Genomic DNA, 144,179 nt, shown 5'->3' with positions numbered 1-144,179 from the left:
ACTACAGGCATGCGCCTCCACGCCTAATTTTTGTATTTTTTGGTAGAGATGGGGTTTTGCCATGTTGCCCAGGCTGGTCTCGAACTCCTGACCTCAAGTGGTCCGTCCAACTCAGCCTCCCAAAGTGCTGGGATTACAGACATGGGCCATTGTGCCCGGCCAACTTTTCTTCTTTTAATTTTATCCTAAATTTAACTTGGCTTGTTTATTTTTTCATCATTTTACAAAATCCAAAGGACAAGGAAGGCTTATTCAATTAAAATTTCTTAGTTATTCAATGGTTTTGAAAAAGTATTTTGCAGCTATCCATGTACCATAATTGCACATTTTTGGACTGGATTTGTCTTCTTCCTCTTGTTCTAAGCAAACTTGACAAGACATTTCTAGATTATTTTTGCTGTCATATGTAAGAATCTGAATTACTAGCTAGGGTCATCCCATTGAAGAACCCTTCGTTCCCAGCTACTTGGGAGGCTGAGGCAGGAGAATGGTGTGAACCTGGGAGGCGGAGCTTGCAGTGAGCCGAGATCATGCCACTGCACTCCAGCCTGGGCCACAGAGCAAGACTCCGTCTCAAAAAAAAAAAAAAAAAAAAAAAAAGAACCCTTCGTACCATATATCAAAGAACCCTTCGTACCATATATCATGGCCGAACTTCAGTTATTTTACAATTCATGAATTTTTATTCCAGCAAATCTCAAATGTCTTCATTTTTTTTATTAGTGGTGATGCAAGATAGTTATGCTTAAAGTAATTTATAGATATGATTTTACTCATGTTTCAGAATTCTCACAATTATGACAAGAATCAACATATTGATCTCTTTGTTGTTTTTCAGTCATAACTATAACACATCTAAAGTAAACTTATTACAAATGTATTACAACAATTCAATTTATAATCTGTCGAGATACTGAGATATAATTTTGTGAATTGCCAACAAAACACAATAGGGTCTAATTTCTCTTAAATCTGTAACTATAGTTATTATATCTGTCATAAGTACTTTTGAAGGTTTTTTGTTTTGTTGTTGTTTTTACCTGCATATAATAAAGAAGGTAAGTTTGGAAATCACTGGGAAGCAGATTGGTTACCCTAGACTCCACTTACGAGAGGCTTCCCATTGTATAACCTCTCAAGAGCTTCTCCTTTATATGTCTTGCAGAAGGCATTAGATATTAGGATTTAGATAGAAAACTGCCAAAGCCATGTGAGGGAGATGATAGTGAAAGGCTGTACATTGACATAAATGAACTCATAGAGTAATCAGTCTGCATTCTCAGTTAAGGAGCATAGAAGTGCTTGGTAAATAAATTTACTCATGTATTCAAGTAGTAATAATTGGTATGATTTCCACTTAAGTGATAGTTATTACATAAAATTTTATCTAAGTTAATCCTTTAAAATATGTTTTCTTTTGTTTTTTATGAAGGTTCCAGTCCTTTGGATCAAGTTGATTCTTCTTTACCCAGTGAACCTATATTTGAAAAAAGTGAAACAGAAATTCCCACTTGTGGTTCAGCATTGAATCAAACCACTGAGAGCAGTCAATCCTTTGTTGCAGTACATCACAGTGAGGAAGGCAGGGATACCTTAGGAAGCAGTACAAATCTTCATAATCACTCTGAGGGAGAGTATATTCCAGGAGCTTGTAGTGCTTCAAGTGTCCAAAATGGAATTGCATTGGTTCATACAGACTCTTATGATCCAGATGGCAAACATGGAGAAGATAATGACCATCTTCAACTTTCTGCAGAAGTCGTGGAAGGTAGTAGATACCAGGAATCATTAGGCAATACAGTATTTGAGTTGGAAAACAGAGAGGCAGAGGCATACACTGGTCTTTCACCACCAGTTCCCTCATTTAACTGTGAAGTAAGAGATGAGTTTGAAGAGTTAGATTCTGTACCATTAGTGAAAAGTTCTGCTGGTGATACTGAGTTTGTCCATCAGAATAGCCAGGAAATTCAGAGGTCTTCTCAAGATGAAATGGTTAGTACGAAACAACAAAATAATACTAGCCAGGAAAGACAGACAGAACATTCACCTGAAGATGCAGCCTGTGGTCCAGGGCATATTTGTAGTGAACAAAATACCAATGATAGGGAAAAGAACCATGGAAGTTCTCCTGAACAGGTAGTGAGGCCAAAAGTTAGAAAACTGATAAGTTCAAGCCAGGTGGACCAAGAAACAGGTTTTAATAGGCATGAGGCGAAACAAAGAAGTGTTCAAAGATGGAGAGAGGCTTTGGAAGTTGAGGAAAGTGGCTCAGATGACCTCTTAATAAAATGTGAAGAATATGATGGAGAGCATGACTGTATGTTCTTGGATCCACCATACTCAAGAGTTATTACACAAAGGGAAACAGAAAATAACCAAATGACATCAGAAAGTGGAGCCACAGCAGGAAGGCAAGAGGTGGATAACACCTTTTGGAATGGCTGTGGAGATTATTACCAACTCTATGACAAAGATGAAGATAGGTAAGGTCACATCCAGTACTTTTTCCGATTGTGTAGTAAATGAAGTGGTTTCTTTCTAGAACCATGTTTGATGGCTGGGCTATTTGATATGATCAGGGAATTAGACATTTTGACTTACCAAATATTTTTATTTACTGAATGCTAACCATACATGCAAACTACTCATTAGAATTTTTCACAAAAAAATGTTTTTGAGGTTTTTAGTAGTTTACAGAAGTAAGTTCAGATAATGATTATTATTATAAAGGGATAGAGATGCTAGTTCATGGTATTTCAATTAATAAAATGTAAAATAAACATTTGTTGTATTTTTTAAAAACCTACATTAAGCCAGTCTGGGTTTAAAAAGTGATTAATATCACAAATTATTGATTGGTAATACTTCATTAACATTGCCAGTAGTGACTAATATCACTTGTTTCCCTCTTTATCTGTTCTTCCTGTGGCTCTTCCTATCACTAAGTTTATTTTTTACTTATTTTTTCTTAGCATTCAATTCTCATTAACAACTCTGTGTGGTAGATTCCATTATTTCCCTCATTTGTAAATAAGGAAACTGAGGCACAGAGCATTATATAACTTCCTAAGGTCACAGAGCAACTTAATGGTAGAGCTGGACTTTGAGTACCTAACTGGGTATTCCAGAGACTGTTCACCACTATTCTTTGCTATTTTCAACAGAACATAAAACTTATAATAAGCATTCTGATTGCTCTTACAAACCCGTATCTTTTTTTTCCAAACCATAAGACAACAGAAAAAGAAAAAAATGGAGAATTTCTTTGTTCAGTTGCTGAATTTCCATTACCCCAGTGTCCAGATTTTCATGAGTCCTTGTAAGCTAGTTGCATCCCTGACAGTGCTCAATTACAGTGCAATTGCAAGATTTTATTAGCTAGTGGAAATAATTGTGTGGTTTTTTTTTAGTTAGAAAGTACTATAAAGGAAGAAATTTACCATTTTGAATATGAATGCATTTTAATTCATGTCATAAAACAATTCATTTGATTTTCTTTGGACATATGAATTAAGCTACTATAATACAGATTGTGTAATTTATTATAGAAAATATTTAAAATATAATTTCTGCTGCTCTGTCAAAGTCTGTAAACTTTAAGGGTTAGTAAGTAATTTTTGTATGATATACTGTTTTTAAGCTAAAGGTAAAGTTTTTTTCAGTTCAAGCCCACAGTGTTTTATTCAGTATCCACACTTCTAAAAACAGAAATTGGCCACAAAGCCTGACCTGATGTTAACTTCCTGGATAAGCAGATCTGGATCTGAATTGAAATGAGGGTATTTTTTCAAATATTTGTATATTTTACTGCAGAAATATAGTTATGTTTGATTACTGTGTGTGGCCTGGACCATGTTGGGGTTTGTTAAGTAGTAGTTCTAAATCTGGGAAATATATATCAAAATTCCAAAACACATTTAGCCCTAAGATTTTGAAATAGATTGCAAGTCTCTAATATTATACCTCTAGGTTACTATTTTTAAAAAAAGACAAAACTTACAGTCTTTGATAATTTATTTTTTTGAAAGTGTAAGGTGCTTGTATTTTTTTTCCCCCAGTTACACTTTTTCTTCTTTAAGGAGAATCATTTAATTTGGCTATACCTTTGTCATTTTGGGCAAAATAAATACTTCTCTTCTGCTTGCTTTTTATAGTCAGTTATAATGTCTTATGATGAAGTTGATGAAATTGTTACATTGTTTGCCAACCCCTAGAGAAAGGTAGTCTTCCTGGCTCCTTGATTTTAAATTGATTTTCTTTGTTTTGGGGGTGGTCAGTGGTGGAAGTGTATTCTTTGCCTTGAAGGACCCTGGACTTTTCATAGTTATAAGGTATTTTCTTAGTTATTTGTAATTCTTATTCTTATTTTTAATTTTTTTCTTAAGTGATGTCAATATTCTGAACAATGATAGTTTTTTTTTTTTTTTTTTACAAACAATATATAGATGGGAAAAAACATTTACAGTTAATAGAAACTGTCCTTTTAAATTGCTAGTAATGTATTGACTACAGAGCCTGTGGTTAGGGTATGCCAAAATGATGGAACTACTTTAGGATCATTGTTTAAGACACATTGAAATGCTTAAAAGTTTCTTGTTTCGTTTTGTTTTAAAGAATCATAGAATAAATTCTAAAGGATAATGGTTCTGCCTAGGACTGTACTTATATTTTTATCCATAGCCTTAAGATATGTTTTACGATCTCAAAGTGTCTGTACAGTTTTCTGTACAGATTATTCTATTTCTGAACAGAAACTCTGTTTCTATGCTGCTGTGTCCTGTTCCTCTACCCTAATTCCCTGCAAAGGATTATAGTTGCCAGGGTGCCTTTTTAATATGGTGCCAGCTAAAGGTTGGAATTTAATAGCTGTACACTCCTATTTAGTTTCATTTTGCCCTTGTTCATCTCCCTGATGTTTCATTGTCATCCTCCCTAGTTCTTGTATTTGTAGATTGGAGAGATGGTGATGCTAGTCTTCTCAGGTTTTGGATGGAAAGTATAAGAGCTGCTGCTTAATTTGGGCCTGTGAACTTTGAGTTTTTTTGTAAAGCTTAAAAAGTTGATATACTTGAAAAGTTTTTTTTTGTCATGCTTATAATAGCCAAAGTAGAACTCATCAAGAATATAACTAAAGTTCATTGTGGCATTTTTATTTTTTTATTTTTTATTTATTTATTTCGAGACAGAGTTTCTCTCTGTTGCCCAGGCTGGAGTGCAGTGGCGTGATCTCGGCTCGCTGCAACCTCTGCCTCCTAGGTTCAAGTGATTCTTCTGCCTCAGCCTTCTGAATAACTGGGACCACAGGCATGCCATCATGCCCAGCTAATTTTTGTATTTTTAGTAGAGATGGGGTTTCACCATGTTGGTCATGCTGGTCTTGAACCTGTGACCTCAAGTGATCCACCCGCCTCAGCCTCCCAGAGTGTCAAGATTACAGGCGTGAGCCACTGCACCCGGCCAGCATTTTTAGATATAGGAATTTTGGCTACTTTTTAAAAATATGAATTATATATTCTTTTTAAGTAGAAAAGTATTTTAATGAATTCATGATTGCCTTCTTCCCTGAAAAATTCTAAATGATCATTTAATCACATCTGAAATGTTACACTCTGTGGGATAAACATTGCAGCCAGTAGCATTGCTCTGAGCTGTTTGACAGGTACTGAGCACCACCTTATTAAATTAGGATTCCAAGGGGAATTTTAATAGGCAGCATATAATTACCAGACTTAGAATTAGACCAAAGAGCTAAGGTTAATACCCTGCTCTTTTGAAATATACCCTGAGAAGTTTAGTAACTGTTTGAGGACAAGATCTTGAGTTTAAAAAAAACCTTTCAGCAATACTAGCATATCTTAACCTTGGGCCTAACTGCTCTGAAGAGAGGCATGCCATCTACTGTCTGTTCCTTACTTATAGCATTTGAGGTTTCTTGCAGAATTTTTGTGGCCTTAGGACTTAACTTTGCTTAAAATTTAAAAACCTTACTTAAGGTAAAATGTTGGGACAACTTACTTTGTTGATGATGTTGGGAAATAAAATGATTGTTAGCCATTTAGTTGACTTCAATATGATATATTAAAGGATTTGTTGAAATCTTAAGTGCCAGACTTTGTTCCAGGTGCCCTGTTAATACAAATCATAATGGTCCCTGTTCCCACAAGGTTCACTAGCTTTATGAAGAAGACAAAATATACGTATTTATTATTGTGAGGCTGAATTAAGCGCCTTTCCTGTTCCGTGTAGGTTACCTGAGAGCCACAAAGAAAGAGTTTGTCTGAGAACTTGGTACTACCCCCAACAAATAAAACATCTATATGCAGCCAAGGCACAGATCTTAAAGCATATGTGCTGACATTTTAGCAAACCTTTTTATCTTGTTTTCAAGTTCATAGAAGTTTGGAAGGAGCACATTAGGTATAAATGTGTTTGTTCTGCAGATATGCTAGGGAGTTCATGGGATTACAATAACCTGATACTAAGGAAAAAGACCAGAAAGTGACAAAAAGCAGGCACAATGCAAAAATCATAGCCATCTTAATGAAATTAAGCAGACTTATATATTTGGACATAATCCATTCATATCACTGTATTACATTACAGTTCAGTGTTAATAGTGGTAAAAAGTTCCAGAATGTTTAGATTATGTCAGATAACAAAATATTTAAAATTTCACTTTTTCCTAGGCTCCTGTAGTTGAGTTTCTTGTGGCTGTGATAAATGCCAGGAAGAACAAAGTAACAAGTACCTTGGGGAATTATGGAATGAGAGATTACTTTTGGTTGGTTTTATGTTTCCATAGCTTATTTCTGCCTAGGATTTGTACATAAATTTTGTCTATAATTTCATTCTGTATATCAAGTTTTTTTAGTTCACAATTGAATGTGTAGAGTGTAACATTTGAGTAAATTATAGTTGTCTGCTTTTTAAATACAACTCTTAGGTGCTAAAAGGGATCAGTACCAGTGAAGGATCATATGAAGATCAAAGTAGTACTTAATTTAGTTTTTACTTTGAGAACTTTTAAATGTGTCATTCACCCGCTTTTAAAATCTAGAACAAATGGATCTTCACTGTTCCATGATCATTTTTGTGTCCTATTTGTTCTGTTGCTTACTCCTTAAAAAGTGATTTTTAAATCTTTTCCCTTTTTTCCTTCCATGTACTCCTGTCACTCCTAATGGTTAGCTTCGTTTCTTATTTTCCTGTAGAAGTTAAAAATATGTAAATGTGAATTTTCTTATTTTCCTCTTCTCCATATTAGGGGATAGTAGTATTTATTTGTATTTTTAATTTCCTCTTCAATGAAGAGAGGTAGCCCCTCTCATTCTGTGCCTCTAGTTATTTCTGACACTTCATCTAATTGTCCTTACTCACAGGTTGCTTCCCTCTGTCTCTCAACCTTGAGTTTTTCTCAATCTTGAAGAAAACCTTTACTTTTTCTTGCTCTGTTATTTGCCTGTTTGTGTTTTCTTTTCTACTGCTGAATTTTAAGAAAAAGTTTTCCATACCCACTGTCTCTATTCTGTCACTATCCACTCTTCTTACTGCCTTGAAATCTAATTCCTAATATTATTTCTGTATTCTTTTTTATTGAGACAGTCTCGCTTTGTCACCTAGGCTGGAGTGCAGCGGTGCAATCTCAGCTCACTGCAACCTCCACCTCCTGGGTTCAAGCAATTCTCCTGCCTCAGCCTCCTGAGTAGCTGGGACTACAGGTGTGCACCACCATGCCTGGCTAATTTTTTTTTCTTTCTTTCTTTTTTTTTTTTTTTTTTTTTGAGACGGAGTGTTGCTCTAGTTGCCAAGGCTGGAGTGCAATGGTACCATCTTGGCTCACCACAACCTCCACCTCCCAGGTTCAAGCGATTCTCCTGCCTCAGCCTCCTGAGTAGCTGGGATTACAGGCATGCGCCACCACACCCAGCTAATTTTGTATTTTTAGTAGAGACCAGTTTTCTCCATGTTGCTTAGGCTGGTCTCGAGCTCCCGACCTCAGGTGATTCACCTGCCTCAACCTCCCAAAGTGCTGGGATTACAGGCATGAGCCACTGCACCCGGCCCTATATTCTTTAATGTCAGTGGTGACCTCCTGATTTCCACATCCATTTGTCTTTTCTCAGTACCCATTTTCTTTGATTTCTCTGCACTATTATGAAAAATAATTGCAATGTTAAAGAAGCAGCTGTGTTGTAGTGAGCTGCACTGAGTAAACAAGAAGTCTAGTTCATGAAATAATTGAAAAACAAAAGAAGCGATTTTATACAGGAAGGTCTTGAAAGAAATAGAGTCTGATCTGTGTTTGGAAGTGGGGAAAAGGTGAAGTGATTATAAAGATATTCCTGATGGCAAGAATGCCCACTTTGAGGACACTGTTTGAAATAGAGCATTCTTGAGTTGGATGCAAGAAAGTACTGGGATCAGATAGCAGTAAATTATAAGTGTTATTCAAAGACATTTAACTTTTTATTCTATAGGTCACTATTTCCAAAGTGGGTAAAATATATTAAGTGGTACACAATGTTTTTAATTTAATCATTATGTATTTATGTTAATGGAAATTAAGAAAATATAGGTAGCACATCAAATTCAGGACTTAATGGCTATTGCTTATCCTAACTAAATGTATTTGAGTTTAAAAAAATGTTAAAAAAAGACTCGCTAACAGTTATTGATGGCTCATTATTTATCAGGCATTGTGAAAATGTTTTATATATATTAACTCACTTACCCTTTACATGAACCCAGTGAACTATTAAATACTGTTGTTGTATTCACCTGATATGTGAGGCTAAAAAGGCATAGAGAGGTTTTCATAGCTAATAAGTGGTGGGTTTAACTCCAGGCAAGCTGACCAGGACCTGTATTCTCAACTATCGTACCTTAAGACAGAGGGTTAATGTGCAACTGCAGCAAAAATTGTGAGAGTGATAGGCAAATGGCTTGTTTGTGAAACTAAAGCAGTAGCATTAGAAAAAAGAGCTGTTGAAGGTTTTTTGGAGTAATACTATAAACATACTGTTTGATATGTAAATTGAAGTGATGGTAGTATTCAGAATGCATTTTGAGGGAGTGGAATTAAATTTAGGAACACCAATTAATAATTGACTATATAGGTCTAATTTGGAGAAAAGCATTTGAACTAGGGTTTTACATTTTAGGAGAAACGGAGAAAAAGGAGCTAAGACTACAAGAGCCATTGTGCAGAGAAAGAATGGAAAGTAAGAAAGGATTTGAATGTGGGGAGTTTGTGAAGAGTCAAAAAATAAGTGTTTGCAGAATGAGAGCATGGTGATAGCATTAAAAGATAACAAATCAAGATAGGGATTCATCTGACAGATTAATTTTATAATAGAATTTTTGACAAGGAAGGTGAAAAATCTTAAAATGCTTAGAGGGTAGTTAGTGATTGCGAAAGCTTAGTGTGATGGTTGGGGCTGGCTGGGGATATGCATTTAAAAGTTGTCTCCTTAGCATTGAGGGTTAGGTATCATGAGTAATAATGATATAGGCGTGGGGTCTGCAAACCTTTTCTTAAAGGAGCTGATGGTAAATATTTTAGGCTTTGGTGACTAAGAGGCAAAATTAAAGATAAACATGTAAAAACCATTTTTAGCTCACACACCATTAAAAAACAGGCAGCAGAGTCAGGTTTGAACCCAAGCCTGTAGTAGTTTGCCAATCCATAACATAGGCTTCTTGATTATTGATCATAGACATTCCTCTTGTATTGAAGTTTAGAGATATTCCATGAGTTATTTGATTAATATGGAAAAGTGAGGACTTTTTAATGTTATCTCTTTGGACAGGATCATATTCTGAGTGAAAATTTTTTTTTAAAAACTGAGCTTCTCTTTTATATATGTTAAGAATTGCCACAAATTTATATAGAAATCTTACCCTAATTGTTAAAGACATTAAAATAGGAGTTGGTAATTTAGCTTTGAATTTTAGAAGGTTCTTACTCAAGGAAACTTAGGTCAATAAGCTCCTTTAAAACTACTTTCTGTGTTGGATTTTAATACTTATATAAGTCTAGAAATTGTTTATATTAGATTATTCTTTGGGTCACAGAAAATTGTACAGCATACAAGGAACTTTGGCTTAGACCCAGCTGAAAGAACACCTTTTAGTTGCTGTGCCTAGGGTTTATAGCTTTCCTTCTCCGGGATGTTAATGCCCTGCCATCCATTGCTTACTGGAAATTGGCAGTTGATTTTATATCTTTGCTTCTAGTAAACTTCTCAGAGCTTAGATTAGTGCTACTGTTTGTTAATATCATCTTGATCTTTTGAGTGCATCTGTTAATAAAGGAAATCACTAACTGCGTATTGACATAATAATCATCATTAAAAAATGTAATTTCCTACCAATTATCACTTCCTTTCAAAAATGTAAACTAAAATTGTTATTTTTGATTTTCCAAGTCTAGTGAACGTAGAGAGATCTTTGAGGAGATTCTTAACCAAAATGGTTGATATGGTTGGAGGGGGCATTTAAGACTTATTTTCAACATTGATAAGTAATATTTTAGCCTTTGGTAGCATAAGAGGACTAATTCTTTAAAAACTAAGAGTAGTTAATTGTAACCAAGTTGGCTAAATGTAATCAAAAGTAATTTTCTGTGCTGCTTTTTTTTTTTTTTTTTTTTTTTGAGAGGGAGTTTCACTCCTGTTGCCCAGGCTGGAGTGCGATGGCACAATCTCTGCTCACTGCAACCTCCACCTCCCAAGTTCAAGCTGAACTCCTGCCTCAGCCTCCCAAGTAGCTGGGATTACAGGCGTGCAGCGCCACGCCCAGCTAATTTTGTATTTTTAGTAGAGATGGAGTTTCTCTATGTTGGTCAGGCTGCTCTCGAACTCCCGACCTCAGGTGATCTGCCCACCTCAGCCTCCCAAAGTGCTGGGATTTATAGGTGTGAGCCACCATGCCCGGCCTGAACTGAAATTTATTTTGTATTCACAGTGCTACCTAAGGACAGTAAAGTTTTGCCAGTACTGCTTTTTATGCATTTGAATGTCACTTCTTGAAAAGTTCTTTGGGAAAAAGGAAGGAAAAAGACAGTTAACTTTTTATTACATGGTAATAGTAGAAATTTATTCATAGAAAATATGTCATTAGTTGTCAGTATATAATTTGAAAGTTGTTTTAGTCATGTTAGATATGCAGTAAGTCTACTTACATTTATTCCAGGTAGCATTTAAGATTACCAAATTGTATTTAAAAATTTATTTAGAAATGTGTCTAAAATATGACAAGCCCCTATCTAGGTACCATGGATGTAGTGTAAGAAAAAGTAAAGTGATATATTCCATAACTTGCCATATGCCATATTCTTTTCAAAGAGTCACACTCTACTGCATGCATTTATTTGTTTAATAGTCTGAAGATTGAATTAGCACCTGACAAAGCATATGTGGCATCGACACTCCACTCTATACTATGATGTCTGGTGTATTAGTTCATCCTTGCATTGCTATAAACAAACACCTGAGACTGGGTAATTTATAAAGAAAAGAGGTTTAATTGGTTCATAGTTCAGCAGGCTGTACAGGAAGCATAGTGGCTTCTGCTTCTTGGGGGTGCCTCAGGAAGCTTCCAATCATGGTGGAATGCAGAGCAGGAACAAGGCTTCTCACTTGGCAGGAGCAGGTGTAAGAAAGAATGAGGGGGGAGGTGCCACACACTTTTAAACAACCAGATCTGGTGAAAACTCAGTATCACAAGAACAGTACCAAGGGGATAATGCTAAACTCTTATGAAGGATACACCCCCATGATGCAGTCACCTCCCACCAGGCCCCATCTCCAACATTTTGGATTACAGTTCAACATGAGATTTGGTGGGGACACAGATCCAAACCATATCATCTAGTTAACACCCCAAATGATAAAAATAACTGAACACATTATGATAGTTTATTTCTCTTCTGATTTGCAGTTCTGAATGCAGTGATGGGGAATGGTCTGCTTCTTTGCCTCATCGATTTTCTGGTACAGAAAAAGATCAATCCTCAAGTGATGAAAGCTGGGAGACTCTGCCAGGAAAAGATGAGAATGAACCTGAGCTACAAAGTGATAGCAGTGGCCCTGAAGAAGAAAACCAAGAATTATCTCTTCAGGAAGGGTATGTTCAACAGTGAGATTTATTTTTCTGTATATTGTACAAGAGTGGTATATTTTACATTCAAATGTTGGATATGCCATTAATTGTATTTATAAGCCTTATGTAGAACCAGTAGGCCCCCCTGATTTTTTCATTATGCTTTTGGTATTTTAAAAAGAACAATTAAGTTGAAAATACTGATAATTTCAGTATCGTTTATGGAGATACAATATATGTCTCCACTTGGCTTTAATAAGAAAAGTTGGGCACCTAAAATGTCATTTTGGTTAAGTTAGGAATGGGTGAATTAGCACTGTCATTGCTCAAGGGAGAAAGGACAGCCTCAAGAGGGAAATCAGTGATTCATTCACAGAAATGGAGACAGTTAGTTGCAAAAGCTAGTGTTCATATTCTTGTCTAATTGCATTGGATGAGATCTCCAAAATATCAGTGATTGATGATAAACATTTTTGTTCTTTCCTCATTTTAATGGGAAAGCTCTAGTACTGTAAGGGTTGTCAAACATACCATGAAGGGCTAGATAATAAATATTTATGGCTTTGTGTCCAGTCTTTGTTGCAGCTACTCACCTCTACTGTTGCAGTATAAAAGTAGCCATAGACAAGATGTAAATGAATGGGTATAGCTGTCTTCCAACCTTTTACTATTTTATGGGTTTCTAGCAAGAATGTTTGTTGAATTTTATGAAAGTCTTTTCAGCATCAATGGAAGTGATCATGATGGTTTTTTACTTTTGCCCTGATCATGAAGAATTGTTCTATAATTAGATTTGCTAATATTCAACTTCCCTTGCTCCTTGAAATAAACCAAATCTGATCACAGTCATGGTTTATTGTTATTTTAATGGGCTGCTGGATTCTAATATTTTACATGGGATTTTTATAATGAGATTCCTAGATGCAAATTGTCTTTTAGTTTTTTGTTTCAATATCAGTTTGGTACTTGCTTTGCTAAAAAGATGTGTATTCTTTTTCTTTTTTTGTCCTTGCATCTGTTGCTTAAATAGCTTATTTATTCCTTTAAAGTTTGTTAGTATTCCCTTGTGAAACCATCTAGGCCTCTTGTTTTATTGTAGAATATCTTTTTGATAATTTAATTTTTTTCTATGATAATTGGTTCTAATTCTTAGTCTCATGGGAACTATTTTGGTAAATTATGTTTTTTTTTAGGAAAAGAACTTTTTCAGTGTAGACTAATATTAAAACTTGTACTTCTCAAAGCATATACATTTTCAGCTTGAGATTAATCCTATAAGAAAATCTAGGAATAAAATATATAGAAAAATCTATAAAGAAAGAAATTCACAAACATAATTGGTTTCAACAGTGGTAGGTTGAGGTGGCATTTTTTTCCTCTTCATGAGAGAGATATATATATCATAAATATACATCATAGATATATATATATATATATATATTTTTTTTTTTGAGACGGAGTCTTGCTCTCTGTTGCCCAGGCTGGAGTGCAGTGGTACGATCTCGGCTCACTGAAACCTCCATCTCCCAGGTTCAAGTGATTCTCCTGCCTCAGCCTCCTGAGTAGCGGGGAGTACAGGTACCCACCACCATGCCTGGCTAATTTTTGTATATTTAGTAGAGATGGGGTTTCACCATGTTAGCCAGGTTGGTCTTGAACTCCTGACCTCTGGTGATCTGCCTGCCTTGGCCTCCCAAAGTGCTGGGATTACAGGCATGAGCCAGCACGCCTGGCCTCATGATTTTATATTTGATTGCCTTTAATCACTGTTAGTTTAGTTTACTAAGTATAAATTATTCATATGTCATTTGTGTTAGCAGTTATTCACTCAGCAAATATTTATTGAGCATTTACTTTGTGCCAGGCATTGTGTTGGATATTGGCGTTATATCAGTAAACAAAGACAAATAACATTCCTTCATGAAGCTTACATTGTAGTAGGAAAGGCAGATGATAACCAAGATACAAACCCAGTACATTACACATGTGATGATTACTGTGAAGGGAATAAAACAGTGATGTGAAAGAAGGTAAATGATGAAGATATTAAAGTGGTCAGGGATGACGTCTCTTTAGAATTGACTTTTGAGCTGAGTTCTTAAAGATGAGAATTAGGGTTCAGAAAGAACTTTCTAAGCAAAAGAAAAAGCAAGAGCAGAGATATTGAATGTTGGTAATTTAAGAAGCCCAGTTTTTCAAAAATTAGTCTTTTACATTACTGTAGTGCCAAATTATGGTTTTGCTCACACATTTTTCATCCTTAGACTTGCTCTTAGAGCTAGCAGCCTTGTTTTGATGAATCTATGATTACATATTTATTTTCTCTAACCTGGATTTTATTTTCTAACAGTGATTCAGACTATTTAGTAAGGTAGTTTTTGTATTACCATGATGTGTGTAGATCACAAGTCTCTTTCCAATTAATATATTTTGCATTCAGAATGATGTATTTCATTCAGAATGATGTAGTACACCAAATGTCAATTGCATAATTATGACAACCTAATTAAATCTAGCCCAAAAAAAGTTCTAATATCTGGGATGGAACAGAAAGAAGAATAAAAAATGGGAATAAATTAGTACATTTTCAAAAGCTTGAGTTGTCTAGATAGACACCAATAGAGCTTTGACCAAAGGGAGAAAATAACCTGTACTTTGGTTGAAATTGAGAAAACCTTCAAGGTTTTAAAATTTGTTAAGCATCTGCTAAACATCTGTTAGTTTTAGCTATCTTTAGGCTAAATATACAAACAACTGTGTGACTCCTTAATAATTGGTCACATGACTCATGAAACTAAAAAAATTCTTTTCACTATTGTACTTTGCATAATTAAAGGGATGGTTTCTGAAATACCAGTAAGAGTGAATACAGATTTAATGACACAAGTTTGAGTGCTTTGGAAATATTTAATGAATTGCTAACAGTTTATTGCTTGGGTAGCTATTTCTGGTTGAACTTCTCTTGATAAACAGATGAAATTACAGTTGTTTTAAAAAAAAAAGGATTCATACAACAATAAAAAGTGAGTTTAGACAGTATGGAAAGACCAATTAAAAACCATTATAACCAGCTTCCTTTTTGAACTTCTAAAGATCTTCCGTACACATAAAAGCATATATGTGTACACGTTCCATTTCATTTTTTATGCAACCGGTAGCACATTGTGTAGACATATGTGTACACCTTGGTTTCGTTATTTGTTTTGTTTATAGATCTGTTTTTTAGATTGTTCCATATTCATATAGATTTCCTTTATTCATTTTAAGTCTGCATAGTTCTACCTTGTTTTGCTTAAAGTCACATATTCTAAGAAGCTCGTATAAAGTTAAGTCAGAACTTACTGTATACTACTACATGAGTATACCAGTTTCATTTGGTGGACAGTTTTGGCTATTGTGAGTAATGCTGAAGAAAAAATAAAAAACACATTGTACATGTTTAGGAGAAATAACTGGAAGCCGAACCACTAGGTCAGTGAGTGTGCATAAACCTAATCTATAGCTTTTGCCGGGTTTCTCTACAAAGAACTTAAATTAGTCACTTTCTTACCAACACTATATGAATTGCCTTTCTTCAAAGCTTTCTTCAGAGCTTCACCAACACACAGGGTATTATCAGAATTTTTTATTTTTGCTAATAGTTGAAACATATTTCAGTTGTTTTAATTTGCATTTTGCTTATTATAAATGAGGCAGAGCATCTCTTTATATATTTAAGGGCTATTTGAATTTCCTTTTCTGCTAATTATTATATCCTTTGCCTCCTTTCTGTTGATATATATTGATGTTTTTCTTACAGTTTTTTTTTTACATTTTAAGCTTCTATTGATTAAGGAAAAGCCCTTTGTCTCTCTTGTATTGTAGTTCACGTTTCTCAGTTTGAGTTTTGTGTCCAAATTTTGTGACTTCAGGGTTTTATATCATGCTTAGAATGACACTGAAATTTTTTTTTTTTTTTTTTTGAGACAGAGTCTCGCTCTGTCGCCCAGGCTGGAGTGCAGTGGCGGGATCTCGGCTCACTGCAAGCTCCGCCTCCCGGGTTCACGCCATTCTCCTGCCTCAGCCTCCCAAGTAGCTGGGACTACAGGCGCCCGCCACTACGCCCGGCTAATTTTTTGTATTTTTAGTAGAGACGGGGTTTCACCGTTTTAGCCGGGATGGTCTCGATCTCCTGACCTCGTGATCCGCCCGCCTCGGCCTCCCAAAGTGCTGGGATTACAGGCGTGAGCCACCGCGCCCGGCCGACACTGAAATTTTTATAAAATTTCCTCATGACTATTCTCGTACTCATTGTTTAAGTGAGGTGGGGGGTGCATATACACATGTACTTCAAAAAAGTATAGCTAAAGTTTATTTAAGGGATTTAACCTCCCTCCCTGCGGGCGAATACCCAGTTGTCCCAGTACATTTTGTTGATGAGTCCTTTTTTGTTTTTGTTTTTTGAGACACAGTCTCGCTTTGTTGCCCAGGCTGGAGTGCAGTGGTGTGATCTCAGCTCACTGCAACCTCTGCCTCCTGAGTTCAAGCGATTCTCATGCCTCAGCTTCCTGAGTAGATGGAATTAGGCATGCACCCAGCTAATTTTTTGTAGTTTTAGTAGAGACAGCGTTTCACTATGTTGTCCAGGCTGGTCTCAAACTCCTGGCCTCAAGTGATCTGCCTGACTCGGACTCCCAAAGTGCTGGGATTATAGGGGTGAGCCACTGCACCTAGCCTAATGAGTCCTTTTTTTTCTTCCTGTTTTGAAATGCTTCCTTTATCTCCTCCTTATTTTCTTGATCTGTACCATTGATTTGTGTGTCTCTGTTCCTGTTTAGTTAGTTTCTAGTAGGAGTAGACTGACAGTAAACAAATAAGAAAATGTTAAACAAAAATAAATTTTATAGTTTAAATAAGCAGAGTTATGTGGTAGTCAGTAACTGGAGAGCTATTTAAACTGAATGTTCAAGACAGGCCTCCCTGAGATGGTGACTTATGAATCTGACATGAACATCAAGAAGAAAGTAGCAAAGTAAAAATTCAGTGCAAGAACATTTTAGGTAGAGGAAGTGGCCCCAAGGTAGAAATGATCTCCATGTGTTTCAAAAGTAGGAAGAACAGTAGGAGCATAGTAGCTGGGGAAGAGTGATGAGAGATGCTGTTGGAGAAGTGGGCTGAGCAGAAAGCATGTGTTATGTAGGGATTTGAAGGCCAGGTTGAGGAATTCAGATTTAAACTGTGAAGGGAAAGTACTCAAGAGCATTGTTTCAAAATTCAAGTAGTCAGGGTTGGATTTTTCTTACGTTTCTCCTACAGAAGGAGAAAACAGCATAGATAATTTGTAAATCAAATAAATATGTTCCTATGTAATTAGGAACTATTTCTGTATACATATGACCCTATAACTGATTTCTTTCCTTTTTTTACATAATTCTGCAGTTAAGGAAGACAGTTTTTTAGAATTATAAAAGTACCAAGAGCTTAGAACTCAACAGAATCCACTTGCATGGAATAGAATTAAAGACAGTGTTATGGTATGTTTTAAAATAATATTTTTTTCTTCCTTTAAAATGTTTGTACTAGGGAACAGACATCCTTGGAAGAGGGAGAAATTCCTTGGTTACAGTACAATGAAGTCAATGAAAGCAGCAGTGATGAGGGAAATGAACCTGCCAATGAATTTGCACAGCCAGCTTTCATGTTGGATGGTAACAATAACCTGGAGGATGACTCCAGTGTGAGTGAAGACTTAGATGTGGATTGGAGGTATGTAGCACGATTTTATTAGGATGCTTAATTAGGCTCTGAGTTCATGATTCTAATTTATGAAAATTAAATCTCTGCTAGCTGAGAAATATTATAATTTTCCCATCTGTTAGTCCTCCTCTTCTTCAAAGCTCATTTCAAATGTTCCTTCCTACTTGGACCCTTTCCTACTTCCTCCAGTCAGTGACCTCTTCCTTTGACCTTTAGCTCTCTTGAAGCTCACCTTACATCCTAGTTACTTACATACTTTTTTTTAGTTTTGGATTTCTGACGTTTAAAATTTTGCTTTATATGCCCTCTATCACTTAGCATAATTCTTTCAAAAATAGCTTCTTAATGAATACCACTTCAATTTTAAAACCTATGGTTGAATCAGAAAACAATAAGAATAGTTCTCCTTCCCTATTCTTCCTTTTCCTTCTCTATGTAAAATATGGAAGATAAAATTTTACTTTCCAGGAGATGTTGAAAGCATTTAATTTACTTTATGCTTGACAAAGAATAGTCAGCTTCAAATGAAAGTAACATGTAAGTGAAGTGTGTTGTGGAATTGTTACTTCTTACGATACAATGCTCAGAATTTAACTGTTTTGGTTTATAGTATCTTTAAAGTGTATAGTAGCCCACTGAAAGCAGGTAACTATTGAGATATAGAAAGGATGTCCTCCTAACTGATCCCTTTTTTTACTTTTTCTGGGGCAAAAAAGATATCTTGGTGTATTTACACTTGTTTCTTTCTCTGTACAAATATATTTTTAAGAATTTGTGTTGTTTTTCCAGTTAAAATTCCTTTACAGAAAATTCAGAAAAATAAATAAGAAAAAACTCATTTATATCTCCTGATATCTCTTCAGGTTTCCAGAACATATGTTTTAAGTCCTCTTTTGTGTCTTTAATTTCTCTTTCTGTGTGTGCTAGCTACTTCTCTGTACTTCTCCAGACTGTTCCAGATGGGAAACTGAACATCTTCTTGAGATCTTCCTTGCCTTTTCCTATTCTTACTCCCCAAGGGGGAAAAAAATGTGTGGAGAACAGACTTTTATCACCATTTTGGGGAAGTAGAAATGGGATTTCATTACAGCCATGCAATTTGTATTTCTACCTTAAACATTCTCATACTCTAAAACACATTTTCTGGTTTCCCATGCATTATGGAGAATAAGTGGCTTTACCTAGTCCCAGTCTTGCTGATCTTGATACGTCTCTCTTTTCCTCCGTTTCTGTGTCTCCCCATTACCTTTTTACTGCACTCCTTATTAATTCAGAAGTCTTCTGTCTCCATTATGCAAAGTAATTCCTCAAAGTGTTCAGCAGTTGAAAGAATCATCTGTTTAGCATCATCTATGCATGTTGGGAGGCAATTACGGTTACATATGAAGGAATGTTTTCTGTTACACATTTTCAAGACTCTAAAAATAATTTTTTACAGCTCCATTGTGAAGATGCTCCTTCCTATAGGGGCACTAAGATTTAACAGATTATTGACTCATTGAAATAGTGCAGTGAACTTTTTCTTCCCCATCCTCCATAAAACTTGTTCTATACTTCTGGTTTTTCCTTTAGGACAAATAATTGGAGGGGACATTACTGAGATATGTAGTATTTTTCAAGGTATGGATACCTATTTCCAAATACTTCCAAAAGGGTTGTTTTACCTAAATATTTGAAGGAATAATGGAAGTCTTTACTGAATATAATTTGTTTGTTTGTTTGAGATGGAGTCTCGTTCTGTTGCCCAGGCTGGAGTGCAGTGGTGTGATCTCGGCTCACTGCAACTTCTGCCTCCCGGGTTCAAGTGATTTTCCTGCCCCAGCCTCCCAAGTAGCTGGGATTACAGGCGCCTGCCACCACACCTGGCTAATTTGTGTATTTTCAGTACAGACAGGGTTTCACCATGTTGCCCGGGCTGGTCTCGAATTCCTGACCTCAAGTGATCCACCCTCCTCGGCCTCCCAAAGTGCTGGGATTACAGGTGTGAGCCACCATGCCCAGCCTCTGAATATAATTTGAACTTAAATTTGAGAAACTGTTACTTTAGGTTCTAATTCACTGATGATCTTTCTAGATATGGCTGTTGTGTTAAGGTTTTAGAAACCTTACTAGTGGTCCCGAAATGTCCAGAGCTTCAAATAGTTTTTTTTAAATTATAGAAAACATTTTAGCATTAATTTTAAGACACAAATTTTGAAGGTTGCTCTATGTCAACACCTCATTATTTGCTTATGTGGTACTATATTAATTTATGTGGCAGCGTCTAAAGGTTGATAAGGTGAAAATGTGGTTTCATTTCCATATTAAAATAGCATGCTATGGGGAAAGCTATGGCAAAGAGCAGCAGTTCTTGTCTCTAAAGTCAAACTTTGGCACATTTTTTTTTGTTTTGCCACTGCTTAGAAAAAAGTGAAGCCTTTTGGTTCCTTAATTTAGTTTAAAGGAAAATGGAAAAAGTCCTCTATCAAGTTTGTTTACTTGTTTTCATTGAAGTTGCATTAGTGTTCAAAATACTCAAGAGTACCTGATAGCTTGGTGTGGTAGGAAGTGACACAGAGAGATCATCGTTTTAGACACAGACAAATCCCAACTCTACCATTTGTTTATTCTTTGATAACTCCTTAACTCCTCTGTCTTCCTGTAAGAAATTGAGTTTTTATTAATCTAATAAGATTGTGAGAAGTTAATTCTGTGTGGATATAACTGTGGCTTAATAGAATTTAAAAATAATTTTGATATAATTTTATACTTACAGAAAAATGGCAAAAATAGTACAAAAATCCTCATGTATCCTTCACTAAGATTTCCTAAATGTTAACATTTTAAAACCACGTTTGTGTTACCATTCTGTCTTTCCTTTCTTTATACTTATAGTAAGGTTTTTTTCTGACCCACTTATGAGTAAGTTGCAGGCATGATGTCCCTTTCTTTACTTGTAATTATTCTAGAATGAATTTCCGACATCCAAGACCATTTTGTTATATAACACAGTAAAATTGTCAAAGTCAGCAAATTAATGCTGATACAATATTATATAATCTACAAACCTTATTTAGATGTTTGTAGTTGTTCCACCAGTGCTGTTAGAGAAATTTTTTTCTGGTCTAATCTTTGTATTAGATCTTTCATTGTATTTAGTTAACAAGTTTCTTTAGTCTCTTTTAATGTGGACGTTTCCTCAGTCTTTGTTTTTCATAACCCTGACATTTTTAAAAAGTACAGGTCATTTATTTTTTAGAATGTCCCTTAGGTTGTATTTGTCTGTCATGAATAGATTTGAGTTGTGAATTTTTAGCAGAAACACCCTGGAAGTGGTGTTTTGTCCTTTGCAGTACATATCAGAAAACACATGGTGTCAAACCAACCCATTACTGGTGATATAAAATTTGATTTGGTTATGGTGTTATCTTTCAGATTTCTTTACAGTTGTCATTTATCCTTTAATACAGCTGACTCTTGAACAACACGGGTTAGGGGTGCTGATCCCTGTGCACTAGAAAATCCAAGCGTAACTTTTGACTCTTCAGAAGGTTAACTACTGATAGCCCACTGTTGACCAGAAGCCTTGTAATAAAATAAACAGTTGATTGCCACATATTTTGTATGTGATATGTATTATATACTGTATTCTTACAACAAAGCAAGCTGGAGAAAAGAAAATGTTAAGAAAATCATAAAAAGAGAAAATATATTTATTCTTCATTAAGTGGAAGTAGATCATCATAAAGATCTTCATCCTTGCTGTCTTCATATTGAGTAGTAAGCTGAGGAGGAAGAGGAGGGATTGGTCTTGCTATCTCAGAGGTGGCAGAGGTGGAAAAAAAACTGAGTTTAAGGGTACCCACCTACCCAGCTCAAGCCCCTGTTCAAGGGTCAGCTATAGTCAGTAGGCTTCTAGCGTGAAGATACTTTGAGACTGTAAATAACCTGTTTCTTTTTAAACTATCAAACTTCCATCCACTAGTTTTAGCATCTATTAGTGGTTCTTGTCTGAAACAATTTTTTGTTTTTTGTTTTATGTTTTTTTTGAGACAGAGTCTCATTCTGTCACCCTGGCTGGAGTGCAGTGGCGCAAACTTGACTCACTGCAACCTCTGCTTCCCAGGCTCAAGTGATTGTCCAGCCTCAGCCTCCCAAGTAGCTGGGACTACAAGCATGAGCTACCAATGCCTGGCTAATATTTGTATTTTTTGTAGATACGGGCTTTCACCGTGTTGCCCAGGCTGGTCTTGAACTCCTGAGCTCAAAGTGATCCGCCCACCTCGGCCTCCCAAAGTGCTGGGATTTGCTGAGACCCGCTTGGCTGGGGAGACCCTAACCCAGTGGCGCTAGAGCAATTAAAGACACACACACAGAAATATAGAGGTGTGAAATGGGAAATCAGGGGTCTCACAGCCTTCAGAGCTGAGAGCCCCAAACAAAGATTTACCCACATATTTATTGACAGCAAGCCAGTCATTAGCATTGTTTCTGTAAATCATAGATTAACTAAAAGTATCCCTTATGGGAAACGAAGGGATGGGCCAAAATAAAGGGATAGGTTGGGCCAGTTATCTGCAGCAGAAGCATGTCCTTAAGGCACGTGCTATTGTTTGTGGTTTAAGAACACCTTTAAGCGGTTTCCCTCCCTGGGCGGGCCAGGTGTTCCTTGCCCTCATTCCTGTAAACGGTAAACCCACAACCTTCTAGCATGGGCATTATGGCCATCATGGCCATCATGAACATGTCATAGTGCTGCAGAGATTTTGTTTATGGCCAGTTTTGGGGCCAGTTTATGGCCAGATTTTGGGAGGGCCTGTTCCCAACAGGGATTACAGCCACCACACCCAGCCTGAAACAGTTATTACCATGGTGACTGCCAAGTACATGATCTTAGAATTTTTAAATGATTATTTGTAGTGGCCAAATTACAACTTGATATTATGCTTTGAGTGTCTAGATTTGCTCAGCCTGGAGAAGAAAAGAATCATTGGGAGATAGTTGTCTTCAATCGTTTGAAGAGTTTTTTTGCAAAGAGAAGGAAGACACAATTTATGTTGTTTGAGCAGGCAGAATTACAGCAACAGAGCAAAAGTTACAAGTAGGAATACTTCATATGTTTTAAACTTCTAGTAGTGCTCTCCCGCACTGGTACATACCACCTTAGAAAGCAGTGTATTTTCTGCATGGAAGGAATGTTTCTTCTGTTACTTGAATGTCTACTGTGGTGCCATCTCTGTGCCAGGCACCTTTGCACACCTACTTATTTAATTTGTTTTATAGATGAAGGAAGAGTCAGTTACAGGCTCTTTCTCTTTGTACTACATCTTACTGCTAGATGAGGGAGTTTCAGTATTTCAAGGGTGGATGGATTCAGTAATTCTTAATATTAATTCCAAAATCTGTGATTATATGTGCATGTCTGTTGCTTTGTATCATGTGATACTTGATTTCCAGATACTGCTAAACTATAACATTACTCTTTTCAAGAACCATTTCTGTGTCTCTTGGCAACAGATGGGTAATTTTAATTACGGCACATGGGTTGACATCAAAACTATTTTTGAGCTAGGTTGTTTGTGGATGTTTAGGACTATGATATTCAAATAGGATATGGAAGTCAACAAGTTTAGTTTGTCTTTAGACAAAATAAGCTCAGTTTTGGATCTCTTGGACTTAAGAGGTGGTAGGAGTACATCTACTCAGGGTGCCCCCAGACAACTAGAAATGTAGGTCAAGAGCTTCGGGGGAAGTTTAGGAATTAGGTAGAGATTTAGGAATTACCTGCAGAGAGGATAATTGAAGAAAATGGGCTTGAATATATTAATAATTTCCAAGGGAGCAAGATTAGAGAAAAGAGGACCAAGGACATACTTAACGGTTTTCAATTTTTGAAATACATAGTATTTCCAAGACTAGAGGAAAAGGAGGAATCTCGATATGTTCAGGGGTGGAGGAAGGAGAGTAGGACCAAAGTGAGACATGTTTTTCTTCTAGGAGCTTAATGGTTTTTTAGAGAAAATTATAATTAAAAATGAGCAGTTAGGAGCTATTTTTCAAGCTGTATAATAATGGAGGTGGCCTAATCTTAGAAGAAGACAGATTAATGAGAAAGGCTTGAAATAATAAAATATTTTAAAATCCAGAGTTATTAAGCATTACAAAATGAGAAAAGAAAAAAGCCGTGAGTAATGATAGAATTAAAATAAATATGGTTATTTTCTTTATCATATTCTCACCTACATGCGGATTGGAAACTGAAAAACAGGAGAAATATGTGGGAAATAATCGGGTGGGGAAATGTACTATATCCCTCACCTGAAATGTTTGGTACCAGAAGTGTTTGGGATTTGGGATTCTTTTCCTAGATTTTGGAATATTTACATATACTTCCAGTTGAGCATCCCAAATTTGAAAATTCAACATCTAAAATGGTTCAAAATCTGAAACTTTTTGAGTGCCAGTATGATGTACAAAGGAAATACTCATTGGCACATTTTGGATTTCAGATTTTCAGATTTGGGATGCTCAACCTGTACCTTTAAGCAGTCTCTAGAGTTAGAGCTAGAAACACAAAAGAGAATTTTTCTACAAATTTTGTGCATTGAGTTTGGCAGCCTGTTGGATGAGGTAGTGGTATCTTAACTACTCATCTTTAGCACCTCACTTTTCTGTTGGGTCCCTCCTGCCCCTAACCCTACAAGTTGGTATTAAAATATTTTAAGGTCTTCTGTTCACAGCATGTTTATCGGCTTGTCAGTATGCTAATATAATTATGTCCTCAGCATAAGATTTCCCAAATCATAGTGGTGAGTTTTTTCTGTTATTTTTTTTTTTTTTCAGCCTATTTGATGGCTTTGCAGATGGACTAGGAGTTGCTGAAGCTATTTCATATGTGGATCCTCAGTTCCTTACCTACATGGCACTAGAAGAACGCTTAGCCCAGGCTATGGAGGTATGTTCATAACTCTGATCTCCATATATAAGTTGATGGGATACAAAATGATAAAGGTTTAAAGGGATTTTTAGACTACTCTTAAGAAAAGGTGAATCTTTTTCCCATCAGTTTAGTAACAGTTATTGAATAATAATTGTCACCAGTATGTGCATACAAATTATACTTGATGTCCTGCTAGTTTGCCTTAAATTTCAGTATTTCTCAGTTTTTACTGCAGAATGGAAAATGTTTTGCTTACATTTAGAAAATATACTTTTTTCTCTATTGAATTATACAAGTATGAGAGTGAATATCTTATATACACACGCACAGGTGTATTTGTGAAATGCAGTTGAAGCTAAGGATATATTACAAATCTCTTTTTTTCTCATGGCTTCTAAATACTATCTGGCTGCCTAATGCAGTTAGGAAATTTGCTCCTCCTTATCCCAGCAAACATATACACACTTTAATAAGTGGGGCATATTTGCTGCCTCAGCTTCTCTTGCCTTCTTTTCATTATTTAACTAAAACAGAAAAACCTGTTCTTAAATGTATTTGCCTAAGTTCAAAGCCCAAGTATTTTCATGTTTGGGAACTACTACTGTACCAGTGGATTTCATTAAAAGAAGTCCTTTCAAATCACTATTTCCAAAGTGATTTCCAAAATATAGGTACAGAAATGACTGGTGAATGAGCCACAGGTGAGAGAACAAAAAATTGGCAAGAACTTTTAGGAGCATTATAATATATTTTGTCTTTAAATTTTCTGAGATTAGAAAGTCCAGTTTGTATATTTATTTATTTTTGAGACGAGATCTCACTCTGTCACCCAAGCTGGAGTGCAGTGGTGCAGTCATAGCTTACTACAGCCCTGAACTCCTGGGCTCAAGCAATCAGCCCACCTTAGCCTGTCCCAGGTAGTGGGGACTACACATACGGGCCATCAGACCTGGTTTTGGTTTTTTGTGGGGTTTTTTGGTAGAGATAGGGTCCAATTATGTTACCCAGGCTGGTCTCAAACTCCTGCCCTGAAGCAGTCCTCCCACTCTGGCCTCCCATGGCACTGGGATTATAGACATGAGTCACCATGCCCAGCCAGAAAGTCTAGTTTAGATTGACAAGTTAGATAGCAGGTACCTATCTAATATTGATATATTTAATAATATATTTATATATCTAATATATTACCTCTCTCTAATATATAATATATATTAGATATATCTATTAGATAAATTTGTCTTTAAATGATCTCTAATATATTGTATATTATATATTAGATATATAACATATATCTAATATATCTAATATCGATAGATATTAGATATCGATATGTAATATCGATATAGATATCTATAGATATTATAGATATCTAATATCGATATAGATATCTATAGATATTATAGATATCTAATATCGATATAGATATCTATGATATTATAGATATCTAATCTATAGATATCTCTAGATATCATAGATATCTAATCTATAGACATCTCTAGATATCATAGATATCTAATCTATAGATATCTCTAGATATCAGAGATATCTAATCTATAGATATCTCTAGATATAGATATCCAATCTATAGATATCTCTAGATATCATAGATATCTAATCTATAGATATCTCTAGATATCATAGATATCTAATCTATAGATATCTCTAGACATCATAGATATCTAATCTATAGAAATCTCTAGACATCATAGATATCTAATCTATAGATATCTCTAGATATCATAGATATCTAATCTATAGACATCTCTAGATATCATAGATATCTAATCTATAGACAGCTCTAGATACCATAGATATCTAATCTATAGATATCTCTAGATATAGATATCTAATCTATAGATATCTCTAGATATCATAGATATCTAATCTATAGATATCTCTAGATATCATAGATATCTAATCTATAGATATCTCTAGATATCTATCTAATCTATAGATATCTCTAGATATCATAGACATCTAATCTATAGATATCTCTAGATATCATAGACATCTAATCTATAGATATCTCTAGATATCATAGACATCTAATCTATAGATATCTCTAGATATCATAGACATCTAATCTATAGATATCTCTAGATATCATAGACATCTAATCTATAGATATCTCTAGATATCATAGACATCTAATCTATAGATATCTCTAGATATCATAGATATCTAATCTAGATATCTAGATATAGGTATCTAATATATAGATGTCTGTAGATATAATAGGTATCTAATATATAGATGTCTGTAGATATAATAGGTATCTAATATATAGATATCTATGATATAGGTATCTAATATATAGATGTCTATGATATTATAGATATCTAATATATAGATGTCTATGATATTATAGATATCTAATATATAGATATCTATGATATTATAGATATCTAATATATAGATATCTATAGATATTATAGATATCTAATATATTAGATATCTATAGATATAGGTATCTAATATATAGATATCTATATATAGGTATCTAATATATAGATGTCTATAGATATAGGTATCTAATATATAGATGTCTATAGATATAATAGGTATCTAATATATAGATGTCTATGATATTATAGGTATCTAATATATAGATATCTATAGATATTATAGATATCTAATATATAGATGTCTATGATATTATAGGTATCTAATATATAGATATCTATAGATATTATAGGTATCTAATATATAGATATCTATAGATATTATAGGTATCTAATATATAGATATCTATAGATATTATAGATATCTAATATATAGATATCTAGATATAGGTATCTAATATATAGATGTCTATAGATATAGGTATCTAATATATAGATGTCTATAGATATAATAGGTATCTAATATATAGATGTCTATGATATAGGTATCTAATATATAGATATCTATAGATATAGGTATCTAATATATAGATATCTATAGATATAGGTATCTAATATATAGATGTCTATAGATATAATAGGTATCTAATACATAGATGTCTATGATATTATAGGTATCTAATATATAGATGTCTATAGATATAGATATCTAATATATAGATGTCTATGATATTGTAGATATCTAATATATAGATGTCTATAGATATTATAGATATCTAATATATACATATCTAATATAGATATCTATAGATATTAGATATCTGTCCATCTGTGCACACACATGCATGCATATACATGTTCACATACATTTATGCTAGCTCTGCTTTGTCATCACTTTTTTTACATATATAACTGTCCATGGAGATTGCTTTCAATTACGCTTTATGGTGAGTGTTTTTCTCAAAGTAACCATAGCAGAAATACTCTATACTAGGAAAAAAGTCAGAAAGAACATCATGAGATAGGATACAATTAGGATTTTTGCCAAATTATTTAACCTGCCTTGGCAAATTCTGACACATAAGAAATAATGGTATAGCATGGTAACTTGCATCAGAAATACATAAAGATTAAGGATCACTCATTTCGTTGTGCTAAATAACTCTTTGAGTGATCTGTTCTAGGGTCTGATTTCACAACATTTAGTCTTTCATTTTATGCTAGTGGTTTATGATTTCCTACAATATGGAGATAACTTTAAAAAGAAGTGTTGAGAATAAAATGTTTTAGTATTTATTACTAGTGGGGAATGTGACATTTGGCATCTTGAAAGAAGAGCCAGAGAGACTGGTCTTGAGAGGTCATGCTAAGTAAAGGCACTAGCAGTGAACTAAGACAAAAGGCAAGCAAGAGCTTGCAGTCTCAAACATTGTTGGCTTCTACCAATAGTGAACTCAGTGGCATTATTCCTACCAGTCTATACTTCTGCCTGTGTTTAATGGCTTTAAGCATCTCTCTCCTCTAAAGCTTATCAGCTTCTTCACATTTTAGTGCTCTGATTTAATTTATTTGAATTTGATTGAGATGTTTCACTCCTAGAAAATCAATACAGTTGTCTTCCTGTCACTCTTCAGAAATCTGTTTTTCTGTGTTCAGTATGCATTTATTTAATCATTTTTTAAAATGAAACAAAAATAATTTATGATTATTTCTTTTATATTTAACACTAACACTCTTTAAATGAAACAAAAACAAAACAAACTGCTTGTTTTTGTTTGTTTGTTTCTCAAGCAGCCCTATAACTTTTTGGAAGTAGTTGCTTTCATTTCTGTTATTTTCCCAATACTAGATTGGTCATTGTTTTCAGGTAGTGGCTTTTGGTGAAAATACTGGCAGTATGTATTTGTCTCCTTATATCTGTGTCTCTAATTTGAGTGAGGAGAGGGTAAAACCTTAAACATCTTTAACCTTTTGAAACTTTTCTACTTTTCAAAATGGATTTTGAAAAAATCCCCTTGCACATTTATGTTGACATCTAAAATTTTTCAGCATAAATCTAGGTAGTATTAGTTATTTTATCATACTTCTTCGCTAGAAAAATGTTTAAAATTTTTAATATAAAAAGTGGTTAAATTGAGTTACAATTAATAGTATCCAAATAATCAAAAATAAATTATGAATTTTGGTAAGTGTTTTGTAGGAAGTGAATCTAATGAGATGGAGGCATTTTCCTTTCCCAGTTATGAGTGAATTTTATTTATTACCGGAATGAGACATATTTCAGCATAAATTTACTTCTGATTTTCATCTTATGAATGTAAGGTTGAAAAACGTTGTTCACCTAAATAAATTAATAGGAATGGAAGGAGTTTATTATGGCATTGTCACTGAATTCTTTTGAGATATTTGCCCAGAATCACATCAACTTGTCTAGATATTCTTTAGATTCCTTCCGTTTTTTTTTTTTTTTTAAGCAAAGGATTGGAAGCCACCCAAAAGATTTGTTACTTAGTCATTAGAGTTCAGTTCTACCTCAGTACTTCAGATTGTCCCTGTGAATGGGTAAGAAGTATGCTTTTATTTATAAAGTGGAAGAAAGGCAAGTATAAACAGAATGTTAGAACAGAGAACCAGCATGATATACTGCAGGTGCATTCTTATGTGGATCAGTTCGAAGAAAGATTTTACCTATGAAAGCTTATTGAAACTGATTATCTTAAGACTGTCCATACCCACGGGCCCCTTGTAAAGTCTTTACATACTCACAATAGCACCTGTATACACCCAGGTATAGGCACTAGGAAGGCTGTAATGTGGAGGTTTAGAAGGTGGGCTTTTGTGTTAAAGAGTTTGGCTGTGTGACCTTGGACAATTCACTTAACTTCTCTGAGCTTTAGCGTCTTCATTTACAAAATGGGAATAATAAAATCTACCTGATGGGTTATTGTGAGATTGTGTTAAAGCCTTTAGCAAAATACCTGGTTGTATTGGGAATCTCTCAGTAAATAGTATATTCATATAGGTTTATTCAAATCAATAGTCAACTAACTGGTGTAATCAGTGAACAAATCTGGATTCAGTGGTGATCATTCAGAATCGGTATTACTATCTTCGTTCTTTAAAAACTGAATTGTATTTTATTCTTTAGAACAAAATTTTATGCTGATAAAGGATTATGCTACTTTAAACCTACATGTATTCTAGATAGGGTGATTTAGGCTAGTTGTCTTTCTGCCTCTTCGACTAACTATTGTAAATACATTGTACTGCCTAAAGGTATAGATAGTTTTTTTTTTTTTAATTTTTATAGATTTTCATACTAGTGGCTTAAAAGGCTATCTTTTGCTTGTGTTGCTTATAAGTGATCCTGGATCATCTTAAATATATGACAGTACCAAGGCAATAAATTATTTTTACATATATGAAATTTCAGGTGTTACTAGCACTGCAAATATGCAGATAATCATTAGAAAGAGATAATGAACCCATTGAGACAAACATATATCAAAGCATAATTAGCCTGGAATAACCTCCCCAAATGAAAGTTACTATAAATAACATCCCTTATTTCTGTTTATGTGTAGCACAAATGAGTTCTTGCAAGCAGGTTCTATCTTGAGTAGTACATATGGGGAATTGGAGGAGATTCATAATTATAGCTATGTGAGAAGGAAAGGGACTGATAACAGGATCTTACCTTCCATTTCCTATCTTGCAATGGGAAAGTTCAATATAAGGAATTCTAAACTAGAACAAAGAAGTAGAGTAACAAGGGATTGGCTAGGAGGAAATAAAGATAATTACACAGAATATGGGAAAAGCGCATATAAGGAGCAGCCACCACCTGTCTGGCAAAGCTAGGACAACCCAAGGAAGAGTCCCTAGTCCATCTCAGGGCTGAGGTCACCTTGATGGAAATGGCACAGCTGTGGCTTGCTGTATGAGAGAGAAGTCACTTGGGTATGTGCTGGTGAAACTTGCTGGAAGTCAGCTCTCTTAGGGTGCTGAGGAAAGCTATTCATAGGAAGGTTTCTAACTGGAAGTGCTGTACTGCAGAACTGTCCAACATGGATGCTGGGGGAGGCTGCCACCTACTAAGTGCATTACAGGAACTGGCTGCTAGAGAAGCTGTGTGCACTGAGTCTAGTGCTAGAGAAAGCCACGAACATCACTCTAGTCCCAGTGTGCTCTGTCAAGCAAGCACACTGGGACAGAAGGAAGGCCCTTTCCTCCAGCAGTGTTCTTCAACATCCTCTGTGAACAAAGCTTAGCATCATGCCAGCTGTTAGGAGGGAAAGTATTTAAACAGCCCAGATTTTCACAGAGCCGACACAATAGTGAATATGGATTTGTGGAGCAATAATTCCATAAATGGAACATTCCAGCACTTTGATAACTTGGCTTCCATATATACCTTTCAATGCACATTTAAATTTCCATCCATCAATAGAATTGTATTTCCACCCAACAAAATACAGCTATTACTACAAATGAAGTTTCACCCATTTCCCAGAATGAGCAGATGGCTAGTTCCAAGAGGCATTGTATCCATCGCTAGTTATGCATTACTCCACACATTCATAGTAACACTGAATATTCTCTTATATAAAGACTAAATTGCAAATTTAACTTCCAACAACTGGCATATTGAAATAGAAATGGGAAAGAGGAAAAGTAAACTGTTAACATATATAAATAAGCAGATACATAAAACAAGCACATAAAATATGCAGAATTACTAATCCTTGTTCTGTATTTGCTCATGAGACTGAATGATAGCTATAACTTCTTTCTTCCATGACCCAGTCATATTTTCCCTGCCCTCAGCCAGAAGCTCACTCAGCTGGTTAGGATTCTTTACTTGGTAGAATAACCCAGACCTACACTGTTTATATCTTCAGTTCTTTCTTTTTTTGTCTGCTGTAGTTCTGGTAACTTTACTGTTGGGCATGAAAGCAGTAAGAGATTCACACTCCAGGTGAGATTATCACAGGGTTTTCAAGCAGAGGAAGCCTAGTCTGTGGAGGGCACACTGTTTCTACTGGTAACAGGAGGCTCAGAGTGACTTGGGGATTCAAAGTTATCAGTTTCCTCAGAGTTCAGTCAGATGTCTTCATTCCAGGTTTCAGAATCTTATTCCTTAACCAATCAATGGTAAAACTTTTGAGAAATTTGATGAGACTAAGAAGTCAACTCTAATTTTCATTTAGCAATCCACACAATTACATTTTGCGTTTGATTTTTAGGAGCAAGAGCATCTTTTAGGGCTGTCGTGGATGCTTTCTGGCTCTCATACCCTATTGTGAGGTTTAAGAGACCTGAGTTTGTAATTTTTTTCTGTAAGTGCACAAGGGCACTCTTAATAATCCATCTCACATCACGATTTTTACAGTTAGATCACTGTTGCCGTAAGATCAAGTATAGGAGCTATCTGGGCTTTCAAGACACATGCTTCAGTTGGATCTTCATCACTGTCAACCACAGTGATACCTTGATTAATTGTGATGCCACTACAGACTATGGATTAATAGCATCCCATTCTCATTGGCAAGGAGCTCAACACTGAGCTCAAGCTCAACAGGTGTAACCAAACCAACCCCCAAATCCTTTTCTTGCCAGTTCTGTGTCCCGGGACCACTCTTAATATGAATTCTGTACCAGTCTGAGTTCAGTCCCAAGAGAGAGAAATACAGTAATTTGAACAGGGAAAATTTACTGTAAATATTAACTGCAACAGAAGTTTAGAATACCAAGGGATTGGCTAGTAGGAAGTAAAGCAAACTCTAAAGAATATAGGATTAGCAGATTTAAGAAACAGCTTTAGGGCTGAGATGGAGCACTCTACTTCCCTCCTGTCTAAGGCTGAGAGCCAGACCTTATTGGGAAGGACACAGCCATGGCTTATGGAGGAGTATTTATGGTACTGTGCTGGCAGAACTTGCTGGAAATTTGCCTTCTGGAACATGGCAAAAATCTGCCCTCTGGGGCAAGAGAAACTTCACAGTGATGTGACCAAGCCCCTAGGTACTCTGCTGCAGAACCACCTAAGATGAGTACAAGGAGAAGCTGCTGGCAACCTTGTCCTGTAATTACCAGTTACTGGATAAGCAGCATGTGCTTCAAGAGCCAGGCACTGGAGAAGCCACCCACACTGGAGGAGTCTGATGCTGGAGAAGCCATCTGTGCACAGGGAAGCCTGGCACACTGCAGGGGCAAGCCCAAGGGAACCATGAAGCAAAGTCCTTTCCTTGTGTCTCTCCAGCACCTTCTGCTGACAAAACTTAAAATCATGTCAGCTAACAAAAGGAAAAATATTTAAAAGGCCCAAATCTGTTTTCAAAGGGCAGAAATGAAAGGTGTATTTGGAGCTGAGAAGCAATAATTCAATTACTGGAACAGTGTTTCTTTCTTTTTGCAGTGTTTCTCTGCATATCCAGAGTCAAATTTAGTGTTCAATAATATTAACTATGTTTATTAACTCTTTGTGAACCGTTTTGCTTTTTCCTTTTTTAGTCCTGATTTTGCTTTGGGCTTGGCCCAAGGCAAGTTGTAATCCCTATTATAAGTCATCTCAAATTCTTTTTGGGAATATCTATGGTAGGACCTTAGGCATGTATAAATATTATGTTTGCCATCCAGAAGAATAGAGTGTTAGCTAAGCTATCAGGCAGAATTCTTCTTCTATATGGGAAACCTGGCTTGTTCATTTTTTTTTATTATGGTAAAATAAACATAATATAAAATTTACTATTGCTACAGTTTTTTAAAGTGTACAGTTCAGTGTAATCAAGTGTATTCACATTGCTGTAAACAGTAACTCCCCATTTTCCCATCTTTCCAGCCCCTGGCAACCACCATTCTGTTTTCTGTCTCAATGAATTTGACTACTTTAGGTATCTCATGTAAGAATCATACAGTACTTATCTTTCTGTGACTGGCTTATTTCATTTAGCATAATGTCTTCAAGGTTCATCCATGTCGTGGCATGTGTTAGAATTTCCTTCCTTTTCAAGGCGGAGTAATATTTCACTGTATGTGTATATCACATTTTGCATATTCATCCATCCACCAATGAACAGTTGATTTGCTTCCACCTTTTGGCTCTTGTGAATAATGCTGCAGTGAACATGGGTGTACAGATACTTGTTTTAGTCCCTGTTTTCAGTTCTTTTTGGGTGTATACCCAGAACTAGAATTGCTGGATTATGTGATAATTCTGTTTTTAATTTTGAGGAATTGTTGGGCTGTTTTCTCTAGCAGCTGTAATATTCTGCACTCCAACCAGGAGGGGAGGCCCAGTTTTGATAGTTGTCAAATTTCCTTCAGGTTTTTCATCCCTAAAAAGAAGCCAAGGTCTTTCATAGCTCCATGATCTTATGATGCTGTAATTAGGATATAATACTAACAAGTAATAATTAAACGGTGTAATACCAATTCTTTGAATACAGTAGCAGTTCAGAAGGATACTCGTGCAGTCTAGGACCACTGACATAGGCCTCATGGAAGAGACAGGACTTATGCAGTCCCAGAGGGAGTGATAGGACTTAAAGGATGGACAGAAAGCACCAGGCAGGGGAAGCAGCATGTGCACCAAGAGCAAGTAATTGTACAGGTTGCAGACAAAAAGACAAAAGTCTCAACTGCCATTCTAGTCTAATTAGAGCCAGAAAGGATGAGGATGACGCATCCCAGATGATCACATGATCTGATGTTCTTTCCATCCTTCTTAGAACAGTAATTTGACACAGATATTTGAACCTGTAAATGAAATTCACAACCCAGATAACCTAGTAATACTTGTGAGCTGGTAATGTGGGTGCGCCAAATCCATGCCAGTAGTAGATGTAGCCATTCAGGAGTGCATTATTTGCTTCCATACCTGGAGCTTCTAGTAGCCTCAGCCACATTTTATCTTTCATGAAGTGAACCTTTCCAAAATGTTTATTATTTTCTTTCATGTTATTGATCTCACATAGGAACCAATAGTTGGAAAAAGTAACCACTCCTTCAAAATATAAATACGGAGAAGTAGATGATTATTGAGACAAGGTAGTTTTTTTTTTTTTTTTTTTTTGAGACAGAGTCTCGCTCTGTCACCCAGGCTGGAGTGCATGGTGATCTCAGCTCACTGCAACCTCTGCCTCCCAGGATCAAGCGATTCTCCTGCCTCAGTCTCCCCAGTAGCTGGGATTATAGGCACACACTACCACGACCTGCTTTTTTTTTTTTTTGAGATGGAGTTTCGTTCTTGTTGCTCAGGCTGGAGTGCAATGGCTTGATCTCGGCTCATTACAACCTCTACCTCCTGGGTTCAAGCAATTCTCCTGCCTCAGCCTCCCAAGTAGCTGGGATTACAGGCATGTGCCACCACACCCTGCTAATTTTGTTTTTTTTTTTTTTTTTTTTTACTAGAGACGGGATTTCACCATGTTGGTCAGGCTGTCTTGAACTCCTGACCTCAAGTGACCCACCCCGCCTCGGCCTCCCAAAGTGCTGGGATTACAGGCATGAGCCATTGCGCCCGGCCGAGACAAGGTATATTTTTATTTCACATGTAGAAAGTTGGGCTCTGCGTGTATATTTAATGTTTTGGTTTGTTGGTGATGGTGGTAGTTCCTTCTGAAGAGGCAAAAGGAGCAAAGGACTAAAGCAAAAGAAACTAACAAAAAGAGAATAATGGTGATATAATTTTGGAGATACCCTAAAAATAGTTTTCTGTTACTGTTTTAAAGTATTTCTAACAAAGAACTGTACCTTTTGTTTTTCAGACTGCTCTGGCCCATTTAGAGTCTCTTGCAGTGGATGTTGAGGTGGCCAATCCACCAGCTAGTAAGGAAAGCATTGATGGTCTTCCAGAGACCCTTGTTCTTGAAGATCACACTGGTAAGGGCAAAGTTGATCTCAAATGTTGAAGAACACATTGTACATTTAAGTATATTATCAATATACCTAGATAATTAAATACTTGATTATTAGAAACTTTCACTAGATTTTTTTTATAGAAACCAGATGCTCACAAACTTTCACCTAGTACAAGAATATTTTTAATTTTCAAGCGATAGGCTGAGACAAATGTTCCTCTGTCAGCTTTTTTACAAAGCAGTATTTATTAGATTCCAAATTGCCAAGTATTAGACAGAAATGCCTGCCAATTAACTGGTCAAAGACTGGCTCTTTCGTCTTTCAGAGGTATCTTCTATGAGTATAATATGTTGCTTTTCAGTTTTACTAAAATTGAACTACGTGTGATTGACCTGAATTATTTGTTGTTTTCAGCTATTGGTCAGGAACAATGCTGTCCAATCTGTTGCAGTGAGTATATTAAGGATGATATAGCAACAGAGTTGCCCTGTCACCATTTCTTTCACAAACCTTGTGTCTCAATTTGGCTACAAAAGGTGAGTGATAGAATAATTAAAAATTTAAAAATACTTTAATAGTGTCTTCTGCAAGTGAATAATAGTATCTTTTTTTTTTTTTTTTTTTTGGTGAGACAAAGTTTCGCTCTTGTCACCTAGGCTGGAGTGCAGTGGTTCGATCTCGGCTCACTGCAACCTCTGCCTCCAGGGTTCAAGCGATTCTCCTGCCTCAGCCTCCCAAGTAGCTGGGATTACAGGCACCCACCACCAAGCTCAGCTAATTTTTTGTATTTTTAGTAGAGACAGAGTTTCGCCATGTTGGTCAGGCTGGTCTCGAACTCCTGACCTCAGGTGATCCGCCTGCCTCAGCCTCCCAAAGTGCTGGGATTTCAGGCATGAGCCACCACGCCCAGCCAATAGTAGTATCTTTTAAACCTGTTTTATTTAGCCGCAAATTTGTAGTACTTTTTAATTCATTGTTAAAAACCTGATTGCATTTAATGATTACAGATCAGGGATAATATGGAAATATTTTATTTTACTAACATTGTCTAAAAATATAGACAATAATAACAACATGTTTTTAATCATTTTAGGAAGTGATTAAATATCTGAAAACTCATTTTAGAATAAAGCTGATTAGAATTTTAATCATAACCCTGAAATTTGGTGTTTTCAAAAGTATCTAAAGCAGAGAAGCCTTTGGCACTACTCAAAGTACTATAACAATATACAGCTATTCTGCTAATACAGGTTGGTGTTTCTGAAATGTATATGAGAGATACTTAATAACCTACCAAGTAGCTCCTATTCCAGTTTTTATATATTGTCTTCAAATATTTACCCAATAAATCTTTTTTTTTTTTTTTTTTTTTTTTATGGTACATTATCTCTCTTTATTTACATATTTTCTTTTTTTCTTTCTTTCTTTCTTTCTTTTTTTTTTTTTTTTTTTGCACCGCCCTTAATCCATTTAATCCTGAGTGGACACAGCACATGTTTCAGAGAGCACAGGGTTGGGGGTAAGGTCACAGATCAACAGGATCCCAAGAGAGAGGAATTTTTCTTAGTGCAGAACAAAATGAAAAGTCTCCCATGTCTACTTCTTTCTACACAGACACGGCAACCATCCGATTTCTCAATCTTTTCCCCACCTTTCCCGCCTTTCTATTCCACAAAGCCGCCATTGTCATCCTGGCCCGTTCTCAATGAGCTGTTGGGCACACCTCCCAGACGGGGTGGTGGCCGGGCAGAGGGGCTCCTCACCTCCCAGTAGGGGTGGCCGGGCAGAGGCGCCCCTCACCTCCCGGACGGGGCGGCTGGCCGGGCAGGGGGGCTGACCCCCCCCCCACCTCCCTCCCGGACGGGGCGGCTGGCCGGGCGGGGGGCTGACCCCCCAACCTCCCTCCCGGACGGGGCGGCTGGCCGGGCAGAGGGGCTCCTCACTTCCCAGTAGGGGCGGCCGGGCAGAGGCGCCCCTCACCTCCCGGACGGGGCGGCTGGCCGGGCGGGGGGGCTGACTCCCCCCACCTCCCTCCCGGACGGGGCGGCTGGCCAGGCGGGGGGCTGACACCCCCACCTCCCTCCCGGACGGGGCGGCTGGCCGGGCAGAGGGGCTCCTCACTTCCCAGTAGGGGCGGCCGGGCAGAGGCGCCCCTCACCTCCCGGACGGGGCGGCTGGCCGGGTGGGGGAGCTGACCCCCCCCACCTCCCTCCCGGACGGGGTGGCTGGCCGGGCGGGGGGCTGACCCCCCCACCTCCCTCCCGGACGGGGCGGCTGGCCGGGCGGGGGGCCGACATCCCCACCTCCCTCCCGGACCGGGCGGCTGGCCGGGCAGGGGGCCGACCCCCCCACCTCCCTCCCGGACGGGGCGGCTGGCCGGGCGGGGGGCCGATCCCCCCACCTCCCTCCCGGACAGGGCGGCTGGCCGGGCAGAGGGGCTCCTCACTTCCCAGTAGGGGCGGCCGGGCAGAGGCGCCCCTCACCTCCTGGACAGGGCGGCTGGCCGGGCGGGGGGGCTGACCCCCCCCCACCTCCCTCCCGGACGGGGCGGCTGGCCGGGCGGGGGGCTGACCCCCCCACCTCCCTCCCGGACGGGGCGGCTGGCCGGGCGGGGGGCCGACATCCCCACCTCCCTCCCGGACGGGGCGGCTGGCCGGGCGGAGGGCTGACCCCCCCACCTCCCTCCCGGACGGGGCGGCTGGCCCGGCGGGGGGCCGACCCCCCCACCTCCCTCCCGGACGGGGCGGCTGGCCGGGCAGAGGGGCTCCTCACTTCCCAGTAGGGGCGGCCGGGCAGAGGCGCCCCTCACCTCCCAGACGGGGCGGCTGGCCGGGCGGAGGGCTCACCCCCCCACCTCCCTCCCGGACGGGGCGGCTGGCCAGGCGGGGGGCTGACCCCCCCACCTCCCTCCCGGACGGGGCGGCTGGCCGGGCGGGGGGCCGACCCCCCCACCTCCCTCCCGGACGGGGCGGCTGGCCGGGCAGAGGGGCTCCTCACTTCCCAGTAGGGGCGGCCAGGCAGAGGCGCCCCTCACCTCCCAGACGGGGCGGCTGGCCGGGCGGAGGGCTCACCCCCCCACCTCCCTCCCGGACGGGGCGGCTGGCCAGGCGGGGGGCTGACCCCCCCACCTCCCTCCCGGACGGGGCGGCTGGCCGGGCGGGGGGCTGACCCCCCCCCACCTCCCTCCCGGACGGGGTGGCTGCCGGGCGGAGACGCTCCTCACTTCCCAGATGGGGTGGCTGCCGGGCGGAGAGGCTCCTCACTTCTCAGACGGGGCAGCTGCCGGGCGGAGGGGCTCCTCACTTCTCAGACGGGGTGGTTGCCCGGCAGAGGGTCTCCTCACTTCTCAGACGGGGCGGCCGGGCAGAGATGCTCCTCACCTCCCAGACGGGGTCTCGGCCGGGCAGAGGCGCTCCTCACATCCCAGATGGGGCGGCGGGGCAGAGGCGCTCCCCACATCTCAGAGGATGGGCGGCCGGGCAGAGATGCTCCTCACTTCCTAGATGTGATGGCGGCTGGGAAGAGGCGCTCCTCACTTCCTAGATGGGATGGCGGCCGGGCGGAGACGCTCCTCACTTTCCAGACTGGGCAGCCAGGCAGAGGGGCTCCTCACATCCCAGACGATGGGTGGCCAGGCAGAGACGCTCCTCACTTCCCAGACGGGGTGGCAGCCGGGCAGAGGCTGCAATCTTGGCACTTTGGGAGGCCAAGGCAGGCGGCTGGGAGGTGTAGGTTGTAGTGAGCCGAGATCACGCCACTGCACTCCAGCCTGGGCACCATTGAGCACTGAGTGAACGAGACTCCGTCTGCAATCCCGGCACCTCGGGAGGTCGAGGTTGGCGGATCACTCGCGGTTAGGGGCTGGAGACCGGCCCGGCCAACACAGCGAAACCCCATCTCCACCAAAACCAGTCAGGTGTGGCGGCGCGAGCCTGCAATCGCAGGCACTGGGCAGGCTGAGGCAGGAGAATCAGGCAGGGAGGTTGCAGTGAGCCGAGATGGCAGCAGTACAGTCCAGCTGCGGCTCCGCATGAGAGGGAGACCGTGGGGAGAGGGAGGGGGAGGGGGAGGGGGAGGGGGAGGGGGAGGGGGAGGGGGAGGGGGAGGGACCCAATAAATCTTAAGCATATTTGAATTATTTAAATAAAGGAAGTGTTTTATTTCAGTCTTCTCTGTGAACTCTGTTTTTGCATAAAGGATATTTACCATCCAGTTCACTAGGAATTCCCAAGTCACTTTCCCAAATTATCTACTTAGGAATACAACTCCCTTTCTTCCCTATAAACCAGTGCTTTTTTTCTCCTTCCCTTTTCCCATTCCTTTCCTTCCTTCCGTCTTTCCTTTTCCTTTCTTTGCTGTTCCTCTATTTCTATTTGCCACTTTGTTCTTCTCAAAATTCCACTTAAAATCTCTGAAATCCAGTTTAGAAATGTTCACTGTTCTTTTATAAAATATCTCTGTATGAGATAACCCATAGTGCCTGTCAGGTAGTAAGTGCCCAGTAAATATTTTACAAATCATATCAGATGAAAGCTATTATTAGAAATTAGAGGTGTTTTTATTTTATTAACAACAAAATCACAAATAAAAACTTATGGTGCAAGTTACAAAGACCAGCTAGCAGTCTTCAGTAAACAGCACGTGCTAATGTGTATTATTTGAGGAGTATTGTCTGCATAGAGATAATGTGTGTCTCAAGTCTCATGAGACTTCCTGGTATTCTGGATTGAGGTATAATGCTGGATTCTGAATTAGTTTTAAAATACTGCTTTCCTTGCTCTCTCCCTTCTCCCAGAACAAAATTTGGGAAATAATATTTTAGGTGATTTTTCTTAATCTGTTTATCTGGCATTTTGTTAATACAGCCTAGATGGCTGTGCTGTACAATATACCAACCTCTAGTGTTTTTATAAGAGTTGAAGTAGGTAATCCATGATGAATTTAATATAGTGTTTGGCACATAGTAAACATATAGGAAAAGTAATGGTAAACTTATTACTAATGAAAGTTAGAATTCAGTAGAAAATGACTTTTTCAGTGTCTGTACATGATGGTGGTAGTAGTGGAAGTAGGTGTTATTAAAATTATTGGGGAAGCAGAAAATGCAGAGCCACCAACTCTTAAAATTTTCGAGCATGGCTGAGTCTGTGAGGTCCATTCCCTCATTTCATTTCTACTCCCATACATTAGACCTTCAACCCTTGTTGTCTTAACTACTATTGTAGTGACCTACTTTATTTCCTTACTTCCTTTAGAGGTACTTTCTTTTCATTTCTTTTTTATTTGCATAAATCTGTGGGGTACATGTGCAACTTTGTTACATGCATAGGTTATGTAGTGGTCAAGTCAGGGCTTTTAGGATATCCCATCACCTGGATAACATACATTATACCCATTAACTAATTTCTCATCATCTTCGCCTCTTCCTATCCCCTCACTCTTCCAAATCTTCATTATCTATCATGCCATCATTAAAGGCATTTTCTGAAATGTAGTTCTGATAATGTACTTCCCTTCTCATAAAAGAAAGAGAGGGACCTCCAGTCACCTGTGGAATAATCTGAAGTTTTAATCTTGACATTCAAGGCCTTCTGTGATTTAGACCCCCAACTTGTTTCTTCAGATTTACTTTTCTGTACACTTGCTCATGTTTCTATGCATTTGCTCCTGAAGTCTGGCATGATTTTTCCCTATACCATCTGTAAGATTAGATGATATAGGTAGGTGCAGTTTAAATTCCACCTTTTCTGTCCTTAATAAATGCCGTCTTTAAATTCCCATGATAGCTTCAGAGACTTAAGAAGCAGTGTTTTGTGTGCCTGCTGTGTGTCAGTCACTGTTAGATGATTCCTCTTTAATGATTCATGATTTCTCCTTTAATCCTCACAGTACTTTAGGACTTATTGTTATCTTTATTCCCGTTTTCTAATGATTGTTACTTGTCTAAGTTTAAATAGCTAGTATGTAGTTCATCAAGACCACACTCATCTATTTGACTCTAAAATGTTATTGTTGGGGCCCAATCTGTATGGCAAGTACACAATAAATGTTTGCTGAAATGAAATTTTTTTTTTTTTTTTTTTTTTTTTGAGACGGAGTTTCACTCTGTTGCCCAGGCTGGAGTGCAATGGTGCTGTCTCAGCTCACTGCAACCTCCGCCTCCCGGGTTCAAGCAATTCTGCCTCAGCCTCCCGAGTAGCTGGGACTAAAGGCGCATGCTGCAACGCTCAGCTAATTTTTTGTATTTTAGTACAGACGGGGTTTCACCATGTTGCCCAGGCTGGTTGCGAACTCCTGAGCTCAGGCAATCTGTCCACCTCGGACTCCCAAAGTGCTGGGATTACAGGCATGAGCCACCGTGCCTGGCCTGAAATGGATTCTTAAACGGTAAACGTAATATATGTTGTACAGCCTTGAATTGTACTTGAGACTTTGCTGTAACACAAAGTAACAGTCTCTTCAGTCTTTCTCCTGTCAGGAAATACCTTAGTGTGAAGCCTTTCCTGCTTTTTTTCTGGGGAGAATGTTCCCAAGATACAGTTCTTTGTTGCCTTCGACAGCATGATCTCTTCAGCCTCCCTTCCAGCAGGGAGTTCTCTTTGGGAAAAAGACCAGATTTGCAAGGGGATAATCTGTTATCAGATAACGTAGCTCTATAATCGTCCATTGGTCCTAGAATGTTGTGCTCCTAGTATAACTGCTTTCTCCTTCCCACCTTCTCTCCAAGGTCTGTGGTTGATTGTTTTGTCATTTAGAAGGCACCTAACACTCTTATCTCTTTTTGGAAAGAAATGTCATGGCTTAGAAAGAAAGTCTGAAGTCCATCTGCTTTGACATATCTGTGCTACCCTAAAATGAGGCTTTAATTTGCCATCGACCTACGTTAATTCATCGTAGACCTTCTTTAATTCACACCAAATCATAAATGATTTGGTGTGAATTAAAGTAGGTCTGTGGTTTCTCTAGTAAACGCATAATAGACTAAATAATGATAATTCAGATTATTGTTGAGCTAAACTCTGACCTCCATGTGGACATGTGCCATGATTCTTTGCTCACCCTCTGCCATTGCATCACTGCTGAGTTTAGCAGCTCTTAATTAAAACTCACTAAATTAAGGAGGATGAATGACCTTAAAGATACGAACATGAATAAGAGACATCATTTACCCTCAAAGAAACTAGAGTCTGATTGGGCAGGGAGGAAAAGGTATTAAAATTATGTCTTTCTGCATTGTGTGGATTTGAAGTTTGTTTTTTGTTGTTAAGAGTCTTATTATTAGGATAATGACACTGTTTTTTCTTTATTAAGTTACTTGTGTGGCAGTTAAGATGATTCTGGTGGCTCTTAACATTTTTTTTTTCTCCAGTCGGGAACATGCCCTGTGTGCCGCCGTCATTTCCCACCTGCGGTTATTGAAGCATCTGCAGCTCCTTCCTCTGAGCCTGATCCTGATGCCCCACCTTCAAATGACAGTATTGCAGAAGCACCCTAAACCTTGACAGTTGAAATGAGATCAGTGTATCAAAGTAAATCTGCAAATTCCTTCTAAATTTCATGTGCAAATAATTATATATAAATATATTTAAAAATGCTATATATAGTATATGCCATAGTTTAGAAAGAATATTAACCTTTCTAAACTAAATTTAGGTTTGCAGAAAGTATTAAACATTTTTAAGCTGAATGTTGAGACAGTGCATCCATTTTCTTTAGTTGAATATGTTTGTATTAATTGTAAAGCCAAGCTTATCAGTTGACTCTCTCCAGAATAAATAATCATCTGTGTGGCATACGTTATTGGCTTTGTCTGTAATACTGCCACTAAGTGATTATAATTAAGCTGTCCTGTTTGCATCAAATGTAAAGACTGTGTTCACAACCGTAGTAAAATTTGGTTTCATTGGAAATGAAACAAATTCTAAAGTATGCTTTTTCACTAGTCCCTTTGATTTTGCTATATCATAACCTCTTGGTTCATATGCTGAGAAATTTTTCAGAAAGTCCATTTTTGTTTAAAATTAGAACTTTTCAGAATGCCAAATGAAGGCTAAAATTTTGGCCAGAACATTACAAAAGTTTTAAATCGTAGACGTAACTCCCCCTGAAATAAAGTTAGGTAGTAAAATCCTTAATGAAACCAGTGGATGTGCTTAACGTAAGGTTAGTAAAGCATACAAAGAATCTAGTGTGCTCAGGGCTTGGTACAATGAGCTGAATTAGATGGCCTTATGAAACTCTTTCTAACCTCTTACCCAACCTGTTTCTCCTTGGTTAAAATTATACTTGAAGGCCCAGAACACTCATGGCACATTTGTTTAATATTGCTTATAGTTAGTTTAAGGTAATTTTGCTTCTACAGTATTTTGGAAGGTCTGAAAACTTGCACAGGGTCATCTTTGTAATTATATAACCCCAAACTAAGATGCACAATGTCTCCTTCAGGTGATCACACACAGTGGACGAGTATGTGCAAACATGGACATAATAGTTCACTTACAAATGTGATTTGATGTTAACACTAGAGAATGATGACTGTAGAACATTTGAGCAAGTAAAATAGTAAAGCACATAGTGAGTGTATGTCCGTCTAACTGGTACATTGATAATTTAGTTTGGGCACATAAAAGGAATATTTATATGGCTTCCCAAATGCAGAGTTACATCTTATTCGTGTATTTCTCTGAGTATTTATATCCCGTCTCCTTTTTTCATTCTTAAAAATAAATGAATTTTCACTGTTGGCACATATGAGGCTTAAATATAAGGAACATAACACTTGCATTCTAATTTTTGCATATATTGTAAATGTGTCTGGTATTTACAGCAAAATACTGTGTATCCTTTTATGGGTAAAACAAAAGTGAACATTGCATGCATGTAATGTGATGAATTTGTAATTTAGGAGTTCTTTGGGGCTTCTGTGACTTGGGAAATGCTTACATTCAGGCCTTAATGTTGCATTAGCTAGCATGTTTTCCCTCTGATGTATATAGTCACTGTTGTATAAACTAATCTTTGCTTGTTTTCTACTCTGTGATCTTTCCATATCATATTTCATTAATGATCAGTTAGTGTCAAGGAGTCAAAACAGATTAAAATTAATTTCATGTGTATATGGTGGAAATTTGTGGCTAGTGTGATTTTTGTTTGTTTCCTTTTAAGTACTGTTGATCAGTTGTGACACTTACTGGTTAAACTTACGTTGCTAAAGATTTCTCTATAATAAGCCACACATTATATTTAGACTATATTAAGGGACCTTGGTTTTCTTCTAGATAGCAGCTGTCCCAAAGAAAATATTTCTTCTTTGTCTGTTAAGATTTAGCTATTATCTGCCAGTTGTTAAGAGGTTTTGGTTCCAAACTCAACCAGCAATGTTGAGAGCTGAACTTAAGATAGCTGTTGTACTTTTTGCTTTCCATCTGTTACTGTCCTTCATTCTTGGCTCCCTACTATCTATAAACAGCTGCTGTGAAGAAGAAAAGTTGAATAAGAGTTGGCTTAAATTTTAAAAAAGAAAAAGAAAATTGAGGTTTTAGGATTTTCATGGTAACAAGCTCTGGTATAAGCTAAGGCTGGCAAGTTCAGATACTAAAATATTATTTGATCATATCTTGGATCCTTTTGAAAAAGTTAAGACTATATGAAGGTAAATTAGAAATAAGTATGAATATTAATAAAATAGCATTTATCTTATTTCTCTATTTTATGTTGTGACTTAACCTAATTTTATTTTTTTAACATTTTCTTATTTCTTATAATATGAATGCTGATATTTAAAGGTAGATCTATGTGGTATTCTTTGTGTTTCTTAATTGTTTAACTCTTAAGATTATTTGTGATCTGGATTTATGTATTTGTTAGATACATACGAATTGTTAAAATGGAATGCAAGTTTTTCAAAAGCCCAGGTCTAAATGTAATGGTTGGTTTATTGTTCTATAACCCCAGCCCATCATTTTCTGTGTAAATCATAAACAATAAACAGAATATACTCGGTGGTCATTTCTAATATTTAATTGTGTAATTGTATCACTTCTATAATGTAACCCCTGAAGGATTTAGAGTTAATGACAGATAACACTACTGAGCATGTGATGTTAGAAGTCCTTGAACTATAATCTAAGAAAGCCCTAGAAAGAGCCAGACAGAAGTAGTTGATGGACTTCCTACTGCTGGAGGGTCTCTGAGTCCTTGCCCTCTCCTCCCTGACATCCTTAGCTATCCCGTAGGTTTCAGCAGAACCTGATTTCCACACTGACTCCGGACTGCAGAAACCCTTAATAAGGAAGGGAGCCCACCTCACATCAGTGGTTTTCTCCAAATCAGGCATGGAAATATTATTAAATCTAACTGTTTAGCAAGATTCCTTGTGGTTCTCAAACAGTTCAGAGAACTCAGTCATTTCAGAAGGGTCAATTGGGTGCTGATAAATTACGCAATTCAATTAGACAAAGACTAGCCAGGCATGGTGGTGTGCACCTATAATCCCAGCTATTCAGGAGGCTTGAGGCAGGAGGATTGGTTGAGACCAGGAGTTGAAGAGCAACCTGGGCAACATAGTGAGACCCTATCTCAAAAAAATTTACAAAGTTGGATAAAAACTAATCATTTTGTTTAGATGCTTAGAAAGTTTAGAATTCTGATTCTCCTCTAATAGATTAAATATGTACTAGAAAAATAGTCTCAGAGCTGGAAACATCAGTGGTATACCTCTACTGTTGATGTTTTTATAATTTCATCATCATTTTCATTCAGCCACTGCTGGATGGAGCCATTCAGCACCCCTGCAAGGGATGAATTTCATTGTTGGAAGATTGTCACCAAATTTCTCTATAAACAGCACACGTGAAATTAGAAAGTCCTGTTTCTCCTGTGTGGTCACCTCTTCATATCCTTCTTCAGGCTTCACGCTTTCTGAAATCTTACATGGTATCTATTCCAGACCAGCCTAGAGTTGGCTCTTTCACTCCTTCTCTTAAAGTATGTTGCTCAGAATTAAACACAGTTCTGTGGTCGAACTAGGGCAGGGTTCAGGAGCACTGTTGCCACCTTCAGAGTGATTCTCCTGTGGCTGTTATGGTTGGTATATGTTATTATTACCACCATCATTATTAGCCAGGCTGTCATACTGTTTGCTGTCTCTTGCTGAGCTTCACAGGTATTGCTGGTAAGCCAAGTCCCCGCCTAATCTTTACTTAAACAATCTCTTATTAACCTAATTGAAGGACAGCATTCATCCTTACTGAATTTGATTTGTGAAGGTTCTTGTGAATTCAGGTTTTTCGTCTTAGCCTTGCATCCATTCCAATTTTGATAAAGCATACCTTTGGTATGTAGTGGCTTTGTCTAAGTTGTTGATACATGTTGAATTGAATGGGATGCAGTACAGACCCTCTTTAGAATGCCACTATACACTGCACTTAAGGTGAGTGATCCGTTAATTAGTAATTTGGTTACAGTTGTTGCGGTAACTACCAGTCACTTCATATGCCCGTTTCTTCATCTTTCCTAAAAAGGACACTAAAAATTTTAGTGTGTTTGGCAGACAGATGCACTATGCACTGTCTTTGGAAGTAGCCTAATGTACTAGTATATTAAAGAAAGGAAATGAAGTCAGCTGGTAACGCCTCATTCTTAATGAAACCATACTGCCTCTTTTTCTAACTCCTTACGTGACATCTGTTTAATAATCTGCCTTAGAATTTGTTAAGTGATCAATGTCAAGCTCATTTTAATAATTTTTGGAGTCCGCCTTTTCCCATCTCAAAATTGTGGTGTTTGAAATAACATGACCTTGACAAAGTCACGTAATCACCCTGCTTCTGTTTTCTCTATAAAGTAATGAATCTAAATTATAGGTTCAGTACTACCACTATTTGTGCATGAATAAGGGTTTGAAAAAAATGTTTTTCATTGATGTGCAAAGTCATAGGGAAATATGTTATACTTGGTTTCCATCATTGTTTATAGCACCACTTTTTGGAGAATGATGAACATTTCAGATAAAACACTCTTAAAAACATATTAATTACCTTTCAAGAGTTGAGAATTTGACGGGAACCTTATTAAGTCAAAATAAAGTGTAATTTTCATAATATTAATTATGAAACCTAACACTAATATAGTTGGTAATTTATTGCATCTTATATTATTAGTATATAATCAATATACAGTTTTTATAGTGAACATTGACAGGGAGGAGGTCTTTATTTTTTTAGAAAGATACTTCTTACTGTCAGTAATTTCCTTAGATTATAACAATGTTTCTTCTTACGAAGATTCATTTTTAAATGCATTTTTACATTATAATAATAGTTTCTATTTATGAAACACTAAATATTAGGCATAGTGTAGGCTTTCTATCTTATCTCATCTTCATAATAAGTCTGCAGGGTTGATTTATTGTCTCAACTTTACAAATTAAAAAAAAAAAATGAGCCCCAGACATGGTCAAAGAGCCCTGGTTCTTAAAGGAGATGCTGTCGGTTCTGTCCACTTCATGCTGCCTTCCTGAGTAGGAACAGCTTACCTGATCAGTGTTATCAGTGTTATTATTTAAGTACATTGCTTGAGATGCAGTCTGTTTTGTTTTTTTTGTTTTGTTTTATCAGAAAAAATTAGGATCTGTTCAGAATTTTGAGAAATATTTTTTCCTTGCTATATTATTTTGCTAACATGTTAAGATATTTGTGTACTGATGACCAAGATTCTAATGTGGCCCTGATTAGTGAAGTTTCTTAGTCACCAGTAAGATCTAATGAGAACTTCCTACCTTTGCCTGGTAATCTGGGATTCTTAAACTGTTCTGCAGAGACTGTCCCAGGCCTGAAAGGTGTATAGCATCCTGTTGTCTCTTAGCCATCAAGAGCTAACTATCCAGACATCTTTCTACAAGCAATTTGTGCTACCCTTTCCAAAGGTCTGGATTTCAGTTCCTCTAGAAGCCATGGACATCTGCCCTCCACAACTGCAAATACTCCAAAGAGTACAGAACCTACTCCCAAGTTGTTTTATTCGTAGGAAGAGACACTTGACAGGGGCTTTCCTTTTGATTTCAATCCTTAATAAATGCCATTTTAAATTCTTTTTTAAAGAATTCTTTAAAAAATCCAGCCGTTTACATTGTGCCCTAGTTCTGTTAGTCTAGTCCCAATGACTTGTGAAGAGAACCCAACTGTTACAGACAGCTGTTAAAAGGGGCTTCTCTACATGCCATCATACCGACTAGCTTTTGGCCCCAACAAATAATTCTTCCTCCTTACCTGGACCAAGGATCCCCCAACCCTGGTATTGCAGTATTCTAGGTTTGGTGCCATTCTAGAGTGTTAGACTTTTTATTTCCGTTTAAATTGACCTTTAAAGCGGATGAAGATAGGGATGAGGAGCTTACAAGATCAGCCTTGTCTGGGAAGCAAGCTCAGCCTCAATTGGATGACGAAGCTATTCACAAGTGAGCACCTTGGTTACAACCCACATCTAAATGAGTAAATACTACCTGAAAGAAAATGTTTAAAAATTTTCAAATTAGGGAGCTTATGAAAATAGTATATTAGGACATATAAAATGGGAATACTTTCTCAATCCACTGAAAAACACCTTCATTAAACCCAACAAATTAAATATTTGTATAACCTGAGCTGCTGTCCATTTAATGTTTACAAAGTGCCTACTCTCACAAACCTGTGAACAAAATAGACAAGATCCCTGGCCTCCTGAAGTGTCCATTGTAATGAAGAGACTGTTAGCGTGCCCACCCCCAGCACAGCTGGATTCACTCAGTAGAGAGGATTTCATCTTAGCTTGGGGAATGCCTGACACACAGAGCCTTAGTGTCTCTTCTGTGATTACCAAAGCTAGAAACAAAAGCAAGGAAAGAATGAGCCCCCTAAGGTGACTTTAGCTACCAGCACCTACTCTCAAGCCCAAAGGATCTATAGCTATATTGAGATAGTTATAGGTTGAAGGGTTGAACCCATCTCCTAAGAGGTCGTATGCCCTATGGACCACAGCAGGCCATGATGACTTACAACCAGGGAAATTTGAAAAGAATTTTTCTTTTTTTTTTTTTTGAGATGCAGTCTCACCCAGGCTGGAGTGCCATGGTGCGATCTCGACTCACTGCAACCTCTGCCTCCCCGGATCAAGCGATTCTCCTGCCTCAGCCTCCTGAGTAGATGGGATTACAGACATGTGCCACCATGCCCCCCCTAATTTTTGTATTTTTAGTAGAGATGGGGTTTCACCATGTTGGTCAGGCTGGTCTCAAACCCCTGACCTCAGGTGATCCACCTGCCTCAAGCCTCCCAAAGTGCTGGGATTACAGGCATGAGCCACCAGCGCCAGCCAAGAGTTTATTTTCTGGAGATGGGGGTGAGTTGAATAGAATAACCAAAACTCCAGTGTTTGACCTTATATCCTGTGCTTTATTTTTGCTTGTTTTCTCCCTGTGCTACAGCATTCACACATATGCATCCAGTGTGGTTTTATCCAGAAAATAGAACATAAAGCAGGCAATTCTGAAGCACGGCTTTTCTGCTGGTCATGTAGGCTCTGATACAAAATATTGTATAATTTTTTTTGTAACTATGCTGGCGTACCAGCACTAACACAATGAACCCTGCAAACTGTCTTACTAAGGGCTTAATAAGGAGTAAGCATCATTGTAAAATTGGCAGACTTGCTGTATTATGACTCACAGAAGCTGAATGGGCCAAGTTAAAGTGCACTGGACATTAAGGGAAATAAATGCTATGCAGATGCACAGCCATGTTAAGACAGTCCCCCCTCTCAACTTAGCAGCAGCACTATGATATAGCAGAGGTGCCAAATCTGAGCATAACCGAGGTTCACTCAGGGAGGACAGAAATGTTGCACAATCCTTTGGGTTCTTCTTTCCCCAACCCCCATTACTGTATAATGCATTTTCTCCCAAAACTAAGGCCCTGAAGAACTGCCTAAAGCTTAATTTATATGTAGGTGAAACTCAGTAGAAGGGGAAGCAGAACAGAATGCTGCATTGGATGAATTTACCACAGTGCCTGCAAGGACCATTCTACCTGAAGGAGAATATCCCTTCTCATTGTCAAGGACTGCAACGGATTCAGGGTTTTTCCCTGCTTGCAAGCTAACAAATTTCCTAGGTCCCAGGAGTATATACAAGACCCCTGGATCAGAGACAAAGGACTTCATTTCTCATAGCACAGTGGACAGCATGAGTTTCATAATTACATCAGTTTGCCTTCCCCCCAATGTCCCTCAGGAGTGCTGCACACACACAGTGTGAGTTTAGTGTCACAGCTGAGGAAATTTGAGCTTAGGAAACCCCAATCTTAGGGAACTGCTAGAAATCTGCCCCAGGACAAGACATTATCCTCATTTTGCCCAGGAAACAAATCTGTCCTCTGACCTGGGAGGAGAGTAGGGGACAATATATCTGTCTCCTAAGACTATTTGCTATACAAACATCTTTGAAAAGGCAGGACAGAACAAAGCTGTTCATGCTTCTTGCTCAGAAGATGTGCAGAAATACGAGAAATCGAGGAAGAATTGTCTCTCAACACCATAGCCCCTGCTAAAGGGATGGGACAACATAGGCCTCAAAACCCCACTCCTCCCAGCCACAGGTGATTGGACTGTTGGGCACCTGACTCAAGGCTCCTGCATTCAGAGGTTGACCAGCGACCCGGTGCTGGAGATAAGGCAGGTCTGTCAGCTTCTCTCACTAATTTATGTTGGGAAATAGGGAATTCTTAACAGGAAATGGGGAGGTGAAGCAAAAGGGTTGCAAGAGGAGGGATATTAAAGTCGTAAGGAGTCATGACATGCTTAAGTGATGAGGAAGCAGAAACTAAGAACAGTTAAAAACTGAATGGGAGAAAATACTTAAGAGTGGATTGAAGAGGAAGCCAACTGCAGTGGGAGAGAAGGAAGCTGAGCCTCATGACCAGTGGAACACCAGAATGAAGTAGTCATAGCTCCTTCCTTTCCTCAGGCATCTTTTTACTTCCTATCCCAATCTGCCACCCACATCAAACATGGATATCCTTATAACAACACATACAAGCCAGTACTGGAGAGAATTTGAGTGAGCCTCTGTTTTAGTTAAGTAAGCTCTTTGGTTATAAAGAACGGAAGAGATACAAAATAATGTTGCAGCACAGTGACAGTAAACTAGTTAATGTTTATTGAGTGCATACTATGTGCTGGGAATATTTTTGGGTCATTTTACATGCAACATCTTAGTTAATCCTTATATAATCCTAATAAAACTTAGAAGTAAACACTATTATAATTCCCCAAAGACATCAAAAGATTAAGTAGCTGCCAAGGCTCACATAGCGAGTAAGTAAGGGAGTCAGGATTCCAACCCAATGCCCTTAACTGCTTTGTTATATTGCTTACTGCATAGGTGAGTGAGTTAATACTCAAGGTAAGTACAAACAAAATAAATTTTAGTGACATGACTAATAATTCTTGCAGACTAACCTTGTGAACTCAATAACCCTTTAAACATTATTTCATCGGAGATGAAAACACTAAACATTTGGATCAAAAAACTTAGAAGTTGGTAATTATCTGTATTAACAATCACAGAGAATAATCCTGAAGAGGTTAAGGAGAGGAGCCTGAACATGAAATTGATTTACTCTCTTACCTGGAAAAAAAACCTGATCTCAGCAGATGCAATTTATGTTACTTTTATATCCACTGCAGACAGAATTCTGCCTCCATCATTTTTTTTCTTGCCAGCCCCTATGGTGTCCACAGTGTCAGTGACCACTGTCCGCACCTGTAAATAGGTAAGAACAATGATGTGGTCAAAGGAAGCCTGTTGTATTTCTAAAGCCTGGTAAGGGCTGGGTAGAAAGCAAGTTGTGATTGACCAGGGATAAACATCGGGTCCCTGTTGTGTCTCACACTAAATCCACTCTACATGATCTTGTTCTGTCCTAATTGGTCTCTATCCCAGATGGTTAATCCCTTTGGTTAATGAATACCCATAGCCTCATCATCTCTAGGAACAGGCGCCTAACAGGAGCCTGAGAGAATGTTGCCAAAGCAACTTGGTGAAAGATGCTTGTCTGTTCATTGACTGCTTTGTGCTGAGAATCAATAAAAAATTAATGATCTAAATAACCACTATATTAGCTCCCTTAAGGAAGAAACAGTGGCTTGCCCAAGATCATACACAGCCAACCAGTGTTGGAGCTAGGACTTGAATTTAGTTCTTCTGACTACTAACAGTTTTCTCTACTATGCCAAATACTGTTCCTGCTTTCCTTTCACCTGTACTCACTGTAATTCTCTGGTGAGTCAAGGCAGCAGCTACGGTGAGGTCAGAAAAAATGGCCTTCATTGAATAGGTAGCATTTGCCTACAACCTGCTTTGTCCCAGATACTCTTCCACCAGCAAAGTGGGAAAATAATGACTTAAATAAGCAGAGCAAGCCTTCTGTTTGTGAGTTTCTGTTTCTCTGCTTCGGTTTTGGGTCAGTTTTAAGACCTAAAACTTGGCGTGGGGAAGCAGGGACATTTCTGAGAGCTTGCTCTGCAGCCAGCACTTTATGAAAATAGAAGTACAGGATGAAATTTTGAGCTCTTTAAGGATGACAACACTGATTGATGATCACTAGGAGCCGGTAATTGCCTCCTGGTCTTAAAGTAGGAAATCTGCTGGGTAAAAAAATAAAGACAATGAAGGGAACATTTTGTCTTATAAATTGAGTAACAGCGTTCTCTGGCAACTTGTTAATGTCAGAGATGATCTCTACAAAAGTGAAGATAAGCTTGATTGCACCTAAAACGAATATTTTTTCCTATCAAATGGGAATACAAATTTAGGTTGTTCTGGGCAAACTTTCTTGAGTTTAAAAAGAGGGAAGCTGAGGCAATATTTATTTACAGACTCCAAGTTGGAAGGAACTAAACAATCCTGCCAGTTGCTCTAGAGGTGACAGGCACTTGCCTTTTCTCACTTTTCTTTTTCCCTTCTTCCCTCTCTCCTGTCTCTCCTTCATTCCTTCTTTCCTTCATCAGCCAGGCTGACTGAGCTTAAATCCTAGTCCTACCACGTTCTAGCTGTGAAGTCTTGAGCAGCTTACTCAACCTCCATGTACCTGTTGCCTCATCTATAAAACATGAACAGATGGTTTTCTATCTAGGGTTATTATGAGTGAGTTCACATATGTAAAGTACTTAGGATCTGGCACATAGTCAGTGTTGGGTAGGAACACGTTTTCCCCATTCCTGATGTTTCCTTCCACATGGAAGGACTTCTTCATTCATTATTTGATCTAAATCTTCATTGACAAATCACAGTATCACACATGGGCTCATGAATTTTGTAATATATTTTTAAGTCAAATTGTTTATGTAGACAGGAACCCAACAAAAATATTTGCCCAGGACCTTGCGCGCCCTAGAAGTGGCTCTGGAGAAAAGCATTTGCCTACAGAAATAAACCATTTCCTTCCTCAGCCTATATCAGTAACAAAGGTGCAGCTTTGGCCACTATCTGCCACTCCTTTCTCTTATTCCTCTGTTTGTTTAGAAGCGGATCAGGAAAGAGGGACACCATTTCCTCAGATCCCTCAAAGTCCCCAAAAAAGAACTCAATAAGCATTAGCTGTTATCATTTTTCAAGCTTTCAGGTTGTGTTTTATTTTCCGTTTTTCTCCTTTCCTTTCATTCCAAAAAGCCTCCTTTCTTTAATTCTATAAGCTCTTCTTTGGTCCCTGAGAGATTCTTGTTTGTTTATTTTTGTTTGTTTTTTTACAATTATTCCAGAGATCTGGACAATCTCTAGCACAGAAAAAAAAAATTCCCTTCCTTCTTAGCATCCTTCAGTAGTTGGACTCGGTGAAAATTCCACTGCCCCCAGCCCTTTGCAGCACTGCTCTCAAGGCCAGTAGGCTGTACCTGGGCCCTGACTTGAGAGGAAGATCACAAGAGAAGAGCATTCAGTGGGTTAAAAAAAACAGATCCGAAGGATGAAGGGAATCTACCTTCAGATTGGAACCGAAGGTCAAAGGTTCTAGGAATGAAGGTATTCAACATGGCAACGCTGGAAGCAAAGTAAACGTTCAACAGCTGGATGATGATAAAGTAAGTGACCTTGAAACCAATAGGACAACATGGAGCTCATTACGATTATGTTTAGGGAGACCAGGAGGAGACATGGAATAGGGCTTATGTGCAATAAAACAGAGAGGAAAGGAGGAGGCAATTTATAAATGCATGTCCTCTGATTGTGTAAAATTAGGCATCTGTTAAAAAGACGGGAATGAGGTAATAATAGAGTTAACATGTTAGAGTAATTGGATAATAGTATTAGTTGTTTCTTTTCTCTAACTGAATATAATATATTACTTTTATAATTTAGTAAATTTGTTCTTTTCAAAGGAGGTACACCCATGCCTTTCTCCTGGCTATCTGCAGCTCAACAATGAGGGACTTGGGCTCCCCAGGCCTCCATCACACTAAACAGTCCTGGCCGACTATGATACCCTTCCTCTTTTCTCCCTAATTTGTTGTCTATTACAGTTTGCTCCGTGGACGTGTGAAGCAATCTCTGGGGGTGGAGCTGAGGAATCTGCATTATTAACAGTTTCCTGGGAGATTCTTACACACACTAAAGTTTGGACAAAGATTGCTTATTTTTTCTGCCAAAAATCTTAACCACACAGGGACTTGCACGATCTATGTTATTTCTTGAAGCAAAGTTAATCCACCGATATTATGCCTTGTGTGTATGTGTTTTAAGTGCCCAGTGAACACAGTTCCATTTATCCTCAAATATTTTTGTGTAGAAATTTTCGATTATAATTTATTCATGGTTTTTGCTTAGAAAGCCACCTTATAAGCAAGGTATCCTGTCATAGGATCACTACTTTCTTTCCCTCTGTTTTGAGTCCTGCCATAATTAGGGCTGAGTGACTTTTCGGGACACACTTTACTTTGTTTCTTTGATCACAACAGAGAACACAGGACTCTCGGGTCCTGAGGCTGGCTGAAGGGTTTCAGTTTTCCTTAATTGTCTATCATTATAGGACCTGGAAATACCCACTCATGATCCCACTGCTTCCAGCCCTCAAACTAAGAATGGAGTCTCTAGTCGTGCACATTCCTGGGCCTCAGGGCTCACAAGGCAGTGAGGCTGAGGTGGGGCGGCCTGTCTGCGTCTGCGTCCCAGCAGAGCCTCACAGGTCCTCGCTGGCACTGCAGGAAGGAGGCCCCTCTGAGGCGAGGAGTGTTCTGACCTACAAGGCTGTCCAATCTTTTGGCTTCCCTGGGCAACATTGGAAGGAGGAAAATTGTCTTAGGCCACACATAAAATACACTAATGATAGCTGATGAGCTTTAAAAAAAAATGCAAACAAATTTCATAATGTTTCAAGAAAATTTATGAATTTGTGTTGGGCCACATTCAAAGCTATCCTGGGCTGCATGCAGCCTGTGGGCCATGGGTTGGAGAATCTTGCTTTATGATTTTACTCAAGACAGAAACTAAGTGCTAACATTTCCCCCAATCACAATTCTATTTTACCTTTTTAAAAACTCTAAAGGGCAAGAATTTTGCTAATCTTTTCTAGAAATATAAAAACAAGCAAATATGTTTTCTAAAACAAACCAAGGCTTTTCTCCTGGGGAATTTGCAGGCATAGCACGAACTCCTTCCTCACTGCTATTTCTTGAGAGGGGCTGTTAGGCTGTGCTGTGCTCTGCTTAAGGACGAGAGGCCAGGTACACAGCCTGAGAGGCCAGTCATTGTGCCATGTTGTTGTCAGGAGTTCCCAGTGTCCATCTTGATAAGGCTTTGCTAAAACATACTAATACAAACTTCCATTACCTCCTGTGTTTCTAAATAAACATACCAAGTTATTTTAAGACTCATGTTTTCCTTTATAATCATTTGAAATTTCTGCCTAGTGTGAAACAACCATCTAGATTCTCACAGAATTCATGAATAATACTGAAATCCACTCTCCTAAACAGCAGCAGTTTCAAGTAAGTCGTGCAGTAAACACAATGTCCAAATTTATTTTTAAAGCTTTGAAGATAAATGATGAAGCCTCCTATGAGATTATCTTTTATGTAGCGGAAGAAAAGAATCCTTGAGGGTCAAGTTGCTAGGGCAGTCACAGAAGCCAGAGCCATGGGCCAGGAGGTCCTGAGGCCTCTCTGAAGGATGTGCGTGGTCATCCACTATGGGTGCAGCTGGTGTTGAGAAACTAAGCTGATGCACCACCTCTGTTGTTCCAAGGCTAGACCAACAGTGGGCATTCTCTAGATCTATTGTCTCCTTTACGTATTAGGGGGAAAACCACTTCTACTGTGCAGGGATCTGCCCCTTTAAACACATAAATACCACTTAATCCACTGCCCTCAACAGAGGAAATGACCACTGGCCTGGAGGCCTCCAAAATTCCTTCTCTTTTTCTTTCTTTCAAGTCAAAGGTCATGGTTCATTTCGAGTTCCAATGCTATTTTCTAAATTTTGTTTTAATCCAGATCTCATGACTTATTTCTCATTCTCTTTCCTTCCTGAACAATTCAGTGCTAAAACCATTAGGTAGGGCAGAGCGAAGACTGTATGGGCGCCAGGGTGAAGGAAACCACAGTGGCACAGAGTGCAGTGCCTGCATCAGGACAGGGTCAGGAGGCAGTCCTGCAGAGGGGCAGCTCAGCATGGTGTGTTCAAGTCCTACAGAGTATTGGAGCCCAAGTAAGTATGGACAGTGTCCCTGAAGAGAATGGCCCAGCACAGAGAATCGAACCCCAAGCTGAGGATGCCAGGCAGTGGGAGGGAGAGGGTGGAAGTCGGGGGGGCTGCTGCAGGGTGTCAGAGCCACACTGGGTGAGGAAGGCATCCCCGTAGGGGCAGCTCAGTTATAGAGAGCTAGGACCCACAAGAGGTGAGTACAGGGGAGCACATGGCGATGGGTCAGTGGGAGGTTGGTTACATCCAGGGGATTTGATAAAATACAAAATATATTAATCATATGGAATTGAGATTTTTCACCATTAGTGAAGGGAGTTACAAATGTGGAGAGGGAGAAAATGAGATGGAAGCCACGGTGTTGAATGGGAATTTAATGTATCAGTGTGAATCCATGGTTTTCCGTATCCATAGATGTATAAATGTAGCTCTAAATGTGTGTGTGTAGACAGATGTTAGGGGTGGCAGGTATCCAAGTTACCCCCAAGTTACCAGCGGCAAATCTCAATTCTTGCCTCCTCAGAAAAAAGAATTTGACTGAGGGGCATAAGGTAGAAGGAGAGACCAAGGCAAGTTTCAAAGCAGGAGTAAAACTTTATTAAAAAGCTTTAGAACAGGGAGGAAAGGAAAGTACAGCTTGGAAGAGGGCCAAGCGAGCAACTTGAGAAACCAAATGTGCAGCCTGACCTGTTGACCTAGGGTTTTATATGTTGGCATACTTCCGGGATCTTGCTTTACTTCACCCCACTCCTGAGATCTTATTGGGAAGCTGCTGACCAGTTTCAGATGTTTTCTATCTATTAGGAGACTACCTCTCCCTGCCGCTGGCTGTGACCAATTATTCAGAGAAACAGTTAACAACCGCCTGACCATCACCTGCTGGTTGCCTGACACTCCTGGTGTGTGTTGAGGGGGAGCCCTCCACCGCCCTGCTCATGCCTGCCTAGCTACCTACTGTAACACAGATCCAGTGCCTACCTCTGTCGGCTGAGATGCCTAGGAGTAGTGATAATCCTAATACCCGGATCTCGATCTCTAAAAATCACCTTCCACTAAAAGAAACCAGGGCTTATTGGAGAAATAGCTGATTTCAGGGTTGGGAAAAGAAAAGATGAGCCTAGGACATCTTGAGCCAGAAAAGGAAGTGATCAAAGAATGATGGAAACATATCACAAAGACTAGAAGCTGGCTAGAAAGGGCCCTTACTGGCCAAACGGGACAATTTGTGCAACAAACTAAACAATAATGAAAGGTTATAACCCGTTGAACAAAATAGGAAATGTAAATCCACTCAGATATAAGTAAAGAAGTGAATAAAATAAAGTTTGATAAATGGGATACTTACATAATTTCAAACGATTTCTCCACCAACACCTGTTAATTACAGAGGAGAAAAGTAACTTTACAATGGGAATGGCTGGCAGACATCACCTGACTCAAGTGTCAAAGTGAAGAAACATCATCAATGATGTTTCCATTAAATGGAAATCCTGTGCCACCTGACAAGAGGCATTTAGGACTTCTGTGATATTCCCTCTAAAGATGCATCACCTGAATCTGACTATGAAGAAACATCAGAAAAACTCAAATTGAGGAACACTCTGCAAGGTAACTAGCCTGTAATCCTCACAGATTCAAGGTCAGAAAAGACAAAAATGAGAAACTGTTTCAGACTAAAGTTGACCTAAGGGACGTGACAAATGCAGTGCATGATTCAGAACTGGAGCCTTTTGCCATAAAAGACACGTAGGAGACAATTGGCTAAAATGGAAGGAAGGCTGAGGTTTAGATGGCAACAATATGTAAGGGTTACTTTTCTGATTTTGATAGTTACATCATGTTTCTACAGGAGAATGTCCTTGTTTGTAGGAAATACATACTAAAGTATTTAGAGGTGATGGGAATCAGGTTGGTGAATTACAAATAGATCCAGGAAAAAGGAGTTATTTGTCACATACTTATAACATTTCTGTAAGTTTGTGATTATTTCAAAATAAAACAATTAACTTAGAAGCACATTACACTTGTTCCCATCCTACATTGAGCCATTTTGAACCTGGGCCATGTCGATAACTAGGAGAGGAAATGTTACCTGCTCATAGAAGTCATCTGCCAGAATTTTCTTATTATTGACTTGTGTAAAATTAGGTTGACAACTTAATCTGGGAAAAAACATCACAGCCACCTTTTCTTGTAATGCTTTCCTGAGTGTTGGCTAAATACAATGAAGTTAATACAACTTAGAAAAGCAAAACCCCCTTCTAAGAAGGACTCAAGGGATAAATTTTCACCACGATGTTCAGCATGAGATTATCTTCCATAAGCGTGCATCCCTCCCCTAATTAGCTTCCTGACCTTCTTTCTAGTTCCCTCAAAACCCTGGCAATGGCAACTAAAAAGATGGCTTTTGTGAGAAGAGCGATTGGTGTCCACACCTGCTGGTGCTGAGCACAAGACAATGCACATGTGTTCTCTTGAAGGAAGAAACTTTAGAAACGTCATCTTCAAGGTGTCAATGACTTGTCTACTATAGCTGCTGCCTCAGCGTCCACTTTTAGACCCGGCATCAGCTGTGTGAAACCCAGTCGCACCCTGCCACCTTTGGTCTAGGTGTGACTTCTCTTCCTTAGAGGGGCATGATAGAGCTCGTGTGTTTCTTTTCTTTTTTTTCTTTTTGTTTTTGAGATGGAGTCTTGTTCTGTCACCCAGGCTGGAGTGCAGTGGCACCATCTTGGCTCACTGTAACCTCTGCCTCCCAGTTCAAGCAATTCTCCTGCCTCAGCCTCCCAAGTAGCTGGGACTACAGGCATGAACCACCACGCCTAGCTAATTTTTGTATTTTTAGCAGAGATGGGGTTTTACCATGTTGGCCAGGCTGGTCTCAAACTCCTGACCTCAAGTGATCCACTTGCCTCAGCCTCCCAAAGTGCTGGGATTACAGGCATGAACCACCATGCCTGGAGGAGCCCATGTGTTTCTCATCTCACCAACCCAAAGCCCAACTCACTCCACAGCTGCTGACCATGAGGAAACCTAAGGTCAACACCGGAGTCAGGCAAATAAGCCACCCCCCCACCCCCACCCGCATACACACTTGTTTTATTTAAACTGGCCAATCCACAACTGCCAGAGGAAAGCCCGTGGGCCTTCATGGAGGCCTAGTCTCAAGCCCTCACTCTCCCTTCCCACCTGCCGGTCGAGTGCCCTGCTGTCTCTGGACTTCCCATCGGCCCTCAGGGACGTGTAAGTAATAAAATGCTTCTCTCATTTCATATATTTTGTTTTGTGGCCCCCTCTGTGTCTCACCTGACCAACATACCTGAATCTAATTCTCCCGCTCAGGGTTTTCCCAGAGAGTGACTATCCTGGTAGGAATAAACTAGACCCAGGCCAGAAAAGAGCCACAAGGGCTTCTGCCAGTGTTTCCTGTGAGAGGGACACCTGGTCATGGGTCACACTTAGGCATTAGGCCGTCCACGAGGATAAAGAAGTATCCTGGCTGGGTGCAGTGGCTCGTGCCTGTAATCCAGTACTTTGGGAGGCTGAGGCAGGTGGATTGCCTGAGCCCAGGAATTCGAGACCAGCCTGGACAGCGTGACAAAACTTCCCCACTACAAAAAATTAGCCAGGAGTGGTGGCGCATGCCTGTAGTCCCAGCTACTTGGAAGGCTGAGGTGGGGGGATTGCTTGAGCCCAGGAGGGGGAGGTTTCAGTGAGCCAAGATCATGCCACTGCACGACCACTTCCCCTGGAGCCTCCTCAGGACAGGGCTAGAGTTTACAGACACTCTCCAGAGCAGCCTCAAGACCAAATCAGAGGAAAATCACAACATAAGGGTAGATAAGGTGCTGAAAGCGATGGCGGTGGTAATTAGCTCTGAGGAGGAAGGTGGAAATGAAGAGCTTATTTTGGTAACTGCTCCTACATGCTGATGGCTTAACCTAAGGTAATCTGTGCCTTCCAGTTTTAGGATCTCATCCAGAGTCATTATAATATGGGCGGGGGTACACTGACTTTGGGTTCGGTCCAAGGTTCAAATTCTGGCTTTATTTATTTTGCTGACTGTCTACATTTAGTATCCTACTTAATCTGTCATCAGCTGTGCTAGGTACTGCTAGTACCTCCACTCTCCATTCACCACTTCTTTCTTACTTCAGTCTTGTTCAGGTGATGCTATATCTAGCCTTTCTGCCTCTGTGCTGGTTACATGAGAAAATAAACACTTTTCTTGTAGAAAGCCACTGTAGTTATATCTCACTGTGAAACACAAACATAACTGATGGGTTGCATAACTGATGAGTTATCTATAAAAATGGGGTTAATGCGGGAGGCGGAGGTTGCTGTGAGCCGAGATTGCGCCACTGCACTTCAGCCTGGGCAACAAGAGCAAAACTCTGTCTCAAAAAAAAAAGTGGGGGCGGTTAATGATGCCTACCTCAAAGGGCTGAATGAAAGGTTAGATCAAATAACGTGTAAGTGCCTCTAAGTGGTAGAAGAGAAAGTTGAATACATGCTGCTTTCTCGATTCCTTCCCTCAACCAATTTAATCCTGTCCAAAGAGGGACATGCTTTCCGTTGATATCCTATTTCCACTTTCCCCAGTTCCATGCTTGATTCAGCAAGCTGGCTAAAGTAACCACATTCAAGTTTGGCTGGCTAGGAACCTGCAGGTGTTCAACAACACAAAGGGAACTCTAAGTGATGTCATTTTAGGGGATTATGGGGAGGACATTTTGTGGTAGTAGTTGGGGACTCGGAGAAAGCTGTTGAAGGTTCTAGGAGTCCTCAGCCATCCATTTGAGCCACCAGTCATCCTGTAACTGGCATGATGATGGGGAAGACCTTGCCACCCAGCTTTGTAAACTCTTCTGAAGAAGCCTGTGCTTCCAATGAGTTTTCTCAACTTAGCAGTTAGGATTAAATCTGTGAGATTTTTATGGGGAGGACATATCTCTTAGAAATTCAGCCAGGTGCGATGGCTCGCACCTGTAATCCCAGCACTTTGGGAGGCCGAGGGGGCAGATCACTTGAGGTCAGGAGTTTAATACCAGCCTGGCCAACATGGTGAAACTCCATCTCTACCCAAAAAAAAAAAAAAAAAAAAAAAAAGGCTGGTCATGGTGGCACGCACCTGTAAACCCAGCTACTCCAGAGGCTGAGGCATGAGAATCACTTGAACCTGGCGGGGCAGAGGGTGCAGTGAGCTGAGATCATGCCACTGCACTCCAGCCTGGGTGACAGAGCAAGACCCTGTCTCAAAAAAAAAAAAAAAAAGTCTGTCATTACTATTGTCTACCTTCAGCATTTTGTAAGGCAAAGCTATCCATATTAAAGTAGTGGGCCAATGACCTAAAGTTCATATTTTTACTACATATAATAAGACAGGTCTCACAGTTTCATAAAAATATACTTACAGGTTTCATGCTGGTTGTTTAGTTTTGATTAAGTGAAAATATTAATACTTAGCTTACAAAATATTCTTGAACTGTAAGATCTTTTTCAGGCAGGATACACCTCAATTCTAATCCCAGGTTTAGTTCATTGGTTGTTCTCCCATTTTACTTTAGTGGCTTTTTTGGAAGATAGATTTCTCAGAGCCTCATTGACCAGAATTAGATTCCAGAGAACTGGGGTTCATACCTTCTTGCACCTTCCTTAGGATTTGGGGAATCTCTTTGTTGGGTAGTCTCTGAACAGCACCCCTGGAGTCATGCAACACAAGCACCAGTTGTAGTTATTCTCAGCAGTTTTTGAAATTTGGTCAACTAAGAAACAGTTGCCTGATATGCTCATCCTGAAATATATTCAAAACTCAAGGGCAAGTACATTTAATCGCGATTATTTTGTTCTAAGTGATAGAAACTGAGTCTAAGCTGGAACTAAGCAGGGAATTTATTGCCTCACAGAGCTGAAGAGTCAGGGGTCACCTGGCATTCAGCATGGCTGGGTTCGGGGCTTAAATGGGGCCTCTAGGATTCAGTTTCTCTTCAATGTCTGACTGTCTTCATCCTCAGTCTTCTCCAGATGATGCCTGAAATCTCCCTGTTCTGCTTTCAAGGTAGTAAAGCAGCTACATCCTCACACCCTCCTAGGTTTGGCTCTAGAAAGTTTCTTCAGTAGCCTCCCAGAAAGTCCAGCGACTCACCATCCACTCTGGTCACACCCATTAGTCTTTGAGTCACTGTAACCAAAAGGAGATGGTGTCATGATTGGCGTGATTAAATCCAGAGTCACGTGTTTGAGCAGAGTCCACCCCATGGAGCCTTGGATGGTGTCCCACAGGCCGATAATGGAGAAGGGATGGATCCCAATGAAAAATGGGAGCTACTACTAAAAAGGGAGAAATAAATGCTGGGGAAGCAAGTAACAAAAATGTCCATCCTTACATAGCCATTAGAACCTCCAGATGTCTTCTGAGACTGTTAATTTACTTTCACTTCAGTGTAATTTTTGAAAATCTGATTTTAATCTCATGGCAGTTCAATAGAAAGTAATTCCTATTGTCAGTTACTTTATGTTCAGTTTTAATCTAAATACTGGCACATACTTGAATTGGTAAACGATACCCCCCACCCCACCTTTTTTTTTTTTTTTTTTGAGATGGTCTCACTTTGTTGCCCAAGCTGGAGTGCACTGGCATGATCTCGGCTCACTGCACCCGCTGTCTCCCAGGTAAAAGCAATTCTCGTGCCTCAGTCTCCTGAGTAGCTGGGATTACAGGTGTGTGCCACCACGCCTAGCTAATTTTTGTAGTTTTAGTAGAGACAGGGTTTTACCATGTTGGCCAGGCTGGTCTAGAACTCCTGGCTTCAAGTGATCTGCCCTCCTCCACCTCCCAAAGTGCTGGGATTACAGGCGTGAGCCACCGTGCCCAGCCTGCTCATTGTTCTTCTATACAGCTTCAATCATTCACATGTCTCTTACCATCTGTTACGAAGTATGGTCTGCTCAGGAGCCCAACAAACTTGATCTCCTGGAGTCCTTTAAAATTCCAAAAATTTCTGAGAAATCAGCTCAGTAAATTGCTTTAACAAGTTTCCATGTCCTAGCCTCTGATTCTATTTGAATTAACAGTCTCCATAACCTGCTTCAAGTTTTTACATAAAGTTCTCAAACCCCACACTGACAGACAGGTTCTATTTGGCTAAGAGTGCTAAATAAAAAATAACTTCCTAAAACCCTTGGCTTTAGCCCATCCACCACTGAACCTTGTCACTCAAGCTTTCATGAGTTCAGCCATACACTAATGTAGAACTATCATGCCAGATTTCCCTGAGTCCCTCCATTCCTGATGAGCAGATGATGAATAAATGCAACTCAAATCTTCTAAGTCCATCAAAGGAGATTCTAAAGAGCCTTGAAAGTGGAGCTGGTCCATCAAAACAATTTATTTCTTCTATTTGCTATTACAAGAATATCACATTGAGGTTTTCTTAGTTTACTGTTTAGTCTTTAATAAAGTTACAGCTATGATGATGCCAAGGTTTGGAATAATTGTATAAGAGGCCAAGTTACTGTTCTCAGAAAGCCGACTCACTCTACCCATATTAAATAGTACATGCTATTTTTGTTTTCCTAGCCTGATGAGTACAATGATATTTTAGTCATCATTACTTATATAGGATAGTAGTTAGTGATGTTTTAAGTCCTTAAAAATAGATTCAGCTGAGTGCCCAGTATTTCTAATGATTTGCAATTGTATATACATCATTAAGTATTCCATACAGCATCCTGACTCCCCTGAAACCATAAACTCAAAAAATCTTTTTTCTTTTTTCTTTTCTATTTTTTCTTTCTGTTTTTTCTTTTCTGTTTTTTTTTTCTATTTTTTCCTTTTCCATTTTTTCCTCTTCCATTTTTTCCTTTTCCATTTTTTTCTTTTCTTTTTTTCTTTTTGATACAGAGTATTGCTCTTGTTGCCCAGGCTGTAGTACAATGGCGCCATCTCGGCTCACAGCAACCTCCACCTCCCGGGTTCAAGCGATTCTCCTGCCTCAGCCTCCCAAGTAGCTGGGATTACAGGCATGTGCCGCCACACCCAGCTAATTTTGTATTTTTAGTAGAGACAGGATTTCTCCCTGTTGGTCGGGCTGCTCTCAAACTCCCAACCTCAGGTGATCCACCTGCCTCAGCCTCCCAAAGTGCTGGGACTTTGGGAGCCACTGCACCCAGCCTCTGTATTTCTGTAAAATAAGTTTCAAGGAGTTTCTGGAGAGTAGATTGTGTGTTAGAATAGATGGATTACCTACCTACGTTTCAACACTGACGACAGGTAACAGTTCAAAGACTTCCCCCTGCACCGCCCACCCCCCGCTGCACCCCGCATTTAATCTAATCTTCTACTTTTATTCCCCACTGAGAATTCAATCAGAAACCAGAGAATGTGAGTGCTGGGAGCAACTTTAGGAACCATGTGAAAGACCTTAGATTCGAGGTTTGGACTCTTGAATTGAAGGAAATGTATGAGCACACGTCCTCAGAACATGTCCATTAAAGCATTTATACAGAACCCCTTGGATCCCACAAAAATCTGGTTTTCTTGGGCTTGGAGGACAAAGTGACTTGTTCAAGACCAGAGTGCAAGCTGGAGTTAGGACTCAAGCCTAAAGTATAGGGTGTCCTCGATAAGTCCAGAGTTCATTACTTACAGCCTTGCTGCTGTTGCTCGTTGACATGAGGGACTTGAAAGATATTATCTAATAGACCGAACAGTCATGAAATTATTCCCTGTTCAAATATTCTCCATTTCGTGTTGATTCCCACCAATCATATCAGTGTCTTTATTTAGGTTCCAGTATGATTCGTGGTCTGGAATATTCAACAATGCACTGTTAACACAATGTCAATTGATCTGCAAAATAAAAATGTAAATCTTGTGAAATATTCAGGATTTCATAGAAGTAATGTCTGATGGAAGTGAATGGAACTGCTCAAAATTGCACATGCTGAGGCTTTCAAAAGTGAGGCTAAGTCATCCTCTTTGTGGTCATGTTGCAAAAAATCAAGCATTAAGTAAAATATGGTATATGCTGAACTACAATTTTGTTGGAAAGTTATACAAAAATGTAGTTTTTTAGTTCTATCAAACCTTTGTTTTCATCACGTACTATGAAATTCTGGTTGCTATTGTGAGTGAATTCACCTTAAGTAGCTTTTATTCTTTTACCCATTCTTAGATAATGAATATTTCCTGTGTTTCATTCCAACTTCAAGAAGCAGACCTTTTTATGTGTTGATCTTTAGCTACATCTTTCTTACTCCAAAGTTCCTTGAGAACTCATTTTACAAATCTCCAGGATTTTTTATCAGGTTCTTAGATATGGAGTGGTGGTGATGACCCCTGGGAAATAAAATTGTTGTGCTACAAATTGAGTACATTTTGATTAACTCAGAACATTTCTGAAATTCCATGTGCAGTGTCACTCAGTATTCTGAAAAGTGTCATTGAAACCAAAGGGCATAGACGGGAAATAGATGAATTCTAGGTTACTTATTAAATGTGTCTTACAGATTTTTATAAAGTCTTATGTAGTTTGGATAATTTGTGACTATGCATGCTTCTGTTTCTAGATATTTTAATCATTAATTTACAGTATAAAACAAAGACATGCTGTTTGATAATCTAAGAACAGATAACAAAATTACCTTTATAACTAGATTGTTTGGGTTTACCCAGCAGAATGGAATTTCCACTAATTTGAACCAGGAAATAACTAGCAATTTCTCACTGGGACTTCACAATGGCAATCAAATCCACAGACTTGAATTAAGGCATGTCAGGCATCTCTCTTGCTTAGCTGTTCAACATTTCCAAAGTGTTTTTGCCCCAAAACATTTAAGCCTGAGTGTCAGCGGTAACATAGGCCTATCGGTAGGGTACATTATAATTTATTTAAACTGGTGCAGTTTTGAGAGGGGCATTCTTAATTACACTGTGACAACAGCTGTAAACAAGGACTGTCCCAGCAAACAAGAACTTGTGACTACTCTACCTACTGATGACCTGTTTGTTGCTCAGCAACCAGAGAACCTGACTCTCATTATTTACAAAGCCCCCAATGTACACTCAACCCCATCTGCTTGAGACCCGAGTCCTACCTTATTTGGGTATACAGCCTTTGAAGGCAGTCTCCCCAGGAGCCCAGTATACAGAAGGAGGCAAGCTATGCTGTCAAAGGGTCAGACAGCGTCCCAGCCCTCTGGGCTCTCACCTCTGCTTACTTCCTTGTCCATTTTGATTGAAACACTTCTAAGAGTGTTTTAATCACTCTTAAACTTCTAAGAGATCAAGGCTGAATGATGTAGCAGGATTAAAATTGGCTAATCTCATCTGAGCACAGAACATGAAGTGGTATCTGTGTGTGAAATGATGAAATGGGGAACTAAAGTGGAATATTATGATTTCTGCTATTTCACTAATGGTGAAAACCATTTCATTAAGGCTGGCCAATGGTGAACTTCTTTGAGCCCCTGTTTCTCCTATGTAAAATGGTTACGGTGATAACCTGTATCATCTGATGGCTTGTGACAAGGTCTCAGACTGCTCATTGCCCCCTACATCTACTCTCCTCTTCCTTCTCGTAACAAAACTCGCCAAGTTTTAATTGGGCATACATTCCCCAAACTAGCTTCTCCTATATCTCTTGTGAAGGCGGTGTGTGCAACTTCCCCATCATGTCTTCCTAAGGAAGCTTTGGGCTGTCCACTCCCTCTTTCCCCCTTTCAACTGGCTAGGAAATGCCAACAACTGGGACAGCCAACTTGGATCCAGGGATGGACATCACTTTCTGACTGACAGACACTGAATTCTGTAATAACATGTGAGAGAAAAATGTTTATTTAAGCTACTGTACTTGTGGGGGTTGGGAGCTTCCCAATCACAGCCATAAAACATATAAGCAGCAATAGTGGATTTGTAAAGCCAATGACTTAGCTTCAAGAGGTGTATGTTATAGTCCTGTTGCTTGCATATCCTTGGACATCTTTAAGTTCTGGGATACATGTGCAGAACGTGCAGGTTTGTTACGTAGGTATACATATGCCATGGTGGTGTGCTGCACCTATCAATACATCACGTAGGTTTTAAGCCCCGAATGCATTAGATACTTGTCCTAATGCTCTCCCTCCCCTTGCCCCTTGCCCTACCCCCTCACGCCCCCCGCCAGGCCCTGGTGTGTGATGTTCCCTTCCCTGTGTCCACATATTCTCATTGTTCAAATCCCACTTATGAGTGTGAACATGTGGTGTTTGGTTTTATGTTCCTGTGTTAGTTTGCTGAGAATGATGGTTTGCAGCTTTGTGGTGATTCCTCAAGGATCCAGAACTAGAAATACCATTTGACCCAGCAATCCCATTACTGGGTATATACGAAAGAATTATAAATCTTTCTATAAAGACACATCCACACATAGGTTTATTGCAGCACTATTTACAATAGCAAAGACTTGGAGCCAACACAAATGCCCATCCTTGGACATCTTTAAACTTCACGTTGCTCATCTTCAAATATAAGTACAAATAACACTTGACACATGGGCAAGTATAAAATAATGAATATACCCTACTGTTACTACTTTTCAGAGCCAGGTTTCATCTCCATGAATTCATTCATTTGGAAAACATTTAAGGATCCAGATACTACTTGAGGCACAGTTATCTAGCATTGCCTAAGATAGCAAAAGTTTCCAGCCCTCATGTGGACAGAGTAAACCAATAACAAATATCAGACAGTGATGAATCTTACAGTGACAATAAGACAAGGTGGTGATTCAGAGATTGAATGGGGAACCATGATGGGGCATGATCAGAAAAAGGACTCGGACATTTCTGTTGAGTGAATAACAGGAACCAATCCGTAAAGATCTACAGGGAGAAGATTCCAGATGGAATACCTAGGGCAAAGAACCTATGGGGGAAAGAATGTAACTTGTCAAAGAAAAAGCCAGTGTGGCTGGGGCTGAGTGAGAACATGGTGGATAGTAGAAAATCTTATCAGAGGAAGAAGGAGGCCATTGTCTGTCTACACAGTTCATGGATTCAGGGCAAATGAGAAATCATTAGGGGACTTTAAACAGAGATAATACAGAGACAGCAGCCCATGCAGACTTCCTCAGATGTGAATACTACATACACCTAAGTGCAGGCAGCTCATGTGGAAACCAATTTTATAAGTCAGACAGCTTCTTAAAATGGGGACCAGGTTCTAGGTGCCAGGCATCTGAGAGCACATGAGGATATCGGAAAAATGTTTCAACCCAGGGCTGATACTGTTGCTAATTGTCCTTTATCCTTAAGGAGGTTAGTAGCTTGGAATTTGATGTCAGAAACAACTGGCTTTGAATCCAAGCTGCTGTACCACTAGATGTGACCTTAGATAAAACACCCTGCCTCTGAGAGTTTCACTTGTCCTCATCCATAAAATGTGGGAAATAACATCCATCAAAGCAGTGCTGTAAGGCCTTGACAAAAGATTATGGTAAATCGCCTGGCACATTGTAAATACTCAGTAAAAAGGTATATGTAGTTAAAGTTTTTCTACAGTCTTAGAACTCATTAAAAAATCATGAGGCCAGTCCCTCACTCCACAGAAGTGCTGAGGCAGGAACTGAAGAGTTCAGGACTCTCCTGCCACCCCGCCTGGGACCTGTTAAAATCCTCTTACGCTCCCACCTGCACCCACCTTCCTCCAGAGCCCACACTGCCTTCTCCCGCCTGCGAACTCCTGTCCCACCGATGAGCTCTGCAGTGCTCTGCCTGGCAGCTTAGCGCTTATTTTGGCATTCTGTGTGGGGATCCCTAGTCTTCCCAATCAATTAAGGGCACCCTGAAAGAAGGGACCATTTACCATGCTTCACCTGTGTCTTCCAAGGTGCTTTCACTTATAGAAGGTGTTTAGCAAGTAACATGTCTGAACGAAGGAATGAACACAGATGAATGGGAGCATTCAGTGGATCACCCCTGTCTCCCTCCATCCTTGTCACTTGCTGCATATCTTCCACTTGCCTTGGGATCCTGTGGCCAACCTGCTCTGTGCCCCTGGAGGCTACCTCAGCGGGCTCCCTTGCCTTCTGGCTTCTGATGGGGTTTGGCTGACAGGAGCTGCTGGCAGGAGACTGGAGAGTGGGCAGAGGGCGAGCTCTGGGCTAGGCCAGCTCCACTTGCAGCTGTTCTTCCTGGGATGGTGTAACTGTTCCATCCCCCCTCTGACCAAGAGTAGTGACTCCCTGCTGTTGCTAGCCCTGGAAATTTCCTTCTAGTTCCTAACACCGTGCCCACATCACTGTGAGTAGTTTTTAAAACTCTTCAAATTACCCAGCTTAGCTCTGCCATCTTTTCCCCCCCGCCAAAGAAAATGATACATCCCACACATTATGTCAGGCAAATATACCACACCAGGTAGAACTAAATGTACTCTAGTCTAGAGGAGGATTTGGACTTTTATTCTAGGAGAACAGATGCCACTGCTTCCCTTGGTAAACCAAGGGACACCCACCAGGTGTCTGTGAGCCTGCTATGACTGAGACAAACAAATTCAGATGAAGCTGTTCATTGTCTTGAACTGAGTTGTTCGTGGGAATTGCAGAACTTAGCAGACATGAACCATTGCTGACAGTTAAATGGTTTTTACAAGAATAAAATAAGTCACTTCATGGAATAAACTAAAAATACTCTTGAAAGCGTATATTGTGCGTGAGTTTTTCTACTCCAAGTTGCCAGGCTGTGGGTGTTAAACACTTTAGAAGATTTGGTCTGTCATGTTTAGACAGTGGGTGGCAAAAAATTCTAAGTTAAAAAAAAAAAACCAAGATACCCACTCCATTGTCTCCTAAGTGTAAATTGTAAAAGATTGTTTACAAAGACATTTTTGCTGGGCATGGTCGAGACTAGCTGACCACTCCCAAGGGAGGACAGGTTACCTGTGGAATAGATCTTCAAACCATCCCCATCCTGGCACTCCAGTCTCTACCTCGATCACTCTTGCAACTGATTGCCATGAAGACAGGGCATTCTCTGTCAAATACAATCTTAGAAAGGGCCAAGGAAGGTCCAGTGAATTTGGATTTCTACAGGGAAAATAGCTGCTTTTCATTTGTAACATTGATCTGTCAGAAGATGAGAGTGTTATTAGAGATCAATGAGAAGCAAAAGGAGGAAGAGAAGACAAGCAGGCTTTTGATCAATTAGCCCAGGAAGTCACATTGCACTGACACCGGCTTAATAAATATCTCTCTTTGGTTCCCTGACTTGACAGCACGGAGCTCTGGACACTGCATGGAGTACCTACTTGCTGTGTAGTGAAGAGCCCTACCCCACCTGGCACTGGCCCACCATCCGCTCTTCCCTACCACCTTCCCAGCTTCCTCATATGGATGATATGCAGTTGCCTGTGACTCAGTTTGAGGCTGACCCAAGTGACCTCTCCACAAGGCGAGCACAGCTCGCAGACCACCAGCTCTTCTTGGTGCTCATTGCTCTGGTGGGGAGGGGAGGGGACCTTATGCTGGGTCAGGTGCTGCATTCACTCCACATTCCAAGTCTCGTGAGAAGCAGCCACGGGCTAGTCACATATTTCCCTTCTCTTCCCAGCTTTAAAGCCAGTTATTTTCTATTTATTCGATGAAAGTTCTAGGCATTGGGGAGTATATCCTTGACCCAATCAAATTAGTTCTGTCTCATTCCAGGCAGGGGAGTTAGGTAATAAATGAACAAAACAACTATGAAGTCCAATCACTTCCCTCTTCCCTGATTTCAAAGAAAGACAAAAACAATTTTTTATATGTGAAAATTAAAGCCAGGCCCTTGGCCACCACTACAACAATCTCTGCTGCCAGACACAGCCACACCCTATCCTAGAGAGACACTGAAGTCAGACCTGAGGAAGCAGTCTAAATTGCAGATGCATTTGGGGGCCGAAAGTTAATATAGAATCTAGTGCCGTCGGAGCATCTGACCTGTAGGCAGGACTTAGCCCTCTTCAGCATGGAGAAACCCATATAGTTTCCAGAGATTCCTGGAAGGGAATATTTGTGTCTGTCCTCAGTAACATAGTTGAAGTTAGATGACCTTCAGTGACGAGGTACTTGTCTTTGTGTCTAAACCCAACTCATTTTATCTTGTGCTGTTCTCAGGAGGAAATGAGACCAGCTGCTCCCTTTCTGTAAGGAAGCAAACTTTCATATAATTGTGGGTTAATAGCACATAATCCCCTAAATTTCTTCCTAGTTTCATGCATCTATATTATGCAAAACATAAGATTTTGGCAAATGAGTATTACTTGGAAGGGACTAGCCTGGAGCTGTTAGTTGTCGGTTTACCACCCCTTGGAGAGAGTCTGGCTGAAAGTAAAGCCAAGACCAAGGAAAGCAAAGCTCAGGCACGGAAAAAGAAACAGATCTGACGATGAAGGTATTACTGTTACTGTCGTAGGCATCTGGAGCAGAAATTCTGTCTGGAATGAGAGCTTAGAGTTCAGTGCTATGGGTGGTTCCCAATGCTGGTTGCCCATCTGAATTGCCTGGGGAGTTTATAAATGACATATATTTAGAGCTCCCATCTTGGATATTCTGATTATGAAGTCTGATGTGGGGCCCAGAAATCTTCAGTTCATAGAAATTCAAGTGATTCCGAAGTACAGCCAGCTTCAAGAACCATTGCTCTGGGCCAATTTCATCCTCCAATACAGAAGAACATCTGCGACACCCCACGGAAACATCAGTGCCATGGAGTTCCCAAGGTCATTCGTCCCACTAGTGGGCAACTCCAGGTACAAATTGCATCCTATTATAATGCTAAAATCAATCCCTTTGTACCTCTCCACTTTAATACTAACTCTGTGCCCAGGAACAATATGGGATCAGTTTTTTCCCCCTCTTTTTAAAAATCGTTTTTGTTTTGCAGCTGGGGTGGGCAGGAGGAAAGGCCCCTCAGCTCTTTCCTCATTGGCAGTGTTTCTGGACATTGTCCAGAATGGTAATGAGTGTTTGAAATATGCTCTATGAAGCCATGTTTGTGGGGTAACTTAGATACTATTTGGATAATATTCCTAGTAACACCCACAATTCAGAACAGCCCATGCTCCTTAGGTCCTCTTCTCCTGTGCCCCAAGCCCCTGTTTCTCCTTGAATATCAACATTAATATTTCCATCTTCTCCAGAGCACACCTTTGATTAGATTTATTGTGCCACAGGAGTGGCCATTCAAGTCCTGTTGCAGAAAGGTATTCAGCAAATGTATAAAAGATCGGACAAGGTGAAGGAGAAGCAGGAGAACTGTCACATGTAACTGCAGGACACATTATGCTCACCAAAGGTGTTTATGCTAAAAAGTATGATTACATGTAAACAGAGGGCCTTCAGTGTAAGCTAATAAATACACTAATGCTGCATTTTAAACCCGAATCCAATAATGTGATAGAAAATATATCCTATACATTGTGGAAGAGCAGAGTTGTCAAAACAGGTCTATAAATAGACACCAATATTCTCACCAATAGACACATACTGTGCTGCTAACTGTATTGAAATGATAAAGCTTATTAGCATTGCTTTTGAAGTATAAACACTCCAAAGAGTACAAAAAGACAGAGATGTGTGTGAGTGGATTAAGTGGAGTTACTGAAACAAATGTAGAGATTGATTGCTGTCAAACTCAAATTGGATTTACTTCAAGTACTGGGATGGTTCTGTACTTTAGTTAAAAATCTTTAAGGAAAAATGCAATTTCAACATCCTGTTGGTTGTGTGTGTGCACACATGTGTACATCTACACATGATATTTTGAGTTAAGAATGAAGTATTTCTGGATACATGGCAGTTTACCAAAACATACATTTTAAAAGCACATAAAATGTCTGTTAAGGCTGAGTACAGTGGCTCATGCTTGTAATCCCAGCACTTTGGGAGGCCAAGGCAGGGGGATCACTTGAGCCCCCGGGCATTTGAGATCAGCCTGGGCAACATAGCAAGACCCTGTCTCTATAAAAGTAAAAATTAGCTGGGCATGGTGGCACATGCCTGTAGTCCCAGCTCCTCAGGAGGCTGAGGTGGGAGGATGGCTTGAGCCCAAGAGTTTGAGGCTGCAATGTGCTATGACTGCACCACTCACTCCGGTGGGGGTGACAGAGGGTGTCTCAAAAATAGAATGTTTAAGGCCAGAGTTGCCTATTACAGAAGAGAGAACAAAGAAGTCTGAGGAAGCCAGGCAGGGCTGCTATACCCTCTTGGTTTTAAATACAGCTCCACAGCCAGTCCCTTCAGGTAACATAAAAAGCCGTGGGCTGGTACTAGGCTTTGGCTACTTAGAGGAGCATAAGTCTACAATAGTTGTTCAATATGAGGCAATATAATCATGGAATATCTAAATACAATCTGCTACATGTTTCCAAAGGCAGCAGAAATGGGAGCATCTGCCACCCTGTCTGTTATTAATACATGATGTACATTGAGGTATGTAGGTGCATGGAAGGAACAGGGAAATGTTGGTGTTAAGGCCAGGAAACAGATGGCATCTTCATTCAAACATGTTTTCTTGTCAACTTTGATAGAACAAATGCTCTTGCTGTACTTCATTTTGTAAAGTACGTATTTGTTTTAAAGGCAGGGATGTCTACCACATAAGGAAAAAAACTTAATAGCAGTTCAGTGTTTCTTAAAAATGATTTATCTTTCACGAAGTACTTTCTGAGCCAAATAACCAATTTTATATGGAAATTGAAAAATGACAGAGGATTATTTTTAAAGCAATTTCTCTATTCATGCCCTGTAACCTCTGAAGAAGTCAGGCTTATGAGGACATACACAGACAGCAAAGAAGTTGTCATCATCTATATTTATTTTTTGAAGTGGACCATCCAATCAGATATTAGATAATGCCTTTATGACCACAATTCTCAAGTAGACGTGTTTCATCTCAACACTTTGATTTATGATTTACAGCTCCCTTCTGCTTATTTTTCACTCATTGTGTCTATTAGCTTTCCTTTTAAAGATTTTTTTTTAATTTGACTAAACACAAAACCAGAAAAAATATTTTGGAAGCTGGCAGAAAAAATATGAGGTAGAAAATCTCATGAAGGAACATAAATTTCAGATACACGACTGCTGTTTCTCCTGGGCTGTGATGTACTTTCTTCATCTCTATGGCCTGTAGCCACCAGCCTCAGAAGTCCAGAGAGGCCAGGCATGACCCAGAACTTGGAGCTGAGGGAGCAGCCTCCTGGGCTTCGGTAAACAGTCAACTTCACCTTCTGTTTTCAGTCTCTCATGGTAGCTGGACCTGAGGGGCATTCAGATCTGTGCACCCTCCTTCCATAAATGGGCTCCTCTTACTCCTCAGTTCTCAATATCTAAGGGACAACTGTACTGAGCCATTTATATGCTTGCTCATAAACATCCAATGACTTACCATAGCTGCTAGAGAAAAGCTGCCCAGAGCCCTGAGACTGGCCTTCAGGGTTCTCCCCTACTGAACCTGACTTTCCTTTGTCTTTATCTCCCTCTGCTGCTCCTGAAGTGTGTCATGTGTTTTACTGAATGGAAAATCCACCATATTTTTCTTTCCCAGTATCTCTAAGTCTTTGCCCCTGCTGCCCCCTGCCAGGAATTAATTTCCCACATCCTACTAAGATCCTGCCTAGTCTCCTATATTGGCTTAACCTCCACCTCCTCCAAATAGAATTACTGTCTTTACTGGAAGTTGTATTGGCTGTCTGCATACACACCTGTCTTCTCCCTAAACCAGAAGCTCCTTGTGGATGGATCACCATGTCAACTGTTCTGACATCTCACATCCTGTAACACAGAGAAGCTGCTCCAAGAAGCTTGGCTCAATCTGCTGCCCCTGATACCTATTTTAGAAAGTTGAGAGTGAGGAGTTCTAACCCAGAGAATGCTAAGGGGAAAGGACAACCTTGGATACGTCCATTGTCAATACTATAACATAAGCTCATCTCCTGCAGGCACCATAGTGTCGCCAGCCACGCAACCTTGATGCAATCACAGGTTCCTGCCATTTTTCTTAGTTTCATCTTCCCTAAGGTCATCTGGTCTCTGGACCTAGACAGTTTACAAGGTATCCTGGTCTTCTTGCTCTGGCTCTCTCAGCACAATTGAAGTCCAACACAACTCAAACTAAATGCATCCGCAGCAACAACCACCTTCCCTGCTTGGAACTCTGTCAAGCATTCTGAATTAGTTACTGCCTTGTGTCCAGCTGTTCAGTAGATCTGTGTGCAGTTCTGCTTCTTCCCCCTTCACCATTATCTCCTGAATCTATCCCCATCCAACTGATTTTTCCAGCTGGGCTTCCAACTCCTCCTTTCCAAACCCACCCTACCCCATCATGTGATCTTCTGTCAAAATTTTGGTTTCTGGAAATTGAACGTCTTTGGTCACTTCGTGCAAGGGTCAATTTTTCGCTGAGATGCGAAAACACACGAAGAGTGTAGGTAGAGCTGGAGGTGTTTTATTAGGAAAAGACAACCTGTCAAAATTTACTTTTTAATGCATTTTTACTTCCTTATATCTACCTCCCTTTCATTCATTTATGCATACAATAATGAATAAATTGAATACCTGCCATGTACCTGACATTTGCTCAGCACTTGGGATAAATATTGGAGAGATGCAGATTCCCGTCCTCATGGTGAGGCATTGGAGATGGACACTAAGCAAATAAACTTAGTAAATAAGTTATATAATTTGCTATGTGCGAAAGGATAGAGTCAGAATCTGGGCCATGGGGAATTCTGGGGCAGAATGTGCAGGTCGCTGGGGCAGAGGGGAAGTTTAAGCCAACTTGACGGAGGTGCAGAATGAGCCCGGGGGAAGGGAGAAGAAGAGCAGTGCAGGCAGAGGGACAGGGATTTTGGCGTGTCTGAGAACAGTAGGCAGGCTGGGGTGGCTCCCTAGCCCAAGAGCGGGAGAACAGTACAGGAGGTTTGTGCAGAACAATAACAGGAATAGGGCCTTATAAGCAGTTGTAAAGACTCCAGGGTTTGTCTTTTTAAAATAAGAACAATGGAAAGGAGAAAGAAAGGGGTGTTTTGAGGTGGCTGCCCTAAATGGAGACATGGAATCAGTCTTCACTCACTCTAGAGAGTGCCATGTAAAACATACCATGCTCTCACAGAACGCACAGGTATTTTTTTGGTAATCCTAGAAAGCAGACTCGGGGAAAAAAATGCAAGTTATTGGAGTGGGGACAGGTTTGGGATTCAAATAAAATATTTACTAAGCACCACAGTGTACAAGAAGGGCTTTCTAGCAGAGAAGACTGTTCGATAATAGTGGGCTGGGCAGTAGAAGGAGAATAGGCATTAGGAAAGAAGGCAAATTGCAAAAATGACTACCTATGTGCTTAGGAGAAAATGAGAAGGTCACACAGAATGATGCTCATGGTCTCATATAACTACACGCCAGAAGCTGTCTAGGGAAACAAAGCACACTGTAAAGCGAGCAAATTGATGACTGCAATTCTATAGGTGCCACAGAATGCTAGCTGGATTAGAGGCCATGGCTATAGCATGGTGCAGACAAATACGTTGGCAAGGGTAAAGGCAAAGTCTATAAATCAGAAGTTATGGCTAATTAAAGAAATTCATTAGGCTGGCCAGGGGTATGATGTGGAGGAGGGATATTTGACTGAAGATAAAGAGGGGGAAACAAATGATAGCTAATCCTGCCTAGTTCCATCAGCTAAGATGTTTGCTAACAATTTAGCATGTTATGTTTGATACACTTAGCATAAACTCATCTGGGAGGATGATGCCCTTATTTTTGCCTGTTGCCTGGAAACTGTTGTCCTATCCTTACTCCAACGGGAGAATTTTAACAAGGAGAAAGGCGATAAAAAATACATGCTGCAAAGCTAGTCTTGGTTTTTCCTTCCCTCAACACACAGCATAGGGTGTCCCAGTGGGATTTCTAGCACCAGCATGGGCAGAATTGTGAGAGGGTGATGTGTGTTTCATGACTCTAAATCCTTATAGCCTCCTAGGACCCACCTTGTATAATCTCCCTCAGTCAGAGGGAGCTGCTGCCTTGACCTGCCAGCTTCTGCCTCATCCTAGTGAAATCCCAGGTTGATCAAAAACACCCAGAGTTGCCAAGAGGTCGAGTGAGATTCAGACTGAAAGGTGTCTATTGGATTCAAAAACAAAGAGACTGTTTGTGATCTGCGCAAGAGCGGTTTTCATGGAGCGGCAGGTCAGGCTGCATCTGGGTTAAAGAGTGAATGAGAAGTGAGGAATTAAAGCCAGCGATTGTTGAATCCAACTGTGAAAAGACAGAAGAGCCTTGAGCATGGCATGTTTAAATGTTCAAAGTTAATGGAAATGAGCTATTTGCAAGGAGCAGGTTGATGATGTGGGACAGGTGGCAATAAACAGCATGAGGTCCTTGGCATGGCTGGGATTTTAGTACACGATGAGAAGTGATTTTGGCCTGGCCTTTTGACCTGTTGCTGAGATCCAGCAAAGAAGTCCAGGGAATCATTTCTAGCTATTCCATTACATTTAAGAAGCTCAAGCACCACCATTAAATAGGATCCTGAGTATTGGAGCCATTTAATAAGTCTAAGGGAAATGACAGGTCATCTGCATCTAAAGTTATATGGTCAAGAAAAGACTCCCTGTACTCTAATACATGTGTAACATTTGCTTAATGTCCTCTGAGGTCTGATTTGTATCATGATAAACCACTCAAACCATTTCTGAAAGCCATTTCCACATGCTAATATTATCCAATTGATTTTCATTACCCTGGGAACTTTTTTTTTTTATGAAGATCTATTACATTAGCTCTGCCTTTAATTGTTTTAAAAACAAGCATCATCTCAAAGCAAGATCTTTACAGAGGCACAAATTAGTTTGACCCAAACTCAGAACTCAAGATTTCAAGAGGGCTCAGCCCTGACAAAGACCTGGGCCAAAGAGATACACTGGTCAGCACTGTTATTTAGTTATCTCAACATTAATGAATTCATTGCCAACGAGAATCCCGCAGATAGTGCGATGGAAAAGAATCACTGAGCCATCCAAAATTGAGACTGTAATTAGTCCCAGATTTCATATTCCAGTAGCTTTTCTTTAAATTTGTGAGCTTTGAATACTACTCACCTCTCACCTGAAAGTGAGTATGGATAATTTTAAAGTAAAACTGTCTCATGATGGCAGCATGGGTGGCTTCATGAGGACACAGACATAGGGCCAATCTGTCCCACGGTGCAGTAGATATGCTGTTCCCGGCTGTAACCAGCAGCCAGTGAGTTGTAGGGCACAGTGATGGAAAGCAGAGTACTCTTCACAGTCTAGCAGAGATTCTGTCATCATGAACACTGAACTGAAGAAGCTGAGAATTTTCTGCAAGTGAATGAGGAGCCTCAGAATGAACAGGGATAATGAGCACATTTGACAGCTGTGGGACATCCACAGAGCTTGACAACAAGAGACTCCTGGTCCCACCCAGAAGAGGTGTGAGTCCCCAGTCACAGTGGACCAAATGTTCTCAATAATTCCTCAGTGATAATGTATGAGATGCTAATATATGAATGGCGAGGACAGTTATTGATGCTAATGCATGTCACATATGGTTCTCATTGCAATGTGGATCCAGCATTCCTCTTTCTTTCTTCTAGTAAGAATCTTCTTCAGCTATTAGTAATAGCAATTGCTGGATTGAATGCACTCAAGCTTGTTTCAGGCAAGACTGTTTTGTATAGAATTTGCCTTATTTCTAAGAGTGCTACCTGCTATGCTAGACATTGATTTCCATTTTTCAAGAGACTTTCCTACTAAAGCTCAGTGAAGCATTTATAATTCTTTCCAGAGCACCATGTTTTTATATCTACAAATAATGTCAAAGCTGGGTCATGTTGCATTATGGATTCAACATGATACAGGCCAGTAAAGAAGGAAATTTTACTGTGTTAAAAGTGGACTGAGACTCATGAAGTGTATATGTTAGAATTTGTTTGATACTAGACTGACCCTTGCTGTGAGAATCTTGTCTGACTTTCTCAAGGCATTCTGCCAGTCTGTTAGATAAATATTCTTGTCTATTTTACTTGGGAGAGTACCTAGGTGAATGTTGCATATGTGAACAATTGCTTTGGTTTGCACTTTGGTGAAGGTCCCTGAAAATTTTGTCCAACGTGTAGTGTGCTATAGCCACTCAACGGCAGACTCAGATGCTGCTTGGCTTTGTGCGAAGCCGTCATGCCAGACCCAGTGAATTCCCTTGGGTGCTGCTACATTTGGCTCTGAATTTTAGAAACAACCAGACCTGGAACCGACTGTGGAAGCACCCTGTGGAGAGCAGCCCAGAGTGCCCTGAGAGGATGGCTAACATAATTCCAGCAAAGCCTGACACCAGGTGCCACAACAAGTCCTCCTGCCTCTGTTGGCACCGACCAGAGCTTTCTCAGAAAAGTGTTCAGGATTTGGCTTTTGTTTTAGACACAGGGAAAGACCATCCAAAAGAATGCAAAGCAAATTGTCTTGATGTGGGTTCTTCCAGGAACCAACCCTGAGATAAGTATTTAAGTACAAGTAGTTTATTTGGAGGCTGACCCCAGAAAACCCTGATAAGGAAGCAGAAGAGTAAGAAAGGGAGAAGGAAGACGATAAGGGGCCTGTACAGCCTGTTACTGCTGTGAGAAATTGGGGCTCAGTACCGCCAGAGATCTCTGGGAGATGATGTAGAACGCACCTCAGAGTTAGCACACCCTTGAGAGGGAGTTGTCTAAAAGGCAGAGATACTGATCCACCAGCTCCCCATCCATAGTTTGTCAACAAACGATGGGCTGCCTCCATGAGCATTAACTCATTGGCACTTGCCACTTAGTTGGCGCACAGGCTCTTGCAGCAAGGAAAATGTTTAGGCAGAGTGGCAGGCATTGGCAGTAAGCAGCCTTGATGTGCAGAGGTGGTGCTGGGGGGGAACCTGCCTCACCTGGAAAAAGCTAAGGAAATGGTAATCTCTTTTCCTTCTCTCTCTCTTTCTCTCTCTCCCCCTCTCCCCCTTCCCCTCCCACCTAACTCACACACATATGCATAGTTGCTGGCGCATTCTCCATGGCACCAGCACAATGAAGGGGAAAATCTTTAAACACAGAATTTGATTCGACAAAATATAAACAATTATTGAGCGCTTATATGCAGGGCACTGTTACAATAAGAAACCATTTTTCCCCTCTCTCAAGGAGCTGGACATTAAGCAGGAGAGATAAAACATTAAAAGCAACTTTTCAGGATGCCCAAGTTCTCTATTAGAGGTAGTGGTGCATGTTAAGAGATCAGTGTTTTCTAGAGATTGCAGAGAAAAGACAGCCAGTGAGAGAGAGTGAGCACAAGCTCTAGAAAGTGTGCCCAGTGGCCTTTGGAATGGGTCAGGGGGTGGAGGGAGGTAAGGGTGGGCTTCACAGAGAAAATGAGGTTTAAATTTGGGCCTGAAGGGACAGTGGGATTTAGATGAGGGAGAGGGCATCACAGCAGAGTGGTGGTGGTGGTGGGCGGGGGGGATGACTTTTTCCGATATAAGAAATAAATTGACATTTTTTGGAGGATTAACCACCAAAACAGACATACCATGAAACAAATGAAATAGTGGGATCTCTGCCTCCAGACAACGTTCAGTATTCTCCTGACATCCTTTGGTCTTGTTGCTGATGTGTGTGGCTGTATCAGAACTGAGGTGCTGGCTGGGACAGGGTGAGACATAGAATGGGCAGCCAAGATACACATTCAGAACTAAGTCAAAACCCCAAAGTAAACGCACTGGCCCATCCATGTCAGTGAGGGTAAGGGCCATGTGAAAACCGTCCAGGCTACTGCCCAGGTGCAGGGGGCAGGGGATTGCCATCAGGGAGGCTGCCAGCCGGTCCTACAGACTGTGCTCTGAGGAAGAGGGCAAAGGACAGAAAGCTCAAACCGGGGCCAGGGCTTCATGGACCAGAAAGTGTCAGAAGCATCATGAACCCTGCACGGAGCTGCGACGCTACTCTCCGGAACCGGTGGTTTCACACTCTGCCTCTTGCCTCCAGCAGACCTTGAGTCCCAGGGTGCTTCAAGAGAAAACTGTGGCAACTCAATAACAAAATTAGCCACCCAGTAAAAAGGCACAAAAGAGAGAGAGAGAGAAAAAAAGGCACAAAAGATTTGTTGTTGTTTTAATTTTTGTGGGTACATAGGTGTATATATTTGTGGGGTACACGAGAGAATTTGATATAGGCATTTGATTCGTAGTAATCACATGATGAAAAATGGGGTATTTATCCCCTCAAGAGTTTATCCTTTGTGTTACAAACCAGTTATGTTCTTTTAGTTATTTTGAAATGTACAATTAAAATATTTTGACTATAGCTACGCCGTTGTGCTATCAAATACTAGGTATTATTAGGTATTATTCATTCTTACTATTTTTTTTTTTACCCATTAGCATCCCCCTCACCCCCGCCCCCATCCCCGCCCCCGCCCCTGCCACTACCCTTTCCAGCCTCTGGTAACCATCCTTCTACTCTATATCTCGATGGGTTCAATCATTTTGATTTTTGCATCTCACAAATAAGTGAGACCATGTGATGCTTGTCTTTCTGTGCCTGGCTTATTTCACTTAACATAATGATCTCCAGTTCCATCCATTGTTGCAAATGACAGGATCTCATTCTTTATGCTGAATAGTACTCCATTGTGTATATGTACCACATTTTCTTTTTCCTTAATTTTTTAAGATTTCAGTGCTTTGGGGGTACAAGTGGTTTTTGGTTACATAGATGAATTGTATAGTGGTGAAGTTCAACATTTTAGTGCACCCATCACTCGAGTGGTGTATGTTGCACCCAATATGTAGGTTTTTATTCCTTACTCCCCCTCCTATCTCCCCCTTCTGAGTCTCCATATTTCATTATATCACTCTAGGCTTTGTGTACCCATAGCTTAGCTCCCCCTTGTAAGTGAGAATGTGCAGTATTTGATGTTCCATTCCTTAGTTACTTCACTTAGAATAATGGCTTCCAGCTCCAACCAAGTTCCTGCAAAAGACATTATTCCATTCTTTTTTATGACTGAGTAGTGTTACATAGTGTATATATACATTTTCTTTTTTAAGTTCAGGGGTATATGTGCAGGTTTGTTACATAGGTACATTTGTGTCTTGGCAGTTTGTTTACAGATTATTTCATCATCCAGGTATTAAGCGTAGTATTCATTAGTTGTTTTTCCTGATCCTTTCCCTCCTCCCACCCTCCAAGGATCCCCAGTGTCTGTTCTCCTCTGTGTGTCTCTGTGTTCTCATCATTTAGCTCCCACTTACAAGTGAGAACATGCAGTATTTGGTTTTCTGTTCTGTATTTGCTAAGTATGAGGGCCTCCAGCTCCATCCATGTCCCTGCAAAGGACATGATCTCATTGATTTGTTATGGCTGTGTAGTATTCCAGGATGTATATGTAACACATTATCTTTATCCAGTCTATCATTGATGGGCATTTAGGTTTGTTCCACATATTTGCTACTCTGAATAATGCTGCAATGAACATACATGTGCATGTGTTTTTATAATATTATTTATATTCTTTTGGGCATATACCTAGCAATGGGATTGCTGGGTTGAATGGTAGTTCTATCTTTAGGTCTTTGAAGAATTGCCATGCTGTCTTCCACAATGGTTGAACTAACTTACACTTTCACCAGTAGTGTATGAGCATTCCTTTTTCTCCACCATCTTACCAGCATCTGTTATTTTTGACTTTTTAATAATCATTCTGACTGATATGAGATGGTACCTCATTGTGGTTTTGATTTGCATTTCCCTAATGATCAGAAATATTGAGCTTTTTAAAATAATTGTTGGTTGCATGTATGTCATGTTTTGGAAAATGTCTGTTCATGCTCTTTGACCACTTTTTAATGGGATTGTTAGGGTTTTTTTTTTTTTTCTTGTCAATTTAAGTTCCTTTTAGATGCTGGATATTAGACCTTTGTCAGATGCATAGTGTGCAAAAATTTTCTCCCACTCTGTATGTTGTGTATTTCCTCTCATAGTTTATTTTGCTGTGCTAGAAGTCCTTTAGTTTAATTAGATCCCATTTGTCAGTTTTTGTTTTTGTTGCAATTGCATTTTTTTTATTTTTTATTTTATTTTATTTTATTTATTTTAGACGGAGAGTCTCGCTGTGTCACCGAAGCTGGAGTGCAGTGGCGTGATCTTGGCTCACTGCAACCTCCGCCTCCTGGGTTCAAGTGATTCTCCTGCCTCAGCCTCCCAAGTAGCTGGGACTACAGGCACGTGCCACATTGCCCAGCTAATTTTTTGTATTTTTAGTAGAGACAGGGTTTCACCATGTTAGCCAGGGTGGTCTCGATTTCCTGACCTCGGCATCTTCATCATGAAATATTTGACTGTACTTGTGTCCTGAGTGGTATTGCCTAGGTTGTCTTCCAGGGTTTTTATAGTTCTGGGTTTTACATTTAAGTTTTTAATCTATCTTGAGTTAATTTTTGTGTATGGTATAAGGATTGGGTCTAGTTTCAATCTTCATATGACTAGCCAGTTATCTCAGCACCACTTGTTGAATAGGCAATCCTTTTCCCATTGCTTGTTTTTGTCAGGCTTATCAAAGATCAGATGGTTGTAGGTGTGTGGTGTTATTTCTGGATTCTCTATTCCATTGGCCTTTGTGTCTGTTTTTGTACCAGTACCATACTATTTTGGTTATGGTAGCTCTGTGGTATAGTTTGAAGTCAGGTAGTTTGATGCCTCCAACTTTGTTCTTTTTGCTTAGGATTTCCTTGACTATTGGGGTTCCTTTTTGGCTCCATATGCATTTTAAAATAGTTTTTTCTAATTCTGTGAAGAATGTCAATGGTAGTTTAATGGGAATAGCATTGACTCTATAAATTACTTTGGTCAGTATGACCATTTTCATGACATTGATTCTTCCTTTTCATGAGCATGGAATGTTTTTCCATTTGTTTGTGTCACTGCTTTTTTGAGCAGTGGTTTGTAGTTCTCTTTGTAGTTATCTTTTCACCTCCCTAGTTAGCTATATTCCTAGGTAATTTATTCTTTTTGTGGCAGTTGTGAATAGGAGTTTGTTCCTGACTTGGCTCTTGGCTTGCCTGTTGTTGGTGTATAGGAATGCTAGTGACTTTTGCACATTGACTTTTGTATCCTGAGACTTGGTTGAAGTTATCAGCTTTAGGTTTTGAGGGCTGAGGCTATGGGGTTTTCTAGATACCGGATCATGTCATTTGCAAACAGGGATAGTTTGACTTCCTCTCTTCCTATTTGGATGCCCTGTGTCTTTTTCTCTTGCCTGATTGCCCTGGCCGGGACTTCCAATACTATGTTGACTTCCAATACTGTGTTGAATAGGAGTGGTGAGAGAGGGCATTCCTGTCTTGTGCCAGTTTTTAAGGGGAATGCTTCCAGCTTTTGTCCATTCAGTAAGATGTTCACCGTGGGTTTGTCATATATGGCTGTTATTATTTTGAGGCATGTTCCTTTAGTACCTAGTTTATTGAGAATTTTTAACATGTAGGGATGTTGAATTTTATTGAAAGCCTTTTCTGCATCTATTGAGATAATCATGTGTTTTTTGTCCTCTCTTTACATGATGTCACATTTATTGAATTGTGTATGTTGAATCACCTTGCATTCCAGGGATATAAGCCTACTTGATCATGGTGGATAAGCTTTTTGATGTGCTGCTGGATTTGGCTTGCCAGTATTTTGTTGAGGATTTTTGCATCAATGTTCATCATGAATATTGGCCTGAAGCTTTTTTTGTTGTATCTTTGCCAGGTTTTGGTAACAGGATGATGCTGGCCTCATAGGATGAGTTCAGAAGGAGTCCTTCTTCCTCAATTTTTTGCAAAACTTTCTGTAGGAATGGTACCAGCTCTTCTTTGTACCTCTGGTAGAATTCAGCTGTGAATCTGCCTGGTCCCGGGCTTTTTTTTTTTTTTTTTTTTGGTAGGCTATTTATTACTGCCTCAATTTCAGAGCTCTTTACTGATCTGTTCATGGATTCAGCTTCTTCCTGGTTTGGTTTTGGGAGGATGTATACGTCCAGGAATTTATGTATTTCTTCTAGTTTTTCTAGTTTATGTGTGTAGAGGTGTTTATAATATTCTCTGATGGTTGTATTTCTGTGGGGTCAGTGGAAACATCCTGCTTGTCATTTCTGATCATGTTTATTTGAATCTTTCTGCTTTGCTCCTTTATTAGTCTAGCTAGTGGTCTATTTTATTTTTTTCCAAAAACCAGCTCCTGGATTCACTGATTTTTCTTTTTTGAATGGCTTTTCCTATCTCTTATTCAGTTCAGCTCTGATTTTGGTTATTTCTTGTCCTCTGCTAGCTTTGGGATTTGATTGCTCTTGGTTCTCTAGTTCTTTTAGATGTGATGTTAGGTTGTTAGCTTGATCTTTCTACTTTTTGATGTGGGCACTTAGTGCTATAAGTTTCCCTCTTAGTATTGCTTTAGCTGTGTCCCAGAGATTCTGGTATGTTGTATTTTTATTCTTATTAGTTTCAAAGAACTTCTTGACTTCTGCCTTAATTTCATTATTTACCTAAAAGTCATTCAGGAGCAAGTTATTCACTTTTCATGTAATTGTATGGTTTTCAGTAAATTTCTTAGTCCTGATTTCTAATTTGAGTGTGCTGTGATCTGAGAGACTTAGGATTTCAGTCCTTTTGCATTTGGTGAGGAGTGTTTTACTTCTGATTATGTAATCACCTTTAGGGTATGTGCCATGTGGCAATGAGAAGAATGCATATTCTGTTGTTTTGGGGTGAAGAATTCTGTAGATATCTTCTATCAGGCCCATTTGATCTAGTGCTCAGTTCAGGTCCTGAATATCTTTGTTAATTTTCTGTGTTGATCTGTCTAATATTGTCAGTGGGGTGTTAGACTCCCACATGGTAATAGTGGGAGACTTTAAGTCTCTTTGAAGGTCTCTAAGAACTTGCTTTATGAATCTGGGTGCTCCTGTGTTGGGTACATAAAACCCTTTATCACTATATAATGCCCTTCTTTGTCTTTTTTTGATCTTTGTTGGTATAAAGTCTATTTTGTCAGAAACTAGGATTGTAACCCATGCTCTTTTTTTTTCCATTTGCTTGGTAGATTTTCCTTCATCCCTTTATTTTGAGCCTATGTATGTCATTGCATGTGAGATGGGTCACTTGAAGCCAGCATAGCAATGGGTGTTGTTTCTTTACCAAGCTTGCCACTCTGTGTCTTTCAATCAGGGCATTTAGCCCATTTACATTTAAGATTAGTATTAATATGTGTGGATTTGATCCTGTCATCATGTTAGCTGGTTATTTTGCAGACTTGTTTATGTGGTTTCTTCACAGTGTCACTGGTCTGTGTACTTCAGTGTGTTTTTGTAGTGGCTGGTAAAAGTCTTTCCATATTTAGTGCTTCCTTCTAATAGAAAAAAAGAGCTCTAATAAGGCAAGTCTGGTGCCTTACAAATTCCCTCAGCATTTGGTTGTCTGAAAAGGATCTTATTTCTCCTTTGCTTGTGAAGCTTAGTTTGGCTGGATATGAAATTCTGGGTTGGAATTTCTTTGAATGTTGGCCCCCAATCTCTTCTGGCTTATAGAGTTTCATCTGAGAGGTCTGCATTAGTCTGATGGGCTGCCCTTTGTATGTGACCTGACCTTTCTCTCTAACTACCTTTAACAGAATTTCTTTCATTTCAACCTTGGATAATCTGATTATGTGTCGTGGGGGTGATCTTCTTGTGAAGTATCTTACTGGGGTTCTCTGCATTTCCTGAATTTGAATGTTGGCTTCTCTGTCTAGGTTGGGGAACTTCTCATGGATGATATCCTGAAATGTTTTCCAAGTGGTTATCATTCTCCCCATCTCTTTCAGGTACACCAATCAGTTGTAGGCTTGGTCTCTTTACATAATCCCATATTTCCCAGAGGTTTTGTTCCTTTTCATTCTTTTTTTATTTATTCTTGTCTGCCTGTCTTATTTCAGAAAGCCATTCTCCAGGCTCTGAGATTCTTTCCTCCACTTGGTCTATTCTGCTATTAATACTTGTGATTGCATTATGAAATCCTTGTGTGCTTTTCAGCTCTATCAGGTCAGTTATGTTCTTCTCTATACTGGCTATTTTGTCTGCCAGCTTCTGCAATGTTTTATCGTGATTTTTAGCTTCCTTGGATTGGGTTACAACATACTCCTCTTGCTCAATGAACTTTGTACCTATCCATATTCTGAATTCTACTTCTGTCATTTCAGCCATCTCAGCCTCAGCCTCGTTCTGAACACTTGCCGGAGAGGTGATACAGTCATTTAAAGAAAAGAAGGTACTCTGGCTTTTTGAGTTTTCTGTGTTCTTATGCTGACTCTTTCTCATCTTTGTGGTCTATCTACCTTCAATCTTTGAGGTTGCTGACATTTGGATGGGTTTATCTTTTATCCTATTTGACCTTGAGGGTTTGATTGTGGTATAGGGTGGATTCAGCCAACTGGCTTTGTTTCTGGGAGATTTTAGGAGGCCAATGCTCAGCTCCCAACTCTGGACAGCATGCTCTAACTTTGGCGGACTAGTGTTGGGCCCCAACTTTGTTCTCTGGCTCAAGGTTTGGAGTCCACTGCACTGGGCAGGGGGTGCGAAGTGTGGCGGCTTTAGCAGAGTGCTAGCGCATGCGAGGGTGCTTGCCTCCCTGCAGGCATTCACCATAGTGGTGGCAGAGGCAGGGAGCAGGGGGCCCCTGCTGGAGACTGTTTACTGTTGCACTGGAGGTGGTGTTGGCTTCGGGCATGGGACTGGCCAGCACAGGTCTGGCTGCCTTATCTATGCCCCTCAAGCAGGAGTGATCACTCAGGGTGTGGGAGGATCCCATTTTCTGTGCAACATCAGCACAAGGGCAGGGTGCTGGCAGAGGTGGGGCTTGCTGACTGTGCCCACCAAGGCTTCATCTGCAATGGTGGTTGCTGGGGGTAGCGGCATACAGCACCGTTACATGCTGGCAGGGCAAGTGAAGCAAAATCCACCTATGCAGACACACACCAGCAAAGTGATGTGGGGACTTACTGTGGGCTTGTGGGAAGCTAGAGTATGGGGAGGGAATGTGAGGGCTGCTGCATGGCCACAGGAACCACCTCACTGGAGCTCTCCACTGGTCAGGCATGGTCCACTGACACAGAAACCTCAATGTGGGCCCCCTGGACACCCAAGACTACCCTGTGAGCAGGCATGGTCAGGCTGGGGCCCCAGGAGAGGCCAGCAGACCAAGGAGTGCTCAGGTCATACCAGCCCAGACTGATGACCAAGACCGCCCTGCAGAGATCAGGCTCAACCATTCCCCTAGGGTCAAAGTTTCTTATGAGAGCAAGTTGAGCCTAAATTGATTACTGTCCCTGGCCATGCTCCACTACAGATGCTCCTGCACCAAACCCTTTGGGCTCCACATCAGCTGGCTTGCTGCTTTACCACTTTGCTTGCCTCCTGGGGGCTCTACCCCAGAGAGATGTGGGTCAGCAACCACTCGGGACAATGGACCCGGGATGGAGGGTCTGTGCTGTGGGCCCAAGCCAGGGGTTCCCTATCTGATGACAAGCAGTAGGGGGTGTGTGGGACCCATAGGAGATGCACTGGCCCCCTCTGCTTGGGCCAACTGCAGCTTGTTGAAGGTGTGGATAAGGCACTTAGGGTATTTGCTCCTTATTAGTCCAAGGGTTGCAAGGATGGTTCCACTGCAGAGGCAGTGGCAGAGAGGCTTTCAGTTGCCCCTGGAGGCTCTGTCCAGGGAATTTCCAAGTTGCTACTGGCCTAGTAGCTCTGGCAGAGGGTGCCTGGAGGCTCAGGCCTGGAGGACCTCCCCAGTGAGGAGATATGGGAACAGGTACCCATGTAAGAGACTGGACACTTTTCCATAGGGCTGCTGTGATATGCTGAACACCCACTCCAGTCCCACTATAGTTGCCTTGGATTTTCCAGTACCTGGAGGTATCACCAGTGAAGGCTGTGAAACAGTAAAGATGGCAGCCTGCCTTGACCTCTGAGAGCTCCCTCCCAGGGAGATACAGACCTGTTGCTAGCCCGAATGCACCTGTAGGAAGTCACTGGAGACCCCAGTTAGGAGGTCTTGCCCAGTGAAGAGGAATGGATAGCTGTGCTGCTCTGCTGTGCTGTGCTGGGGGATCCCTTCTGCCCCTGGTTGGCTTGGACTCTGTAAAGCCAGAAGGCTGGAATGCCAATTTGCCCAAACAGCAAAGATGGTAGCCTGCCCCTCTCCCCAGAAACTCCCACCCAAGGAAGCACAAGGCTGCCACCAGTAGCTGACTGGAATTCCAAGCTAGTGGTATTATCCTGTAAGATGCCATGAAAGTGGGGCCCTGCAGACTGTCACTGCTTGGCCCCCTGTATTCAGCCTCTTTCCTAGTGGTATGTACAGGGGTCTAACCTCCTGCTTTGCTAGACCCTTGTGGTTACTTTTGCTGGGAAGCCCTGAACCTGAGTATCTAAGGCTCCTACATCTCCAGGTGTGCCCGAGCAGCTGCTCTACCAAGACTCCACATCACTGTGTGTCAGACAGAAGGCCCTGTGGAATGGATTCACGAAGGTATCTCCTGACCAGAAGGTTGCAAAGATCCATGGGAGAAGCCTGGGTTCTCAGAGTCGCCCGTTCAATCATCACTTTCCTGGGTGGGGGAGGTACCCTTGGCTCTGTTGCTCCTGGATAGGCTGTTGTCTAGCCTTGCTTTTCTCCATTCTCTGTGGGTCGAGTTGTTTCCTTCGTTATTCCCAATGTGAGTAGCTCTGATGTGTGGGCACTGCCTAGCTGCTGCTGGTACCTATAAGGTGGAATGATGAGGCTGGCTCTGGCAAACTAGAAAAAAAATTAAGGCTGAAGTGAGATACTGCTACTGGGCCTCTCTGACAGAACAGCAAAAGCGACTGCATTTTCTTTATCCACTCGCTGGTCGCCAGGCACTTGGTTTCATATCTTTGCAATTTTGAATTGTGCTGCAATAAACATGTGTGCAGGTGTTTTTTTGATATACTGACTTATTTTCCTTTGGTAGATAGCCAGTAGTGGGACTGCTCGATTGAATGGCAGATCTTTTAGTTCTTTAAGAAATCTCCATATTGTCTTCCATAAGACGTTGAACTAATTTACATTCTCACCAGCAGTGTATAAGTATTCTGTTTTCACCACTTCCATGCCAACATCTATTGTTTTTTTGACTTTCAGTAATGGCCATTCTTGTAGGAGTAAGGTGGTATCTCATTGTGGTTTTAATTTGCATTTCCCTGATGATTAGTGACATTGAACAGTTTTTCATATGTTTGGTCATTTGTATATCTACTTTTGAGAAATGTCTGTTTGTCATTTGCCCACTTTTTGATGGGATTATTTTCTTGCTGGTTTGAGTTCCTTGTAGATTCTGAATATTAGTCCTTTGTCAGATGGATAATTTGCAAATATTTTTTCCCAATCTGTGGGTTTCTGTTTACTCTGATTATTTCTTCTGCTGTACAGAAGCTTTTTACTTTAATTGGGTCCCATTTTTTGTTTTTGTTGCATTTGCTTTTCGGGTCTTACAAATTCTTTGCCTAGGCCAAGGTGCAGAAGAATTTTTCCTAGGTTATCTTCTAAAATTTCTATGGCTTCAGGTCTTAGATTTAAATCTTGGATCCATCTTGAGTTGATTTTTTTAATAATATGAAAGATGGGGATCCAATTTTATTTTTCTAAATATGGCTAACCAGTTTTCCCAGTATTTATGAAATAGGGTGTCCTTTCCTCAATTTATATTTTTGTTATGCTTTGTCAAAGGTCAGAAGGCTGTAGATATTTGGCTTTATTTTTAGATTCTGTATTCTGTTGCATTGGTCTATGTGTCTGCTTTTATACCAGTACCATGCTGTTTTGGTAACTATAGCCTTGTAGTATAATTTGAAGTCCAGTGATGTGTTGCCTCCAGATTTGTTCTTTATGCTTATAATTGGCTTTGGCTGTTTGTGTTTTTAGGTTCCATATGAATGTTACAATTGTTTTTTCTAATTCTGTGAAAAATGTTGGTATTTTAATAGGAATTGCATTAAATCTGTAGATTGATTTAGGCAGTATGGTCACTTTAAAGATATTGATTTTTTTTCCCAATTCATGAGCATGGGATGTATTTCCATTTGTTTGTGTCACCTAGGATTTCTTTCAGCAATGTTTTGTAATTCTTCTTGTATAGATCTTTCACCTCCTTGGTTAAATATATCTCTAGGTATTTTTAGTTTTTTGCAGCTGTTAAAGGGATTGCATTTTTTTTTTTTTATTTTTGAGACAGAGTCTTGTTCTGTCACCCAGGTGGGAGGGCAATGGCGCGATATCGGCTCGCTGCAACCTCTTCCTCCTGGGTTCAAGCGATTCTTCTGCCTCAGGCTCCTGAGTAGCTGGGATTACAGGTATACACCACCACGCCCGGCTAATTTTTTATATTTTAGTAGAGACGGGGTTTTGCCATGTTGGTCATGCTGGTCTTGAACTCCTGACCTTCTGATCCGCCCACCTCGGCCTCCCAAAGTGCTAGGATTACAGGTGTGAGCCACCACACCTGGCCGGGATTGTATTCCTAATTTGATTCTCAGCTTGGTTGTTGGTGTATAGCAGTGCTACTGATTTGTGTAGATTGACTTCATAACCTGAATTCTGTTGTGGGAAGTCAGGGATCCCAAATGGAGGGACCAGCTGGAGCCACAGCAGAGGAACATAAATTGTGAAGATTTCATGGACATTTACCAGTTCCCAAACACTTTCATAATTTCTTATGCCTGTCTTACTTTAATCTCTTAATCCTGTTATCCTCATAAGCTGAGGATGTACGTCACCTCAGGGCCACTACGATAATCGTGTTAACTGTACAAATTGATTGTAAAACATGTGTGTTTGAACAATATGAAATCAGTGCACCTTGAAAAAGAACAGAATAACAGTGATTTTAGGGAACAAGGGAAGACAACCATAAGGTCTGACTGCCTGCGGGGTCAGGCAAAAAGAGCCATATTTTTCTTCTTGCAGAGAGCCTATAAATGGACGTACAAGTAGGGAAGATATCGCTAAATTCTTTTCCTAGCAAGGAATTTAATAATTAATACCCTGGGGAAGGAATGCATTCCTAGGGGGAGGTCTATAAATAGCTGCTCTGGGAGTGTCTGTCTTATGTGGTTGAGATAAGGACTGAAATACACCCTGGTCTCCTGCAGTACCCTCAGGCTTACTAGGATTGGGAAATTCTACCCTGGTAAATTTGAAGTCAGACCAGTTCTCTGCTTTCGAACCCTGTTTTCTGTTAAGATGTTTATCAAGACAATACATGCACTGCTGAACATAGACCCCATTAGGAGTTTCTGATTTTGCCCTGGTCCTGTTTCCTCAGAAACACGTGATCTTTGTTCTCCTTTTTGCCCTTTGAAGCATGTGATCTTTGTGACCTACTCCCTGTTTTTACACCCCCTCCCCTTTTGAAATCCTTAATAAAAACCTACTGGTTTTGCAGCTCAGGTGGGCATCACAGTCCTACTGATACGTGATGTCACCCCTGGAGGCCCAGCTGTAAAATTCCTCTCTTTATACTCTCTTTATTTCTCAGCCGGCTGACACTTATGGAAAATAGAAAGAACTTACATTGAAATATTGGGGGTGGGTTCCCGCGATAGAATTCATTTGTCAAATCTAGGAGTCTTTTGAGAGGAGTCTTTAGGGTTTTCTAGGTATAGTGTTATATCACTGGTGAACAGCAATAGTTTGACTTCCTCTTTGCCAATTTGGATGCCCTTTATATCTTTCTCTTGCTCTATTGCTCTGGCTAGGACTTTTAGTACTATATTGAAGGAAAGTAGTGAAAGTAGGCATCCTTGTCTTGTTCCACTTCTTGGGGAATGGTTTCAACTCTTTCCCATTCAGTATGATGTTAGCTGTGGGTTTGTCATATGACTTTTCTTATTTTGAGGTAAGTCCCTTCTATGTCTAGTTTGTTGAGTGTTTTTATCAAAAATGTTTGCTGGATTTTATCAATCCTTTTTCTGCATATATTGAAATGGTTTTACAGTTTTTGTTTTTAATCCTGTTTGTGATGTATCACAATTATTTTTGACTCACATGTTAAACCGTCTCTGCATTCCTGGGATGAAACCCACTTGATCATGGTGTATTGTCTTCTTGATATGCTGTTGGATTCAGTTATTTTGTTGAGGATTTTTGCATCTATGCTCATCAGGGATATTTGTAATTTTCTTTTTTGATGTGTCCTTTCCTGTTTTCGGTATCAGGATGATACTGGCTTCATACAATGAGTTAGGGAGAATGCCCTCTTTTGCAATCTTTTGTTATAGTTTCGATAGGATTGGCACTAATTCTTCAAATGTCCGGTAGAAGTCAGCTGTTAATCCATATGGCTCTTGGCTTTTTTTTTTTGTTGGCACTTTAAAAAAATTACTGATTCAGTCTCACTCCTTGCTATTTGTCTGTTCAGGGTTTCTATTTCTTCCTGGTTTAATTTAGGAGGGTTGTATGTTTCCAGGAGTTTATCCATTTTTTTTTTCTAGATTTTTGAGTTTATGTGCATAGAGGTGTTCATACTAGTCTCAAATCATCTTTTGTACTTCTGTGGTGTCAGTTGTAATGTCTCCAGTTTTATTTCTCATTGAGTTTATTTGAATCTTCTCCCTTCTTTTATTGGTTAATCTAGCTAATGATCTATTAATTTTATCTCCTCAACCAAAGAACCAACTTTTTGTTTCGTTGATCCTTTGTATTTTTTTGTTTTAATTTTACTCAGTTCTACTCTGATCTTTATTTCTTTCCTTCCACTAGCTTTGAATTTAGGTCTTGTTGCTCTAGTTCCTTGAGGTGTGTGACATTAGATTTTCAACTTGTGATCTTTCAGACTTTTTGATGTAGGCATTTAGTGGTGTAAACTTTCCTTCTAGCACTGCTTTTTGCTGTATCTCAGGGGTTTTGATAACTTGTGTCACTAGTATCATTCATTTCAAGGAGTTTTTAAATTTCCACCTTTATCATTGTTAACCCAAAAATCATGCAGGAGCAGATTGTTTAATTTCCATATATTTGTATCATTTTGATGATGCCTTTTCTAGTTGATTTCATTTATTCCACTGTGGTCTGAGAAGATACTTGATACAATTATTTTTTAAATTTATTGAGACTTGTTTTGTGGCCTGTCCTATGGTCTGTCTTGGAGATAGATGTGCTGTTGAGAAGACTGTATATTCTGAAGTTGTTGGGTAGAATGTTCTGTAATAACTGTTAGGTCCATTTGTTCTAGAGTGTAGTTTAATTCCATTGTTTCTTTGACTTTCTGTCTCTGATCATCTAGTGATGTCAGTGGAGTGTTAAAGTCCTCCACTATTGTGTTGCTATGTATCTCATTTCTAGTAGCAAATGTTTTATGAATCTAGGAGATCCAGTGTTAGGTGCATATAAATTTAGGATTGTAATATCTTCTTGTTGGATTGATTTTATTATAATTACTGTCTTTTTCTTTTTTTTAAACTGTTGAAGTCTGTTTTATCTGATAAAAAATAACTACTCTCATTTGGTTTTGGTTTCCATTTGCATGAAATGTTTTTCTACCCCTTTACCTTGAGTTTATATGAATTCTTACATGTTAGGTAAGTCTCTGGAAGCCCACAGATATTTGGTTTGTGATTTTTTTTAAATTCTGCTAATGTGTGTCTTGTAAGTGGAGAATTTGGGCCATTTACATTCAGTGTTAATATTGCTGTGAGATACTGTTCTAGTCATCATGTTAGTTGTTAGCTAGATACTTTGTTTTCTTCATTGTGTTGTTTTATAGGCCCTCTGAGTTTTATGCTTTCATGAGATTTTATTCTGGTGCGTATTGACCTTCTGTTTCAGGGTTTAGAACTCCTTTTAGCATTTCTTTTAGGGCTGGCCTGGTAGTGACAATTCCCTCAGCATTTGTTTGTCTGAAAATGTCTTTATTTCTCTTTCATTTATGAAACTTATATTTGCTTGATTTAAAAAATTCTTGGCTGACAGTTATTCTGTTTTAGGGGGCTAATGATGGGACCCCAATCTCTTCTGGCTTTTAAGGTTTCTAGTGAGAAGTCTGCTGTAAGTCTGATAAGTTTTCCATTTTAGGTTACCTGGTGCTTTTATCTTACTGCTCTCAGAATTCTTTCCTTCATGTTGACTTAAATGGCTTGATGACTATATGCCTTAGTGAAGTCCTTTTTGTAATGAATCTCCCAGGAATTCTTTGAGTGTCTTGTATTTGGATATCTAAATCTCTAGCAAGGCCAGTGTGATGGTTAATATTGAGTGTCAACTTGATTGGATTGAAGGATGCAAAGTATTGTTCCTGGGTGTTGCCATAGAGGATTAACATTTGAGACAGTGAACTGGGAGAGGAAAATCCACCCTCAATCTGGGTGGGCACCATCTAATCAGCTGCCAGCATGGCTAGAATAAAGCAGGCAGGAGAAGATGGAAGAGCAGACTTGCTGAGTCTTCTGGCCTTCATCTTTCTCTTGTGCTGGATGCTTCCTGCCCTCAAATATCAGACTCCAAGTTCCTCAGCTTTTGGACTGGTGTAGGCTGCACTGAGGCTGCACTGTTGGCTTCCCTACTTCTGAGGTTTTGGGACTTGGACTGATCCACTACTGGCTTCCTTGCTCCTCAACTTGCAGATGGCCTATCATGGGACTTGACTTTGTGACCATGTGAGTCAATTCTCCTTAATAAACTCCCTTTCATATGTACATATATCCTATTAGCTCTGTCCCTCTAGAGAGCCCTAATACAGAGATGAGCTTCTCGTATTTGGATATCTAAATCTCTAGCAAGGCCAGGGAAATTTTTCTCAATTATTCCCTCAAATAAGTTTTTCAAACCTTTAGACTTCTCTCTCAGGAACACCAGTTATTCTTAGATTTGGTCACTTTATATAATCCCATATTTCTTAGATATTTTATTTCTTTTGATTATTTATTTTTGTCTGCTTGGGTAAATTTGAAAGCCTTGTCTTCAAACTCTGAAATTCTTTCTGAATACTTATTCTAGTCTATTGTTAACTTTCCACTGCATTTTTTAATTCCTTAAATGTGCCTTTCATTTCCAGAAGTTCTGATTGGCTTTTCTTTAAAATATCTATCTCTTTAGAAAATTTTTCATTCAGATCCTGAATTGTTTTTAAATTTCTTTATGTTGGTTTTCACTTTTCTCTGGTATCTCCTTGAGTAGCTTTATAATAAACCGTTTGAATTTATCTGGTATTTCAAGGATTGCATCTTGGTTTGGATTCATTGCTAGAAAGTTACTGCGATCTCTTAGGGATGTTAAAGAATCCTGTTTTGTCATATTTCCAGAATTATTTTTTTGGTTCTTTATTTGGGTAAACTATTTCTCCTAATGATTCTTGAATTTGTTTTTGATTTTTAAAAAAATATTCCTTTCCCCCCCTTAAATATATGGCTTTAATGTTTATAGTTTTTTTGTAGCTGAATTCAGCTCTTGGTGCTTTCAGGGGAGAAGGGTGAAGACTCTGTATTTTATGAGTTCCTTGGTTATAGAGAGTCTCTGTATGATGGCTTTCTCAGGTAATTGTTGCAGTAGCAATGTGCTCACTGTGTGAGCAGGCTCACTGTTTCCTATGGGATCAGAATGACAGAGGTCTCTTGAAGCTTACCTCATTCCCCCATGGTGTGAACTTTTAATTTTTTCTCCAGTATTTAATTTACTGGGCTGAATAGTCCAGGCTTGAATAATTCACCTCCCAGTAAGAGGAGGTGTCCCTCTACCTCTCAGACACACTCCTGACCCAGTGTTCCAGCTATTCAGATCAGACAGGCACCTCTTTTCATATGCAGAAATGTTGATATTCCAAGTAGAGAGAAACTGTGACTGTACGTCTTATTCAAGCCTGAACCTGGAGGGCACTCCACCTGTGGAGATTCAGTCACCCTGAAGTGTTCCAAAAGGGTTGTCTATAGGTGTGCCCGTGCTGAGCTCCCATGAGAGAAGCCCCATTTGTTTCTGCTGTAGTGGTTGAGGTGGAAAATAAGTCTCCTCAAGATGCTTCTTGAGCAGCAGGGCTGCCATTAGCAGAGAGCTGCAGACTTTGCCTGCTGAGCCCAGCACTGCACTTGTACCTCTACTGAAAGAAACTTTTCACCAGTGGAAAGATCTGGGACTCAAAACCTGCCATCCAGATTCCTTTGTCTCAAAGGGTATTCCCTCGATATGTTTCCCTCTCTTCCTCCAGGAGTAGGAGTCCCTGAAGGCCAGACAATGTGAATGCTGCTGTTCCTCTGGGTCTAGCCACCCAGTAGGGCTGCCACACTCCAGGCTGGGGTGTATCTGAAAAGGAACCAGTGACGTGACCAGTCCTTAACTCTCCCAGCAGTGGGTACCAGCACCTTCTCTGATAGGGGCAGTAGGGGAGTGATGTAGACTCGATGAGATTCCTTGGTTGTAAATAGCCTTAGTGTGTTGGCTTTCTCAAATGCTGGTTGTATTGGTAATAAACTGGTTACATGGACAGACTCAGACCTCCTAGTTAGCCAGGGTGGTGCAGACAATGGTGACAGCTGAGGTCATGTACAAGTTTTCCCCTTCATGGGTGCAGTGTTGCGCTACCTGTAGAGGCTGTAATGGATCTGTCACTTGGCCTCCAGCCAGGAGGTGGTGTTTGCAAAAGAGCACCAGCTGTGGTAGAAGTGGTAGGATTTGTGCTTGCCTTATGTTACCCAGGGGAGGTATCCTGGTTTCTCAGGTGATGGGTGGGGCTACAGGGCTCCCAAAAGTTTCTGTTCTTTGTGTTAAGCTACCAGGGTGGGTAAAGGGGCAAAGCCAGGTGGGGGCTGGGTCAGGCAGGTCTGCTGGCTCTCCACATGCAGGGCAAGCAGAGGCCCCTGTGGGGGTTGAGAAGGCAGGAGGTTCTCTGGCCACTGGGGTAATGTTCCAGGAAGGAGTGTGGCTGCTTCTGCTGGACAGAAGAGTTCACGCAGGGAGTGGGGTATAGCAGGTGGCAGCAAGCCTCACCCAGCTCCCACACACTTGATAAGGCAGGTCTCTCACCAACAGTGTTTGCTAGCAGCAGCTTGCTAAATTTCCAGGCCATCTATGCTCAGAACTGAAATGGACAAGGCCGTAACGTAAGCCTTCCCGTTAGAGACAGCAACTGTGGCTTTCAGGCCATGCCCCTCCTCAGCTGCCTACAGAGCTGGGGTGCCCAGCTCCTGTGCCCATGGTTACAGCACACTACTTCCCACTCACTTGCCAGTTCTGGCCAAGGGAGTTCATCCCCACTTGAGATTATATTGTGAATTTCAGTTGGGAGCTTCTTTCAACCTGCAACCGCTGCCTGCGTTAGTTGGCAGACTTCTGTGAGATCCCCTGTGATGCAGAATCAGGAATGGCTTCCCTTGGTCCATCCTGGAGACTGGGAACGTGCACAAGACCATTCTCATTGCTCCTACTTTTGTATTCCTGACTGTTCCCTGTATCAATTCCAGCACTGGATAGGGTTAAGGCTTCCCCCATGGACTGGATTTCCAGGTTCCCTGGTGGGGGTGTATAACCTGGAGGCAGTCTCTCTCCCTCTCACACTCTAGGAACTTAGTTTTTCACCTGGCTCATGGTGTAGGCTGCAGCTTGCTGCTTCTTTCAAAGATTCTGGTTTCATTTATTTTTCCTAAGTTTCTGCATTTCTTCTTGGAAAAAAGTTCAGAGTGTGAATCTCTGCTCACTATTTTATCTTTCCAAATGGGAAAGGCATGCTAACACTACCTCTAATCTGCCATCTTTAAAATTGTTTTAGTAAATGAATCCCACGTTATTCATCTGTTGATGGATACTTAGGTTGCTTCCAAATCTTGGCTATTGTGAACAGTGCTGCGACAAACATAGGGGTGCAGATATTGTTTTGATACACTAATTTCTCTTCTTTTCGGTATATACCCAGCCGTGGGACTGCTGGATCATATGGTAGCAATGTGTTTTTAGTTTTTTTAAGAATATCCAAACTGTTCCCCATGGTAATTATACTACTTTATGTTCCCACCAACAGGGTAGAAGGGTTCTCTTTTCTCCACAACTTCACCAGCATTTCTTATTGCCTGTCTTTTGGATGAAAGCCATTTTAACTGAAGTGAGATGATATCTCATTGTAGTTTTGATTTGCATTTCTCTGATGTTCAGTGATGTTGAGAACCTTTTTACACACCTGTTTGTCATTTATGTCTTCTTTTGAGTAAATGTTTATTCAGATTTTTTGCCCATTTTTAAATTGGATATTTAGACTTTTTCCTATAGCATTGTTTGAGCTCTCCTTATACATTCTGGTTATTAATCCCTTGTGAGGTGAATAGTTTGCAAATATTTTCTCCCATTCTGTGGGTTACCTCTTTGTTTCCTTCGGTAACAAAGGCACAAAAGATTTGAACAGATACTTCACGAAAAAAGATTTATGGGTGGCAAATGAGCACATGAAAAGATATGGGAAAACTGACTGGGACACTCAAATATTCCCCTCTCATATTTCCAGCTATTTCCCCACCTTACCAGAGACTTCGACAGTGGCAAGTGCTCACAACGCTCCTGAGGCTGAGGTGCATTCACAAAGCTCTGATGGTCAGGCTGAGCCGGCTGGGGAGGCAGTCCTGCCACACAGTTGCCAGTCCCTTTACCCCCATAGCCTGTGTCCTATGACAATGTGCTCATCGCTTGGACCAGATGGCATGAGGTTAGGCTCTTCAAAGGTGATCCTAGGCTGGCTGTGGACACAGTGAGGATTAGCTTGCTTTGGTTTCTTTGTAGTGATTTCTATCTACTCATGGTTGTTTATGTCTCAGGAAAACCTGGAAAACTTAAAATGAATGGAGAGAAGGGGTCTCTGGTCAAGAGTAGAGGATCACGATGATTTTCAGGTTGCTGTCATCTAGAAAACTCAGCTAGAAATGTCAGTTTTGCATGGATATGTCACTCATTTCTAACCTGCCTCTGACCTGGACTTGAATCAAGGGAGGAAAACATAACATTCTGTGACAGTGAGCACCAACAGGGAAATGTCAAGAGAAAAGAACCCATGTAAATAGTGACACGATTTTCTCAAAGAAGGCAATTTGGGGGAAGTTAGTGGAATTCTGACAGAATGATTGGGTGTAAATGCACATATGGCTCCAACGTTGCGTTTCTCATTTGCACCTTTGTGCCATCTCCCAGAAACAGGGAGCATAACTGTAATCTCCTAATAAATACATGTTTTTCATGTATGGCAATCCTTCAGTTAGATGCTGCATCTTATCTGTTCAACCTGAATTCCATTTGCTGGTTATATTTGTAGGCAGCACACTACTGAAATGCAAAGAGGCTTTTCCAAATATAACCCTATGCAATTGCTTTCTTTTACCACTCAGGTTAATGGAAACTTATTTTGCTTTCTGTGGAACTTGGGGTTGATTTTGCTTTCTTTTACTTTGTCTTTCATGAAGGAAGCCAAGAAATTTTAAATGGTGCACATTCAAGACCCAAGATTACCAGTCTAGCAGCAGCTCTGCCTGATTCTCTGCGTTTTACACATTTGACAATTATCTCCCTTTATGGATTAGAGAAAGCACATCCTTCTCAGCAAGTGGTTCAGTGAAACTTCCATTAGTGAAAGAGGCACTTTGTCACAGAAGCAGAAGTGTTCTTGCCATAGTGGAAAGGAAAAGATGCATAACTTCTCATATTAAAACAGAGGCTTGCTTTAAATGGTAAGGAAAGAAGAGGATGTAGAGAAATTGGAACCCTTCTGAGCTGTTAGGAACGTAAAATGGTGCAGCCACTATGGAAAAGAGTATGGCAGTCTCTCAAAAAATAAAAAATAGAACTACCATGTGACCCAGCAATCCCACTTCTAGTATATATCCAAAAGAACTAAAAGAAGAAATATACATATCCTCCATGTTTATTGTGGCATTATTCATAATAGCCAAGAGGTGGAAACAATCCCATGTTTATCGACAGATGAACAGATAAACAAAATGTAGTGTACACACACAATTGAATATTATTCAGCCTTAAAAAGGAATTAAGTTTTGATACATGCTACAACATGGATAAATCTTGAGGACATATGCTAAGTGCAATAAGCCAGTCACAAAAAGGCAAATACTGTGTTATTCTATTTATAAGAGGTATATAAATTAGTTGAATTCATAGAGACAAGAAGTAGAATGGTGATTGCTGGAGACTTGTTTTGTAATGGGTAGAGAGTTTATTTGCAAGATTAAAAAGTTCTGGAGATCTATTTTAACAATACTGTGAATATACTTAATGCTGCTGAACCACACACTTTAAAATGATTAAGATAGTAAATTTTATGTTATACGTTTTGTGGAGTTTTTATTTCTAGAAGTTGAGGAAAAAAGAAATTGTTTGCTTGCATTTTGTTCTTCTCATATTGACAATCAATAGTCACTCACTCCATGAGTAACTTCAAAGAAACAGGTATCTCTGAGCCTACAGCTCCAAGCACCTAAAACTGTAAAGAATCCTTGAAGAAGATAAAACAGTTCTATGTTCTCCGAACAAAGCTTCCAACTTCTAGGGCATTGAGGGTGCTAAGTTTTATATACAACAGGCTTGTCTCATACAATTGTGTCATTGCATCTTTTTTTTTTTGTAATTGTCATTTTTTTATTATATTTTAAGCTTTAGGGTACATGTGCACAATGTGCAGGTTAGTTACATATGTATACATGTGCCATGTTGGTGTGCTGCACCCAGTAACTCGTCATTTAACATTAGGTATATCTCCAAATGCTATCCCTCCCCCCTCCTGCCACCCCACAACAGGCCCCAGTGTGTGATGTTCCCCTTCCTGTGTCCATATGTTCTCATTGTTCAGTTCCCACCTATGAGTGAGAACATGTGGTGTTTGGTTTTTTGTCCTTGCAATAGTTTGCTGAGAATGATGGTTTCCAGCTTCATCCATGTCCCTACAAAGGACATGAACTCATCCTTTTTTATGACTGCATAGTATTCCACGGTGTATATGTGCCACATTTTCGGATGCGGAGAAATAGGAACACTTTTACACTGTTGGTGGGACTGTAAACTAGTTCAACCATTGTGGAAGTCAGTGTGGCGATTCCTCAGGGATCTGGAACTAGAAATACCATTTGATCCAGCAATTCCATTACCTGGTATATACCCAAAGGATTATAAATCACACTGCTGTAAAGACACATGCACACGTATGTTTATTGTGGCACTATTCACAATAGCAAAGACTTGGAACCAACCCAAATGTCCAACAACGATAGACTGTAATAGTCTATTTTTGTTTCCACATTCCATTTGTATGTATTTGGTAGAGTTCCTTCCCTGGAGAAGAAGCTGAGTATCCCATAAATTTCCTGGTTACACTTATGTGACAAATCTTGCAGTTATTCTAAGTTTCAGCACAGTCTTTATTTATAAATTATAAGCCCAGTACCCTGTAATCAAAACTATGAAGTTGATTTAAAATTGAGGCATCCCCCAGTGCCAAGCTTGGGTCAGCTCCAAGTAGAAAGCAGAGGGGATAATGGTTGGTTTCTGTCTCCCCTCCTAGAGCTATTCTACTCATCTCACCTCAGCTGCTAAGCTCAGTTCATCATAGCTTCCTGGCTTGCTGTTGCTAATGTATAAGTAATTAAGCACTTTTTAATGAAAAAAAAAAAAAAAAAAACAAGCTAGGAGCAAGACAATGATTTATGTCACTTTGTAGCCTGGAGAGGCAGTGATGGATAAGACCCAAGATTTTGGAATTAGGGTGCTTCGCTTTGAATCCTGACTACAATTTAGCTATGTGATCTTGGACATATTAACTAATTTCTCCACATCCTCAGTTTTCCCATCTGTGGAATGGGCCTAATAACAATAGTACTATAGCCATTGGGTCCCACTAGAAAAGCAGAACCAGTAGCAAATATAGTTTTTAAAACATGTATTAATCAGAACTGGCTTATGCCATTGTGGCTGGCCAAGAAAGTGCAAAATCCATAGTTGCTGTCCTGTCCGTGGTTGGAATTCTGCCCCTAACCCCCATGTCTCTCTCTGAAGCCTGAGCCCTGCCCTTAAGGTCTATCCAGATGATCTAGGATATTTCCTTTACTTAAGGTCAACTAACTATGAACTTTAATTACATCTTAAAAAAATACTTTCAAGGCAACAGATTACTATTATATTCCTTTTTCTTTTTAAAATTTACCAATACAAATATATTAGGAACAACATGTTCTGAAATATGTACACGTTGTGGGATGGCTCAGCTGAGCTAATTGACATATGTATTACCTCACATTATTTATTGTTTTTGTGGTGAGAACACTTAAAATCTACTCTGATTGATTTTTAAAGAATGCATTGCTATTAACTGTAGTCACCATGCTGTACAATAGATCTCTTTAACTTACTTTTCTTTTGAAACTATCCTTTGACCAACACTCCCGAACTCTCTCCCTGTCCCCAGCCTCTGATGACCACCACTTTATTCTTCTACATAGATGAGTTCAATGTTTTTAGAATCCACATGTGAGATCATGTGATATTTGTCTTTCTGTGCCTGGATAATTTTAGTTTGTCTTCTAGTTTCATTCATATTGTTGCAAATTAAAGGATTTTTTTCTTTTTAAAGGTGGAATAGTATTCTATCTTGTATATATACCATATTTTCTTTATCCTTTCATCCATCGATGGGCACTTAGGTTGGGTCTATATCTTGGCTATTGTGAATCATGTTGCAATAAACATGGGAGTGCAGATATTTCTTTGACATACTGATTTTATTCCCTTTAGATATATACCCAGCAGTGGGATTGCTACTTCATAGAGTAGTTCTTGTTTTAATATTTGGAGAAACCTCCATACTGTTTTCCATAATGGCTGTGCTAATTTACATTCCCACCAACAGTATACACGAGTTCGCTTTTCTTCACAGCCTCACCAGTACTTTTGTTTTCTTGATAATAGCAGTTCTAACAGGTGTGAGGTAATCTTTGTGGTTTTAAAATGCATTTTCTGATGATTAGTGATGCTGAGTGATTTCTCACATAACCATTGGTCATTTGTATGTCTGTCTTTGACAAACGTCTATTTAGGTCCTTTGTACATTTTTAATAGGGTTATTCTCTTATAATTGAGGGTATTTTTTATTCCTTATATATTTTGGATATTTACTCCTTATCAGATGTATATTTTGTGAATATTTTCTTCCATTCTTTAGGTTGTCTCTTCACTTTTATTTCCTTTGATCTACAGGAGGTTTTTAGTTTGGCATAATCCCATTTGTCTACTTTTGCTTTAATTGCCTATGATTTTGGGGTTGTATCCAAAAGACTCAATGCCCAGGCCAATCTCATAGAGCTTTTCCTCTGTTTTCTCATAGTTTTCTATAGTTTCTAGGCCTTATGTTTAAGTCTTTAATTCATTTGCAGGTTTTTTTATATGCTATGAGATGAGGTCTAGTTTTCTTCTGCACATGGACATCTAGTTTTCCCAACACTATTTATTTCAGAGACTGTCCTTTCCCTATTATCTGTTCTTGGCAACTTTGTTTGAAAAAATTGACTATAAATGTGTGGGTTTATTTCTGGGTTCTCTATTCTGTTCTGTTGGTGTATGTACCTATTTTTATGCCAGTATCATGCTGTTTTGATCACTGTATGTCTACAGAATATTTTGAAGTTGGAGAGTGTGATGCCTCCAGCTTTGTTCTTTTTGCTCAAGATTGCCTTGGCTATTCAGGGTCTTTTGTGGTTCCATACAAATTTTAGGGTATTTTTTTCTACTTCTGTGAGAAATGTCATTGGAGTTCTGATAGCGATGGTGTTGAACCTGTATTTCACTTTAGGTAGTATGGACATTTTAATAATCTTCCAACCCATAAACACATATCTATTTCTTTTTCAATTTCTTTCATCAACATTTTATAGTGTTCAATGAGAGGTGTTTTACTTTCTCGAGTAAATTTATTCCTAAGTGGTTTTTTTTTTTTTTTGTAGATGTTGTATATTGGATTAGTTTCTTGATTTAATTTTTGAATAGTTGTTACTGTATAAAAAAGCTACTGATTTTTATATGTTGACTTTGTATCCTGAAACTTCACTGAATTTGTTCTAAAAGTTTTTTGGTGGAGTTAGGGTTTTCTATATGTAAGATGATGTCATCTATAAACAGGGACAGTCTGACTTGTTTTTTCTTAAGTTTTTTTGTAATGTTCTTGTCTGGTTTTAGTACCCACATAATGCTGCCCTCATAAAATACAGAAGTATTTCCTTTGATTCTTTGGAGAGTTAGAGGAGGATTTGTTTTTGTTCTTTAAATGTTTGGAAATGAAAAGTGAAGCCATCAGATTCTGAGCTTTTCTTTGATGGGAGACTTTTCATTACTGATTCAGTCTTCTTATTATTGATCTGTTCACATGTTCCATTTCTTTATAATTCAGTCCTGTAAGGTTTTATGTGTCTAGGAATGTATACGTTTCTTCTAGATTGTTTAATTTTTTTATTATACCTTAAGTTCTGGGATACATGTGCAGAACGTACAGGTTTGTTACATAGGTATACACGTGCCATGTGGTTTGCTGCACCCATCAACCCATCATCTACATTAGGTATTTCTCCTAATGCTATCCCTCCCCTAGCCCCCTGCACCCCAAAAGGCCCCAGTGTGTGATGTTTCTCTCCCTGTGTCCATGTGTTCTCATTGTTCAAGACCCACTTATGAGTGAGAACATGCGGTGTTTGGTTTTCTGTTCCTGTGTTAGTTTGCTGAGAATGATGGTTTCCAGCTTCATCTATGTCTCTGCAAAGACATGAACTCATTCTTTTTTATGGCTGCATAGTATTCCATGGTGTATATGTGCCACATTTTCTTTATGCAGTCTATCATTGATGGGCATTTTGGTTGGTTCCAAGTCTTTGCTATTGTGAATAGTGCTGCAATAAACACATATGTGCGTGTGTCTTTATAGTAGAATGATTTATAATCCTTTGTGTATATACCCAGTAATGGGCTTGCTGGGTCAAATGATATTTCTGGATCTAGATCCTTGAGGAATCACCACACTGTCTTCCTTCATGCTAAAAACTCTCAGTAAACTAGGTATTGATAGAACATATCTCAAAATAACAGCTATTTGTGACAAACCTACAGCCAATATCATACTGAATGGGCAAAAACTGGAAGCATTCCCTTTGAAAACCGGCACAAGACAAGGATGCCCTCTCTCACCACTCCTATTCAACGTAGTGTTGGAAGTTCTGGCCAGGGCAATCAGGCAGGAGAAATAAATAAAGGGTATTCAAATAGGAAGAGAGGAAGTCAAATTGTCTCTGTTTGCAGATGACATGATTGTATATTTAAAAAACCCCATCGTCTCAGCCTAAAATCTCTGAAAAGCAACTTCAGCAAAGTCTCAGGATACAAAATCAATGTGCAAAAATCACAAGCATTCCTATACACCAATAATAGACAAACAGCCAAGTCATGAGTGAACTCCCATTCACAATTGCTACAAAAATAATAAAATACCTAGGAATCCAACTTACAAGGGATGTGAAGGACCTCTTCAAGGAGAACTGCAAACCACTGCTCAAGGGAATAAGGACACAAACAGATGGAAAAACATTCCATGCTCATGGATAAGAAGAATCAATATTGTGAAAATGGCCATACTGCCCAAGGTAATTTATAGATTCAATGCTATCCCAATCAAGCTACCAATGACTTGCTTCACAGAATTAGAAAAAAACTCCTTTAAATTTCATATGGAACAAACAAAGAGCCCATATAGCCAAGACAATCCTAAGCAGAAAGAACAAAGCTGGAGGCATCACACTGCCTGACTTCAAACTATACTACAAGGCTACAGTAACCAAAACAGCATGGTACTGGTACCAAAACAGTTATATAGACCAATGAAACAGAACAGAGGACTCAGAAATAACGCCACACATCTACAACCATCTGATCTTTGCCAAACCTGACAAAAACAAGAAATGGGGAAAGGATTCCCTATTTAATAAATGGTGTTGGGAAAACTGGCTAGCCATATGCAGAAAACTGAAACTGGACCCCTTCCTTACACCTTATACAAAAATTAACTCAAGATGGATTCAAGACTTAAACATAAGACCTAAAACCATAAAAACCCTAGAAGAAAACATAGGCAGTACCATTCAGGACATAGGCATCGGCAAAGACTTCATGACTAAAACACCAAAAGCAATGGCAACAGAAGCCAAAATTGGCAAATGGGATCTAATTAAAGAGCTTCTTTACAGCAAAAGAAACTATCATCAGAGTGAACAGGCAACCTCTACAGAAAGGGAGAAAACTTTTGCAATCTATCCATCTGACAAAGGGCTAATATCCAGAATCTAAAGGAACTTAAACAAATTTACAAGAAAAAAACAACCCCACCAAAAAGTGGGTAAAAGATATAAACAGACACTTCTCCAAAGAAGACCTTTATGTGGCCAAAAAACATGAAAAAAAGCCATCACTGGTCGTTAGAGAAATGCAAATCAAAACCACAATGAGATACCATCTCACACCAGTTAGAATGGCGATCATTAAAAAGTCAGGAAACAACAGATGCTGGAGAGGATGTGCAGAAATACGAATGCTTTTACACAGTTGGTGGGAGTGTAAATTAGATTATTTAATTTATTGATGTGTGTTAGTATTCCCTTATTCCTATTTCTGTAGTATTGTAATTTCTCCTTTCATTTCTAGTTTGTTAATTTTGTTTTCATAAAACGAACTTAGTTTCCCTGGTCTTTTTATTGTTTTTCTAGGATCTATTTATTTCTTCTCTGATCTTCATTTCCTTATACCAACTTTGGGCTTAGCTTGTTCTTTGTCTAATTTCTTGAGGTGCAACTTTAGATTGTTCAAATAAAATCTTTTTTGATGTAGATGTTTATTGCTATAAACTTTCCTCTTGAAATTTCTATTGTTGCATCCTATAAGTTTTGGTATGTTGTGTTTCCATTTTTGTTTGTCTCAAGATATTTTAATTTCTTCATTGACCCATTGGTTGGTTGGAGTTTAATTTCCATGTATTTGTGAGTTTTCCAAAAATTTTCATGATATTGATTTCTAGTTTTATACCATTGTGATTGGAAAAATACTTGATATTTCAATCTTCTTTAAGACTTGTTTTGTGGCCTAACATGATCTATCCTAGAGAATGTATCATTTGCACTTGAGAAGAATGTGTTGGATGGAATGTTCTTGTTCATGTCTGTTAGTTCCATTTTTTCTAAAGTTTGATTTTTTTATTTCATTTGGATGACCTGTCCATTGCTGAAAGTGGAGTACTGAAGTCCCCTACAGTTGGATTATCATCTGTTTCCCTTAATAGCTATTAATATTTGTTTTATATATAGGTACTCTAATGTTAGATGCATATATATTTAAAATTGTTATATCCTCTGAATTGACTCCTAATCACCATAGAATGACCTTCTTTGTATTGCTTTATAGCTTTTAACTTTAGTCTATTTAATCTGATGTAACTATGTCTACCCTTGATCTCTTGGTTTCTATTTGCATGGAACATCTTTTTTCATCCCTTCACTTTTAGTATATGTATATCCTTAAGTGCGACATACATATACTTGTAGGCAGCATATAGTTGGGTCTTGTTTTTTATTCCATTCATCCACTCTTTCAATTGGAGAATGTAATCCATTTACAGTCAAGGTAATTGATAGGTAAGAACTTACTACTGGTTGTTTTATAGATTTTATTTATTTTTTTTTACTGCATCTTTTGCTGTCTTCTTTTGTGTTCAGGTGATTTTTCTCTAGCAGTATGCTTTGATTCCTTACTTTTTACCTTTTGTGTATCCACTATAGATTGTTGCTTTCTAGTTACCATGAGGCTTACATAAAACATCTTATGGTTATAACAGGCTATTTTAAGCTGATAACAACTTAACTTTGATTGCATAAAAAAACTCTACACTTTTACTTCCTCTCGCTCCACATTTTGCTGTCACAATTTACATCTTGTATTGTGCATCCCATACCAAATTATTGTATCTATTATTTTTAATGGTTTTCTTTTCATCTTCATACTAAAGATATTATTGATTTACACATTATCATTACAGTATTAGAGTACCAAGAATTTGACTATGTACTTTTACCAGTAAGTTTAATACTTTAACACATTTTCATGTTACTAGTGTCCTTTTAGCTTGAATTCCTTTTAGCATTTCTTGTAAGACATGTCTGGTGATGATAAATTCCTTCACCTTGTTCATCTGGGAAAGTCCTTATCTCTCTTTCATTTCTGAAGGACAACTTTGTTGCACTTTTGTGTTTTATAATATGTCTTAGTGTAATCTTGTTTGGATTGAATCTTCTTAGAGATCTTTGGCCTCCCTGTACCTGGATATTTACATTTTCTGCTTTTTTTTTTTAATCTTTCAACCTCTTTCTTCTTTTTGACCACCTACAACTTGAATATTAGCTTTTTTGATGGTGTTCATAAATTCCTTAAACTTTCCTCATTCCTTTTCATTTTCTTTCTTCTCTGGCTGTATATTTTCAAATAGGCTGTCTTTGAGTTCAGATTCTTTCTTACGTTGATCAATTCTGTGGTTAATGCTCTCTATTCCATTTTAAATTTCATTCACTATATTTTTCAGTTCTAGAGTGTGTTTTTTTAAAACATAATCTTACAGTTAAATGGATAATTTTGGTTTATTTTATTTCATTGAATTGTTTCTGTATATTTTCAAGTGTGCTAACTTTCTTAAAATTATTTTGAATTAGTTGCCAGGCAACTTATAAATCTCCATTTCTTTTGGGTCAGCCATTGGGAGATTGTTCTACTCTTCTGGTGCTGGTATATTTTCTTGGTTTTTCATGTTTCTTGTTGACTAAATTGATGTCCACACAATTGAAGAAATAAGAACTTACTGCAGTCTTTGCAGAATGGCTTTGTTTAAGAAAGCTCTTTACCACTCAGCCCATGCAGAGATTCTAGGTAGGCTATGTGGCATGGTCCACAGGCTGGTTTGCTGTTGGAGTCCTTTTTTTTTTTTTTTTAATTTTAAGTTCTAGGGTACATGTGCACAATGTGCAGGTTTGTTACATATGTATACATGTGCCATGTTGGTGTGCTGTACACATTAACTCATCATTTACATTAGGTATATCTTCTAATGCTATCCCTCCCCACTCCCCCCATCCCACAACAGTGCCCGGTGTGTGATGTTCCCCTTCCTGTGTCCAAGTGTTCTCATTGTTCAATTCCCACCTATGGGTGAGAACATGTGGTGTTTGGTTTTTTGTTCTTGCAATAGTTTGCTGAGAATGATGGTTTCCAGCTTCATCCACGTGCCTACAGAGGACATGAACTCATCCTTTTTTATGGCTACGTAGTATTCCATGGTGTATATGTGCCACATTTTCTTAATCCAGTCTATCATTGATGGACATTTGGGTTGTTCCAAGTCTTTGCTATTGTGAATAGTGCCGCAATAAACATAACGTGTGCATGTGTCTTTATAGCAGCATGATTTATAATCCTTTGTGTATATACCCAGTAATGGGATGGCTGGGTCAAATGGCATTTCTAGTTTTAGATCCTTGAGGAATCGCAACACTGTCTTCTGCAATGGTTGAACTAGTTTACAGTCCCACCATGCTGTTGGAGTCCTTAGGTCAGCTGTCCTGGTCCTTGGTCAGCAGGTGGGTGGGCCTGAAGCCTAGAACCATGGGGGTATATCTGCTAATTGGGTTTAAAGGAGTAGGCCTTGAGGCTGGGTCAACAAGTATGAGCCTGTATCCTATGTCTGGGGGAGCTGACCTGGATCCTGGGTCCATAATATCTGACCTGGTGCTGGGGTGGGCCTTGAACCTAAGTCTATAGGAGCCAGCCAGGTACTGGGACGGACCTCACACCTGGGCTCACTGGATTGGGCCTGGAGCCTGAGCCCATGGGGGCTATCCTGGCACTGGGACAGGCCTGAGTTTGAGGGGGTGGGTATAGGTGCTGGCTCTGTAGGAATGGGCCTGGAGCCTTAGTCTGTGGTGGCTGGCCTGGGACTATGGTCTACTGTGGTGGACCTAAACTCAGTCTGCTGGAGACCTGGACCCTGGGCTGCTAGAGTTTGAGGCTCCAGGGACTGGCCTGGCATTGGGCAGGCCTGGAGTCTGTGTCCGTGGGTGCCAGCCTGATGCCTAAGACCAGGAGCACAGACTTGGTATGGGGGCTCTAGTGGCTAACTTGACTCAAGGATAGTCTGGAAATGAGCTGGGCTGGAGCCTGGGGCTCTAGGGGTTGGCCTGGTGCTAGGTAAGCCTGGAACCTGTATCCACAGGGAGCCAACCTAGAGGCTGGGTCTGCAGGTGGTGGTCTGATGACTAGGACTTCAGGGGCTGGCTTGGTGCTGAGGTGGGCCAGCCTGGTTCTGGTGGTAGTCCAAAGTCTGGGGTCACTGGGGCCAGCTTGGCCCTGAGGTGGCACTACAGTCTGAGTCCATGGGGGGCTGGCTTGGCACTAGGGAAGGCCTAAAGTCTGGAACTGCTGGGACTGGCCTGGTGCTGGGGCCTAGGGTCACTGGGGTCAGCCTGGCAGTGGGACAGGCCCAGAGACTGCATCTACCAGGCAGGCCTGGCGATGCAGGATCAGATCTGGCACCAGGGTAATCCTGGAGGCTCAGTCCACAGATACTGGCCAAGAGTCTGGGGCTGTGGGGGTCAGCCTGTGGCTTTTAGGGTGGCCTGGAGCCTGAGTTTGTGGGGCTTGGCCTGGAACTAGGGTAGGCTTTTGAAGTTCAGGGATGTTGAGGTTGACCCAATGCTGAGGTTGGTTTGGAACCTGAGGCTGCCAAGGTCAGCCTGAAGGTGGGAAAGGCCTGGAGATGAAAATCACAGGGCAGGCCTGAAACTGTGGGATCCCCCATGGCAACTGGGGGGAACTTGGAAGCTCAGTCCATGGGTGCCAGTCTGAAGCCTGGGGCCATGGGGATCTGCCATGTCCCCATGTTGGTTTTTACTGAGGTGGGCCTGGTGTTGGAGTCAATGGCAAAGTCCAGTGCTCACCTCCCTCTTCTTCCCCAACACAGGAGGTTTCTGTCTACATGTTGTGCTGCCTGGGGTTGGGAGGAACGTGGTGAGGGTAATGTAAAACTGTTCTTCCTGCACTCTTCAATGCATCTTCTCTTATTTCTGTGTTACCCCCAGATGCTGTAATCTCTCTCCTGATTCCTTAGTTCTTGTGAAGGCATGTTTGTGCATGAGTAGTTGTTCGAATTGTGGGGGACAAGCACGAGAGAGTCCTATTCTGCCATCTTCCTGATGCCAGTCCTCCCAGAATAGCAACTTGATTGAATAATTGGAGACTGGGCTGGCCAAGTTGACATATCAAAACACCCATCACATATACCTACCTTTTTAGTCACTGAAAGGGTTGTGATATTTGTAAATCACTTTAGCAGTGTCTGGCACATAATAAATAATTTTTCACTTATTTACATAATCATAATTGTAATTACACTCATTTAATTATAAATTTTACCAGTTATATGATCTTAAGCCAATCATGTAACATGATTAATCTTCAATTTCTTCATCTGTGAAATGAGGGCATTGGAATACAAAGCTACTAGTACATCTTCATTCTCTTAAAGTCTATGGTTTTTTTGGCCATGTTTGAGGAATGAAGGCTAAACAAGCCAAAATTGGGAAGAGAAGTGAACTGGAGTGACACAGAGATAGAAAAAAAGGAAGCGGTCATGGCATAGATGGAAGAATGACAACAAAGAAACTTCTGAACTCCACAAAACACCTTGTGAATGCATAGATTGTTCCAGATGTCATCAAATAGAATAGCCTGTGTCTATGGTCCTGACTCCTGGGTGCTCTGGTCCAGCACTGGACAATTCATGTCAGTGGTAACAAGAGCCCAACTTTCCTGCGGGTTAGACTTGTTCAGGTAACACTCAGCCAGCACCTACTCTGTGTCAGCCTGGGTTGATGGTGCTGTGATAAACTTGGGAGAAGTTGATTCTAATTCTTCATTAGCATGAAACACTTCCCTCTGATAAACTACTTTTATTCTTCCTTGGCATCATTTCCACAAAAAGTGTTCTTTCCAAGAAAGAGCCTCCAGGTTATATGCCAACCTGGGAGTCTGGGTACAATTAAGGCAAGCACGCAATGTTCCCAATTCCACCTTGAAGATATTATCAACCTTGAAAGATAGTGCCATTTAGATTTCAAAACAAAGGTCCTGACATTTCCCCAGTTATGACAAGAAGAAAGGATGCATCAGAAATCAATGGCTAAAAATGGGTCAAAAAGGGCTCAACCTGCCAAATTGTCCCCTGAGGAAAGTTGAAGTGCTGAGTTTGTAGTGATCTAAATCCTCAGCAATTCCTCATGTCACAAGGAAAGATGGAAGCTAAGGGAAAGGCGATGGTGGACAGCCTGGAGGAAGAAGGAAAAGGAGCTGCTTAGATATCTGATTGTTTGGAAAGTCACTACTCAAAAATAAAATGAGACACCATTCTTATTTCTTTTTTTTTTTTTTTTTATTATACTCTAAGTTTTAGGGTACATGTGCACATTGTGCAGGTTAGTTACATATGTATACATGTGCCATGCTGGTGCGCTGCACCCACTAATGTGTCATCTAGCATTAGGTATATCTCCCAATGCTATCCCTCCCCCCTCCCCCGACCCCACCACAGTCCCCAGAGTGTGATATTCCCCTTCCTGTGTCCATGTGATCTCATTGTTCAATTCCCACCTATGAGTGAGAATATGCGGTGTTTGGTTTTTTGTTCTTGCGATAGTTTACTGAGAATGATGGTTTCCAATTTCATCCATGTCCCTACAAAGGATATGAACTCATCATTTTTTATGGCTGCATAGTATTCCATGGTGTATATGTGCCACATTTTCTTAATCCAGTCTATCATTGTTGGACATTTGGGTTGGTTCCAAGTCTTTGCTATTGTGAATAGTGCCGCAATAAACATACGTGTGCATGTGTCTTTATAGCAGCATGATTTATACTCATTTGGGTATATACCCAGTAATGGGATGGCTGGGTCAAATGGTATTTCTAGTTCTAGGTCCCTGAGGAATCGCCACACTGACTTCCACAATGGTTGAACTAGTTTACAGTCCCACCAACAGTGTAAAAGTGTTCCTATTTCTCCGCATCCTCTCCAGCACCTGTTGTTTCCTGACTTTTTAATGATTGCCATTCTAACTGGTGTGAGATGATATCTCATAGTGGTTTTGATTTGCATTTCTCTGATGGCCAGTGATGATGAGCATTTCTTCATGTGTTTTTTGGCTGCATAAATGTCTTCTTTTGAGAAGTGTCTGTTCATGTCCTTCGCCCACTTTTTGATGGGGTTGTTTGTTTTTTTCTTGTAAATTTGTTTGAGTTCATTGTAGATTCTGGATATTAGCCCTTTGTCAGATGAGTAGGTTGCAAAAATTTTCTCCCATGTTGTAGGTTGCCTGTTCACTCTGATGGTAGTTTCTTTTGCTGTGCAGAAGCTCTTTAGTTTAATTAGATCCCATTTGTCAATTTTGTCTTTTGTTGCCATTGCTTTTGGTGTTTTGGACATGAAGTCCTTGCCCACGCCTATGTCCTGAATGGTAATGCCTAGGTTTTCTTCTAGGGTTTTTATGGTTTTAGGTTTAACGTTTAAATCTTTAATCCATCTTGAATTGATTTTTGTATAAGGTGTAAGGAAGGGATCCAGTTTCAGCTTTCTACATATGGCTAGCCAGTTTTCCCAGCACCATTTATTAAATAGGGAATCCTTTCCCCATTGCTTGTTTTTCTCAGGTTTGTCAAAGATCAGATAGTTGTAGATATGCGGCATTATTTCTGAGGGCTCTGTTCTGTTCCAGTGATCTATATCTCTGTTTTGGTACCAGTACCATGCTGTTTTGGTTACTGTAGCCTTGTAGTATAGTTTGAAGTCAGGTAGTGTGATGCCTCCAGCTTTGTTCTTTTGGCTTAGGATTGACTTGGCAATGCGGGCTCTTTTTTGGTTCCATATGAACTTTAAAGTAGTTTTTTCCAATTCTGTGAAGAAAGTCATTGGTAGCTTGATGGGGATGGCATTGAATCTGTAAATTACCTTGGGCAGTATGGCCATTTTCACGATATTGATTCTTCCTACCCATGAGCATGGAATGTTCTTCCATTTGTTTGTCTCCTCTTTTATTTCCTTGAGCAGTGGTTTGTAGTTCTCCTTGAAGAGGTCCTTCACATCCCTTGTAAGTTGGATTCCTAGGTATTTTATTCTCTTTGAAGCAATTGTGAATGGGAGTTCACCCATGATTTGGCTCTCTGTTTGTCTGTTGTTGGTGTATAAGAATGCTTGTGATTTTTGTACATTGATTTTGTATCCTGAGACTTTGCTGAAGTTGCTTATCAGCTTAAGGAGATTTTGGGCTGAGATGATGGGGTTTTCTAGATAAACAATCATGTCGTCTGCAAACAGGGACAATTTGACTTCCTCTTTTCCTAATTGAATACCCTTTATTTCCTTCTCCTGCCTGATTGCCCTGGCCAGAACTTCCAACACTATGTTGAATAGGAGGGGTGAGAGAGGGCATCCCTGTCTTGTGCCGGTTTTCAAAGGGAATGCTTCCAGTTTTTGCCCATTCAGTATGATATTGGCTGTGGGTTTGTCATAGATAGCTCTTATTATTTTGAGATACGTCCCATCAATACCTAATTTATTGAGAGTTTTTAGCATGAAGGGTTGTTGAATTTTGTCAAAGGCTTTTTCTGCATCTATTGAGATAATCATGTGGTTTTTGTCTTTGGCTCTGTTTATATGCTGGATTACATTTATTGATTTGCGTATATTGAACCAGCCTTGCATCCCAGGGATGAAGCCCACTTGATCATGGTGGATAAGCTTTTTGATGTGCTGCTGGATTCGGTTTGCCAGTATTTTATTGAGGATTTTTGCATCAATGTTCATCAAGGATATTGGTCTAAAATTCTCTTTTTTGGTTGTGTCTCTGCCCGGCTTTGGTATCAGAATGATGCTGGCCTCATAAAATGAGTTAGGGAGGATTCCCTCTTTTTCTATTGATTGGAATAGTTTCAGAAGGAATGGTACCAGTTCCTCCTTGTACCTCTGGTAGAATTCGGCTGTGAATCCATCTGGTCCTGGACTCTTTTTGGTTGGTAAACTATTGATTATTGCCACACTTTCAGAGCCTGTTATTGGTCGATTCAGAGATTCAACTTCTTCCTGGTTTAGTCTTGGGAGAGTGTATGTGTCGAGGAATGTATCCATTTCTTCTAGATTTTCTAGTTTATTTGCGTAGAGGTGTTTGTAGTATTCTCTGATGGTAGTTTGTATTTCTGTGGGATCGGTGGTGATATCCCCTTTATCATTTTTTATTGTGTCTATTTGATTCTTCTCTCTTTTTTTTTTTATTAGTCTTGCTAGCGGTCTATCAATTTTGTTGATCCTTTCAAAAAACCAGCTCCTGGATTCATTGATTTTTTGAAGGGTTTTTTGTGTCTCTATTTCCTTCAGTTCTGCTCTGATTTTAGTTATTTCTTGCCTTCTGCTAGCTTTTGAATGTGTTTGCTCTTGCTTTTCTAGTTCTTTTAATTGTGATGTTAGGGTGTCAATTTTGGATCTTTCCTGCTTTCTCTTGTAGGCATTTAGTGCTATAAATTTCCCTCTACACACTGCTTTGAATGCGTCCCAGAGATTCTGGTATGTGGTGTCTTTGTTCTCGTTGGTTTCAAAGAACATCTTTATTTCTGCCTTCATTTCGTTATGTACCCAGTAGTCATTCAGGAGCAGGTTGTTCAGTTTCCATGTAGTTGAGCGGCTTTGAGTGAGATTCTTAATCCTGAGTTCTAGTTTGATTGCACTGTGGTCTGAGAGATAGTTTGTTATAATTTCTGTTCTTTTACATTTGCTGAGGAGAGCTTTACTTCCAACTATGTGGTCAATTTTGGAATAGGTGTGGTGTGGTGCTGAAAAAAATGTATATTCTGTTGATTTGGGGTGGAGAGTTCTGTAGATGTCTATTAGGTCTGCTTGGTGCAGAGCTGAGTTCAATTCCTGGGTATCCTTGTTGACTTTCTGTCTCGTTGATCTGTCTAATGTTGACAGTGGGGTGTTAAAGTCTCCCATTATTAATGTGTGGGAGTCTAAGTCTCTTTGTAGGTCACTGAGGACTTGCTTTATGAATCTGGGTGCTCCTGTATTGGGTGCATAAATATTTAGGATAGTTAGCTCCTCTTGTTGAATTGATCCCTTTACCATTATGTAATGGCCTTCTTTGTCTCTTTTGATCTTTGTTGGTTTAAAGTCTGTTTTATCAGAGACTAGGATTGCAACCCCTGCCTTTTTTTGTTTTCCATTGGCTTGGTAGATCTTCCTCCATCCTTTTATTTTGAGCCTATGTGTGTCTCTGCACGTGAGATGGGTTTCCTGAATACAGCACACTGATGGGTCTTGACTCTTTATCCAACTTGCCAGTCTGTGTCTTTTAATTGCAGAATTTAGTCCATTTATATTTAAAGTTAATATTGTTATGTGTGAATTTGATCCTGTCATTATGATGTTAGCTGGTGATTTTGCTCATTAGTTGATGCAGTTTCTTCCTAGTCTCGATGGTCTTTACATTTTGGCATGATTTTGCAGCGGCTGGTACCGGTTGTTCCTTTCCATGTTTAGCGCTTCCTTCAGGAGCTCTTTTAGGGCAGGCCTGGTGGTGACAAAATCTCTCAACATTTGCTTGTCTATAAAGTATTTTATTTCTCCTTCACTTATGAAGCTTAGTTTGGCTGGATATGAAATTCTGGGTTGAAAATTCTTTTCTTTAAGAATGTTGAATATTGGCCCCCACTCTCTTCTGGCTTGTAGGGTTTCTGCCGAGAGATCCGCTGTTAGTCTGATGGGCTTTCCTTTGAGGGTAACCCGACCTTTCTCTCTGGCTGCCCTTAACATTTTTTCCTTCATTTCAACTTTGGTGAATCTGACAATTATGTGTCTTGGAGTTGCTCTTCTCGAGGAGTATCTTTGTGGCGTTCTCTGTATTTCCTGAATCTGAACGTTGGCCTGCCTTGCTAGATTGGGGAAGTTCTCCTGGATAATATCCTGCAGAGTGTTTTCCAACTTGGTTCCATTCTCCACATCACTTTCAGGTACACCAATCAGACGTAGATTTGGTCTTTTCACATAGTCCCATATTTCTTGGAGGCTTTGCTCATTTCTTTTTATTCTTTTTTCTCTAAACTTCCCTTCTCGCTTCATTTCATTCATTTCATCTTCCATTGCTGATACCCTTTCTTCCAGTTGATCGCATCGGCTCCTGAGGCTTCTGCATTCTTCACGTAGTTCTCGAGCCTTGGTTTTCAGCTCCATCAGCTCCTTTAAGCACTTCTCTGTATTGGTTATTCTAGTTATACATTCTTCTAAATTTTTTTCAAAGTTTTCAACTTCTTTGCCTTTGGTTTGAATGTCCTCCCGTAGCTCAGAGTAATTTGATCGTCTGAAGCCTTCTTCTCTCAGCTCGTCAAAATCATTCTCCATCCAGCTTTGTTCTGTTGCTGGTGAGGAACTGCGTTCCTTTGGAGGAGGAGAGGCGCTCTGCGTTTTAGAGTTTCCAGTTTTTCTGTTCTGTTTTTTCCCCATCTTTGTGGTTTTATCTACTTTTGGTCTTTGATGATGGTGATGTACAGATGGGTTTTCGGTGTAGATGTCCTTTCTGGTTGTTAGTTTTCCTTCTAACAGACAGGACCCTCAGCTGCAGGTCTGTTGGAATACCCTGCCGTGTGAGGTGTCAGTGTGCCCCTGCTGGGGGGTGCCTCCCAGTTAGGCTGCTCGGGGGTCAGGAGTCAGGGACCCACTTGAGGAGGCAGTCTGCCCGTTCTCAGATCTCCAGCTGCGTGCTGGGAGAACCACTGCTCTCTTCAAAGCTGTCAGACAGGGACACTTAAGTCTGCAGAGGTTACTGCTGTCTTTTTGTTTGTCTGTGCCCTGCCCCCAGAGGTGGAGCCTACAGAGGCAGGCAGGCCTCCTTGAGCTGTGGTGGGCTCCACCCAGTTCGAGCTTCCCGGCTGCTTTGTTTACCTAAGCAAGCCTGGGCAATGGCGGGCGCCCCTCCCCCAGCCTCGTTGCCGCCTTGCAGTTTGATCTCAGACTGCTGTGCTAGCAATCAGCGAGATTCCGTGGGCGTAGGACCCTCCGAGCCAGGTGTGGGATATAGTCTCGTGGTGCGCCGTTTCTTAAGCCGGTCTGAAAAGCGCAATATTCGGGTGGGAGTGACCCGATTTTCCAGGTGCGTCCGTCACCCCTTTCTTTGACTCGGAAAGGGAACTCCCTGACCCCTTGCGCTTCCCAGGTGAGGCAATGCCTCGCCCTGCTTCGGCTCGCGCACGGTGCGCACACACACTGGCCTGCGCCCACTGTCTGGCACTCCCTAGTGAGATGAACCCGGTACCTCAGATGGAAATGCAGAAATCACCGTCTTCTGCGTCGCTCACGCTGGGAGCTGTAGACCGGAGCTGTTCCTATTCGGCCATTTTGGCTCCTCCCTCCATTCTTATTTCTTAAAGAGAAATATTTTACTTGTGGAATTAAAACTCAAATTACAAAAACATGAACTACTCTGGGCTGGCTGACGTTCTGGCAGATGCTCTTATGTAAGCCTCCACTGCTCATGGCTCGAGGATTTCAGGAGAATGGGACCCCAGCTCTCTAGGTTGCCCAGTCTCAGCTTAGGTCATATTAACAAAAACTCACATTTCATAGGCCGTGGCTTCACCTTCACACATGGGCATGATCCCTCTTCCTTCTCACTCCTCTAGTTATTTCTGGGAGACTCCTAAGGGAATCAGTCATGTGCTTACGTCAAGATCAACAAGCCTTTTGAGTTTCCTTTGGCTTTCCATTCAGTGAGGTTTTTTTCCAAGAACTCTGTGACCATCCTCTAACAGATGCTGAATGCCAGCTCCCACAGCTCTGGTCTTGATATCCAGGTTCCACAAACCGCTCCCTCCCCATTTTCCTTCGGGCCAAAAGGCGGTAATAGCTTCTGCTCTTATAATCTCTGGGGAACCACACCATCCTTAAGAGTTTTCTACACTCAGCCCACACATTTGTAAGTAGTTCCTTATTAAACTCTTCTCAAAGCATTCCATATGAGCATGCCATCCATTTCTTCTGGGTCTCCGTGCAATATACCAGATGTGTCTGAATCTCAGTTTGAGCCTTAGGCTAAAGCCTCTGTTATGCCATGAAGACACTGCAGGTCCTATTGAACTGTTTGGTAAAAATGATTTAGAAGACTGAAAGATGATGCTTAAGACATTTTTACCGTTGAAATCAGAATCGTGGTGTTTGCCTCATGACCTCTGAAACTTAATCTATTGGGTAAAAAATTGTTAGCAGCACAGCAAGACCAATCATTTTTAAGTCCCCAAAGAAGTCATATGTTCAACAGGAAACACAGGTCCTCCCATGTCTGAGCACACAGAGGCAGTAGGATTGGCAGCTGCTGTAGGAGATGTTTTCAAAACACAGTGACCAGCTGGCCTGGCTCTAGCACAGCCAACACCACAAGGGATTGGATGGTAAAGCCATGACAGGCAGTGTCACTATCTGCTGCTGCTTAATTCCTGCAGATTCAGGGACCATAGATTCCAATTCTCCACCTCGATTCACCTCATCAGAAACCTGGAAAACCTCCACATTGTCTGTGTTGACATATTGACCTTACTCCAAGTGTATGGGTAGCATGTGTTTTAAAATCCACTGGACATAGAATTATAGGCTGACCATATGATTTTTAAATTTCTTTTATCATTTAAACATGTTTTTCTACTTCCTCCTGGCCTCTATATTTTCCTACAAGAAGTCAGCCATTCATCTGTTCATTGTTCCTCCACACATAGTTATCATTTTTCTCTTGCCCCTTTGAGATTTGCTCTTCATCTTTGGCTTTCAACAGTTTGAGGATGTGCCTCGGTGTGGACTGACTTATATTTATTCTCTGTTTTGTTGTATGTAAACAGAAATGGCTTTTGCTTCCAGGTATGATAGAAAAGATATTACTGAACAAAACATGCTACAGAAAACAACTATAAAACCTAGACATATTAAGCAAGCATGTAAAGGTCATGCAGGGTGAACAGAAGCAGACAAAGTGTAGAGGACAGAGTCACATATCCAGACTTACATACTCAATTAGAAAACTCAATTGTAAGAAGACAACTCATTGTTTAAAAATGAACAAAAGATTTGAACAGGTACCTCACTAAAGAAAATACACAAATGGCCAATACATACATGAAAGTATTCCATATCTCTAGTCAAAATTAGTAAACATATCACTAGTAAAATCATCACTAATAAATAGAAATTAAAACCGTAATGAGATGGTTTTATATACCTACTAGAATGGCTAAGGTTAAAAAGACTGACAACACAAAATGTTGACAGGGATGTAAACGACTAGAACTCTTACCCCCTGCTGGTATGAATGTATGATGGTAAACCACTTTGGAAAACAGGATGGCAGTATATTTATAAAGTTAGACATACACTTAACATACAACTCAGCAAGTCCACTCTGGGTAATTTTTCAAGAGAAACAACATATATCCGTACAAAGACAAGAGCATATTCATAAAAGCATCATTCACAATATTCCAAACTGGAAGGAATCTAGATACCATCAAATGGTAAATAGAGACACTGTGTGACATACTGATACTATGAAACCCTACACAGCCATAAAAAGGTGCAAAATATTAATACATGTAACAACACGAATGCATCTCAAACATGCTAAGTGAAAGAAGTCAAACACAGCTACGTACTTATGAGTTCACTTATGCGGAATTCTAGATAAGGCATTACTATTATGACAGAATCAGATCAGTGTTTGCCTGGGGTAGAGGATGGGGGTTTGGGTCCAAAGGCAACTTTTCAGGAGTGAACTGTCCTATATCTTGATTGTCTGGCTACATGATTGTATACAATGACCAAAATTCATCAGACTGTACACTCAAATAGGTGAATTTTATATGTAAATAGTCTTTATAAATTTCCACCTTAAAAAATATACATTATCCCTGCACCCCACCCCCAAAAAAAGATCCTGCTGCTTTTTCCATGGAGTCAAAAGAACATCAACTTGACTCTGGATTCCCAGGGTCTGATTGCTAGCTCAGGCAGTTTCTAGTTTCCTCCACTTCCTGTGCTTTGTCTCACCCATAAGATAAAGACAGTATTACTAACCTCACTGGGTTGCTGGGAGGATTAAATGAGGCGATAAACACATGCTCTGCATTAGCTATCACTGCAGTATTTTTTCTTAAGAAGAATATATTTCTAGAGCTCCCTCTGGGACCCTGGAGTGGTATCCAGTGCTTCAGTTGGGCAGTTCCACCCAATAAGGAACTTCACGCTGTGACCTACAAAATTGCAAGCCCTCTGGATCCCGCTGAACCCAACAGGATGGAGTTGGGTTTTGGTATCTGGGATTTAGCCAGAAAAGTGTGGCCCTCGGCTATCTAAATTTCCTACTTCTCTTCCTATTTCATGGAACTCCAGGCACCAATGTCAGCTGTTTTTTAGGGTCATCTTCTCAGGTCAGTAGGACTGATTTAAAAAGGTAAAATCTGAAAATTCCATGACATACAGTTCTTTTATCTGTTGTCCTCATATTTGCCTCTATTTTGTGGTATAATGCAGACTTTTACAGCAAGGAAATAGCCATCTGATTTTTTTTTTTGTAAATAGCCCTTTATTATGGTTGCATTTATCTTATAGTTATTGTTTCCACTTTCAGATGGGGAAGCTAAGGCATTTCATCTAACTATAACTCTAATATCACTATATTAAACAATAGTATAAAGATTATAAGCAAGGTTTAAACGAGACTATAAAGCATGGTTTCCATATGGGCTTTTTTCTCTCCTCTTCCATACTTTCAAGCACAGATTTTGGGCTTGGGCTCCCTTTGTACGGCTGCCTTGGATGATTTATGTGGAGTCCAGGCAGGAACCCCAACTCCCATGGCCTCTGAGGCATCTTACAGCGAGTTACCTTGTTCCTTGTTTGCATTACACTGGACAAGGAGTTTGGTCCTCTGTTGCATATATAATGTAACTTATTTATAGTTTATATTTATGTCACACTTCTACATTATAAAATATCAGACCCTCTTAAGTTTTCTACTTACAATTTCAGAATTGTTATTGCAAATGAATTAACTTGCATTTTCTCCTTTTGCAAGGCTGAGGTGAAAGCTGATGACGTAGATAACAGATTTTTTTTCCCTTGGTGATTAGAAAGGTTTTAGCTTCATTATTTAATCCCCAAGGACAGGGTAAGTGATTCCACTGTATGAATGACTTGCAGTCTACAGTTCCATTTCAATTAAATTTGTTTTCACAATATGGTTTGTCAAATATCAACAACATGAGTGCTTGAGGACAAATTGTTTTTAAGATTTCTATAAGATTATTACCCTATCACACTGATTCTCAGGAAATTTATTAAATTTACAATGGGAGCATTATTTCCCATAGTTATATTTTGGTGATATTTATGTTCTCATCTGTTTTGTTCTGCAACAAATGGAATTGTTATACGTGTTAAGGAACTGCCCCTTTGCTCCAGGAATTCCATTTCTAAGAATTCATCTCAAGGAGGCAGGAACCTGGAATTAGACGTTTATGGGGCAAGTGTATCCCACTGTCCACTTAGAAGTCTCTGAGAACTGATGAATGGAGATCCGACTTAAATATCTCCCATGCTGGGCCTTGGCACATGTTGGGCTCTGTGTAACTTCCGAGGGCAATGTGAAGAGTGAGAAAATTACATCTGGCATTGGTTTCGGTGAGGCATTTTAAGCAAACGCAGGCCAGATTAAATCTATTCTGCAAGAGACTGGATGCCAATTTAGCTGTTACCTGAATCAATGAAACAAGCTGAATTTTTAAAGGTTGTGGAGACTGCGATTAGAAAGCAGGTAATTGGGTAAGTGTCTGTTAGCAGGACAAGCCAGATATATATTGATCAAGAAAGGAAAAAGTCTGACTTGATTAACAAACCTTCTCTGTGTCAATAAACTAATGGTTGGTTTTAAAACGTAATTTTGCTTCCATTCTTCAGTAAGGGGCCAAAAATAGCCCAGGGAGGGGCTGTGGAGAAAGTTAAAGTGTTTCTAAATAAGGAGGTTCCACTGATGTTTGGAGAAAACTGGTAATGGAAAAGGAACAGATAGAGTATCTGTCTCAGGAAGAGGCTTTTCAATCCCTCCAATGGCATAAAACAGAATTCAACCAAGTTTTACACTGAAGGCTACAGCATTAGATTTGTGGCTCCACATTCAGCTCTAAAGTGATTTTTGCTGGAGGCAAATGTGTCAAGAAAGAGAAATCTTTCTCTCACAAAAAACCTCTTACACAACTGTATCCCTCCAGGGACTCTCAGAACAATCCCTGCATGGGGACCTGAGACACCAAGTCATGGCTTTTCCTTCTCTGGAAAGCAAATGGATTGATGTATGTACTGGGAATTCTCTCTCGTCCTGAAGCAAAACACACCCAGGTCCGTGAGCCCTCTTCCCAGATGAGGCTCCCTGTCTGTAGAATGGGAGAAGAATAGGTAGGCTCTGCAGATTCCCCACTCAGTGCCTCCGGGTTGGAAATTACGAGTACTGACTTCTTAGGTTTCTAGTAAACAATAGGAAAAACCTGCCCTTAGATGTCCCAAAGAAGTTAGAGTTTTGAAACTGGATATGGAACCCAGCCTGCAGCTTGGGACTTGAGGAAACTAGGAGGAGGTGTCTGGGCCCCGTGAGCCTCCAGTCTCTCCCTCCCACCACCCACTGCTGTAGAAGCAACACCATCAGGGCCAGTGCTGATTCGATGAGTAAAGAACCCCCCTCTTGGCAGGGAGCAAGAGCAGTGTGGGTGCTCCCTGGGCATTAAATTGTATTTGACAGCGAATGAAGAGCGTGGTGAGCTCTCTGCCCACATCTGTCTTTGTGACTTCTATCTCATCGCATGAAAACAGAATTGGTTTGACTGAGAGCAGAGGCTCTGAGTCTGATAAAACCTAAAACAATAACATTTTATTCCAATGGGAGAGTTGAGATGGAGAAAGTGGAAGAAAAGTAATAAAAAGAAGGTAAATCTGGGGGAATATGACTAAGTTGTTTTGTTGCCAACCACAACAAAACATATTGCAAGGATAATAATTGGCTCCACATAGGACTTTCTTATTTGAATGCAACTGGGAGAGAAGGCAGGAGAGGGGAGAGAACCTATAAAATTCCTAGACCAAAGCGTTCTGGGTGCTCATGAATCTTGAGTCAGTACTTACTGTTTTCCTTCCCCACACCATCATTTGTCCAATTTTTTTTTTTTTTAATCTCACAACGTGGTGATTTTGCCAGTAGTTAGGGAGATGTTCTCAGTATCCAGCCCTCTCCAGAGTGTGTGGTTGCACAATGCTGTGACAGCAGCCATGCCCCTACTTCTGCTTATCACAGCCACCACCGACGCCACCTCCAAAACTGCAGTGGTGCTCTTCACGGTCATCACCTTTCACCTTGAACAGCTTGGACATTAGCTCCTGAGATTTGTTGGGGTGTTTAGTGCCTCAGGAAGGAACCCTTGCTCTCTATGGGTCTGGCCTTCACACCATAAGGTATTTAATGAGAATGTCCCAGCATTGACAATAAATGGAAGCAAATGCCTTTTTCCTTTCTTTGGTGGTGGTGGTTTTGCTTTTGATGCATTCAGTATTCTAGAAGCATGGCACATAAAATTTCCTAGGAAAATGTTTTCAGGAAATGCTATGTGAAAATGGTTTGGAAGGCAGGAGGTTGATGACTGGTATGCACAAGCACTTTCACCCCAGCTCCCAATACTTCCTGCCGTTCCTCTCCTTAGGCTAACATTTTGGCACAAACATTCCCCTGTTTGCACAGACATTCCCCTCTCCCCAGAAAAAGAGGCCCAGGAATTTTTGCTAGCTATCTCAGAAGGCAATCAACTACATTATGCTCTGAGGTGGGCTAGGAGAGACTGGTCAGCTCTGTCACTTGGGGTGGCAGGAAGGGAATTGGATGGCCGATGGTAGCAGGGGAAAGCGTTAGGCAGAAACTGGCTCTGTGAGCCACATGTGTGGATAGGAACTGGCCTGAGGAAGGGGGCTTGTTCTTCTTGGAGGGTTGAGGAAGCCCATTTGGCCCAGGGCTGTGGGGTGAAGGGAGGCTCAGTCTCCTTGTCTCTGGTGGGCCATCAGGTCAAGGCTTAGAACAAAAAGTACTAACCAAGGAGAGCCCTTGGAGAGCTGGGTCTGGCTGCTGGGATATGGGGAACTGTGTCACAGTCTAGCGAGGAAGGGAGGCAGCCACAGGTGCCTGGGTGAGGGTGTGCAGCAAGGCAGAGCTGGGCTGGCTGTGACAATGGCCAAGTTCAGGATGATGAGACCTGGGAGAAGATCCCTTGTGGGGAGGGCATGGGCGCCTCATGCCTATGTGAACCTGGCTCAACTGTTCCCTCTATTCAAACGAGTCGCCTGGCTCCACACTGCCCTCCCACCCCCAGCAGAACAGAAGGCAGAATCCAAGCCACTTGTATCCCTGGCTGTGGAGCAGTGCAGCCTGCCTTATGGAAGTGCTAGAAGTCAGCACCAGCACAAGTTGCAGGAAAACAAGGACCGGTGCTTTGCTGTGTATCACCAGCAACCTGGGAACCTATTCTCAACTTTAGGAGCCTATCTTCTCCAGGGCATGCTTGTTCAGGTGGCCTAGCAGAGCTGCAGGAATGGCTGGGTGGTGGCCCTCAGGCCAGTGACCCATCCTCTTCCCCTCATACCCCTGACTTTGAAAGCAATTTCATTGGAAATGATCCCTAGGGAGTTTTCATTTCGGGATGGGGATGACTTATCCTGCCCATAAGGAGGAGATGGTCCATAGAGGAGGCTGGTTAAATTATCTGGGAGGCGGCACATTCTGTATGATTTTTTATAATTTAAATAATGCAGATAAAAGAACCTTCTTCCTTCTATAGAACTATATAACTGGGGTGGAAAACACCTTAGGCTTGGAGTCAGGACACCTGTGTTTAACTTCTGGCTGTGTTAATTGCCGACTTTGGGTCCCTGAGTTAAAGACTTCACATCTTTAAGCCTTTGGGCCTCAGTCCTTCCATCTATAAGATGGGCATAATCAGGCCTAATCTTCCTCTCTTAACAGGTTTAATCAAATAATGATAATGATGCTGTTGTTGATGCTGATGATTTGTATCACTTACACAGTGCTCCCATGTTTCAGGTACACCACATCTATTCATTTAATCCTCTTACCAATTCTGTGAGATAGTTACCCATACAATCCTTGTTTTACAGAAGAAAAAACTGAGGATAGCAACTTACTTGCCCGAGGCTGAACAGCTGGCCAGCGGTGGCAGAGGCAAAACTGAATCCTGGGCAGCCTGGCCCTAGGGCTATGCTCCCCGCCTCACACTGCGTCTTCTCCAACACAATAGATGTGAAACTGTCTTGGAAATCTCCTGCCCCCAGAAAGGAGGTGTTCAGCACATTGTATAAAGAATCGGAGACTAAATGAATACCTAAAGTACTAAACACATATGGAGATTTCATTTTTATTATGACTAGAAATTGGGCAGTTGTGACCCCTCTACAATAAACCCAAATGTGAATTCTGCTCAGTGACCAAATGCCATCTGGTGGGAGATGAGTCCTTGGCCGCAGGCGGCACCAGACCAGGAACAGGTTGGTGTGTGGGAGGGGAAAGGGTGGGGCTCTGAAGGGCAGACAGCCCAGCGCCGGGCCTGGGAGCATGCTGGTGGCTGCCCCAGGATGAAGAGGGAGTGCTCAGGCCTGAAACCTTTTTCTTCAGCTGGCTGGGAAGGGGAATCTTTCATTCCAACAGACCATTATTCTGATTGATGAAGAGTGTAGCTTCTTTTAGGAGACGCTGACAAAGGCCATTTACAAAGAGGCTAGAGGAGGAGGAATTGAGCCGTGCGCTGACACGGCAGAAGGTGGCCACGCGCAGTCCCTGGGGGCCTCGGCGCCGCATTGCAGACACATGTCAGCCCGCAATGTAAATGCGGCGGCAAGGGTTGTTTTACTCTTCGGCTATGACTGGGATCAATGGCCAGCCGCGCAGAAGCCATCCATCACCCCGGGAGCAGGCTATGAGATATGAGGCTGAAATTCCAGCACTGATCCTGCCGACAGCCACCTTTGCAGAGTGGGTGATGCATGTGTGGGCCAGTCAGCACCCCAGACTAGGGGACGACCCAGGAGGGAACTGGGTCAAAGGCCAGTCCTGAGGCCTTGCTCAATGCCTAGGAGCAGTCAACCCTGTTTTTGAAGGACAGGAGATACCGCGGAGGAGCCAGGCTGCAGAGAGTCCCCTTGGGGAAGCACCATGTTTCCCAAGGACCCTCTATCCCCATACCACATATAACCTCTGCCTATTAGCCTATCCACAATTATGAAGGGATCTTAATCCCCCCCTCCCTATCCAGTAGTTTCTGTGCCTACCTCAGTGAATGCAGCCACCACGTTGGGGGACCCTGAGATCTGGGAGCCACTCCTGGACTTCCTTCAGTCCTCACATCCCATCAGCCATCAGGTGCAATAGAGCTCCCTCCGCATCAGCAGCTTTGAAATCCTTCCGTGACCCACAGGGAGAAGTTTGATGTTGTGACCCTTTATACCATAAAACACGTGCAGATACACACATACCTGAAACAAATACTGTATGAAGCAATACTTACCCTTCCCACATGTGGTGCCTTCTCAGGTTTTATTTCATTCTATTTCACTAAAATTCTAGTCACAACTGAGTAAACTTCATGCCTACTAATGTGGCAAGACCCACAGTTTGAAAAAGATCATCCTTTCAGTCTCTTGGATCTAATGCCTTCTCTCCCTCTCCACTGACAGCTCCCTGTGTCAATACCCATCATCTCCTGTCTGGGTGACCCTGACAGCCTCCAGACTGCTTTCCCCTTGATCATTCTTGCTCTCCTTCAATTCACTCCCAATCTTGACTCGCAGTGAATGAAACTACTGAAGATGAGGTATAATCATGTTGTTTCCATGGTTGGAACCCTTGACTGGCTCCCTGTGCTTCTGTATAAAGTCTGACCCCCTTACCATCCTCCAGCCCCTGTATGATATGGCCTCCACTTCTCGAGCCTTATCTTTGCCCATTCCCCCGTCCCTCTCTTCAAGCTGGTCATGCCGAATGTCTTCCAGGTCCTTGAACTTGCCATGCGGTGTTGGATCTGAGTCTTTGTACAGTCCTGGTTTCCTCTTTCTGGAACACTTCCTCCTCTCCTCTTCTTTGGGCATAGTGGTCTACAGTAAGCAACAATGAGATGATACATATGCCTTGGTGTAATGCAGGGGGAGACTCCAAAGACTTAGGATATGGGAAAGAATATTGGAGTCACATTATCACATGCTCCCAGCTCATGTGCTTCTGTGTCCCTTGAAGGAACCAGAGTCCACTCCTTCACCACAGCATGGAGCATGAGTAAGGGATGCAGCTCTCTTTTACCACAGCATGCAGCATGGGTAAGGGAATGTTCCCATGGTGGATACTGCTGGTGCTGTGCCAAGATTCCCCTCATGAGGCGGGAGCTTCTATTGCCCAGCTGTTTTGAGTGCTATTGCCTTCTCCACAGAATCCCCTTCCACCAAACAGGAGCCATTCACCAGAGATCATGCCACTCCAATCATGTTTCTAGGCAACCAGAGGCCAAAGACTGTCCCAAGGTCTCTAACCTGGCCCCCTTGCCTCAAAGTGGTACCAGCTCTGTGGCACAATTCACATTCCAGCACTCTGGGGACCAGGTAGGAATGAGTGTCCAGCTCCCCCCTGCACTGTCCTGCTTCCCTCACTCCCCTTCTCCCATGAGCAGGCCCCAGTAAGTGATTTTCACAGATAAACCGTGTTCTGGCTCCATTTCCAGGGAACCTGAACTCTGACAGCCCACATCTTGGAAAAGCATAGAGATGGCTGTCCTCTGAGGGCCAGGACAAAGAAGGGAGATGCTGCCATTGAAAAAGCCTATTTAATGGTTTCAATGTGGATATTTAGATTCCTGAGTGGTAGAGGCCAAGGAGCAGCAATTATCTGCTAGATGCAAAGCTGGTGAGGTCTCTCATGAGTATGTGGCCAGGTGGCATATAGAATGTTTGACCTTCAGGGACCTTTGTTGGCAGCTGATAGGTCCCAGTATCCCTAGGACTAAGATGGATGGGAAGCCCGTGGAGGTGCTGCGTGGGTTGTGAAGCTGGAAAAGCTCTGTGCCTCACAAAGAGGAGCCAAGCTTATAGATCAAGGTCCCCCACCAGTGCCCGGGGCTCAGATGGGTCACAGATCCAGAGCTTCCTGAGCAGAGAGGTGTGACATACTCCTGAGCAAGGACCCAGTGATAAAAGGATCCTGTAGGTTTCCTTCCCACCCCCAGCCTTTTCCTCAAGGGCCTGTAGCCACTCACCAAGAGAACCATGCACTGGAAGAAGGAAATGTACAGCCATTCAGTGAATTACTGGTCTTTGACTCTTAGAAGGTCACTGTGGTCTACCAGTCAAAAGGTGGGGATCAACAAACAATGATGTTTTGGTCCAAGTTCTTGTTTTGATCAAGGCTCTTGGGTGTGTAGTAAGAAAAGACAAAATCAGCAGCAGGCAGAATCTCTCTATTGGCTGTCTGTCCTGTGCAGCAAGATTTATTTTTAGGTAAGGAGAATAGAAGCCCTTGGAATAGTTCCTCTTTCACCAAAATAGAAAACCAAAAGCAATACCCCATTTCTGGGAATCCCCAAGGGCCAGCTATTTACATGCATCCTCTTATTTAATGCATGTGGCCACCATGCAAGGCTGGTATCACTAACCTCATCTTGTAGATAAGAAACCTGAGTTACAGAGAAGTTGAAGGTGTTTCTGGAAAAATGTCCAGTTTTCCATTCCAGACCTTGGCAAGGCTGCAGGTGCTGTATGGCCCACTGTGGCCTGGAGTCAGTCTCTGCCCATGATGCTGTTTGGCCACAGCAACTGGCTGTTTGTCAGCCCCCTAACAGTTTGTCAAGTACTTTATTCCTGATTAGATTTCTAATAAGAGTGGTGCTGAGGACTCTTTCTTTAATAGATATTATCATGAGACATCATATTCCACACTTGCCTCCTGCTTGAAAACTGATTGTCGGGACTGCAACGAATTGTGGAATAATCTTCACTAATGCATAATTAATACATGCTGATTCAATTAGAGTCCCCCCTACTATTCTTGCTAAAAAAATTTATATTTATATTATAACATTGACAAGAATGTGAGAAGGGAATAAAACTCAGGCTCTTCTGATCCTCTTCTCTTTGTTCTATCAGATGTGTTTTCTCTCTGCTCCTTGTGTTTTATTACTTTAAAATGCTGCAGAAAGCTGGGTGACATTCTGGCCGCAGTACCGTGGCAACGGGCCACCCTCCCCAAATCTAGAATCAGCCAGTCCACTTAGATGCCCCTCTCCTCCTCCCCATGCGCAAGTAGCTTTTGCAGCATGCTTATTCTTCTTCCTACACACCTCTTCAGTGTGACATCTCTCCTCTAGCCTCACGGCCCTCTCCAGTTCATACCTGGACTTCACAAGACTCAAACCCATCTTTCTAGCTGCCATTTCCCCCATCCCATCCACTTTCTACACTCTTGACAGTGACCATCCTTCTAAAACCATCAGTTATACATCCCTTCAGTAGTTCCCTATAGAGTAAATATGTTTTTTGCCCCTCAGTTTCACTTTGAGGAATTATCTGCCACCCCCTTCCCAACTCAAGGGGTGGGCATCGTGACCAGGCCTGTCCCAGTTTACTCCATCCCCACTGGCTGGCTCAGGGATGCCCTGCCAACCCCACCAGGGTGAATCCAGTTTTTCTTCTGGGATTTTCACTGGAGCTATGAGTGATCCATCCCTTGAGGATCAACTGTCTGAGAAAGACCCCAAGACCAAGGAAATATGGGCTGAGGGAGAAGAAAGAAGGAGAGAAAGCGGGTGATGATTTTGCTGTTATCTGCAACCACAAAGTGCTAATGAACATATTCCCTAGAACTGATAGGACAAATTCTAAGTTTCCTTGTCCTAGATTGCAGGACCCTCTCTGAGATTTGGCCCTTTCTCCTTGTCCATCTCATTTCATGGCCTCCGCCCCATCAGGCCCCCATCACACACTCTGCTCAGTCTCCTGGGTGTGATATTTGATTTCAGGACTCTGTGTTTTTGCTGTGTTCCTCCTCTCAGGAACATGGTCTTCCAGTTTCTGCCCGGCTATCTCCCTCTTCTCCTTTCATACCCAGCTCAAATGTCACCTTGCAGCTCTGTAACTCTCTGCTATCACCATGGATTAAATAAAGACCCTCATCTGTGCTATAACACCATCATGACTATCTCTGTTATTAAATCATAATTTCTTAAATTCCATTGATCTGTTTCTTTTACAGCCATATGTTAAGTATATATTTGTAATTCAGTATTCCCAGGTCTACTTAATGTATTTATACTTGAGGCACAAATTACATACAGTAAGATCCACAGATACTAACTTTTCAATGAGTTTTGGAAACAGTATATAGCCATGTAACCACCATGTAAAATGAGATCTAGAACCCCTTAGAAAGTTGTCTGGGGCCTCTTGTTCTAGTCAATTCCTACCCCACCCCCCTGGCACATACACAGGCAACCACTTTATGGCTTCTATCCCCATAGATTAATTTTTCCTGTCATCTGACTTCATATAAATGAATTTATGCAATATGTACTTTTTGTGTCTTGCACGTTTTGCTCATTTTCATGTTGAAAATGTTTTTGAAATTCATCCATGCTGCTGCACATATCAGCAGTTGTTTCACTTTATTGCTGAGTAGTATTCAGTTTTATGAATATGCCACAATTGGTTTATCATGACTTGTTCATGGATATTGGAGTTGTTTTCAGATTTTGAATGTTAAGAATAGGTTGCCATGAACTTTCTTGTTGTGGACCCATGTTTTTGTTACAGGCTGGGTTCTCTGGAAGCAGATGCAGTTGGAGTTTGAGATACGAGATGTTTATTAAGCATCAATATCTGAAGAAAAGGAAAGGGGTCAGGAGCACAATTGGGCTGAGGAAGAAGTTGAACTCCCAGTGGATTAGGAAGGAATGCATGTAGAACCCACGTGATGCACTTGGGCCTCTCATCCTATTCCCTGGCCCCACTGTGTCATCTATCAGACTGTCCATGCTGGGCTGTAGGCAGGCCTCAGTACCCTTGCCTCATTCAGTTACTGGCTAAGAGCTACACAGGAGGAGGAGGATGTAACCTCTGGAGAGGTGGCCCCCTCTGTAGCTGCAGTAGATCTGGAAGACACAAACAGCTGGAGCTGTCTGCCTACTACAGTCCCCATGGCTTGGCAGCAGGTCCTTTCCTGATGGGAGCTCTGGTTGGCTCATCTCAATGTCTGCCACAGGCTACTCCTTGGGCCACCTGGGTTCACTCTATACAAATCCAGACAGCAGGACCCTAGTGGGCCTCTTTTCCTGAGGGAAAACAGGTTAGCTGAACAGATGTACCCTCACTGCTGCAGTTGGTCTTGGGGACACAATGTATACTCACCAATACTCTCTTCTGTTCAGAGTTCTTCACAATCTCAGATGTATACACCACCTCCACTGGCCTCAGGGCTTACAGGTGGGACAATTCCAATCTTCATGCTGGAAACCCTGCTCTTCTCAGGGGAGGGCTGCTCTACTTGTCCATTTGAACTCACAGTTGAATACAGTACAAAGAGGTGCCTGAGAGAATCACGTGGGATCCACAGGAATTTCTCTCTCCTGCCATATATTACAGGAACCCTGCTCTCCGCTGATAATAGGGTCAATTATCCCTGCCAAGACAGTGACTCTTTTTTGTGTGTGTGTGCTTGCTGGCCCCTGCATACAAGGAATACAAAATACCCAAGTGGCAGCTGTAGTTAATATTTCGATGGGACTCTTTTCATGCTCTCCAGACAAAGCATGCCCCTTTGGGGACTAGAACTTACTACCCTGCAGAACCCAGAATTGCAGGAAGGAGAAGTACAAATTTCCAAGTTATGAGGGGTGATGGTTGGTGGGAACATTCCTATTTCTACCTCTTGGTTCCTCAACCTATATAGTCTTGCTATTGGGGGCAGAGAACCATATAAAATCTTTGGTTCAATTCACATACTTCATGCTGGATGGACAGTACTGCATTCTGCAGAATATTGCCTTTGAGCAGGTATCTTGGGCAGGTAGCATGTTGATACAACCAGTAGCTGTTTCGGTTGTAGACCCTATGTGCGTTTTTCTATTGCCATCATAATGAATTAACACAAACACAATGGCTCAAAACAACACGAATTTATTACCTTACAGTTCTGGAAGTCAGAAGTCTACAATGACTCCTCATGGCTATTGTCCCTTCTGGAGGTTCCAGGGGAGAATCCTTGCTCTTTCCAGCCTGCAGGAGCTGCCTGCCTCACTTGGCTTGTGCTGTTCCTCCCTCTCCAAAGCTGGCAACATAGCATCTGCAGGACTGTTTCTCTCTGTCCTCTGCTTTCATCATCCCATTGCCATCCCTCTTATAAGGAGCCCTGTAGTTACACTGGGCCCACTGCATAATCCAGAATAATCTTCCCATCTCATAATCCTTAACTTAAGGTAACATATTACAGGCCCCAGGGATTAGGGTGTGGCCATGTTTGGGGGACCATTATTGAGCCTACCATAGCCCCAGCTGGTTTCCCTTTGCTATACAGCAGTGGTTCTCAACTGAGGGCAATTTTACCCCCCAGGGATGATCTGACAACGTCTGGAGACATTTTGGTTGTCACAGTGGAAGAGGTGCTCTTGGCCTCTAATGGGCTGAGGACAGGGTGGTGGTAAACATCCCACAATGTGTGGGACAGACTCCCACAACAAAGAACCATTGGGCCCAAAATGTCAATAATGCTAAGCTTAAGAAACTCTGCTGTCAAGTGAGTCTCTTGGATCTTAAGAAAAAAGAGTCAGACTGTTAGGTCAGTTTTCAGCACCAATGTTAGATGTGTCTTTACAAGACTGTCTTTAGAGTCCTGAGGAAAAATGAATTTAGTCCTAGAGTTTTATGCCCGGCCAAAGTATCAATCAAGAGTGTGTGTATATGAGCTGGATGGGAAGGTGTGCATGTTTTAACATGAAAGCACTTGTGAAGTCTACCCCTTCCCCCATGCAGTAATTTGAAAACACTATTTGAGGTGTTATCCCTCCCTCACAAAAAACACAAGAAGTCTAGAAGATTAATGGCATTGGAAACTAGATGGAGAGAGTGGAATATGAGGCAAGGCACGTGAAGAAAACTAGAGCAGGAAATCAAAACAAATCCACTGGGCCTTATGCACACAGAATCTTCAAGAGGATGATGTAAATTCAGGAGCCATCAGCTGTAGATATTTAAAGTCATATAAACATTGTTTAAAGTTATGATGAAAGGTCAATAGAGGAATAAGAACAGAAAGATAACACTGGGAAGAGATCATCTTATGCCCTACTCTATAATTAGTGGTTTTTAAAGTTGTCAGTGTATTATATAATAAAGACAGATTAGTTTAAAAATACCTGTTTAAAAAACAAAACTCTGAATCCCTATAATTCAAAATATACAATGAATCTTTATAAAGATGCCTATTGTTATCTCAAAGGAAGAGAACTGGATGCAACCTACGTTGCATCCAGTAACAGAGAACAGTTACATCAATTATGATATACTGGCTCCATTATGTTGTTATTAAATAATGGCCTCACTGAAAACTAATGTAGAAATATAAAAAATGTTAAGAAATAATGTCAAAGATATATGTATGTTTTATAAAATTATTCCCATTTGAAAAGATTTTCCTAGTGACAGGAGTACCTGTATCAGACTAATGGGCTTATAGATAATACATATTTCATATTTTTCTTTTAACCATTTTCCCCATGTTCTATCTATACTGTTACTTTTATGATTAAAAAGCAGTTTCCCTTAAAAAGAATAAGTCAGTACTGTTTTTAGACAGCCCAAATGTGTCACAAGGCACACAGCTCTGGTAATTCTTGTTTAGAGGAAGGCCCTCTGTCTCTTCTTAAACAAGAGATTGGAAAATGACTACCTTCTGGTTAAAAAAGAAAACCACAGGCATTCTAGCAACAAACCACATCTTTGGTTATATCTTTCTTTTTTCTTGAATGAATGAAAAGAAATTCAGGAGCCTGTGTGTGTGTATCTGCTATCTGAGTCAAGATATTATGAACTAGACTGCTAGTACTGTTATCTGATAAAGAAAAGCTAGTGGGTTTCAGTGGGAAATGCAATGCTAGACACTGGGGGAAATTTCAAGAGATTCTGATCCAATTTAGAAGCTTTGGAGTCTGTATGCAGCCTCTGGGATGGATTGGATTTGCGCACAATAATGATTAAAGATAATTTAATGTGATAATATAAAAACATGTATGTTGTGGGGAATGGAAGAAATGGTGTGTTGCAGACACTATTGAATGTTCTAAAAAATATCCGCTCATCCTTATTCTATAATAGAATTCCCTCCATACTTTTTTTTAAGCTAGGCAGAGGATTCCCCAGAAGAAAAGATTGTATTTCCCACCCTCTTGAAGCTGCTGTGGCCTTGTGACAAAGTTCCCCCACAGAGATGTGGGCAGAGGCATGAGGTGCACATCATTTCTGAGAAGCATCTTCACAGGAGAGGGCATTCACGATCCCCACGTTTCTTCCTTGGGACTGAAATGTGAACACGACAGCTTGATTGGTGGCCCTGGGGATGGAAGCCATACGTAGCAGAGTAGCAAGACAGAATGAGCCTTGGGCCCTACTTGGCTGAGACCCCCACACAAACTCTGGCTTACCTAATTCCAGACTTGTATGTGAGAAAGTAAACTTCTACCTTGTTTATGCCACCACATTTGCAGTTTCTGAAACCACGTCCTAGTCACACCAGGGAGGCGGCAGTGCAAGGTGGTTGCACTGTACTGCTTCAGAGTGATGATGGTCTGCCCAATGTCAAATTCACTCTTAGAACTCCCAAGAAAGGTTGCTTTACAAAACAAATGAGAAATAGCAGCATAGACTTTTTCCCAAGACCACAGACAGAAAACTGACACTGAGACTATGTGGTTTGGGGACTAGTATCCGTCCCTGGCAGGGGATACGGGGGTGGGAGGTGGGGAAGAGAGTCTCCACTGAAGTTAGTGCTTAAGACACTCAATGCATTTTGAGTTAGGATGCATTCTGCATTCGTGGGCACCTGAAGCAAAAACACATCATCCCAAGGCATTCTATGCTGGAACAGAGCACCTGGGGGAGACAGGCCATGGGTGTGAGGAGATGAATCTCCTGAGGGCTGAGTTTGCAAATCAACCTTACCAACTGATGGCGAACTATACCATCATTAGCAGCACTACAAGGGAAATGGAGGAGTAGAGGGGAGGAGAAGGAGAAATGAAGGGAAACTAAGCTATGTGTGGGGTCATTCACCCTGCAAAAGTCAAGAGGTACTGGTTGGCTATCATGTCTTCAGTGTTTACCCACAGACTCTTTATAGCATGCCTGGGGGATAATCTCATTGGCTCAGGTTGTAGTTATTTTGGGGACCAGAGTAGAATCAGTGGTACATCCTGAGTTTCAGAGCCGGGAGGTGTTCAAAGAAGGCCAGGTGTTCTGCAAGCCCAAAGTTTCATTCCCTCCACTCCTCCAGGAGTTCATATGCCATCTTACTGCTCAACTGTCTGCAGCCATTTCCAGGCATTTTGCAGATCACTTCCTGACTCCCAGTCTCTCCTAAATGGATGACTAAGACCTAATATTCTCAGTGCTCTTGCTTTTTATGACCTCTGTCCTTTCCCTCATCTGTTTGTACAGTCAAAAGTAGGAGAAGCCCTTGAAATTATTGCTTCAAACAAGCTTGGATTATTTGTGCATATCCTGAACAGTGTTTGGCTCTTACGGAGCAAAACCTTTTCCCATTCGCTGCTGCTTTATTTTCTGCTGATAGTGAGTGCACTGTCTCAGACAAGGTTCTTGTGGGAGCTGAGCAATAGATATTAAAAATCCATCTCCTGTGATGAATGGGACCATCCAGGGTCCTGGCAGAGCAACTTGAGTGTCTATGTTCCGCCTTAGATCTAACGCCTGTTTCCAGCTCTGCTGCAGGCCCCTTCTCATGGCAGCCTGTTCCCATGGCTTTCACACCCCTGGGAAGTAACGCAAGTGAGTCTCCCTTTATTGGAATCACTGTCTGCTTGGGTGAGGCAGGGGTTTGCAGCCACACAAATACCGGATGCCTTTCTGGGCTGAGACTGTCACATTGCCATTTCTCAGAGAACCAAAAGGAGGAGAATCAACAATCTCCCATGAATGTTTTGAGATCACTTTGGGTAAGAAGGCAGTGGTAATATTAAGGCAGCTCAACAATTCCAAAAGACTCTTCAACAGCAGCCATCCACCCCCAAAACAACGGGAATGGGCAGGAATATCTGAGGGCAGCATAAGTGTGAAGCCTCATGCTGTTGGAGAAGTTTTACACAGAAAACTAGATATGAATACACTGTTCTAGGGGTAAGTAAAGCACCTTAGAACAATATAACCAGCAAGGAAAAATCAAATTGTCAAGGAAGATGTTAACGTCTAATTGGAAGGTAGAAGCATCAAACTCAAAGCCAATAAACCAAAAAGCTGTAGTAACACTTGGGTTTCTATACCCGTAGAGGCATCTGAGAGGAAGGAGAAAGGTTTGAATAAGAAAGAAAATGGCCAGGTTGAGCTGAGTTGTTTCTCCCCTCTGGGTCAAGCAGACTGAAGAGGACTTCAGTTTCTAGCTGACACCAGCTGACTCAGGGTGCCTGCTGAACAAATCATTTTGGGGTGCTGGAATGCCAATACCAGCATCTGTGCAAGGCCTCAGGCAATGGAGCTACTCAGTCATGGTATGGTAGGCGTGCAGTTAGGGTTTCCAAATCTGTCTGGGCCAGGATTCACTTACACCCTTGGTTGGAGGCCCACGGCTCCAGCCACCATTCCTGAAAGCTGCCGTGGAAGAGGTAGCCGCTGAGGAGATTCTGCTGGGAGTGAGGGCAGGCAGAAGAGGATTGTGATGAATGCACTCTGGTGAGCTTGGCCAGCTCCCTCCATAGCCTCAGGAGCCTTTGAGCACATTTATCTCCACCCCATTGTGTTCCTGGAATGTGTCCCTTGGCTGTCAGGAGCCGAAGCAGGAGGGTCAGACCTGCTGCTGGGTGAGACCATCCTACAGCTGTTAGAAAGAATCCTGGCTTCTTTATCCTGTTTTTTCCATTGCTGACTCATAGCATGTGGCCAGGGTGAACTGTGAGGAGGGAGATAGGACATCGTCAATGGTTTCCTGAGGGCAGGTGGGTCAGGGGGTCACTCTGGCCAGGCTCCTGGCCCTCATGCTTTTGCCAGATGACTGGTCATCTCTGGAGAACATAAGGGGTCCTGAAAGGAACATCAAAAGATTTCAAGGCTGTACAGAGGGGCATGACCCAGCAACTACCACCTTCTCCCAGGTGCGGCCTGACAGGAGAAGGACAGGTTCCTTATTATCTTGGGATTAAGACCCAAGCTCTCAAATCCCATTAGGAACTTAACAGTGGCAGAGCTAAGGGCTCAGGCCCTGGCCCTGGCTCATAATTCTTTCTAGAGCTTTGTAGAAACTGTACAAATGTCAGAGTAAACACACAAAACAGCATATAGGGACCCCCCCTTATAAACAATAAAGCTCTGTGTATACTTGTTTCTAACCCACTTCAGTGTCTCATGGTGGTAACATGGGCTTTCTTCCGTGGAGATAAATGTTCAGACCCATTACTTCTGCTACCCTCCCACTCCTGCTGCTTGAAATGCTGCTGCTTGGGTGCCTGTCCACTTCATTAGCTAGGAAACCCATACTAGGCTTGAAGACCAAGTTGGAAGATTTGCTGAGTATAGAGCAATCCTTGAAGAATAATCTTCAAAGAAATTAATTTAGTCTTTCAAATTTAACCTGTGCTATGTATAAAATTCAGGTCTCAGTATTTCAGAATTCTGAAGAGGAAAGATTAGAGTCACAAATGAAGTCTTGAAGAAGTGGTACCCAGCCAGGGAAGCCCATGGCTTCCCACAGAACAAAACTGCAAGGACTGAGAACAGTTTTGTTCTCAGCTGAACAATTGGATTGTAACTGGGATCATTCATTCTGAGAGAAGCAAAATGACATTAACAGGTTGATGCCCTCTGCAAAGGCAATTGGGTTCGACTCATCTTGAGATTAGTATTCTTCCTTGGGGCTTTGTTCAGATTTATTCAGGGACCCACAAGAGAACTTGAGCCCAGGGTTCAGCAGTAATTATACAAGATGGATGGTTAAGTCAAAAAAGATGGCAATGGCACTGGGGCCCAGTGGAGAGAAGAATTTCCCAGCTGACCTGTATTCTTGTGTGAATCCTGTGCAGACTTCATGTGGGAGCCACCAGGCAGGACGGGAAGGAGGGAGGGGAAGCCCGCCGGAAGAGGAACCTAGGAGGGAAAGACAAACTGATGAGGAGAAACAAACAATGTTAGATCTAGAAAGAAATTCAGATGGGAAGGGGACCGGGGAGAAGCAGGAGCCTCAAGTCACCAGCACCAGCTGGATGCTAGCGTTGTGCCCTACAGGTTGGCAATTGTAGTGGGATTAATATCTTCAAGACATTGCTGATGTTTTTCCTCTCTCTCCACTCAGAAGTCTGCCTAGAGGAGAGTTGACACACCAAAAACAAAACTTCTGTTTCAAAAATCCAGTCCCTGAAGGCAATCGGGAAAAAGTGTGAAGAACAAGGGCAGAGCTTCCCAACTTTGAGCCTGAGTGGTGAAAGGAAGCAAGAAGAAAAGGGGTTTGTGGGTGCTCGGAGGAGCCCCACAACTATACCCCCATCCTCTCCAAGATCCACCAGAACAGATACCTACATAAACTAGAGGCATTTGAGAACGAAGGCCTCTTGCCCCCGAGGCAGCAGTAGCAGACTTGTATGGCCCACATGTATTAGTCTGTTCTCACACTATTAAGACATACCTAAGACTGGGTAATTTATAAAGGAAAGAAGTTGAATTGACTCACAGTTCAGAATGGCTTGGGAGGCCTCAGGAAAGTTACATCATGGTGGAAGTGGAAGCAAACAGGTCTTTCTTCACACGGTGGCAGCAAGAAGTGCCAAGCAAAAGGAGGAAAAGCCCCTTATAAAACCATCAGATCTCATGAGAACTCACTATCACGAGAACAGCATGAGGGTAAATGCTCCCATGATTACATTACCTCCCACCAGCTCCTTCCCACCACATGTAGGGATTATAGGAACTATAATTCAATATAAGATTTGGGGTGGGGACACAGCCAAACCATATCAGAGGATGAGCTAGGGGTGCACAGGGGGAGTAGGCTGTGAAGGACATGTAGTACCCACATCTCTAGGCCTGCAGGTGCCTTTCCGACAGGAACAAGAGGAACGTGGTAACATTCCAGTGTGGCCTGGCCAGCAGGCACAGCCAGGTAATGTATGGCGCAGCAGGCACCAATGTGGCAGGGGAGGGCCACGTGCTCCTGTGTCTACCCCAACACAAAGGTGCTTCTCCATAACCACTCCTACCCGCCTCCCCCAAAACTGGCTGAGTTTAAGTTTCTGCAAACTGGCAAAATGAGGGCTTGAAATAAAAATTGTCTGTGGACTAAATTTTATACACGCTACAATATATTATCTCATTTAATCCTAACATTGTCATTCAGAAAGGGTTATTGTTCCTATTTACAGGCAATATCAAACAAGACACAAACATTCCAAGTCATTTGATAATTCCTGTAATTCAAGCAATATATAATGAGTCCCTTGTAAATGCCGGATACTGGAATGACCAGTTGTAATAGTTTTCTATTGCCACATAAGGTTGACCACACTTTAACAGCTGAAAACAACACTCTTTTGCCAGTTCACAGTTCTGTTGATCTGATGTCTAGCACGGTGTGCCTGGGTTCTCTGCTCAGGGTGTCACAAGGCTTAAATCAAGTTGTTGAGCAACTGGGATGAGTCTTTTGTCTGGAGGCTCTGGGAAAGAATATGCTTCCACACTCATTGGCACAATTCAGATCCTTGTGGTTGTAGGACTGAGGTCCCCATTTCCTTGCTGGCCACCATCCAGAAGTCACTCTCAGAGCCTAGAAGCTGCTCCCATGCCTTGCCCTGTGGCTGCCTTCATTTTCAAGCTTTGACCCTCTTCTTCTTCATCTGCAACCAGCTGGAGAAAGCTCTCTGTCCTAAAGGGCTCCTGCAATTAGGTCAGGCCCCTGTTTTAGGGTCAATTA

The 144,179-nt window shown here is 40.8% G+C and overlaps 1 protein-coding gene and 1 long non-coding RNA gene across 2 annotated transcripts in view, besides 2 other annotated features; both read left to right on the top strand.

Annotated features, from left to right (window-relative positions):
- Positions 1–45,965, top strand: part of PJA2 (praja ring finger ubiquitin ligase 2) — a 75,253-nt gene extending 29,288 nt beyond the window's left edge. Inside the window, exons 4-10 of the mRNA NM_014819.5 lie at positions 1,433–2,483; positions 11,941–12,126; positions 17,665–17,847; positions 24,661–24,772; positions 35,868–35,982; positions 36,376–36,497; positions 43,331–45,965. Coding sequence (NP_055634.3) covers positions 1,433–2,483; positions 11,941–12,126; positions 17,665–17,847; positions 24,661–24,772; positions 35,868–35,982; positions 36,376–36,497; positions 43,331–43,456 — 1,895 coding nt within the window. The 3' untranslated portion in view covers positions 43,457–45,965. The remainder of the gene's footprint in view (positions 1–1,432; positions 2,484–11,940; positions 12,127–17,664; positions 17,848–24,660; positions 24,773–35,867; positions 35,983–36,375; positions 36,498–43,330) is intronic.
- Positions 42,345–42,639: a silencer, noted in NCBI's record as "tiled region #6746; K562 Repressive non-DNase unmatched - State 15:Elon". NCBI's record gives its function as "represses a minimal TATA promoter and a strong SV40 promoter by Sharpr-MPRA in K562 cells {active_cell/tissue: K562}" and the evidence as "EXISTENCE:reporter gene assay evidence [ECO:0000049][PMID:27701403]".
- An 8,352-nt stretch (positions 45,966–54,317) lies between the features above and the next one.
- LOC285638 (uncharacterized) lies at positions 54,318–143,553 on the top strand. Its single transcript, NR_149040.1, has 4 exons — positions 54,318–57,691; positions 59,073–59,293; positions 60,052–60,928; positions 142,569–143,553. It is a non-coding gene; the product is annotated as an uncharacterized LOC285638 (long non-coding RNA).
- Positions 89,446–89,947: an enhancer, noted in NCBI's record as "H3K4me1 hESC enhancer chr5:108626441-108626942 (GRCh37/hg19 assembly coordinates)". NCBI's record gives its function as "activates a minimal SCP1, AML or CMV promoter by ChIP-STARR-seq in naive H9 embryonic stem cells {active_cell/tissue: H9 hESC(naive)}" and the evidence as "EXISTENCE:reporter gene assay evidence [ECO:0000049][PMID:30033119]".
- Positions 143,554–144,179: the final 626 nt, after the last annotated feature.

Source organism: Homo sapiens, chromosome 5 (genome assembly GCF_000001405.40).
Source record: "Homo sapiens chromosome 5, GRCh38.p14 Primary Assembly".
NCBI lineage: Eukaryota > Metazoa > Chordata > Mammalia > Primates > Hominidae > Homo > Homo sapiens.
The sequence above is the reverse complement of the archived record's forward strand: the minus strand, read 5'-3'. Positions and strand labels throughout refer to the sequence as shown.